The sequence below is a fragment of the Dasypus novemcinctus genome, chromosome 30 (assembly GCF_030445035.2).
Source record: "Dasypus novemcinctus isolate mDasNov1 chromosome 30, mDasNov1.1.hap2, whole genome shotgun sequence".
NCBI lineage: Eukaryota > Metazoa > Chordata > Mammalia > Cingulata > Dasypodidae > Dasypus > Dasypus novemcinctus.
The window spans coordinates 41,177,612-41,321,790 of NC_080702.1; the positions used below are offsets into that span (position 1 = coordinate 41,177,612).

The 144,179-nt window shown below is 38.1% G+C and overlaps 2 protein-coding genes and 2 pseudogenes across 2 annotated transcripts; all 4 read right to left on the reverse strand.

Moving 5' to 3' along the window:
• Positions 1–4,668: 4,668 nt before the first annotated feature.
• Positions 4,669–74,388, reverse strand: LOC101417236 (olfactory receptor 7A17-like). Its single transcript, XM_058290412.2, has 6 exons — positions 74,370–74,388; positions 73,072–73,090; positions 56,600–57,542; positions 23,849–23,918; positions 9,716–9,840; positions 4,669–5,091 (listed from the first exon to the last, which is right to left on the reverse strand). Exons 1-6 carry the CDS (start codon positions 74,386–74,388, stop codon positions 4,669–4,671), a joined length of 1,599 nt encoding a protein of 532 aa, XP_058146395.2.
• A 27,434-nt stretch (positions 74,389–101,822) lies between these two features.
• On the reverse strand, positions 101,823–102,779 carry LOC131273024 (olfactory receptor 7A10-like). The gene has a single exon (XM_058290413.1). It carries the CDS (start codon positions 102,777–102,779, stop codon positions 101,823–101,825), a length of 957 nt encoding a protein of 318 aa, XP_058146396.1.
• Positions 102,780–109,157: 6,378 nt separating this feature from the next.
• LOC101447232 (ADP-ribosylation factor-like protein 5A pseudogene) lies at positions 109,158–109,678 on the reverse strand (annotated as a pseudogene).
• A 17,375-nt stretch (positions 109,679–127,053) lies between these two features.
• Positions 127,054–138,967, reverse strand: LOC101416365 (cyclin-J pseudogene; annotated as a pseudogene).
• Between the last annotated feature and the right edge of the window lie 5,212 nt (positions 138,968–144,179).

Below are 144,179 nucleotides of genomic sequence, written 5' to 3' on the forward strand. Positions count from 1 at the left end.
CAAAAGGCACAATGAGGAAAATGGATGAGAAAGACAGGTGATAATACACATAAAAATTGATCCTATTAACTTGATGGAAGCAGAACTTTCAAAGTTTGAAAAACAGTGGGGTGAATATTTTTGTTATGATGACAGACATTCACACATTCCCCTAAATATGTCTATAAAGGCATAGAAGAACTAAATGTCAAAGAGGAAATTTGAGGGGAAACAACCTGCAGATGTTTGTTTGAATGTTTACTTTAAAAATAAGAAGGACATACATCCTAATATACAGAGGTACAGAGTTGCACAACTAATTTGAAATGGGGGATGTAAATGATCAAGGGACAACATATGTAACCTGCCCTATAAAAGTAATTGCTGAGATGCAGGGGGAGAAGGCTGTCACACAGCTTCTCCATCTCCATACTGGAAGTCTGGGACCAGAATACTAGAGCCTCTTAAACCAAAAAATGGGTCCTTCTCTCCAGCCCACAACAGCAGCATTCAAGCCAAGCCACAAACTCGGCTTGGACAGAGCCATAATTGCTCCAGGTCCCCGAGTGGGCAGGAGCCCACATTATTTTTCAATTGTGCTTTTATGAAATAATCTATTCTAGTGAGTGGGCCTTTGGTCCTGAGGAGTGCTTTGTAATGCATTAAAGGGTGTGCACTGTGAGATTTGTGAATAATTTTGCAGTAAAGAGCTGGTCTTAAAAAATATATATTACTGAGTAAAAGTGGTAATACATACATTCCACCCATTATATAAAAATACTATTTTACATGACAATCCAATGTGAGAATAATACCGCATGAAATGCTATTGAAAAGAAATATATACCTCCATTGGATTAGATATTTCCCATGAATAGACACTTGCTTGAAAATACCTCTTGACATAGATGTGCAATGGACACAACCAATCCAAGGTCCACAGAGAAAATGTGGCATGGGTGTGGGAAGGGTGGCCATGGTGGCTGCTGGGTGCGGGTAATGGGAGGAAGAGATGAGATGGGGAGGAGTTTTTGGGACTTGGAGTTGTGTTGGGTGGTGCTTCAAGGACAATTACGGGACATTGTAGATCCCCACCGGGGCCCACTGGATGAAACGTGGGAGAGTGTGGGCTATGATGTGGACCATTGACTATGGGGTGCAGCGATGCCCAGAGATGTACTTAACAGGTGCAATGGATTTGTCATGATGATGGGAGAGAGTGTTGCTGTGGGGGGAGTGGGGGTTGGGGGCGGTGGGGTTGAATGTGACTTCATATTTTTTGAATGTAATATTGTTTAAAAAAAGAATTTTAAAAAACCTAATCTTATATGTAAAAAAAAATCAAATAAACAAACAAACAAAAAAGCATAGCCTCAATTCTCTACACATTCTGCCACTGCTACTAGCCCTTTCCCTTATTCCCACTTACCTGCAAAGCTCCTTGGACAGATATTTCCCTCTTACTGGAACTTCTTTATCCCTGCTCTTCCCTCTTCTAAATGGACTTCCACTCCCATTTCTTAGTCATCTGTAAAGTGCCCTGCATTACTGACTCAAGTAGTCAATCATTTTTAATGTAAAAAAAAAAAAAAATTAACTTACCAGGCATAAGAACTAGTACAATGATCATTTAACTCTAGGTCAGGCTGGAGTAGATCTGGAGTAGGTCCCAGATGAAAGCAAGTCAAAGCTCTCAACGTCCATCCACCCTGGCTCTTTGTTGCATGACCTACTGGGCTTTCTGACTCACCTGGATGGAATCGGTAAGGTCTTACTGCAGAAGTCCACATGCGTGGTTGTTTAAGGAGACTGAGGCTGTATCCCTATAAAGACAGCAGAAGAGAGTCAGGCATTAGTCCCCAAACCAGAATTGGGACTGCAAAAGAAATATCCATATGCCATCCAGCCTGACTGTACATAAGATAACTGAATACAGCAGAGGAGATATTTACAGCTCCTCTATATTTGTTCATTAGGCATCTGTTCTTCTTGTTGATCCAAACTTGAATAATCATTTCCCTGTGGGACACTGAACTGGACAGAGAGAATGTTTTTCTTATTGATTCTCTGTTCTCCAAACACCAGATCAGGGGAATCAGGGGAATCCAGGTTTTATTCTCTTCCAAGAACTCTCCTCTCTTCTACACTTCTAAACTGGTAGAAATTTTCCTCAACCATTGAATTTAAAATGATCAAAATTAACACTGAGGGACTCATGCCCTAGGGCTCTTGACTTTCCAAAGCACTGACATGTGGTGTGTACACAGTTCGTCCTAAGAGTTACTATCAGAAAATTGCTATTCTCTTCAAGAAAGTAAAGATCTGTGTTCATTTGACATAAAATCATGGTTGCTAAAACCCTCTAATTGATAATGCTATTCAAAATCAATTAAGAATATTATGTTTGTAACACAAGTTAAGAACTGTAAAGTAGTCCTTCATCTGTAAAGTAATTGCTGATTATGAGAACTGTATTGAGAGATTTTTAGATACCACATACCTTATATTGAATGTCTCAATTAGTTTCTCCCATATAGTTTAAGTATGCTCAAATAATTTAATTAATAGATAAAGTACAGTTTATTTCAGTAAAGACCGAAAAGAAAACTGATATATATATTTAATTTTTTATTATAGAAAACATAGATACAACTCAAAAATTTACATTTTATAGTTTACTGGTAAAAATGCAATTACAGTATTGCACTGTCAACAAGATAAATTACCTAGAGTTTACATCACCTCAAACACAATATCTGAAAGTTTTTTTGGAGTTATATTATATTTCATTGAAAAGAACTTCCAAAATTTTCCCACTGTTAATGTATGTTCTATCATTTCTCACTAAAATCTTTAGGAAATCCAAAGTTCTGGTATTAAAAGTAGGTTTTCTTTTTCTTGAATTATCTAAAACATGTCAGTTGGAATTAGGCTTCAGATTTTCAGGCCAAAAATATATTCAAATAATTGTATGCGGAATATGTTTTAACACATTTATGAAAAGTTTGTTTGCAGTTTTGACAGAAATACCTTCAACTTTCAGACACCAAAAAATCAAACACAGTTAAAGGTATGATGGGCCTAGGTACTACTGAGTGAAAGAAAGTTCTCATCAATCAATTTTCACACCAAATTCTAAAATGTATTCAAAAAGCTTTTGAATCTTCTAATTGCCAAACAGTATAGTTATATGGTTGAAGATACCACCACATTTCCTAAAATAATAAACTATTTTTATTGCTTGGAAAATATGTTTTACTTTTCATCTCATATTTATTTTAAATGCCCACACATAATTCTGTTACTTCCCTGAAATGACATGTTTCATGCAATAGTTTTCAATTAATGTTGAAAAAAAAACTTGATCATTTTAATCACTTTTAATGGTTTAATGATTGTTGGATTAACAATTTATTCAGTAATATAGATGGCATATGGTCCTATACGAGCAATGATCTGATAGTTGCTGTGTAATTCTACCCATTAGTAATACTTAAACCAAAAATTTGACACATATTATAGGTTATAGTACAAGTTTCCCTGTGATTTGATCAACAAAAAATATTAACACAATGTAATGATTTTTTCCTTTTCCATCAATTCTTCCTAACATTCCACCCTCCTTCCTTCTTTCTTTCCTTCCCTACTCTTTTTGTCTTTTTTTTAAAGCAGCTTAATTATTTGGGAGTTGGTTATTATGATACAGTGAGCCTAAGGGGAAAAGTATAAAATGACAGTTATCACCAGTACACTCATCTCATATGGTTACAGCTATGAATATTACTAATTCTTGTGTTACTATTCACTTACCTATAGAATATAAATCAAAGCCATTAATTTGAATTTGATATATATATTCAATACATGCACAATCTTAGGTGAAATATTTTTCATAATATTTAAACTTTAAAAAATTGGAAACGAAATATCTGTGCTGATTTGTATTTTAACGTAGAACAAAACCAGAACATTCAACTAGGGAATGATAGATTTACCCTGCTGATAAGTCTCTTCATGTGAACAGTGTCGCCCCCTCATCATACTACCACAGGCTAAATCAACAATGTCTTGTGAGGGTTCAGTAGGAGAAAAATGTCAGTCACAGACTTAAGACCTTAATTTGAAAGGAACTAAGAAAACGCAAATCAGAAGTTGAGATTTCATCTCTTTTCAAATAAATGGTCTTACTTTTTCCTCTTACTGAAAACTTTATATTAGTTCATTATAAACCTATCTAAACCACTCATTTTTGCAGGTTTTTTGTAAAGTCCACACTTTTGTTTACACAATGTCTGTGAGAAGAGGTCAGTAGCCTTCATCTCATCATGACATCATCCATTCAAGTCCTTAACACAATGCCTCGCTGGTCAGAGCAGAGCATGCCTGGATATAACATTAGTGACGTTTAATAGAATTAAGTTTCAAAACCTGGGAGATTTTTGCTACAGTCATACATGCTTTAACATCTTATTTATTAACAAATGTCAGCAAACCAGCCTTTCCTTTGCCTTCATGTTCTAACATGTTATGCAGTTCTTCTCTAGATACAGAAATCCTTTCTCTATGCTGTACACAAACCTATTACAAACTGTTAGCACAGTACAAATTCCAGGAAAATTGAAGAGATTGTTGGCGACCAATATGCCACGTTAGGAAACATGTATTATTAACGACACTCTCTTCCACTTCCTATTGTAGGGGATGTATGCACAACGTCATTCCTAGAAAACTGATAATGAGGGTAGTTTTCCCTGCACCGTCCAAACCAACGATGTGAGCTTTGTGCTTGCAGTGACTGAACAGTCTCCAAAGCATGGTGAAGAGAATTCCATTCTTGGGTACTGACTCTCCTCCATCCAACAGGTTTGCCTGCTGTCCTGGGTTCAGGCTAAGGGACAGGACCAGCCTCTGCTTTTCTTGCTGCTGCTTCCACACTCTCCACTGGTGAGATTCCCTGGAACCCAGAAGGAGGCCGAAGCCCAGGCCGCCCTGCTTCCTTCGAGGACCTGCCTTGCTGTCGTGGCGCTCCCCTGGCTCAGACATCTCTGCACAGAGGCATGTGGCCGCCTCCTCCCTCAGTACCTCTTGAGCAGCTGCGGTGTCTGCAACCACCTGAGTTGGGAGCAAGTATAAAACTTTCCAGCAATAATTTTCCATTCCCCTTGCCTCAGTTTCTTAGTATACTCTACTATACTATTTTTTTTCTCTATGAATTTGCTTCCTCTAAGCATTTCACATCAACGGAATCATACAACATTTCTCTTTTGTGTCTGCATTATTTGAGCCAGTATGATGTCTTCGAGGTTTACCCATACAGGAAAATGTATCAGATCTTCATTCCCTTTTATTTCCAAGCAATGTTATTGTGGTAAAATACACATAACATAAAAGAACCCATTTTTAAATGAACAATTCAATGATTTTTAGGACGTTCACAATGTTGTTCAACTACATCGTTTATATAGTTCGAAAATATTATTTATCATCCTAAAAGGAAACCCTAGACCTATTAAGCATTCAATCCCCATTCCCTCCTCCACAGACCTGATAACTACCAGTCTGCCTTTTGACTCCATGGATTTGTTCATTTGGAATACTTTATATTAAAAGAATAATATAATATCTGGTCTTTTGTGCCTGGCTTCCTTCACTTAACATAGTGTGCCCAGGGTTCATCTACTTTCTAGCATGTATCAGTATTTCATCCTTAATGACTACTGATGTTGAGATCTTTTCATGTGCCTCTTGGCCATTTGTCTACCTTCTTTGGAGAAATATTTATTCGAGTCCTCCACCCATTTTAAAATGGTATCATTTGTCTTTTTTGAGTTCTAAGAGTTTTGTGTCTAATCTGGATATTAAACCCTTATCATTTATATGGTTTCCAAAAGAATTTTCCTTTTAAATTCATTCCAATGTATTTACATAAATTTCTGAGTATGCGTTTTATATTTATCCTCTGAATTGATAAGATGTATGCCTTTTTGAAAACTCATTTACAAAGATGCATTCTGAAGTTATAAGAATGAAATCAATTCCAAGATTCCCCCTTCTTCATCTGGGTCATTTTGCTTCAGTCATATCTAATTCGCTGAATTTTACTACTCATCCCATTATATATTTCCTTTTTGAAGTCTATATATCATCAATCTTTGTAGCTGCAATGTCTACTAATTATCTTGGTATGGCATACATGTTGAGATAGTATTTGTTGAATGGAAGGATGGATGGACTGCAGGATAAGTACACAGTGGTGTCTGGACCTGAAAAATACGAATTTATTGAAATAGCGAAAGCCTATCACCTGGAAAATTACTTCAAAATCATTGGTGAAAAATGAGAACATAGCCTATTGTTAACATTGTATAAGCTTTTTATACTTATTTCTCATTTAATTTTTTGTAACTTTGATGTGGTTAGTATCATTTCTCCTTTGTTACAGTTGAGGAATTAAGGACATTCAGAAATCAGGTATCTAGCACAAATGTCACCAAGATAATGAAGAGGCAGTGGAAGAATTCAAGCCAAGCCTGTCTAATGTGAGGACACTCCCTTAGGCATCATCTTGCCTTACACTAGTAGAACATAGAACATGATAGTAGTAATAGTTAAACCTCAAAGAGTCAAGGAGTTGTCTTAATTTAAACTTCTACTTCTGGACAGAAGCTCCCCAAAAAGGACAGCTTGGTCTCTGGTGGATGCAACCCAAAAACCATACAAAAGAGTAAGGCTCATATTGGACAAGTCACTTTCTATTGGAAATTAGCAGTTTTCTTATTTTGACATATCTTCACCACCTCTGAGCATTTGTAATATATTTGTCAAAGTAATTATTGAGGAATTAGATTTCCAGGATATTTTAATTTCACTTCCATTGATTGTTAATGAAGCTGAGCATATTTTTAGGTTAAGTTATTTATAGATTTGTTCTGAATCATTGGTTCACAACCTTTGATTCTTTAACTTTTCAGCACATTTTATTCTTTACAACCTTTTAATTTTTCAGTTCGCAAAGATATAGACTTACAGAAATATCATTTAAAAAATAAAGCATTTCCGTGTACCACCCTGTGGTTGACACTTTAATTTACTGTGGAACCTTTGTTACAATTGATCAAAGAATATTAAAATTGAGCTAATTATACTCCATACTTTATATTAGGCATATTTCTTACATTTTTCAAATGTACATTGTTACATTATGAATATAGAATATATTCTGAATATTTTCCTTGTCTTTCCATTTATGGAGTATTTTCTTTATAATGTTTTTACATTCAGGTCTTCATGGGCTTATCTCCATCATTTATGTGATCAAATGTATCCCTTTCTTTTACTTTCATCTCCATTTATGCTCAGAGATTTAAGCTACACTTTCCTCTATAAGTCTTAGCTATTTTAATTCTTTTTTTTATTGACTTTGTAATAATATTACATTAAAAAAATATATATATGTGAGGTCCCATTCAACCCCACCCCCCCACCCCACCTCTCCCCCCCCCAACAACATTCGTTCCCATCATCATGACACATCCATTGGATTTGGTAAGTACATCTTTGGGCACCTCTGCACCTCATAGACAATGGTCCACATCATGGCCCATACTCTCCTCCATTCCATCCAGTGGGCCCTGTGAGGATTTACAATGTCCGGTGATTACCTCTGAGGCACCATCCAGGGCAGCTCCATGTCCCAAAGACGCCTCCACCTCTCATCTCTTCCTGCCTTTCCCCATACCCATCGTCCACCATGTCCACTTTTCCCAATCCAATGCCACCTCTTCTATGTGGACATTGGATTGGTTGTGTCCATTGCACCTCTATGTCAAGAGGAGGCTCAGATTCCACATGGATGCTGGATGCAATCCTCCCATTTTCAGTTGTAATCACTCTAGGCTCCATGGTGTGGTGATTGTCCTTCTTCAACTCCATCTTAGCTGAGTGTGGTAAGTCCAATAAATCAGATTGTAGGTGCTGGAGTCTGTTGAGGCTCAGGACCTGGCTATCACATTGTCAGTCCAGAGATTCAAATCCCCTAAATATATCTTAAACCCCAACATTAACTGCACCTCCAGCACATTAGCATGAAAGTCTTTTAATTCTTACCTCAAATTTCAGTGTACGGCAACTGAAGTTAAGATAGGAATCTAATTTGATTTTCCTTCCAACAAATAATCAATTATAAAAGCACCATTTTTTAAATTTTATTAAAGTATATCATTCATACATGAACATACATAAACAATAAGTGTACATGTAAAGTTGTGGAACTTACAAAACAAACCTGCAAAACATCACACAGAGTTTACGTACATCAACCCACCACCTACACCTCGTATAATTATGAAACATTTATCACAAGATATGAAAGAATATCGTCTCAATTTAAGTACTAATGATAGTGTGTTCCTTATATTTGGTGTGGTTTTCCCCCAACACACCATACCATCCACATGTAGATTGTTATTAATATGGGAGAGCAGAAAAGGGGGGGATCATGAGGTACATCAGAATGTCCTGTATTATTTTTTAAATATATTTTTATTACAGAAGTTGTGACCTTACAAAAAATAATTCACATATTACGTATTCCCAGACAAGACCCCTTGACCAACACACCATACCATGGTGGAACATTTGTTACAGATTATAGGATAAGATCATCAGACTATTAACACCAACCATAGACTTTAGAATACATTTGGCACACTTCATACATACTCTTCCATTAGCAACACAGCATGTCTTTGGCATAGATGCCTGAGTATTGCAATATTGCTGTTAACCACAGGACATAGTTCATTTCAATTGTATTTTCCCCTTGCTCCTCCACATTCCCACTGCACTGCAATAGTGATGTGTCCATGCTCTTACTCACAGGACAAACTTGAATTTGTACTATCAACCACCATCCTCATCTACCTCTGTGTTCACTGTTTTATTCAGTTCCTAGATTATTCTTTAGCTTTCTTTAAATTGAAATTTATATCCCTAGACAACCCTTTCCAAACACATTCCCACTTATAATCCAACCATTACTCACTATAATGTGTAACTGTCAAATTTATCCATTTTCATATTTTACAGTCAAATTAAACAAAACATCTACATACATTAAGAATCAGTACACATTCTCAACCCTTCTGTTATCTCCTAATACCTTGTATTCTAGGTTTTGAATCCATGTGTTTATTCTTCTTATTTAGTTCATATAAATGACATCATATAATATTTGTCCTTTTGTGCCTGCCTTCCTTCACTTAGCATAATGTCTTCAAGATTCATCCGTATTATCATGTGTCCCAATATCATTTATTCTTTCTGCAGCATAATATTCCAAAATGTATAGACCACATTTTTCTTATCCATTCACTGTTTGAATGAAATATGTTGTTTCCATCTTTTGCCAATTGTGAATAATGCGACTCAATAAATAAATAATCATGGAAGAAAAATACACTTCTCAAAAGAAGAGTATATTTAAGGCCTACTTCAGGACCTTGTTTCTAAGACTCCAAATAGAGAGATTCAGCCTTGAAGTGACCTCACCGAGGCTATGTCATTTGCCCTAGAGTTTTGCATGGCAGAGGAACTAAGATATACTCCCACACCTGTACTAAGAAACAATAAAATACTGAGGGGTGACACCCACAAGTAGAAAATGCTTTATACTTGCCCCCAGATGATGAAATTCTCAAAATGGATGAGGCAATCTTAGAGTTAGAGAAAAGAATACCATAAGTGGAATAACAGCCACCGGCACAGTTGCAGCAGGCATCACTAGGTCACTGAGGAAGGTGTAAGAACCAGCACGTTGCACCACCTGATTAAGTTCAAAGAGAAAACGGTGCGTTTCAAACTCTGTACAAAAAGACAACCTCAAAACCATTAAGCATTTTACAAATTAGAATAAAACATGAAATAACATGGATGCCATCAGCTGGAGGTCACAGATCCAGAGATTCATGAAAACCAAGTAATGCATGGGGCGAGAGATGGACATGAGACAGACATAGGTCATCACCATCAAAAGAGAATTATTTGTTGTCCGAAAATAATGTAAAAGAAAAACATCTGGTTGAGGCAATTTTCAAAAGTCATGATTTTTCATTCTGTCTGGATGTTTAGCAGATTGTTTAGGACAGTGGTAGAGATGAAAGTGATGACTTTAAAAGATGGTTTGAAAAACAGGTACAAGGCATTTGGAGGTGGGAATCTGAGAGCACGATCAAGAAGATGAGCAAGTTCCCCATGAAGATGACCAGGTTCATGGACAGGAACATCCCAAAGAACTGGGACTGCAGTTCTCGATCTTCTGAGAGGCCCAGGAGGATAAATTCTGAAATATATATTTGATTGTCTGTTTCCATATAGATGAAGACATTGCTGAAAAATTAACAGATCAATGCAAGTTTATCCATAAGCAAAGATAAGGAGATTCTATTAAATGCTATAGTTTGTATTGTGAACACAATAACTTAATTATTTTACTGATTTGGTTTAGATCTAGTGACCTATATCTGAACATGTCAGGAAAAACAAATGTTCCTGCTTCTACCTGAAGATGTTGCTGACTAGATACCTTATTACATAATGGAACACAATTTGCCAAGTTAATATGTCCTACTACAAATAAGACCTCTTATTACATAATGGAACACAATTTTCCAAGAAAATATTTCCCACTACAAATTATCTCAGACTTTATTTTAATCAACAAAACTTATGACCAGACATTTTATGCTATGTGATAAAAAGAAAAAAAAATTGAGATAGAATTTATAGGTGATGTATCACAGTATTTGATATCACCAAATTGTCCACTTGAAAATGATGGAAACAGGAGATTTTGAGTCATAGAGGCTACTAAATAAAAGTTAAAAAAATGAATAAATAAATAAATAAGTGTATAATAACTTCATGCATTGCATGACATGAATTTGTTAAGATGACATTTCTTTCTTTTATAATCCATACGTTCAACTCAACTGCATACTAAATGTCAGGAAGTCATTTTCTGGACATTGTCAAATTAAATCTAAGGTGTCTATGGAAAAGAAAGTCATAGAAGAAGAACAAAGTTGTAGGAACCATAATATCTGATTCAACACTTAATATGAAAGCACAAAAATTAAACAGTATCTTATTGATGAAATGGACCAGTATGTCAGCATGAATGTGTTTAACTGATGTTTCACAGATGACACATGAAACTCAATGCAAAAAGTATGGTCTTCACAACAAATGGTGCTGGTACAATAGGATGTGCTCATGCCAAAAAAAAAAGCAATTAGGCACAGATTGTATATATTAAACAAAAATTAAATCAAAATAAATCATACCACCTAAAAGTAAAAGGCACTGAAAATCTTCTAGAAAAATCACAAAGAAAATCTGGAGACTCTTGGTATGGTAATGAATTTTTAGATATAGCCCTCAAAACATGATCCATGAGAGAACAAAATGTTTAATTTAGTCTTTATTCAAATGTAAAACTTCTACTCTGTGAAAGACATTTATAAGGGATTGAAAAGAAAATCAAGAGATTCAGAAAAATTATTTACAAAACACATCTAGTAAATGATTTGTATCCAAATATAAAAATTACTCTTAAAATCCCAAACTAAGAAAGCAAATGCTTAATTTCAAAATGGGCAAAGATCTGAACAGAATCCCAAACTACACTTTGCAAATAAGCATACAAAAAGAAGCTCAACATCTTTTGTGATTAGGGAATTGCAAATTAAAACATGAATGATATATCATCACATGTTTATTAGATTAGATACAAACTTAAAAACTGTCACTACAAATTGTGAGAATATGGAGAAATCTGACTCTCATTTATTGGCTAGTGGGAACTCAAAATGATAAACACAGAGGATAGTTTAGCAGTTGTTTATTTTTAACTAAACATATTCTTAACATAAAACTATTGTGCCCTCAGGTGTACATGTGCATGATATGAAAACTTATGTCCATGCAAAAATCCACACATGTTGACTTATAGCAACAGTATTTGTTGGATTCTGTTAAATTTGTTTCATGTTAAAGAAGTTACAATTCTTATTTTTCAGAGCGTTTTTATCATGAAAAGTTGGTGGAATTTTTCACTCAAATTATCTGCATCATGTTATTGTATTAGCATTTACTAAATATTCTTACATTGATGGATATGGCTCTTTGATGATGGCTGGTTTATGTACCTTGTCTTATCAAAATATATTTCTGCTGTTATTAAGCGTTAGTTGTATATTCAGTGGATGCTATACAAACTCATTCTCTATGGTTCTGTAATAGACAGAATAAATTCATCTGGAAGCAAAAAAAAATTATCTGCATCAATTGAGATTTTCATGGGATTTTCTCATGCATTGTGGTAAGGTGTTGTATTATTAATACTCTGTTCTTATGTGCAACACACTTGCCTCCTGAGATAATTACCCTTGTTCAAGGTGGGTACTTCTTTTAATATTTTGTTGGATTTGAGATGCTAGTGTTTGTTGAGGGTTTTTGCATCTATATTTTTTAAGGGAAATTGCTCTTTGATTTTCTTTCCTTGATATATCTTTATGTTAGCTTTAATATCACAACAACTCTAGCCTCATAGAATGAGTTTGGGTGAGATACTCTGGCTTCACTTTGGCAGAAATTTTAAAAATTGCTTTAATTAACTCTTCTTTGAATATTTCATAGGCTTCATTATGGAAGCTATATGACCTTAGATTTCTATTTTTGGGGGGTTTTGTAACAAATTAAATTTCTTTGCTTATTACAGGTTTATTGGTTCATTGAGATCTATTTCTTTTTAGTCATCTTAGGTAAATTTCATGTTTCTAAAGGTTGATATATTCTCTAGATTGTCTAGATTGTTAGCAGACAATTGCTCATAATATTCTTTTATAATCCCTTTAATATCAGGGATTAAGCATCTCCAACATCCTTTTATTTTTGTAATTTGAATCCACTGATTTTAATTTTTCAATCAAAATAAACTTTTACAATTTTATTGATCTTTTCCAAAAACCAATTGCATTGGTACTCTCAATTTTTTCTATAATTTATTTCATTTCTCTTCACTGAGATCGTCATTCTACTAATTTTAGGTTCAGTTTGTCCTTCTTTTCCTATTTCCCAAAACACCACCGTTAGACTATTGATTTGTAATTTTTAAAATATAAGGGTTTCGCACCTAAAAATTTCCCTGAATCTATCCCTAATCTGGCTTAATTTAGTCACAAATTAAATAATAAAATGATGCTTGATGGGATCATGCGATTCAAATGCCAGCTGCAGATTTCTGAGATTGTCATCAACTGAAGAAATTGAAATTTTCTATTAGTGAATAGGTTTCATCTGCAAAAGAAGTCCAAACTCAACCTAAGTGAAATCTCTGGTAAGAGATTCCTGTATAAAATCAGGATCCTTGGAAACACAGTTGCCCTGTAAAGATTAACAATGTATAAACACATGAATCAAATATGGGTATCAAGAGACACACTTGACATAATCTTGGTGCTACACATAGGAAAGCCCACTGAATGAGAAGCCAGTGTGCAGCCTGAAACCATAGCACTTATGTGGCCTTAAACAATCCAAGTGCACAACTTAACATTAAATTGTTTTCACATGTTAATTGTAAGATAAAATCAAGTGTAAGTCTTCTCTTTTCCATTGATGCCTGCATATATTCACGCAAATATGTCTACCACAAACGAAACAGAACACAATTTAAAAATCAATGTAAAAAATAAGAAAACCAGTTACCATCACTAAGAGTCAGAGGAAAAGCATACAGTGGATCACAGCTGTTAAAAAAATATGAAACAACACTTTTTAATGAGTTTTAGAAAATTAAAAAGAATCTTGTAAATATATAAAATGGCATAAGCATATTTCAATAATGAATGAAATAGAAGCCTTAGGATGAAAAGTGCTATAATTAAAATTTAATTATCCATTCAGTGGAACTGGAAACTAAAGGCCCACCAACTCTGAAAGAGAAATTAGAATATAAATCACATTTACATTTGTGGGCTTTCCCTACATCTGATGCTTTCTCTGTGTGCCTGCAGTTTCTGCCTATAAACCATTCCCTCATGTGATATGTCCTACCTATAGCAAAACAGTACTTCTTTGGTAAATTTTAGTGATTATTTTGTTCCACTTGCTGTTTCTTCCTTGATTAGAGAAATTTAAAAAAAATGTGTATTCATTCTGGAAACCCCAGAAAATGGAACATATATGTAACCACAGTTGGGATGATGTATCTCTGGGCTATATGAGGGCTACCAATTCTTCTGAGAAGGGTGAAGTGGAAGTGAGGGGAAATGGAAATGTGTGTATATAGGAAAGACACTAGAAGATAAAATCCAGGACCTTCTTATCCAATACTTGTAATCCAGCATTGACCTCCCACATGGGAGGTCCTGGGTTTGATCCTGGTGCCTCCTGAAACAACAAACAGAAAACAAAAACAAAAAAAAAGAACCAATGCACCTGCTAGTTATATTATAAAGGAAACAAAGAAGGTTGTACGGGCATTTAAAAAAAATAAATTCATGCTCTCTCCTTAATTACACTGAAAGTATAAATAAGTTTGACATCTACAGTCAGGTCTACAAGATATAATGTGAAATTGTAGGGTGGGCTGGCTCTTCATAATCCACCCTATGCCTTTCTAGAAGGCTTATATTGCCGTCCGCCAGAGGATGTGGACTAACTGTTGTAGAGCCTTTTTAACCAATGGTTATGGCAAGGGTTTCCTATATATGGTTGAAGAATGTGGGCACATTTATTGGGCCAATAAGTTCAGTGGAGTCTTCTAGAATATAGAATGTTATTGATGACAACAGAAGTATCAACATCTTAGCTGGCTTGTTTTTTCTGTACTTCCCTTACTTGAAAGACATAAATCTAGTTTCTTCAATAAGATGAGTGGGCCTGCTTGCTGTTTTGTTTTCTTTTTTTCTCAAAATTAACAGAGTATTTTTATGGGAAGTGATTTTTACTTAAAGAATATAAGCCATGCAGGTAAGGTATTCATTATAAAAGCACAATCCTGCAGGATAGAAATCTAGGAATTGATGGGATTCCCAAATTGTTGGAACTGAGGACATCAATGTCATCATTTCCAGTTGATAAAGGTACCTCACTAGTGTATGTATAACTTGAAAAAAATGATTCACAATATATTGTTTGCAGTAACCTCTAAAGACTGCCTAGGAAAGATTTTGAGGAAATTGACTGGTTTTTGTGATAAATGATTTTGCTAGGAATAATAATTCAAGGAATGCAGAAGAATGCGGGGCTTTTACTTGCAAGGGAGAAATTTCTAGAACAACATGACAATGTTGAAGATTTTTAATTTTCCGATTATGGTGCAATCAAAACAAAGAAATTTTATAACACTTCATGGATAAATGTCATACCCTGAAATTACAGTTCTGATGTGTATTCCTCAAACACTGTCTTAACACATGGGTTACTAAAATACAAAATAAGAATGAATTCATAGCATCCACAAAGAATGTGAAGGAAAAAAAAAATGAAACAATTTTTTCCCACAAATGGCCATTAGCTCAGAGCAATCCTAAATCCTAAAATGGCATTCTGATTTCTCAGTTGTATGGGTGTTTCTTGGATCAGGTAATGAATGAAGCATTCACCTTAGTCTTCCGCATACAGAACAAAGTAGGTCTACATAAAAAGCTGAAATTGTGTCCTACCATCTGGGTTTAATAGTTGAAAAAGTCCTAGTTGGCAATGTGGAAAACACACATTTTTCATAATCTGTAAATGAGGACTATTATTTAGGAAGTGCCAAGGGATTTCCATAAATGACCTTATCTAGGAAAATAATCTTAAAGCGGAACCTTATGTCACTGGAAGAATAATAGAAATTTTAAGTCCATCACTGTTTAAAGAATCAAGAATTGTGATGTCAATAACAACCTCACTTAACATATGATTTGGAATGTGCAGGATAAAGGAGCTCATTGGAGCATCTGCTAAAATTTTATCTTTACAAAATTACCTGTATGAAATATTTTACTGCTCAAAAACACAGGCAGCAGTTTCTGCCTTCTATACTGATTCCAGGCTCTACAATAAGTGAAATGATATGATGTAAAATAATACAGAAGAAACAGGTGCACTTGATATATGAAAGTTAAAGAAATACCATTCTGAAATTTTGTCAAATAGCAGATTGTCTTTTTATACACATGAAAAGTATGTTGATTTAGATCTCCCAGTTTTTGCCCTCTGTTAATCATGAACATTTTTCTAAACTTGAGACAAAGAATCCTTTTATACAGAGAATGTTTCTTAGCTTTTTTAAGACCTTCTTTAAGTTCTTTTTTCTGAGAATGTAGGTTAAGGGGTACAGTATGGGAGTGACCACCACATACATCACTGAAGCTATCGCATTTGCCCTTGAATTTTGGGTAACAGCAGAAATAAGGTACACTCCAAGACCTGTACCATAAAACAAAGTCTCTACTGAGGGGTGAGACCCACAAGTAGAAAATGCTTTATACTTGCTCTAAAATGTTGAAATTCTCACAATGGAGGATAAATCTTAGAGAAAAGGATTTCAATAAAGGGAATAACACCCAGGAATCCAGATATTAAATACATTGCCAGTTTACTGGTGAATAATTCAAAGCAAGCAATCTGGACTACCTGATTAAGTTCACCAAATAATTCAGGCATTTCCAACTCTGTACAAAAAGTCAATCACAAAACCATTAAGTCATGTGGAAGGGAGACCAAAACACTTAATAACCAGGAGGCCAGCAGCAGAAGGCCACAGACCCGGAGATTCATGATGAACATGTAGTAAAGGGAGTGAAAGATGACCGGATGTGTCCATAGGCCATCAGAGGAAGAGGTATTATCTAATCATCAAAAAAGCATGTGGAAGTGGACTTGGCCCAGTGGACAGAGTGTCCGTCTACAATATGGGAGTTCCGTGGTTCAAACCCCGGGCCTCCTTGACCCGTGTGGAGCTGGCCCACACACAGTGCAGATGCATGCAAGGAGTGCCATGCCATGCACGGGTGCCCCCCACGTAGCGCAGCCCCACGCACAAGCAGTGTACCCTGTTAGGAGAGCTGCCCAGCATGAAAGAAAGTGCAGCCTGCCCAGGAGTGGCACCACACACACGGAGAGTTGACGCATCAAGATGACACAACACAAAGAAACAGATTCCCATGCCGCTGACAACAGAAGAGGACAAAAAGAAGAACATGCAGCAAATGGACACAGAGAACAGACAACTGGGTCGGGGCCGGGGGGGGGGGGGTGGAGGGAGATAAATAAATAAAATCTTTAATAAAAAACCATGATAAAATTATCTGACTGAGGCAGTTTTCATAAGTTCATGTTTTTCCCTGTGTCTGGATGTTCATTAGAATCTTTGGGACTGTGGTGTGTGTGAAACAGATATCTGGAAAAGACAGAATAGAGAGGAAAACATACAGGGTGATGTGGAGGTGGGAATCTGAGATGATGGCCAAGATAATGAGCAGATTCCCAATGAAGGTGAGCAGGCACATGGACAGGAACAGCCCTAAGAGAAGTGGCTACAATTCTGTATTTTCTGAGAGACCCAGGGGGACAAATAATAAAACATGTTTGAATTTCTCTGTCCAGGTAGCTGATGAAAGTGCTAGGAATGAGATCAAAATAATGAGAATTTAGCCACAAGCAGTATCCAACATATTATCCTAAATTCTGTTGTTAGCAAACACATTAAATTTCTTTTTTTTTTAAAGATTTATTTATTTATTTAATGACACCCCCCCCCCCCGTTGTCTGTTCTCTGTGTCTATTTGCTGCGTCTTGTTTCTTTGTCCGCTTCTGTTGTCGTCAGCGGCATGGGAAGTGTGGGCGGTGCCATTCCTGGGCAGGCTGCACTTTCTTTGGCGCCGGGCAGCTCTCCTTAAGGGTGCACTCCTTGGGCATGGGGTTCCCCTACGCGGGGGACACCCCTGCATGGTGTGGCACTCCTTGCGTGCATCAGCACTGTGCATGGGCCAGCTCCACACGGGTCAAGGAGGGCCGGGGTTTGAACCGCGGACCTCCCATGTGGTAGACGGACGCCCTAACCACTGGGCCAACTCCGTTTCCCTACACATTAAATTTCTTAAATAGATGATATGGCTCTTTATCTGAAAATGTCACAGAAAACAAATGTTTCTGCTTCTCCTTGATACTTTCACCTACTTGCCATCCTTGTCCATAATTGTTAATACATTGTCATGCCAATATTTCCTACTCAAATTCTCATAGAATTTATTTTATTCAACAAATACTTCAGCCTCTACTTTTGTAACTTGTGGTGAAAAAGTAGGGGTAATGGATATTGGTGATGATAGCACAATATCCTGAATGTACTTAATATTAGCAAAATGCACACTTGAAAATAAATATAATGAGCAATATTGTGTTGTATAATGGTTACTACAATTAATTGTTTAAAATAATTAATTAATTAATTAGTGTTATTCTTTTTTAACGATACCAAAGTCTCAGTATTGTTAAGATGCCTTATCTTCCCAACATAATCTATATATTCAACTCAAACCATTTCTAAATGACAGCAGTTATTTTGAGGATATAGACAAACTAATTCTCATTTTTATATGGAAAGGCAAAATATGCTGAAGAAGATAAAGTCATAGGATCCATAGCACCTTCTATTACCTAGATAGCCTAAAAAATACTGAAGAAGAAGAAATTTGTAGGACTGTACAAAATGATTTCAAGACTACTATAAAAGCACAATACTAAGACAGAGTTGTTTGTTGAAATAGAGGCATAAACTAAGGTTAGAGAACCAAGAAATAGACCCACACAAATTTGGTCAAGTAATCAAATACAAAGAAGTAAAGTCATTTGAGACAGTGTGGTCTTTTCAAGAAATGGTTCTGGAGCAAAGGGATTCACACATGCCAAACAAAATGGAATTTATTTTATCCAACAAATATTTTGACCAGTCACTTTGTACCCTGTGGGAAAAAGTTGAAGCAATGGATGTTGGTAATGGTAGCATAACATTTGAATGCAATTAATATTACCAAATGTTATGCAAATATATTTTTTAAAGATTTATTTATTTATTTAATTCCACCCCCCCCTCTGGTTGTTTGTTCTCTGTGTCTTCCTGCTGCATCTTGTTTCTTTGTCTGCTCCTGTTGTCCTCAACTGCAGGGAAGTGTGGGCGGTGCCATTCCTGGGAAGGCTGCAATTTCTTTGGCGCTGGGCGGCTCTCCTTACCGAGTGCACTCCTTGCGCATGGGGCTCCCCTACGGAGGGGACACCCCTGCTTGGCAAGGCACTCCTTGTGCGCATCAGCACTGCGCATGGGCCAGCTCCACACAAGTCAGGAAGGCCTGGGGTGTGAACTGCGGACCTCCCATGTGGTAGACGGACACCCTAACCACTGGGCCACGTCCGTTTCCCTGTTATGCAAATATGAACTCAATATGAATCATACACTTACAAATAAAATGCAAAGCATAAAACTTCTAGAGTAAAACATTCAAAAAAATCTAGGAAACAGTGGTTTAGGGATGAGTATTTAGATACAGTACCCAAGGCATGATTCAAGAAGAAAATGTATAATTTGGGTTTCATGAAAATATGTGATGGATGTAATATGAAAGACTTGATAAGAGAATGAAAAGAAAATCAACAGGCTTTAGGAAAATATTTGAAAACCCATATTCAATAAATTATTTGTATTAAAAAATATAAAGGCTTAACAGCCAACAATAAAAAAAATCCAATCCAATTTAAAAATGGGCAAAAGATCTGCACAGAATCCTAATCAACAAGACAGACCATTGGCATATAATTATAATCAGAAGATGCTCAATATCATTTGCCATTATGTAACTGCAAAATTAAAACTGCAAAGATATATACCCACACACTTATTAGAATAAATAAAAACCTAAACACTAACAATAACAGTCATAGGTGCTGGTGATGATATGGAGAAATACAGCTTTCATTCATTGTTAGAATAAAAATGGTACATATAGAAGGCAGTTTAGCATTTTCTTTTAAAACCAAAATAGTCTTACCATATAGTCCAGCAACTATACTCTTAGGAAATATGTGGCTTATATGAAAATTCCACACAAAACCCATTGGTGAATATTTTTGGCAGATATTTAACCTCCAAAATCTGTAAACAACCAAGAAGTTCCTCAATAGACGAATAAACGGCGTGCTAATCCGCACAAGGCAATAGAGCTAAGTGATTAAAGGAAATGTTCCATCTAGCCACAAAATGATGAATCTCAAAACCTGCTGGTAATTGAAGGAAATTAATCTAAAAACACTACATATGTATGATATCAACTACATGACCTTCTGGATAAGGCAAAATAACAGACAGGTTTTAGGGAGAGGGGCAGTGGGTTGAACAGGTGAAGCACAGGGGAATTTTTAGATCAGTGAAACTATATTACGTAATATTGTAATTGCATAACATGGCATTATGCAATCATAAAACCCATTGAACCTGATAATTTAGAGTGAAATTTGATGTATGCATAGAAAAAATTCATTTACAAGGTTAAGGGAATCCCAGAATGGAATGCAAACTACTCAAGAACCATCTAACTGTATTAACAATGTACGACATTCCTACTCTGAAAGGGATGGGGGATAGGAGCTGAAAGAAATAATATTGAATGTAAATGGAGTCTGTAAAATGAGTCATTAACTGTTCATTAACTCTGTATTCTAGTTGATAATGTATCTCTCCAGGGTATGGGTTAACAATACTATTGCTTTTGTATCTGTATGAGGCAATGAAGTAGATGGATGGCAGTTGGGAGAATGTTTCCAACTGTGGAGTGGGAGGTTACAGATAAAGAAGGCAAGGAGTCTAGACTGTTCTATGTGATAATGTTTAGAGGTAGACACATCAAGATGAATTTGTGTGTAAGTTAAAGTAGATACAGAGGAATACGTGAAGAAACATTTATTAATATGTGTATATATATGTTAGTGGACATACTTACATTTCCTTAGTCTTTCAACAGAGAAGGCCTCAATGCCCCAGAAGCAAGGAGATGATCTGTTGCCCAGACCTTGGATTTTATCACCATTCTTCAATACAAGTCTCCTTGGAGAAATGATTGATTCTAGGACTGAGGAAAAGAATATACAAGAAGACCATGTATCATCTCGTAATGTCAAAAAAGAAGTAGGTGCTAAAGAAATCCCTCAATGATGGGTCATATCAGAAAGACACAGGGAACAGCAGAAAGTGCTCCAATGGAAACAATTGGAACAAATTGAATGAAATAAAATAGTACTACATCTCAAAACAAATGATCAAATAATGTGATGAACCCATCCTTATATACATAGATTATTGACTAAATAAGTGAGAACTAATATTCCATACAGAAGTATTCCAATATTTTATGACATTTTTTTTTTCAAGAAGATAGGGCATAAATCCCACTTCTTTTGTCTGGGCTTCACCTAGTGACTTCTTTCCAAAGGTGATATATGGAATGACAGAGAAATGAGGGATTTTATAATGGTCAACATCAACAGTGACAAGTCATGTTGATAAAATGCACCCTGGATATGAAATGATGAAAATGACAATTTATCTCTACTGTCTTCCTCCAAACACATATAATCGCAGTCTAGCATGAGAAAACATCAGAGAAATCCCAACTGAAGTACATTTTACAAAATGTCTGACCAGGACTCCTGAAAACTCCTCAGCTCATTAAACCAAGTAGGGTCTGAGAAACTGTCTCCAACACAAAGGGACTAAGAGTTTATGATAAATAAGTGTAATCTGGTCTTCTGGAAGGGAGATCTCAAGAGCAGGGTGAAATAAGTGCATGGTTATGAAAACTCCTTCTACTATCCTTGAAATTTTTCTGTAAATCTAAAACAGTTTAAAGCACATTGTATGTCCTCCCATGGCCCACTGGGTGGACTGTGGGAGAGTGTTGGCTATGGGGTGGACCACTGACCATGAGGTGCAGTGGTACTCAAAGATGTATTCACCAAAACAGTGAATGTCTCATGATGATGGAGGAGATTGTTGTTATGGGGGGAGGAGTGGAGTGAGGGGGGTATTTTTTAATGTAACATTAAAAAAATAAATAAAGACAAAAATATTAAGTTTGTCAAGAAGAAATGTTCTTAGTGAAATGGAAAAGCTTAGGAAACAACAAACTCTGAGCTTCATTCCAGATGTTATTGCATGTCTTGGACAAGATTATCACACTGCTCTAAGTCTCATATTCTTCATCCATTAAATCAGAATAGTGAAACCAGTATCATAGAATACTGAAAAGAATTAAATAAAATAATGATTATAAAATGTCAGACATTTTGCGTAGAATAAATAGTGAATATTTTAAATATTATGACACCTCAACACACAGATTCATTCCCCAGGGCAAGACTCTTCATGAATGTCACCTTCTATACACACTGCACAATCTCTCCAATGAATTCAATGATACATATCTTATAGACAAATGCAAGGCTCTCTGATAGCTGGTGCTATCAACTTGTCCAGGTTTATGTTCCATTTGTCACATCCTCATTGTTCATCGGTTATTATTAACTGTTTCTGAAACCTCACCACTCCCTATGCTTATTTGATTCCACCATTCTATCCCTGTCCTCTCTTCTTGGAGGGCTTTTATCCTTCATCCTCCTGGAATTACTGCAATTCCTCCTTCATGCTCAATAAAATGACCAGCTCCCTTATGGAGAGTTTTATTCCCTCCCCAGGACGACTCCAAACTTTTGGATCATCTTTAGGAGGATTTCAGAGCAACCCCACAATATGGCAAATATTCGTTTCTATGTTTTCTGTTGCATTAAGACATAATTTCTTTACTATAAGAACTAAAGCGTTAATCATTTCTTTATTACCAGAATAATATTTAGTCCTTACTATAAAGTGTATGATGAATAAATCATTGGAGAAAGTCTAGTTAATAGTGTATGAGATAAAATCATCACATAATAACCACTAATTATTGGTATACCTTAATCTTACATTTGGTATATTTTTCCATACTCTCCAATTATTTTTTTTAATTTTATTCATTTTGTAAAAATATTACATTCAAAAAGTATGAGGTTCCATTCAGCCCCACCACATAGTCTCCAATTATTAACACAATCTTTAGCAAGTATTCTACAACAAAGTAAGATTTTGTCAGAACGTATTGTGAGGGCAATCTTCTCCATGAATATGTTTTAAGTTTGTACCTTCTCCTATATATAAGAGAAGGTACAAACTTAAAAATATATATATATAAATGTTTATTCACTTTCATCATATATATATATATAAAGATGAAAGTGAAAAAACAGATACCACTAACAGTTGTAGAGGAAGAAGAAGCAGTGAAATAAGTGAAAATCTTGTTAAGAGAGGGAAGACCAATGAGTGACAGCTAAGGCCAGAAGAGACAGATTAGAGAAGGAAAATATTTTAGGGTATACACTATCTGCTTGTACTCAGGCCTTTTAAATAGGCAGGACTGAGTGATGTTGCTTTCATTATGTATATGTTTCAAGAGTTACCACAAATAAGATTTCCCTTAAGCCAAAATGCATTTCCTCAAGTACCTGTGAAGATTCTGTGTCTCATCAAGAAATTATCAAAGAAGGGTCTGAGTTCACTTATGCAGATTCTTCCTTGAATGAGGGTTGAAGTTGGAAGTGCTGTTCCCAAAATAGCAGGGAAACAGAACTACTCACAAAATGTCTAGAAAATAAAATTGCGTATCCTCATCACCAGAGATAAGTAAAAAGACTTAAGGTAGTTTAGAGAAAGCTTCTAGGGTTTCTGTACCTGTATGGGTTTCATTCCCATGAGCATCATTAATGAAGTAGTCTTTCATCTTCATGAGATATTTAGTTTTCTGTAGAAAAGAAAGAAATCACAATACAATCTTGTGGCAGCTTTGATCTTTGGGAGACATCATTGGAGCTCCACATTCATCTCCTATCCCAGTGCACTCCTTCCTCCCAGGAGGAGGTCACCTCACTTTAGGTGTGAGCTCTGTATTGCAAGGTTCCCCTGAATGATTTCTTTGTTGCTGGCTGAGGAGAGAGATTCTGGATACACTAATATATCTTCTGTATCTGATCTGTCTCTTCTGGCATTGGATCTCATTCATGAAACTCCTCTCTAAGCAGGAATTCCTCTTTTTTCATTGCTTTTGTTTTCTCCCCCATATTTAGCAATTTCTGTTCAACTCACTCAAGAAATATTTATTCAGAATACTGTCAGGTAAACACTCAACTATGTTCCCGGGGTGAAGAAAGGTGAAGATTTGTTCTTGCTCTCCAATATCTCCCAGTCTAAACAAGCCAATAAAAGAAATAAATAGATCACCATATAATCAGTCCTGGTGAAATATAATCCTATCTGAATGAAGATTGTCCTTTCTGCTTAAAAAGTCTCCTGGAAAGTTGAAAGGAATAATGATGAAGCTATGGATTTCTGGGTAGTACTGGCATCTTAATAATAGGAATTTTTCCTATCCATGGACAAAGGATATTTTACCATTTCCTTATATCTTCTCTAATTTCTTGCAAAAGTATTTCCTAGTTTTCATTGTGCAAGTCCATCACCTATTTAGTTAAAATGATTCCTAGGTGTTTTGTTCTTTTAGATGCTATGGTATATGAATTTTTTAAATACACAGTTAACATTCTTTGAAGGTTTATAAAACACAACAAATTTTTGCATATTAATTTCATACCTTAGAATGGACGTGGCTCAAAAGATTGAGCACCTGCCTTCCATATGGGAGATCCTAGGTTCAGTTCCCAGTGCCTCCTGAAAACAATCAAGCGAAAGACATTTAAAAAACAACACAGGAAAGCTGATATGGCTCAGCAGTTGAGCACTGGCTCCCCATGTCTGAAGTCCTGGGTTCAATCCCTGGCCCTCCATACCTCAAAAAATAATATCTCATGTAATGCTTTTTGCTGTATTAATTTATGAGCTGTAGAATTTTCTTGGGGATGCTTTGTCATGTTCTCTATAAAGGAAAATGACTTCGCTGAAAACTGTTTTACTTATTCCTTTCTAATTTGGATGCATTTTATTTAGTTTTCTGGACTAATTTCCTAACTTCCAGTTCACTTCTGAATAGCAATAGAGAAAGTGGTCTTCCTTTCATTATTTTAGCATTGAAGAAAAGATTACTTGTGTTTTTACATCATTGCTGTTTATCATGTTGAGGAAGTTACTCTCTATTCTTATTTTTCTGAGTGTTTTTATCATGAAAGTTGTAATTTGTCATTCATATTTACTGCATGAATTGAAATTTACAAGTGATTTTTTCTCTTAGTTGTGTTAATGTTGTGCATTACATTGATTTTCTTGTGATGAACATAAGTGCATATTGAGATAAATCTCACTAGGTCAGGAATACTTCTTTTAATATTCTTTTAATATTCACTCATATTTGATAAGACAGTTTGTGTTCAGTGATTTTAGATCTATATTATGTAAGGAACTGGTCCTTAGTTTTCTTTCCTTATGTCTTTATGTAGCTTTCATATCAAAATAGTTTTAGTATCATAGAAGGAGTTTGGAAGAGATAACCTGACTATAAGTTGGAAGATTTGGAGTACTGTAATTATTTCTTCTTTGAATATTTCAGATTTCATTACAGAAATTCTCTTATCCTACACTTGTATTTTTTGGGAGGTTTTTGATGAGTAAATAAGTCCCTTTCCTTGTTACCCTTTTGTTGAGATCTATCTCTTTTCAATTAATTTAGGTAAATTTGGTGTTTCTAAGATTTGGCCCACTTTCTTCCAGTTTATCTAGATATTGGCAGACTAGTGTCCACAGTATTCATTCATAATCACTTTAAGATCAGCAATATCTAGCAATGTCCCTAATTTCATTTTGGATTGTAGTGATTTCATTCCTCTCTTTTTTTCTTTCTCAATCTAAATAAATCATTGACTATTTTATTGAACTTTTCCTAAGAGTAAAATAATTTCAAATGTAAATCCTCTCTTTTCCACCAAAACTCCAAGAATTCATACAAATATGGACTCAACAAATTAACATAACACAATCTTAAAAATAGATAAACACTTAGAAAAACAAGTTACCATGACTAAGAGCCAGAAGAAAAACAGATAGTAGAAATAAGCCTTTAACTGTTTCAGAGCTTGAAATTATGCAGACACAGAATATGAAAAAACTCTTTTTAATGAGATTTAGAAAATTAAAGAGTATTGCAAATATATAAAATGGCATAAACCTATTTCGATAATGAAATAAATAGAACCTCTAAAGCTGAAATATGCAATGATGAAAATTTATAATTTCTATGTAGTTGAACTGGGAGAAATTTAGTGGCAATGGAAACCAAAGTCCCTTGCAGCTTGAAACAGAAATTTGAAAATAAATAAAATTTATATCTGTGGACATTCCTACATCTGACACTTTTTCTGTATCCCTGCAGTTACTGACAGTAAAACGTTCCCTCACATGATAGTTTCTTCCCACAGCAAAATAGAACTTCGGTGGTTCATTCCAGTGATTTTTTTCCCACTGTGATTTCCTCCTTGGATAAAGAAAAAATACACAATATCATCCTTCTGGAAATTCCAGTAGATGAAACACATATGAAAAACCCTTAGGATGATGTATCTCAGAGTTATTAATATGTAGGTGCTTCCAATACTTCTGAGAAGGGTGGTCTTTAAGTGTGGAGAAATGGGAAGAGAGGCATTGGGGAATGACACTAGGAGTTGAAGTCCAAGACGTCATTATGAAATACTGTTACTCTAGAATTTGTTTCTATTGGAAACTCAGCTTTTGGCACTGGAGGAAGAAATCATTGCTTCTATGTTTGAAATATACTCACTTAGAGACTCGCTACATTATTATGGTGCATTATATGAGGCAAAGCCACTGTTATTGTTTTCCACTGTGTCTTAGTTTAAAAGATATTCCCTGAAACTGAGGGTTTTTATTCTCACTTCCCCCACTCTGGACAGTTGATCTTCATTTGACAGTGTTCATCTTCTCTAAATTTCTCATGGTACAGTTCCAGTAAATAATTATTCTTTTCACACAACATAATAAAATTGAACAGAACAGATCTCACTCACAATGTGTCTTCTCCTCCTTCTATTTCAAATACATTTCATGCTTCCCTGGCATCAATCTAGTCTCCCATTTCTCCAGGGAATATATTAGTGTTTAACTCTTTAACCTGGCTTTTAGCTCTAATTCAATTTATGGAAGTATTTTTTTCAGTTGAATGCCATATTTTAAGGCTTCTCTTCAAGGTTTCACATTAAAAGAAAACATAAAATGCACTTTAATTTCATCAATAGCATACAACATGATGGGTTTTTCATTCTTGTACCCATTTATAGATTCTTAAGGAATAAATTTAATTTTCCATGAGAGCAAATTTATATACTAGTTTAGAGTGAATGATTATTGTTTCCACATATTTTCAGGTTTTGGAGAAGATTAAAAATGTGACAAAACAAGGAATACAATTTTTTGAGAGAAAAATAAAAGATGGAGAAATGGGAAAGTAAGTAAAGATTTAGGTAAGTACATAACTTTAAGGAAAATATATCAGAGTTGAAATGCTCTGTGTGATTACTGATTAATGGCATGTGTTCAAAGAAATCTTATTTTTTAAATTTTGTATGTAAACACAGTAAGTCTACATAAAAACCTGAAATTATCTCCTAATATCTCGGTATAATAGTTGAAAAAGTTATTGTAGGAAATGGGGAAAATATATACCTTGCTTTTATGGTCTGTAAATATGAACAACTATTATAGCAATTGCTTAGCAAAATTTCCAGAAAATGTTCTTTACTATAAGAATAAGTTTTAAGGTGTAACTGTAGATCATGGGGAGAATCACAGAATTTACGGAGATCACCATTGTTTGAAGGATCAAAGATAGTGTTGTTGATTACAATCTCACTTAACTTATGATTTGGAATGTGCAGAAAGTGGTATATCAGAGATATGATTTGGATTATTGTAAACCAATCAGATGATGTCTCCAATTCAGGATGTGACTTGTTTCTGGAGCCAATGAATAAAAAACCTGATAAGTGGTACGCAGCCTTTCATTAGAGGATTATTTTTCACCAAAACCATAAAATACTAGAAGTTCTTTCATCTAGCACTGACTATAGTACACCTTCATCCCTCCAGCATCTGCTACGATTTTATATATATAAATTACATGTATGAAATATTTCATTATTGAAAGTCCAGGCAGCAGTTTCTGCCTTCAATACTGATTTCAGGAAATACAATAAGAAAGATCACATGATGTAAAATAATAAAAAAGAAACAAGTGACATTTACTTACAAAAAAATAAAGAAAAAGAGCTCTGATATTAGGCAAATAAAAGTTATCTTGCTATACACTTATAAAGAATTTTTATTTAGATCTCTCCCTTTGTGGCCTCTATTAGTCATGAGCAATTTTCTAAACTTGAGACAAGAATCCTTTTTTAGAGAGAATGCTTCTCAGCTATTTAAAACACGGCTTCATGTCCTTATTTCTAAGACTGTAGATAAAGGGTCATAGGAATGGCCACCATGTACATCCCTGAGGCTATTGCATTTGTCCTTGAGTTTTAGGAAGCAGTAGAGCTGAGCTACACTTCAACACCTACACTATAAAACAAGGTCACTACTGAGAGGTGAGACCAACAAGTAGAAAATAATTTGTACTTGCCTTCAGCTGTCTAAATTCTAAAAATGGAGGATATACTCTTTGAGTAGGAGAAAAGGATCCCAGTGAGTGGAGTAAAACCCACAAGTCCAGAAGCAAAATATAGCACTTCATCATTTTAGGAAGGTATCAGAACAGGCAAGTTGGACTCCCGGATTAAGTTCACAGAAAAAGTGGGGAACTTCCAAACCTGTAAAAAGACAATTGCAAAACCATTAAGCCCTGTAAAAGGCAATACAAAACACTCAATAACCAGCATGCCAGTAGCAGGAGGCTACAGAGCTAGGGCTTCATGATGACTGTGTAGTGCAGAGGGTGACAGATGGCCACAAAGCTGTCGTAAGCCATTGCAGTCAAAATGGCATCATCTAATTGTCCAAAAAGTATGAAATGAAAACATCTGGATGAGGCAGTCTTCAAGAGTTATGATTTTTCTTTCTGCCTGGATGTTCAGCAGTATCTTTGGGACAGTGGTGGAGGTGAAACAGATATCTGTAAAAGACAAGTTAGAGAGGAAGAAGTACATGGGTGTGTGGAGGTGGGAGTCTGAGATGATGGCCAGGATGATGAGCAGGTTCCCTGTGAAGGTGACCAGGTACATCAACAGGAACAGTCCAAAGAGGAGGGGCTGCACTCCTGTATCTTCTGACAGCCACAGGAGGACAAATTCTGAGACACATGTTTGGTTTTCTCTTTCCATGTAGATGATGAAGTTCCTAGAAGAGATATGAGAATAATGTAAATTTTGCCACATACAGTAACTATAAAAATATAATATATGGTATGATTTCTTTTGTAAGCAAACTAAGATTATATTTTTATAGATTTTATAAAGATTTAATTTCCTTATTTAACAATGTCAGAGAAATCAAATGCTCCTGCTTTTCCTTGATAATTTTGCTGACTAACTATACTTGTCCACAATGGAAATCACTATGCCCAGGCAATATTTTCCACTACAAATTCTCTCAGACTTTATTTTAATCAACTTGACTAATGACCAGTGTTTTTCTACCTTGAGAAAAAATAGTGAAGAATATCAAAGTAGTAGGAACCGTATTACCTAATTTCAATACTTAATATGAAAACAATATTTAAACAGTACCCACTTGAAGAAATAGACAACAAAAATAATGCACCCATGCAAATGTGTTCAATGAATGTTTCACAGAGGACGAAGACAAATTCATGTAGACAGTATGGTCTTCTCAACAAACGGTACTGAAACAATAGGATGCACTCGTGCCAAACAAAAAAGAACTTAAGCACAGATTGCAAATATTTCATAAAAATTAAATCAAAGTGAATCATACCTCTTAAAAAGTAAAATGAATGGTAAAAGTTCTAGAATAAACTTATAGAAAGTTTAGGGGCCCATGGTGTGGTAATAAGTTTTTAGATAAAGCATCCAAAGCATGATCTATGAGAAAAGTTTATTTATAAGCTGCTGTTATTCAAATGTAAAATTCCTCCTCTGTGCAATACATTGATAATGGATTGAAAAGAAAATCTACAGATTTCGGAAAAATATTGACAAATCACATCTGTTAAATGACTTACACCCAAATATACAAAGAAGCCTTAACACCCCCAAAATAAGAAAGCAAATGCTGAAATAAAAAATAGTCAAAAGCTCTGAACAGAATCCTAAGCTAAGTATATATACACTCCCCAAGTAAGCATACAAAAAGAAGCTCTCATTTGCCTCTGGACTATAGAGAATATAACTGGGAAGGAAGGTAGTGCTCCAACACCTGATGGCTGTGTTTTTATCAAAGTCTGATGAAGGAAAACACATAGCATGAATTATTTCAATCTGTTTTTTTATTATTGTTTAAATTTTTAGACATAGGGACATTTATTCTGGAAATAAAGGGCAAAACCAATGTTTGCAAGGTAAGTCTTTCAGATGAAGCGTATTAAAAAAAAAAAAAAAAAGGGAAAACGGACTTTGGCCCAGTGGTAAATCTAAATGATAGCATTATTGTATAGGATTTGATTATGCTTTGAAAAGGTATGGTTTGTACTTCTGAATAGAATTCTGAATGAAATATTTTTGATGTGGAAATTTTATTTAACCCAAATATATGGATGGATATATATTAAACACACAAACTGAAAAGCAAATACTTGAATGATAGTAAATAACTTAGTCAGTGTTATGAAAATAATGGCTCACTGATTTTCATTTTATCATAAAAGAAATAATTGATTGATTTCTATGCTAGAAAGATACTGCTGTTACTATTCACTCTGTTTTCCTTGCTTCTGTAGAGTAAATTTGTGACAAGGATTAAATATTTTTAATATTCATTTTGATTCAGAGACAGGGTTTTGTTATATATGGAATCTGTTAAAGTCCAGTCAAAATTGAATGCAAATGTGAAAATTCTGAAGTTTCTTTTAATATTGATTTGTCCTTAAGATTTTGGCTTTAAAATTTCTTTTATTTTTAAAAAGCATAGATTAATTTTATTTTTTAAATTAATTTTTAATTCATTTTTAAAAATATTACATTCAAAAAATATGAGGTCCCCATGTACCCCCCACCCTCCTCACCCCACTATTCCCCCCACAGCAACATTGTGCTCCATCATCATAACATATTCATTGCATTTGGTGAATCACTGCACCACATGGTGATTGGTCCACATCATAGAACACTCTCTCATGTTACCTCCAGTGGGCCATGTGAGGATCTACAATGTCTGGTAATTGTCCCTACAGAACCACCTAGGAAAACTCCAAGTCCTCAAAATGCCTCCACATCTCATCTCATCTCTTCCTCCCATTCCCCACACCCAGCAGCCACCATGGCCACTTTCTCCACACCAATGCCATATTTTCTTCAATTACTAAACACAATAGTTCATGAATAGAATATCAGTAAGTCCACTCTAATCCATACTGTATTCCTCCATTCTGTGGACCTTGGATTGTTTGTGTCCATTCCACTTCTATGTCAAGATGGGTCTTTGATTCCACATGGATGCTGGATGCAATCCTCCTGCTTTCAGTTGTAGGCACTCTTGGATCCTTGGTGTGGTGGTTGATATTCTTCAACTCTATGTTACCTGAGTGGAGTAAGTCCAATAAACCAGAGTGTAGGAGATTAAATCTGTTGGAGCTCAGGGTATGTCCATCATATGGTCAGTCCAGAGATTCAGATCCCCTAGATATAACTTAAACCCCAGCCCCAACTACAATTCTGGCAAAGTAACAGGAAAGGCTTGTGAAAAGAGATCACACCTGAGTCCAGCTCCATCAGACAGAAACACAACTCCAAAGAAGGGCCAACTGACAAGGCAGTGAACTCCATCTGCCATGACCATAAAACCAGTGAGTCTTTTTAATCCCTCAAAAGAACCAATACCTGGGGTTGTATCTACTTTATCTGTCTCTGAGACTCTGCTCAGGCATGCATAAGTCAACCCCTGAAAACTTCCAGGGTCTTTTTTAGAGACTCATAGCCATATAAACTCATTTGTCCTTTCTGTTTCCCCCTTGATTTAGGTCAAAAAGCATTTTTAACTCCTGTTATTATATGTACACAGGGATATTCTGCTGGTTCGAGTTGAACCTTTTATTCAAGGTCATTTTCTAGTTACGTAATCAGCTGGTACTTGGTAGTGATCCCTCAGCACCAGGGAGGCTCATCCCTGGGAGTCATGTCACACACTGTGGGGAAGGCAATGCATTTACATGCTGAGATTGGCTTTGAGATTGGCCACATTTGAGTGACACGGAGGCTCTCAGGAGGTAACTCTTAGGCACACTGCTGCTCTATGCCTTGTTCTTATTTCAGGTGCACAGGCTCACAAACATAATCATTAGTATCAGGGGCTCATTATTGGACCTTCATTCCTTTTTGGTCTTTGCCGTTGCACGTGGGGGATTGTTGTTGTTCCTTTAGGGACTGTGATAGAACTCCCCTGGCTAGGAACTCAGCACTCCCTCAGTTGTTGTTTTTAATTGTTTCCACTATGTAAATATCCAAACTTTTTTATGTACCCTGGATATACATGCTGTAGAACTCCCTGTCAACCATATGTTCCCTCTCAATAACATCCCACACCAGTATTCCTCCGCTGCCATTGTTGAACCACTCTGTGATCCAAAACTTTCTGAAAAGTGAAGCCCAATATGTTGCCAGGTTCCCTTACCAGTAAAATGGAATATAGCGAAGAGTTTAAAGGTTAGATATAGAATACATATTAATTTGGAAAAATTCTACATCCTATCTTTTTCTTTTCTTTTTTCTAATTATTAAGTTTATCATCACAAGAGTTTCAAATCACAGCAATTCATATACACAATACACAGTACTCCCACATATCCAACATAAAACCTTTTCCCTTCCACAGCAATAAACTTTTAACATATTCATAACATATTTACTGAAACTGATGTACAGATATTGAGACAATAGCTTTCAAACAAGTTAACATTTGTGTTTACATGGTGGCTTATACTTTAGGCTATACAATTTTCTAAATTTTTAGTTATACTATGTTTTACATTATGATTTACATTTTAGCCTATCAGTCCCTATATATTTTTGGTGTAATTTTACATGTTTTATATCCATCCTTGCATACTCTTGTGAAACACTTCTATTGCCCTCACAGTTACACTGGTTCCATCAATTCAATACCTATTTCCCCCTCCCCTTAGGGCCCACAGTGACAGTCAATCTTCATTTTTTGAAGAGCCATGTTCAGAGATACTTGCGACAGTTTTGAGGACTTGATATGTTCAAGTGCCCTAATACCATGGGAGCCACCTTTTCTCTTGAGAGATACAGTTCCCTCTATTTGATGGCATCAGTCCTCCCCAGGATGTGGGTATACCTTAATTCTCATTATGTGCGTCTCTACCCAATGATATAACCCACTCTGGCAAAATGAGCATTCACATATTCCCTAGGAGTCTGTCCTACATCAGATTATCCTCTTTAAGTATCTTAAACAGCTAACTTTCCTTATTATATTTTTTAAAAGGTTTTCTCAGCATTTTACTCTCAATGAACACCTGCCAATCTCCTATGTTCGTATGTTGCCCCATCCCCCCAATTTCTTGGACAATATTACCCGTCCTCCTATCCGTAGCCTCCCTCAAGCCCAGAAAGCCTCACCCAAAGGTAACCCTATGCCCTCATGTTATCCTTTCCTTGTATACATACTTACTACCAGCTTATCATAGATTTCACCCATGTAGATGTCAGCGTACATCCTTCCTCTACCCCCCGAAATCCTGTAAGCTCTCATCCAGTCTCTAGCTCTCTGAGGCAGCTTGGTTTACTTATTTCATATCATTTAGGTCATATAGTACTTGTCTTTAATGCCTGGGTTGCTTCACTCAACATATTGTTCTCAAGATTCATCCATGTTATCACGTGTGTTTGAAGTGTATTTGTTCTTATAGCCGAGTAGTATTCCATTGTATATATATATAACATTTTATTGATTCACTCATCTGTTGATGGGCATTTGGGTCGATTCCAACTTTTGGCAATAGCGAACAATGCTGCTATGAAGATGGTGTGCATATATTGATTTGTGTCCTTGTTTTCAGTTCTGCTGGGTATATAACCAGCAGTGGAATTGCTGGGTCATATGGCAAATCTATTGTTACTTTTTTGAGAAACCGCCAAACTGTCCTCCAGAATGGTTGGATCCTTCTGCATTCCCACCAGCAGTGGATGAGTGTTCCCATTCCTCCACATCCTCTCCAGGATTTGTAGTCTTCTGGTTTTTTCATAGCTGCCAATCTTACGGGAGTAAGGTGGTATCCCATTTTAGTTTTGATTTGCATTTCCGTGATAGCTAGAGATTTGGAGCATTTTTTCATGTGATTTTTAGCCATTTGTATTTCTTCCTTGGAGAAGTGTCTGTTTAAATCTATTTCCCATTTTTTAAATGGGTTGGTTATCTTTTTATTTCCAAGAAATAGGAGTTCTTTATATATGGTAGTTATAAGTCTCCTATCTTATATATGGTTACCAAATATTTTTTCCCATTGTGTAGGCTCCCTTTATACTTTCTTGACAAACTACTTTGAGGTGCAGAAGACTTTAATTTTGAGGAGGAAGTCCCTTTTTTCTATTTGTTCTTTTGCTGCTTGTACTTTTGGTGTGAATTTCATGGAGCCATTTCGTATTACAAGGTCTTGTATATGCTTCCCTACACTGCTTTCCAAAGTCTCTATGGTCTTGGCTCTTATATTTAGGTCTTTGATTCATCTTGAGTTGATCTTTGTATAAGGTATGAGATGGTAATCCTCTTTCATTCATTTACATATGGATATACAGTTCTCCAGGCACCATTTGTTGAATAGGCCTTTCTCTCCCAGTTGAGAGGGTTTGGTGGCTTTATCAAATATTATATGGCTATATATATAAGGATGCATATCAGAATTTTCAAATCTGTTCCATTGGTCTGTATGTCTCTCCTTATATGAATGCCATGCTGTTTTTACTAATGCAGCTTTGTAGTACGTTTTGAAATCAGGTAGTGTGATTCCTCCAATATCACTTTTCTTTTTCAATATATCTTTGGCTATTTGGGGCCTCTTTACTTTCCCAATAAAATTCATAGTTAGTTTTTCTACTTCCTTATAGAATGCTTTGTTGATTTTTATTGGGATTGCATTAAATGTGTACATCAGTTTTTGTAGAATAGAAATCTTATTAATATTTAGTCTTCCTATCCATGAACAGGAAATATTCTTCCATTTATTTAGGTCTTCTTTGATTTCATTTAACAGTCTTGTGTAGTTCTCTGTGTATTAGTTTTTTACCTCTTTAGTTAAATTTATTAATATGTATTTGATTTTTTATTGACTATTGTAAATGGTATTTGTTTCTTCATTTCCTCCTGAGCTTGCTTATTATTGGTGTACAGAAATGTTACTGATTTTTGCACATTGATCTTATACCCTGCAACTTTACTAAACTCATTTATGAGTTCTAGAAGCTTTGTTGCACTGAAAGCGGGAGGATTGCATCCAGTATCCATGTGGAACCTGAGCCTCCTCTTGACATAGAGGTGCAATGGACACAACCAATCCAATGTCCACAGAGAAAAGGTGGCATTGAAGTGGGAAAAGTGGACATGGTGGCTAATGGGTATGGGGAATGGCAGGAAGAGACGAGATGTGGAGGCGTCTTTGGGACTTGGAGATGCCCTGGATGGTGCTTCAGGGGCAATCACTGGACATTGTAAATCCTCACAGGGCCCACTGGATGGAATGGGGGAGAGTATGGCCCATGATGTGGACCATTGACCATGAGGTGCAGAGGTTCCCAGAGATGTACTTACCAAATGCAATGGATGTGTCATGATGATGGGAATGAGTGTTGCTGGGCGGGGAGTGGTGGGGTGGGGGTGGTGGGGTTGAATGGGTCCTCATATATTTTTTTAATGTAATATTTTTACAGAATCAATAATAAAAATAAATAAATTTAGGAAAAAAAAATAGAAGCTTTGTTGTAGACCTCTCAGGGTTTTCTATGTATATAATCATGTTATTTGCAAATAATGAAATTTTGATTTCTTCCTTTCCAATCTGAATGCCTTTTATATCTAGTTATTGTCTCAGTGCTCGAGCAAGTACTTCTAAGGCAATGTTAAATAGAAGGGGAGAGAGTGGATATCCTTGTCTTGTTCCTGATCTTAGAGGGAAGGATTTTAGGATTTCACCATTGTAAATGATGTTGGCTCTGGATTTTTCATAGATACTCTTTATCATGTTCAAAACATTTCCTTGTATTCCAAAGTTTTGGAGTTTATTGTATCAAGAAAGTGTGCCATATTTGTCAAATGCTTTTTCTGCATCTATAGATATAGTCATGTGATTTTTTTCCTTCAATTTGTTTATATGGTGTATTACATTGATTGATTTTATTATGTTGAACCATCCTTGCATACTTGGCAGGAATTCCACTTGGTCTTGGTGTATAATTCGTTTAATGTGTTGTTGAATATGGTTAGCAAGTATTTTGTTGAGGATTTTTGTGTCTAGGTTCATTAGAGAAATTGGTCTGTAATTTTCCTTTTGTTGTGTCTTTGGCGTTAGTACTAGGGTAATGTTGGCATCATAGAATGAGTTCGGTAATGTTACTTTTGTTTCAATTTTTTGGAAGAGTTTTAGCAGGATTGGTGTTAGTTCTTTCCGGAATATTTTGTAGAATTCACCTGTGAAGTCATCTGGCCCTGGGCTCTTCTTAGTTGGGAGGTGTTTAATGACTGATTCCATCACTTTACTTGTTAATTGCTTTGTTGAGATCATCAATTTCTTCTTTCATCAATATAGGCTGCTTATGTGTTTCTAGGATTTTGTCCATTTCCTCTTAATTGTCACTTTTGTTGGAATATATTTTTTCAAAGTATCCTCTTATGGTAGTCTTTATTTCTGTGGAGTCAGTGGTGATACCTCCTTTTTTCTTATTTTGTGTATTTGTGTCTTCTCTCTTTTTTTCTTTGTTAGTCTTGTTAAGGGTTTGTCAATTTTATTGATCTTCTCAAAGAACCAGCTCTTGGTCCTGTTTAGTTTTTCAAGTGCTTTCTTATTTTCTATTTGATTTAGTTCTGCTCTTATCATTGTTATTTCTTTCTTTCTTCTTCCTGTGGGATTACTTTGTTGTTTTTTTATGAATTCCTCCAAATGTGCAGTTTATTCTTCAATTTTTGCTCTTTCTTCTTTTTTGATGTATGAATTTATGGTTATAAATTTCCTCTCAGTATTGCTTTTGCTGCATCCCACAAGTTTTGTTATGTTGTATTATCATTATCTTTAGTTTCAAGGCAGTTATTGATTTCTTTTGAGATTTCCTCTTTGACGCACTCTTTTTCTAAGAGTATGCAGTTCAATTTCCATATCTTGGTGTGATATCTAGCCATCTGGCCCCTGCAGATTTCGAGCTTCACTCCACTGTGGTCAGAGATATTATTTTGTATGATTTGGATCTTTCTGAATTCATTGAGAATTTCTTTGTGGCCTACCATATGGTCTATCTTGGAGAATGTTCCATGTGAACTTGAGAAAAATGTATATCCCGCTGTATTCAGGTGTAATGATCTGTATATGTCTGTTAGATCCAGCTCCTCTAATATACTGTTCAAAGGTTTTGTTTCTTTAGTGATTCTCTTGAGATGTTCTGTCCAAAGTTGATAGTGGTGTTTTAAAGTCTCCCACTATAATTGTAGAGGCATCTCTTCTTTCACTTAGTTTTTCCAGTGTTTGCCTCACGTATGTGGCGGTTCCCTTGTTAGGAGCATAAATATTTATGAGTGTTCATTCTTCTTGAGAGATTGTCCCTTTCACTAATATGTAGTATCCTTCTTTGTCTCTCACAGTTGTTCCACATTTAAAGTCCATCTTGTCTAATATTAATATAGCTACTCATGTCTTTTTTTTGGTTATTGTTTGCTTGTAAGACTGTTTTCCAACCATTCACTTTCAGCCTCCATGAATCCCTGGATCTAAAATGTATTTCTTGTAGACAGCATATAGATGGGTCATATTTCCTTATCCAATTTCCCAGTCTGAATCTTTTGATAGGTGATTTTAATCCATAGACATTCAGTGTTATTACTTTCAAGGAATTATTTATGTTAGCCACATTTTGATTAGACTTGTGTTTGTCATATTTTGTTTGTTTCCTTCTTTTTTTCGTCTTTTTGTTGCTCTTACACTCTCCTCCAACTCTACCTCTCCTGTTTTTTCCTTTCTTTCTGCAGAACTCCTTTTAGTATTTCTTGAATGGGAGGTTTCTTGTTGGCATACTCTTTCAATTTCTGTTGATCTGTGAATATTTTTAACTCTCCATCATTTCTGAATGCTAGTTTAGCTGGTTAGAGTATTCTTGTTTGGAATTTTTTTCTTTTAGTACCTTGATTATATCATACCACTGCCTTCTTGCCTCCATGGTTTCAGATGAGAAATCAGCCCTTAATCTTATGGAGCCTCCCTTGTATGTGATGTGTTTTTCTCTTGCTGTTTTTAGAATTTTCTCTTTGTCTTGAGCATTGGATTATAGGACAAGCATATGTCTTGGTGTGGGCCTGTTGGGGTTTATGATGTTTGGGTGCATTGTGCTTCCTGGATATGCACATCTATCTCTCTCAGTAGAGTTGGGAAGTTTTCAGCCATTATTTCCTACAAAATGCTTTATGTCCCCTTTCCCTTCTTTTCTCCTTCTGGGATGCCTAAATTACGTATGGTTGTCCATTTTGCACTGTCATTCAGGTTCTTAAGTCCTAGCTGGATTTTTTTCTGTCTTTTTATCAATCAAATCTACTATGTGTTTGATTTTCAGTGTACTCTCTTCCATGTTGCTAATTCTCTCATCTGCCTCTTCTAATCTGCTGCTATGTGCTGAGAGTGTATTTTTTATTTCTTTAATTGTGGAGTTCATTCCCATTATCTGTTATCTTTTTGTGTATGTGTGCAATTTCCTCTCTAAGTGTTTTATTCATATGATTAAACTCTTCCTTTACTTCATTAAGTTTGTCTCTAAAATATGTTCTGAGATCTTTAATTACTTGTCTGATGTTCTGCTCCCCTTCCTGGTTTTTAGTTTGTTTTTTTGGATTGAGCCGTATTTTCCTGGTTTGGTTTGTAGCTTTTTGTTGCTGTCTGGTTATCATTTTATCTTGACAGGTTTAATCAGTTCCTTAGCTTCTTTATCTTGTCTTGGTGATTAATTAGTTGTTGTTCTTGTGTAAGTGTTATGTCTTCTCTTTTCACTTTGTTCTTCTTATTCTGATTTCTTGTTGCCGCCTGAGTTCATTTTGAAGGAAAATATTAGGGCCAGGGATAGGCAATTGTGTAAGAAAAGAAAATGTGTAAAATAGTATTGGTAATAAATGTTAACAGAGCAACAATGTGCGATGTGGGTGAATGGATACTAGATTCATGTAAGTTGTGTAGTGTTATTTCAGTAAGTAGAGTACCTATAATGAGATATTCAACTGAATATGGGGAGGAGTATAGTATGAATTAAAAAGCCAGTGTTTTCATGATAGAGAGAAAGAGGAAAGAAAGACAATAATATCAAGAGTGGATAAAATACAGAAAATAGAACAAAGGTATTAGAAATTAAAAGTTAGACAATTTGGGGACCAAAGAAAGGGAGGTAGAATGTAAGAGAGACAGTTTATGATGGAGGATAGCAAGATGTAGGGAAAGGGGATAGTGTATTTGGCCAAAATCAATTCACACAGAAATGAGGACATGGAGGTTGAGGAAGCACAGCAAATGTGAGGTGCTCCCTGTAGCACCTATTTTATAAATAAGATAAAGTAAAATAAGAAGAAAAAGAAAAAAAGAAAAAAAAAGAGAAGAGAATAAAAGGGGATAGGCAAAAAAAGGGAGGGAAACAAGCAAGAAAAAGAAAAGAAGAAAGAAAAAAAAACCTAAATAAATGAAATAGGACGTTGGGGCATACAATGGGAGAAAAGACCAGGAGATAATGCAATATTAGCAACCCAGAGAATAAATTTAAAAAAAAATTAAAAGAGAAAAGGGAAAAAGGAAAAAAATAAACAACACAAACACCAAGGCCTAGAACAACCAAGTACCTCAGATGGCCCTCATGGTGTGGTGGATTCAGGGATGGGAAGTCTGTGATATTGCAGACTCAAGAGGTGTGAGTATCCGGGGTGTGGGCCACCAGGGTTTAGGGGACACAGGCCTGGGAGCCATGAATCCAGTTAACAGGGAACCTAGGAGCACCACAGTGCAACACAGCCTTCAGGGATCCCTGCAGCTGGGCCACAGCTCTATGGGCAGCGGTCAGACCCGCAAACTCTGACCTCTGTGTCAGTAACCCAAAATTCCCCTTCTCACAAGAGTGTCTTCTGTCACTGTCTCACCAAGTCTATTTCAGGACACTTCCCACCCTGCAAGCCCCCAGAACAGCCTGCTGGGGGCGCCTCTGTACTACAGGTAGTTCAAGGACTACTTAGGGAGATGGGTTCTAGCCAGAAGCTCTGATCTCCATGTCAGAAACCCAAAATTCCATGTCTCACAAGAATGCCTCGGTCTCAGTCTCACCAAATAGACTTCCAGACACCTCCCACCCTGTAAGACCCCGAAACAGCCTGCCAGTGTCTCCCCAGCACTACAAGCAGTACAGGGATGCCATAGATGGACCTTCTGCCCTAGGGGGAGGGGCTATAGCCAGAAGCTCTAATCTCCATGACAGAAACCCAAAATTCCACATCTCGCAAGAATGTCTCCATCTCTGTCTCACCAAATCAACTTCCAGACACCTCCCACCCTGCAAGCCCCCAAATAGCCCACTCATGTCTTAGGAATTCCCCAGCACAGCAGAGCCTCCAGGAGTTGCCACCACCATGCCACCCACCCCAGGGGAAAGCATCCCGTGTGCAGCCTAATCTCCATGAAAGAGGCCCCAAATTCTACCTTTTATACAAATCTTCTCTGTCACTGTCCCACTAAATCGATGTCCAGACACCTCCTGCCCTGCAAACACCCATGACAGCCTGGTCCAGAAAAATTCCAACCCTGCTCAGCCACTTCTTTACAGGAGAGATTATAAGGTGCACTCACTCAGACACCATCTTGCCCTGCCTCCTAAAAATTCTTAACAGTGGTAGTTGGCATTTGTTTGTTGTGTGAAGTACTGAAAAATTGTTACAATAATGTATTTATTTTTTAGACTATTAATGTAAGTAGGTTAGTCCTTACCACAAGACATTTTTTAAGAGTCCATTTTTTAATGAGTAGCTTTTACAGATACATCATATAAAATTTACAGGTATATTTTTAAAAAGGTGAGTGGTTTGGGAGAGGGAAATGCACATGTGCCCTTCCCTTCTGATTTAATTTTTCTGTAATCTAAAACCTCTTTAAAAATAAGTTCATTATATTAACAACTTTAAAAACTAATAATAATACTCACCTTTTTGACTGCTTTTTCAAGAAGTTAGTTTTACCTTGTTTTGAATATTATTTGCATGGGGTTATACAGTAACCATTATTTTGTGCCTGGCTTCTTTTGTCTACATTATGCCTGTGAGGAGATTTATTCATTTTCTTCCAAAGTTATTTCTTATATGTGTGATGCATTGATAAATATCACATTTGATGCTTTTATTTTTTAGATTATTACTGAAAGTAGGTTATTTCTTAACACAAGTGAATCATTTTTTAAAGCGTGCATTTTTTAATGAAATTCTTTTATGGATAGATCATAATAAATTTTACAGCTACATTTTTAAAAAGGTGGGTGATGTGAGAGAGGAAGGGGCTACCTGCGAATCCTAATACTTTTTACTTTTCTGTAATCTAAATCTCCTTTAAATATAATATTCATTATATTTTAAAAATTCAGAAAAAATATAATAGTCACCTTTCGTCTGCTGCTTTAAGAAGATAGTTTTGCCTTTTTTGAATATTATTTGCATGGGAATATACAATAACCATTCATTAGTGCCTGTCTTCTTTGTTCCACAATATGCCTGTGAGGAGACTCATTCATTTTGTTCCAAATATTAGTAGTTCAAACTTTTTCATGCCTGTGTTGTATTTCATTGTATATTATATCATAATTTATCCATCTCTTCTACTGTTGGTAGACACTTGGTTTGTTTTCAGTTTTGGGCATTAGGAACAACAATGCTTTTAACATTCTCAAATGTATCTCTTTGCACACAGACAAACAGACTCACACACATAAACACACACACATATATACACATGCATACAAATTTTCTTGGGTACATACCCAGAGCAGAAATTTTGAATAAGAGATCATTACTGTGTTAAACTTTAGTAGATTCTACCAAAAAGCTTTCCACAGGAGTTGCATGAATTTATCCTCTCATCAGCAATTTATGAGTGTGCCATTCCTCCTGCTCCTCACTAGTACTTGATGTTGTCAATCCTTTCAATTCTAGCCATTCAGGTACAAATGATACTGGTGCAAACTTAACAGGAATAACATTTAAGTTTATTAAATTCTAAACAGAATGGATACCTTTCTAAGTGGAAGCACGCTAAAAAGTGTTTTCTTCTGTGTTTGAAAAGATATTTGAGAGAGGCAGGGCAAGATGGCATCTGAGTGAGTGCACCTCATAATCTCTCCTGCAAAGAAGTGGCTGAGTAGGGTTGGAGTCCTGCTGGAGTGGGCTGTTTTGGGTGTTTACAGGGCAGGAGGTGTCTGGACATTGATTTGGTGGGACGGTGACAGAGGAGATTCTTGCAAGAGGTAGAAATTTGTTTCTCTTGCTCAAGGGTTGGAGGTTGTGGGCTGGACCATTCCCCCTGGGGATGGGGGCCCAGCTACGGCAATTCCTGATGGCTTTGTTGTGCTTGGGTGTTCCCAAGTCCTGAGCAGACTTTTTTGGGGGCTTTCAGGGCAGGAGATGTCTGGATGTCAATTTGGTGAGACTGACAGAAGAGATTCTTGTGAGAGGTAGAATTTTGGGTTTCTGACATGGAAGTCAGAGGTTGTGGGTGGGACCCTTCACCCTAGGGTTGGTGGCCCAGTCACAGGGATGCCTGAAGGCTTTGTTTTGCTGTGATGTTCCCAGGCCTCATGTTCACCAGATGCGTGGTTCCCAAGCCTGTGTCCCCTAAACCCTGGTGGCCCAAGCACCAGAGACTCACACACCTGGAGTGTGCAATATCCTGGACTTCCCATCCCTGAATCCACTGCACCCTGAGGTCTGTCTGAGGTCATGGATTACCGTAGCCCTCCATGTTTTTTTTGTTTGTTTGTTTATTTTTCTCCTTGAGCTTGGAACAGTGTATCAGTTGACATGGGGAGAGTCTGGGATGAAAGGAAAGGTGAATCTACTGAGAAAGCCCAATTTACCTAAACATTCTGGGATAGGAAAAATGGTCTGGAAGAAGGTAGAGTCAGAAATTCAATTAGACCACCCTTAGCAACACCTAAGGGGGAGGGACTGTAGGACATTCTGTCCAAGCTTCCAATAGCATATTTGGGGTATATGATGAGGTTTGGTGCTCTCACACTGCAAATAAAGAGTCACAGTCCTCTGGGTTGAGTTGGTTCAACAAGGACCTACTTGACTCTCCTACCAGACCTCTCAGGAAGCTTTCCTGCTGCCCTGAGAGAGAAAGAATTGAAGAAGGGAGAAAAGGGGAAGGTCAGATCCCTAAGCATATTATTTAACTGCAAAGAGGATTCCTAGCTTGAAACATTGCTTCATTTTTTGTTTTGTATTGTTTTGTTTTGTCGCGGTTGCTAATATTGCATTGTCTCCTTGTCTTTTCTCCTGTATTATTCCCCAAGGTCCTTTTTCAATTATTTAGTTATTTTTCTCTTTTTCTTTTTCTTGCTTGTTCCCCCCCCCCATTTTTCTTTGCCCCCATTTTTCTCTTCTTTTTTTTTTCTTTTCTCTCTTTTCCTTCCTTTTTATTTTATTATCTTTAGATGATAGGTGCTGCAGGGAGCACTTCCCATTGGCTGTGTTTCCTCACCCTCCATTTCTGCTTTTCTTTATGTACTGATTTTGGCCACCTACACTATCCCCTTTCCCCTACATCTTTCTATCTTCCATCATCTACTGTTTCTCTTCCATTCCACCTCCCTTTCTCTAGCCCATGAATTTTCTGACTTTTTCTTTCTAATACCTTTGTCTTGTGTTCTGTCTTTGATTCACTCTTGATATACATTTTTTAATGTTTATTTATTTCACTTCCCTTCTCACCATGCCCCAGTTGTCTGTTCTCTGTGTCTATTTGCTGCATTTTCTTTCTCCACTTCTGTTGTGATCAGGGGCATGGGAAACTGTATTTCTTTTTGGTTGCATCATCTTGTTGTGTCAGCTCTCCGTGTGTGTGGAGCCATTCCTGGGCAGGCTGTACTTTCTTTTGCACTGGGTGGCTTTCCTTATGGACTGCACTCCTCAGACATGGGGTTCCCCAGCATGGGGACACCATGCGTGGCATGGCACTTCTTGTGTGCATCAGCCCTGCACATGGGCCAGCTCCACATGGGTCAAGGAGGCCCGGCTTTTGAACCAGGGACCTCCAATGTGGTAGGTGGATGCCCTAACCACATGGCCAAGTCTGTTTCCCACACTCTTGATATTATTTTCCTTCTTTCTCTATCCCTTTCTCATGAAAACACTGACCTTTTAATTCATACTATATTCCTTCCCAAATTCAGTTGACTGTTTCATTATAGGTACTCTACTTACTGCTATAACTCTACACAACTTACATGAGTCTAATATCCATTCTCCTAAATCTCACATTGTTGTTCTGTTAACATTTATTACCAATACTACTTTATACATTTTCTTTTCTTACTCATTTTGCTTTTCCTGGCCCTAATATATTCCTTCAAAGTGAATTTAGCCAACAAAAAGAAAATAGAGTAAGAAAAACAAAGTGACGAAGAGAAGACATAACACTTACACAAGAACAGCAAATAATTAATACCCAAGACTAGACAAAGAAGCTAAGGAACTGATTAAACCCTTCAACATAAAAGGATGATCAGACAGCAACAAAAAACTACAAACCAAACCAATAATCAGGAAAACATGGATGAATCCAAAAAAACAAACTAAAAACTAGGAAGAGAGCAGAACATTGGACAAGTAATATAGAATCTCAAAACATATATTTGAGACCACCTTAATGAAGTAAAGGAAGAGATTAAAAATATGAAGAAAACACATGGAGGGGATATTGCAGACATACGCAAAAAGTTAACAGATATGATGGTGATGAACACCACAGTTCAAGAAATCAAAAATAAACTCTCGGCAAATAGGAGCAGATTGGAAGAGGCAAAAGAGAGAATTAGCGATGTGGAAGACAGTACATCTGAAATCAAACAGATAGTAGAACTCATAGATGAAAAGACAGAAAAAATCCAGCTGGCACTTAGGGAAATGAATGACAATGCAAAGTGCAAAAACATACATATTATAGGCATGCAACAAAGAGAAGAGAAAGGAAAGGGGACAGACAGGGGGTTAGAGTAAATATTGGCTGAAAACTTCCCAAATCTATTGAAGGAGATGGATGTACATGTCCATGAAGCACAACACACCTCAAACAGCATAAATCCCAACAGGGCTACAGCAAGAAATATACTTGTCAAATTAGCCAATGTTCAAAACAAAGAGAAAATTCTAAAAGCAGCAAAAGAAAAGAGAACCATCACATACAAAGGATGATCCATAAGATTAAGTGCTGATTTCTCATGGAGGCAAGAAGGCAAGGTATGATATAGTCAAGGTACAAAAAGAAAAACATTTCCAACCAAGAAAACTCTACCCAGCTAAGCTAGCATTCAAAAATGATGGAGAGTTTAAAATATTCACAGATAAACAGAAATTAAAAGAGTATGACAAGAAGAACGCTGCCCTTCATGAAATACTAAAGGGAGTACTGTAGGAAGAAAGAAAAAAACAGGAGAGACAAAGTTGGAGGAGAGTATAAGAGCAACAAAAAAGACAAAAAGAGAAGGAAATAAAGAAACAAAATATGACAAACACAAGTCCAAACAAAATATGGCTAACATAAATAATTCCTTGAGAATAATAACACTGAATGTCAATGGATTAAACTCACCTGTCAAAAGATTCAGCATGGAAGATTGGATAAGGAAATATGACACATATATATTCTGTCTACAAGAAACACATCTTAGACCCAGGGATTCAAGGAGGTTGAAAGTGATTGGCTGGAAAACAATCTTACAAGCCAACAATAACCAAGAAAAGGCAAGAGTAGCTATATTAATATCAGACAAAATAGACTTTAAATGCAAAACTATAGTGAGACATAAAGATGGATACTATATGTTTGTGAAAGGGATAATCTTTATAGAAGAATGAACAATAATAAATATTTATGCCCCTAAAATGGGCGCCTTCAAATACGTGATGAAAACACTGGAAAAACTAAGTGAAAGAATAGATGCTTCTACAATTATAGTGGGAGATTTTAATACACCACTATCAACTTTAGACAGAACATCTCAAAAGAGAATCACTAAAGAAACAAAATTTTTGAACAGTATATTAGAGGAGCTGTATATAATAGACATATACAAATCATTATAACTGAACAGCAGGTATACATTTTTCTCAAGTGCACATTGATCATTCTCCAAGATATACCATATGCTAGGCCACAAAGAAAGGCACAATGAATTCACAAAGATCGAAAACACAAAAAATATTTTTTCTGACCACAGTGGAGTGAAGCTGGAAATCTGCAAGTGCCAGAGGCCCAGATTTCACATCAAGATATGAAATTAAACAGCACACTCTTAGAAAAACAGTGGGTCAAAGAGGAAATCTCAAAAGAAATAAATAACTACCTTGAAACAAATGATAATAACAAAACATACCAAAACTTATGGGATGCAGCAAAAGCAGTACTGAGAGGGAAATGTATAGCCATAAATTCATACTTCAAAAAAGAAGAAAGAGCAAAAATTGAAGAACTAACTGCACATTTAGAGGAATTAGTTAAAAAAACAACAAAGTAATCCCACAGGAAGAAGAAAGAAAGAAATAACAAAGATAAGAGCAAAACTAAATGAAATAGAAACTAAGAAAGTACTTAAAAAGATAAACAAGACCAAGACCTGTTTTTTTGAGAAGAGCAATACAATTGACAAACCCTTAGTGAGACTAACAAAGAAAAAAAGACAGACGATACAAGTACAAAATAAGAAATGAGAAAGGAGATATCACCACTGACCCCACAGAAATAAAGACTATCATAAGAAGATATTTTGAAAAATTATATTCTAACAAAAAAGACAATTCAGAGGAAATTCCTAGAAACACATAAGCAGCCCATATTGATGAAAGAAGAAATTGATGATCTCAACAAAACAATCACAAGTAAAGAGATAGAATCAGTCATTAAAAACAACCCAACTAAGAAGAGCCCAGGGCCAGATGGCTTCACAGGTGAATCCTACAAAACATTCTGGAAAGAACTAACACAAATCCTGCTGAAAATCTTCCAAAAAATCGAAACAGAAGGAATATTGCCTAACTCTTTCTATGATGCCAACATTGCCCTAGTACCAAAGCCAAATAAAGACACCACAAGAAAGGAAAATTACAGACAAATTTCCCTAATGACGCTGATGCAAAAATACTTAACAAAATACTTGCTAATCGCATTCAACAACACATTAAAAGATTTATACAGCACGAAAAGTGAGATTCATTTGCGGTATGCAAGGAAGGTTCAACATAAGAAAATCAATCAATGTAATACACCATATAAACAGATTGAAGGAAAAAAAACACATAATTATAACTATAGATGCAAAAAAGCATTTGACAAAATACAGCACCCTTTTTTGATAAAAACACTCCAAATGATCAGAATACAAAGACATTTCTTGAACATGATAAAGTGTATATATGAAAAACCCACAGCCAACATCATTTACAATGGCGATATCCTAAAATCCTTCCCTCTAAAGTCAGGAACAAGACAAGGATGCCCACTATCTCCCCTTCTATTTACATTGTCTTAGAAGTACTTGCCTGAGCACTGAGGGAAGAACCAGATATAAAAGGCATTCAAATTGGAAAGGAAGAAGTCAAAATTTCATTATCTGCAGATGACATTATCCTATACATAGAAAACCCTGAGAGGTCTACAACAAAGCTTCTAGAACTCATAAATGAGTTTAGTAAAGTTGCAGGTTATAAGATCAATGCGCAAAAATCAGTAGCATTTCTGTAACACCAATAATGAGCAAGATCAGGAGGAAATCAAGAGAGAATTTCTATTCACAATAGTAAATAAAATAATCAAATATTAAGGAATAAACTTAACCAAAGATGTAAAAACTTATACACCAAGAACTATATAAGACTGTTCGAGGAAATAAAAAGAAGACCTAAATAAATGGAAGAATATTCCCTGTTCATGCATAGGAAGATTAAATAGTATTAAGATGTCTATCCTACAAAAACTGATCTACACATTCAATGCAATCCCAATAAAAATCAACACAGCATTCTTCAAGGAACTAGAAAAACTAACCATGAAATATATTTGGAAAGGAAAGAGGCCCCAAATAGGGGCCAACTAACACCTTATACAAATATCAACTCAAGATGGATCAAAGACTTAAATATAAGAGTCAAGATCATAAAGGTTTTGTAAAGTAGTGTAAGGATGTATTTACATGATCTTGTAATAGGAAATGGCTTCATGAACATCATACCCAAAGCACAAACAGCAAAAGAACAAATAGATAAATGGGACTTCCTCAAATTTAAAGCATTCTGCACCTCAATGGATTTTGTCAAGAAAGTGAAAAAAGAGCCTACACAATGGGATAAAATATGTGGTAACCATATATCTGATAGGAGACTTATAACCTGTATGTATAAAGAACTCCTATACCTAGAAAATAAAAAGAGAAACAACCCATTTTAAAAAAAGGGAAAAGATTAAAACAGACACTTGTCCAAAGAAAAAATACAAAAGCCTATAAAGCATATGAAAAAATGCTCCGAATCTCTAGCTACTAGGGAAATGCAAATCAAAACTTCAATAAGATACTATTTTGCTCCCATAAAATTAGCAGCTATGAAAAAAACAGAAGACTACAAATCTTGAAGTGCATGTGGAGGAATGGGAACACTCATCCATGGCTAGTGGGAATGCAGAATGATCCAGCCATTCTGGAGGACAGTTTGGCATTTTATCAAAAAACTAGCTATAGATTTGCCATATGACCTAGCAATTCCATTACTGGGTATATAAGCAGTAGAACTGAAAACAAGGACACAAACCGATATATGCACACCAATGTTCATAGCAGCATTGTTCACTATTGCCAAAAGTTGGAATCAACCCAAATGCCCATCAACAGATGAATGGATAAATAAAGTGTGGTATATACATAAAATTGAATTCTACTCAGCTTTAAGAATGAATACACTACAAACACATGTGATAACATGGAGGAATCTTGAGAACCTTTTGTTGAGTGAAGCAACCCAGGCATTGTAGGACAAATACTACATGACCTCAATGATATGAAATAAGTAAACTAAGCTGCCTCAGAGAGTTAGCAACTGGATGATAGGCTTACAGTAAATTGTTGGGGGAGGGTGGGTAGAGGAAGGATGTAAGCTGAGACATACATGGGTGAAATATATGATAAGCTGGAGGTAAGTAGTTTTATAATGAAGGGATAAAATGGCGGAATAGGGTTACCTCTGGTTGGGGATTTGAGATTTTGAGGGGTCCTAAGGGTGGGAGGATGGGTAATATTGCCCAAGAAATTGGGGGAAGAGTGGGGCAACATACGAACATAGGAGATTGTAAGATATGTTGTTGAGAGTATAATTCTGAGAAAACATTTTCAAAAATATAATAAGGAAGGTTACCTGTTTAAGATGCTTAAAGGGGGATAATCCAATGCAGGACAGATTCCTAGGGAGTGTGTGAGTGCTCATTTTGCCATAGTGGGTTATATCATTGGATAAAGACCCATATAATGAGAGTGAAGATATACCCACATCCTGGGAGGACTGATGTTCTCAAATAGAGGGAATTGTATCTCTCAAGAGAAATGGTGGCTCCCAATGCATTAGGGCAGTTGAGCATGTCAAACCCTCAACACTGTTGCAGGTATCTCTGAACTTGGCCCTTCAAGCAATGAAGATTGACTCTCACTGTAGGCCCTAAGAGGAGCAGTAGAGAGGTATTGAATAGATGGATAAAATGTAACTGTGTGGGCAATAGAAGTGTTCCACAAGATTATGAAAGGATGGATGTAAGTCATGTTAAATTACACCAAAAATATATAGGGTCCGATAGGCTAAAATGTAAGTCATAATGTAAAAGATAACTAAAAATTTAGAAAATTGTATAGTCTAAAATATAAACCACAATGTAAATCCATATATTACCTTGTTTGATAGCTATTGTTTCAATATCTGTACATCAGTTTATGTAAATATAGTATGAATATGTAAAAAGTTTATGGGTGTGGAATGGAAAAGCAGTTTATGTTGGATATGAGGGAGTACTGTATATTGTATATATGAATTACCGTGATCTAAAACTCTTCTGAAGATAAGCTTAATAATTAGGAAAATAAAAAGAAAGGACATAGACACTGAAGAAAAGATAGAAGAAGTTGCCTTGCCAATCTGCATACAGGGCAACACTTATTGCAGTGATGGAAGGCAAAACATTAAAAACAAAGCTTTTGCATTTCAAAATTTTTGATACCCCAATTTATTTTTACCTTAATTTTTCTAAATTAATGTGTATTCTATATCTAACCTTATATCTATATCATCACTATATTTCATTTTACTATTAATGGAACCTGGCAATATATTGGGCTTCATTTTTGAAGAAATTTTGGATCACAGAGAAGTTCAAAAATGGCAGGGGAGGAATACTGGTGTGGGATATTATTGACAGGGGACACATGGTTGGCAGGGAGTCTTACAGGGCATATATCCAGGGTACGTAAAAATGTTTGGGTATTTTCATAGTGGTTACAATCAAAAACAACTAAGGGAGTGCTGAGTCCTAGCCAGTGGAGCTCTATCACAGTTCCTAAAGGAACAGCAACAATCCCCCAAATGCAACGGCAAAGACCAAAAAAGAAAGAAGGTCCAAAAATGAGCCCTCGATACTAATGACTATGCTTGTAAGCCTGTGCACCTGAAATAAGAACAAGGCCTAGAGCTGCAGGGTGCCTAAGAGTTACCTCCTGAGATCCTCCATGCTGCTCAAATGTGGCCAGTCTCGAAGCCAAACTCAGCATGTAAATGTGTTGCCTTACCCCCAGCAGGGGACATGAACTTTGGGGATGAGCCTCCATGGCACCAAGGGATTACTTCCAAGTCCCAGCTGATGATGTAACTAGAAAAAGACCTTGAATAAATGGGTCAACTCAGACCAGCAGAATATCTCAGTCTACATATAATACCAGGAGATAAAAATGCTTTTTGACCTGAAGAAAAGGGGGAAATGGAAAGGACAAATGAGTTTATATGGCTATGAGTCTCCCAGAAGAGCCAGGAGGTTATCAGAGGTGTGGCCCTTATGCACACCTGAGCAGAGTCCCAGAGACAGATAAAGTAGAAACAACCCCAGGTATTGGTTCTACAGAGACCCACAGGTTCTATGGTCATGGCAGATGGAGTTCAGTGCTATCTCAGGTGGCCCTACTTTTGAGTTTGTGTTTCTGTGTGATGGAGCTGGACTTAGATGTGATCTTTGTCCACAAGTCTCTCCTTTTACTTTTACTGGAAATGTAGTTTGTGCTGGTGTTTAGTATATACCCAGGGGACCTGTGATAGCCAGGCCCTGAGCCTCATCAGACTTGCAAATCCTTCACTCTGGTGTATTGGACTTCCCTGACTCATTTACCATGGAGGTGATGAAGGTCAACCACTGCACCAGGGAGCCTGCAACTGAAAGCAGGAGAATTGCATCCAGCATCCATGTGGAATCTAAGCCCCCTCTTGATGTAGATGTGGAGTGGACACAACCATTCCAAGGCCCATAGGATGGAGGGATAGAGTATGGATTAGAATGGACTTACTGATATTCTATTCATGAATTATTGTGAATAGTAATCAAAGAACATGTGGCATTGATGCAGAGAAAGTGGCCATGGTGGCTGCTGGGGGTAGGGAGTGGGAGGAAGAGATGAGATGTGGGGGCATTTGTGGGACTTGGAGTTGCCCTGGGTGCTGCTGCAGGGACATTTATGGGATATTGTATGTCCTCCCATGGCCCATTGGGTGGACTGTGGGAGAGTGTGAGCTATGATGTGGACCATTGACCATGAGGTGCAGTGGTGCTCAGAGATGTATTCACCAAAGGCAATTAATGTCTCATGATGATGCAGGAGATTGTTGTTATGGGGGAAGGAGTGGGGTGATGGGGGTGGGGGGGTATATGTGAACCTCATATTTTTTTAATGTAATATTAAAAAAAATAGAGACAAAAAAATAAGTATGTCAAGCCCTCAACATTTTTGCAGTTATCTCTGAATATGGTCCCTCAAGTAATGAAGATTGATTCTTATGGTGGGTGTTGAGGGGAGTAGGAAAGAGGTGTTGAATACATGGAATCAGGGTAACTGTGGGGCAATGGAAATGTTCCACAGGATCCAGACATGATGAATATAGGTCATGTTAAATTACACCAAAAATGTATAAAAGTCTGTGGGCTAAAATGTAAAACATAAGATAACTAAAAATTTAGAAAATTTTATAGTCTGAAATATAAACTATCATGTAAACCCAAATGGAACCATGTTTGAAAGCTATCATTTCAATATCTGTTTATTAGCTGCAGTAAATACAATATGAACATATAAAAAGTTCACTGTTGGGGAAGGGAAAAAGGGTTTGATGTTGGACATGTGGGAGTATCATATATTGTATATGTGAATTACTGTGACCTTAAACTTATGTCAAAAGAAACTAATAATCATGGGGAGAAAAAAAGAAAGGAGGTAGACACTGATGAAGAAATGAAAGAAATTTCATTGCCACTGTAGATACAGGGCAACACCTGTAGCAGTGATGAAAGGCAAAATATCAAAAACAAAGCTTTTCCATTTTTTCATTTATTTGATACCCACTTTATTTTTCCATTACTTAATTTTTCTAAATTTCTATGTATTCTTTACCTAACTTTTAAACCCATCACTATATTCCATTTTTCTATTAATGGAAGCTGGCAATATATTTGGGTTTCCTTTTTGTGGAATTTTGGGCTACAGAGAGTTTCAACTATGGTGGGGGAGAAGCACTTGTGTGGAGTGTCATTAGTGGGGGACACACGGTTGGGAGGGATTTTTCTATGGCATGTATACAGGGTACATAGAAAGGTTTGGATATTTTCATAGTGGTTTCAGTTGGAAATGACAGATGAGAGAGTGCTGAATTCCTGACCAGGGGAGCTCTATCACATCCCTGTGGAACAATGGCAAAAGTGCAATGGCAAAGATGAATAAAGAAGGATGGTCCAATGATGACCCCTTGATACTAATGGCTCTGATTATGAGCCTGTGTGCGTGAAATATGAACTAGGCCTATAGCTGTGGGTTGCCTAAGAGTTACCTCCTGAGAGCCTTCATGTTGCTCAAATGCCATCACTCTCTAAGCCAAACTCAGCATGTAGATGCATTACGTTCCCCCCAGTGTGGGACATGACTCCCGGGGATGAGCCTCCCTGGCACTGAGGGATTACTACCAAGCACCAGCTAATGATGTAACAACAAAAAGTCCATGAGCAAAGAGATCAACTCAGACTAGCAGAATATCTCAGCCTACATGTAATATCAGGTTTTAAAAACTGCATTTTGACCTTCGATAAAAGGGGGAAATGGAAAGGACAAATGAGTTTACATGGCTATGAGTCTCCAAAAAAGAGCCAGAAGGTCATCACGGGGTGATGTTTATGCATGCCTCATCAGGTTACCAGAGACAGTCAAGGTAGATGGAAACCCATGGACTGGTTCTCCTGAGAAATGCAGTGACCCACAGGTTCTATGGTCAAGGCAGATGGCTCTGTAGCTCAGGGCCATATTAGTTGGCTCTGCTTTGGAGTTTGTGTTCCTGAATGTGATGGAGTTGGACTTAGATATAACCTTTCTACACATGCCTCTTCTGTTACTATTACCAAACCTGTGGTTGGTGTTTGGGTTGGTGTATACTCAGGAGACTTGAATCTCTGAACTCTCCATGTGACAGCCAGGCCCTGGGCCTCAGCAGACTTGCAGCTCTTTCCCTCTGGTTTCTTGAGTTTACCCTGGCGAGCTGAGAGGGAGGGGAAGAGGGTCACCCACCACACCAGGGAGCCAAGAGTGCCTACAGCTGCAAGCAGTAGAATTGAATCCATCATACATGTGGAATCTGAACCCCCTCTTGATGTAGAAGGGGACTGGACATAGCCACCCCATGTCCACCCCATGTCCATAATGAAGGAATATAGTACGGATTAGAGCAGAATTACTGGTGTTCTGCTAGGGAAATATTGTGATTAGTAAGGGCAGAAATTGTAATAGTGACGTGGAGAGAGTGGCCACGGTGGCTGCTGACGGTTGGGAGAGGGAAGAAGAGATATGGTGTGGGGGCATTTTCAGGATTTGGAGTTGTCCTAGGTTGTGCTGCAGGGACGGATACTGGACATTGTGTGTCCTGTCGTGGCCCACCGGCTTGACTGGGGGAGAGTGTGGACTACAATATGGACCACTGTCCATGTGCTGCAGTGGTTCTCCAGAATGTATTCGCTGGGTGCAGTGGATGTGCCACAACGATGGAAGAGTTTGTTGATGTGGGAGGGTTTGCATGGGTGGGGTGGGTGGTATATGGGGACCTCATATTTTTTGAATGTAGTATTTAAAGAAAATAAAGAAAATCAATTAAAAAATAAAACTCCATACCATAGACTCTAGTATCTTAGTTATTTAATTCTGGGATATCTTGTTATGCTGCAATAGCTAATAGACACATAATTAACACTAACAGAAAGGAGGATAACAGAAAATTCTGATTCTTATATTTTTCTTGCATTTCTTCAGGCATTTGAATACAGAATTGATTATCACATTTTTTCCCCAAATTTACATCAGATAACTGTACTTAAAACTGACTACAAAAGGTTACCTTTCAGATAACTAGGAGCTTATGGACAGATAAGCATATTTGTACAGAATTGATGGCCCTGAGACAGAAGCCGCCTAAACCAGAAATATTTTGGAGCAGGAATACACACTCTTGTGTCAATCATCTATTGTTCATATAGGTAAGTACGTAGTTTGTTCCCTCATCTGATGTTTCCTGTTTTCATATATGTTAAAAAGGGCACAAAGTTTGCTTAGAAGAACATACGGATAACAAGTGTAGTTATCACTGGAAATTTTCAAGCAGAAACGGGAATATGATTCAGTAAAATAATATAGAATGTAGACTACAGTCCTATGTACCAGTGGATATATAGCCTTACATATGAACATCAAGCTTCCATTTGTCAATGATTACAAACAAATCATCAAAAAGAAAAAAATGTTTATATTAAAACAATGCATGATTTTTAAACTTTCCATGGGAATGTTCTAAATGATATGTGATGCTATGTCCATATAATACCATAAATTTATACAGATATTTTTAATCTATAATTCACCTGAAAGACATGGATTGGACACACCATTTTAGCTTTAGTATCTTCTTCTAAAAAACATCCATGTTAATCTCTGTTGGCAAACAGCTGAATAAGAAGACTGGATTCTAATGAGAGGAATAAAACCAGATTACCATCTATAAGAAGGTTAATATGTGAAAGCTGAAATTATTGCAAAGAGCATATAGAAAGGAATAATCGACACAAAACCTAAAAGCTGTACTGTCAGACATTCCCCTAGATTATAATTTTATAAATGGACTTAGACAACAGGTGTTATTTATTTTTTTCCATAGCAGCACAGAAACTCACCATGCTCTTTCATTTAAAAAGAGGAATATGTTTCTTTAATGATAAATGAGGATTTCAGAAAAGAAAATCCTTAAGGAAATCATGATTCTTGAAATATGATGGAATTTCCAAATTGGTTCCCATCCATGTTTGAGAATAAATTTGGAAATTGGGAAGGTGAATAAAGGAAATAAGTGTAACTTATGAAAAGGAGAGAGATACCTTAATTTTAAAAAAAGTGATTTAAAATCAATCACTTTGAAACTCTATGTATTAAATAGAAAAGACAACTTCTACTCACATGTTTGGTGTACAGAGTTCACAGTTTCTGGATGTGTCGTTGAGTTCTGTATTCATAGTCACATCCTCAGCTGCAAGGATAATGATACCTTTGATTTCCTTCCAAATAATTTTTTCAGAGCCCCCTTTAGGTCTTTATTTCTCAGGCTGTAGATGAAGGGGTTCAGCATGGGTGTGACCACAGTGTACATCACTGAGGCTGGAGCACCTGAATGTGTGTTCTGTGAGTCAGCAGAACTAAGGTACACCGCTATGCTTGTACAATAAAATAAGGAGACCACCAAGAGGTGAGATGCACAAGTGGAAAATGCTTTATACTTCCCCTGAGCTGATGAGATTGCATGTATTGAAGAAACAATTTTAAAGTAAGAGAAAAGGATCCCAGCAAGGGGACCTCCACCCAGAAGCCCAGTTGAAAAGTACATCACTATTTCATTGATGAAGGAGTCAGAACAGGCAAGTTGGACCAACTGATTAAGTTCACAGAAAAAGTGTGGGATTTCCAAGGGTGCACAAAAGGGCAGCTGCAACACCATTAAGCTTTCTAGCAAGGAATGCAGGGAAATCATAATCCAGGACCCAAGTACAAGCAGGACACAGAGCCAGGGGTTCATGATGACTATGTAGTGCAGGGGGTGACAGATGGCCACAAAGCGGTCATAGGCCATCACAGCCAGGAGGACAGCATCTAACCCTGCAAACTGCATGAAACAAGACATCTGAGTGATGCATCCTGCATAGGTTATGGCTCTGCTCTGTTCCTGTATGTTTACCAGCATCTTTGGCACAGTGGTGGAGGATAAACAGATGTCTATTAAAGATAAGTTGCAGAGGAAGAAGTACATGGGCTTTTGGAGGTGGGAGTCAGTGATGGTGGCTAGAATGATGAGCAGGTTCCCAGTGCACGTAGCCAAGTACATGTCCAGAAACAGCCCAAAGATTAAGGGCTGTAATTCTGGCTCCTCTGAAAATCCCAGGAGAAGAAATTTTGAAATTTGGGTGTCATTTCCTGGCTTCAGATTGTTTTTATGACTACCAAAAAGAAGAAAGAAATCAATAAATTTCACACCAACAGGTATTACTATCACAGATGAAATGCTATAATTTCTATTTTTAAGTCAAGATATTAATTTCTATATATTTTTATGCCTCTGATCCATTAAGGAACTTACAGTACCAATTCTAAGGAGGATTTCCTGACCCTTTCTTGACTTCTTCAAGCACTCACAAATTCTACATTTTAATGAAATATCTATTCATTCACTGGAGGTGTGTGTGTTGAATGATGTATATATATACCAGGCGATGTGTAGACAATAGTAAAACAGCACTGCAACAAATAAACACTATATTCTGAAGATTCAGAAAGAATGTAAATGAATAAAAAATGATCATATAGATGTCAGATGTAACACTCTTAGGAGAGGAGCTAGAAAAAAGGAGACAGTGTAAAGGAAGTACTATTTTTTATCTTTTGTTCAAGCAGGTCCTGTAGAAAAGTAGTCATTTTAGCATACACCTCTCAGTGAGAACTTGGGAGTCACAAGGAAATCTGGGGAAGCGTGATCACTTGAGAGAATGTCAAGGGAACACACCCTAAAGAAGGGGCTGGATTCTGATGCTCAAGATCAACAAGGAAGCCTGTTTGGTTAGGGAATAGAACAAAAGGGAGACTGATAAGGTGGCGAGAGAAGAGTTAAGAATGAAGTGAGGAGGAAACGGTGAATACAAATGCATTTTTATGGCTAAGTCATTTCAGAGTCCAGAGTTCATTCTAGAAATTTATGTGTATGCAAGTCCAGGATAATCTCATTGAGTGACACAGTAAAGAAAGCCTCAAATTGCAGGGCTCCTGAAGGCTCTAGAGACATCCAAAAACTATTAGCAGGGAAGACAGCTTAGGAATTATGCATTCTGGCAGTGGACCCTACTTTGGAATTTATGCTCCAAGTCTAGCAGAGTTAGCTTCATTTATAGGTTCTCGACATGTGTGTCTTCTGCCCATTTTATTTACATCTAAAAGTGTCACTGTAATTGATAAACATATTCCTGGAGACTTAAATATGTTCAGTTCATCCTTGTGCCAGGGGAGCCCTGAATTTCAGCAGGGTTGCAACACCTACTCTTCAGTTCATTGGACTCATCCAGGACAACTAACAAGGAGATGATACAGGATAACATCCATTCCAAGGAACAGAGTGTCTGCAATGGCAAGGAAGATATTCCAATCCATCTGCCCCATGGATTCCAAGCCTCCTCTCATCTAGAAGCAGAGTAGGCATCAACATCACCAAATCCTCATGATTGGGAAATGAACAATGGACTAACGTGACTTAGTATTATTCTACTATAGACTTATTATTATTCTAACAATGGAAGAGCTCTTAACATTGATATAAAGACAATGACCACCAGAAGTTCTGAAGGATAGGAAAGGAAAAATATGTGTAATATGAGAGCATTTTCAGGACATTAGATTTGTCCTGCATGACATTGCAGTGGTAGATAAAGGCCATTGAATATTTTGTAAACACCTTTAAAAATTGTGCAGGACAGCGTATAAAGTATAATATGACCTATAGTCCATGGTTAGTAGCAATGCTTCAAAATGTGTTCATCACTTGAAACATGTACACACTAATGAAATATGTTGTTACTATGGGAAAGTGTGTGAGGGTGAGGGTTTGGAGCATATGGGGATCTATTATATTTTTTATGTAATGTTTATGGAATCTAAATCTTCTTTAAAAATAAAAATAAATCATTCTTTAAAAAAATGTGGTGGGCTTATGTCTGCTGTTAAAACTTCATGACAAAGAGAACCCTTGACCATATGTTGTACTGCTCATTTTTTGACTTGTTTTCTAATGATTCCCCCACTATAAATGAAAATATCCTTTATACCTAAGTCTCTGTATTATAAGGCACATACTTTGCAACATGAGCCCAGGTACGCCTGCTCTGAAGACAGACCACATCAGCACTCATGCAGATAGCACACCATGGCTTCTTCATGTGCATTAATGGTCTTTCAACAATACACAGCATGGTCATGAGTGGAAACAGGGCAGAACACGCAGACTTTCATTTCTAAAATTGTCATCTTTCTATGTTCATGTAAACCATGGGCTTACCTTTGGTGTGACTACTTGAGAGGTTTTTTAAAAATAAAGATACTGTTCAGAAACAGAGAAATGGGAGGAAAAAGAAAAAATATATAATGAGATCAGGACATCCCTGAGTAAATGTGAGGAAGAAAGTGCCTCCTTGTTCCCGACAGCTGACCAATCTCTTTGAAAGCTACCTTGATCCACCGAAACAATAATAGAAGAGCAAAAATGCCATTTATCTTAAAGACAATGGAATGATTTCTTTATACCACCAAGACAAGTTACAGAAATTGAACAGCCCAAGGGTAAAATGAGCAGAGGAATTAAAACAACAACGCAAAGCCGAACAAACTAAAAAGGAGCGACAAAATGTATTAAAAATTTTGGGGGATTTTTATATGAAGGAATAGTAGAATTATTAACTTTTTAATCCTTTTTATACATCTCTATATGTTTACCATTTAACAATTTTAAGTTTAATTAGCTTGTTTTTAACGTCACTTAAAACTTAGCTTAACAGTTCTAGTAAATTACATCTAAATTTGAAAAAAAAAATATTGTTAGAGGGAGAAATTAAGACATTCTGAGAGAAACAAAAGCTGAGGGATTTTGTCACTACTAAACCAGTCCTATTAGGAAGTTCTGCAAGTAAAAAAGAAATTATACACAGTCAATTGTTTAAAGCCCCATGAAGATATAAATTTATATGTGTAAATACTATTTAAACACACAAATATAAATACATATATATATATCAGAGTGCATCAAACATAGCACAGGCACATAAAAATATTTCAGGAATCTGCTCATTCATGTATGTTACGGGGATATTTGTGTGCGCAAAGCCTCATTGTGGATCAAAAAGTTGTAAAAATGTGTCTTACTCTCAGAAATGGACAAATATTTTTGGGAGCCATTGGACTAAAGACAAAATTGATTTTTAAAAGGCAGGTCCCTGCTAATGGGGAAAACACAGTATGAAGGGGGAATAAAAGGAAAGACAGAGGTTGAGAGTGAGAACCCGTAGTCAGTGAGGGAGTGATGAGTCAAGGGCCGTGTATAGAGCATCTATTCTCACTGCACCTGCCTTTTCATGGTCGCCACATCACCCCCTGATCTGCCTTTTATGCTTGCACTTGTCCTGTATTTATAGGACTACATTGATATTTTTATGGTCTGATGGTGTGTGCAGCAGTTCTCTTTCTTGCTTTCCTTAGGTAGAACTATTTTCTTTTTTGTCTTTGGGCCTTTGGTCTGATGTCTTTTTGGAAAATCCACTGGACACACTCAAATCCTGGTTCTGGTCCTTGTGCAATATACAAAAACCATCCCAAAGCACAAAATATATACTCCTTAAGATCTCACGACCTCCATTCTTTTACCCCAATTAATTGTCTTCAAATGTTGTGTCCCTAAAAAAATCATGTGACACATGCACTCATTTTATTGTACTCTAAATTCTTCAGGAAAAGGTCAGATTCAAATGAACAGAAACTTCACCTGTATTTTCACAGAGATGGAAATTTCAGCACATGAACAAAGAAAGCACATTTTAAGAAAATTGAAAGTTAAAAAATTAAAGTAATTAAATTAAATTAAATTAAAACAGTTAAATATGCTGGATTCAAAGCAACTGTATTAAACAATAGAATGGAAAATGTAAAACTAACACCAGAAAGAAAACACATAATATAACAGTAATCTATTGACATTAACATGGTTCACTAATTCAAAATTAAATTGGCAAAGACCTGAGAATGAAAGAATATTAAAATATAGACATCTCAAATACAAGGACTAATAATTATCAAAAGTTATATATTAAACTGTATAAATAGTGATTCATATATTCTCAAGGAAAAATTAGAGGTGACATTTACTTGAATGAAAAATAAGAATGCTTTTCAACCGATGACATAGTCGCTACTACCACAAAAGGAAAAACGGAACAATGAGATAACAACATGGTATTGTATGAAAAAAGATGATTTATTAAAACACAAAAGATTCAGAAAATTTTTCTATGTTCGGAAAAAAAATGGGGGAATTACAATATGTAGCACTGATTGACTAGATCAAGGAAAATTATCTTTGACCCATTTCCCATAAATACATCTATATAAACAGAAAATAATTAAATGAAAAAGCAATGTTGGTGGGAAAATTTAATTTTTCTTTGAACCAATCAATTAGAAAAAATTAAAACACTGTTTAAACAACTGGAATGGAGAGAAAAACAGAGCAAGCAAATGGCTACCAGAGACAAAATTCATATTCAGTCTCAGATGTAAGGAAATTATTTTAATATTCTATGCTATAGTATTCCCCCATCCCTTATTAAATAAAAAAAAATGCTTCTTTCATGAGAATAGCCAACATGAGAGAGCTGGCGAGTATGCAAAAAAGTATATGAACCATGTTCCATGGTGATATTTATATCTATTATCTTGATATTTCTCATCAATGCAAAACATACTGAAATATACACTATTTTTAAAGTAGAAAATACTTTATTTTTGATGTGACTTCCTCAATTGATAATACCACTTATTCCTCTTAATAGCAAAATCCTTGGAAATATATTCTGCTTTTCCTAGAAGTGCTTTCATCTTCCCTTTGCTGCCTTTAATTGGTCTTCTCTCCCCATCACCAATTTTCAAAAATGACCTATGCGTTTCTCAGTTCAGTGCTGTTTATTGTTTACATAATAGGTAAAATATTAATTTATTAGTCAAGTAAGAAAACTAGCATTGGTATCTTGTGCTTCTGGACTAGGTTTGGCATGCCCTCAGATAACCTCAGGTAAAAGTTCTTGGCTTCTGTTCCCTCTGAACCTTTCCTGCATTATCCACTGGACTCTGCTACTCACCTGTGTGCCATTCCTGAGAATGAAGACACTGCACGAAAGTGTGAATCCCTCCCAAGAGGTTGATTATGCACACTTTAGCTCTATCCCCAGTCAAGACAGCAGGAAGGAGTCAGGCTTTAGTCTGCAAACTAGAAACCTGGGAAACAATATCACATTCAGCCAAAAGCTGTAGAATGAGTGACAGTAGAGGAGACTTTTACAGCTTTCCTTTTGCTGCTCATTAGCACAAGTCCCTCTCTCCCTCATTAGCATATTTCCTTCTTACTTCATCTCCTGAACTATCATTTCCCATTGGGACACTGGTCAGTAGAGAATTAAAAGTGTTCCTTCTGACTCTGTTTCCAAGAGACCAGGTTGCAATTAGGTGAAATAAACTTTTTTTACTCCCTGTTTATGCATTCTTCTGCCTTGTATACTCATGCATCTTTCCCATCCTTCAATTCAAAGTTTTACCATGTCTCCAACTATGATGCTATCCTCATTACAGACTTGGGTCTCCAAGTATTTACTTGAGATGAAGATAAAACCCCTAATTTTCTCTCCAAAACATTGCTCTTCCCTCTTCAACAAGGTGAAAAACTTGGCTCCTTGTTTAAGAAATCATAGACAGTTCACCCCTTGGATCTTTAATGAGTTTGCCCAATCATGGTTATGACACTAGTTAATAGCTGTAATTTATCTCTTCATTTATAAGATATTTGTCAATTATTAGGATGCTGCAAAAGGAATTGTGGTACTGGACCATGAATTTTAAATCATGATAAATAGACTCAAACACATCTTATCAAAATAGGAATCATTACAATCAACACAGTTTTGCCAATGAAAACCTTTGTTTATTCCTGTAACATAAAAATCCATACTTCAGGATTCAATGAGCTCTTGGAAAGTATTTTCTTCATCCTGCAGCTGGTGGAAGTGTTTCTCTGCCAAAAGTCTAGATGTTTGAAGAAGTGGTAGTTAGTTGGTGAGAGGACAGGTGAATATGGCACATGAGGCAAACCTCATAACCCAATTTGTTCAACTTTTCAAGCGTTGGTTGTGCATTCTGATACCAGGTATTGTTGTGGAGAAGAATTGGGCTCTTTCTGGTAACCAATGCCAGCTGCAGGTGTTGCAGACTTTGGTGCATCTCATCAATTTGCTGAGCATACTTCTCAGATGTAATGGTTTTTCCAGGATTCAGAAAGCTATGGTGGATCAGCTAGCAGCAGACCATCAAACAGGGACCATGAACTTTATTTGGTGAGTTTGGCTTTGGTAAATTCTTTGCAGTTTTTCAGTCCAAATCTGAGTGGTCACTGCCAGTTGTCATATAAAATCCACTTTTCATCACACATCACAATCTCAAAAAGAAATGGTTTGTTGTTCTTGCATAGAATAAGAGAAGATAACACTTGAAAACAAGGGTTTAAAAAAAAAATTGGTCAGCCCATGAGACACCCTCTTATTGATGTTTTTCACCATTCCAATTTGCTTCAAATGCTGAATGACTGTAGAATGGTGGATGTTGATTTCTTCAGCAACTTCTTGTGTAGATTAAAAGGGTCAACTTTGATGATTGCTCTCAATTTTCATTGTCAAAATCAGATGGTCAGCCACTATGCTCCACATCTTCAAGGCTCTTGTCTCCTTTGCAAAACTTCTTGAACCATCACTGCATTGTATTGTAAATTTGTTAGCATTTCTTGGCCAAATGGGTCATTCAGGTTGCAAGTTGTCTCTGCTGTTTACCACCCATTTTGAACTCAAATAAGAAAACCATTTGACTTTGCTTTTTGTCTAACATAATTTCCATCATCTAAAATAAATATAAAATGAACAGCAAGTAATAGGTGATTAGAAATATATATATATAAAGAGAGAAATGCACATCAAAATGATGTAAAATCTAACCACAGTTATTTAAAATGTATTCCAATATCAAACAATAAGTTTCAACAATGCAAAACCACAATTACTTTTGCAACAACCTAATAAAATAGCAAATTTCTATTATGCACTATTACCAGAGCTAAGCACATTTATAGGGATTGTCTCACAGAATTTTGCAGAAGTCAGTTCTCTGAGATCAGTTCTGTATTCTTATTAACCTAATTCTACATTTACAGAAATGAGTGGTGTACCTAAACTTATAAATCCAGTAAAGACTGAGATACTGACAGGAACTCTTTCAAGACGTTTCAACTTCTCAAATCTTGGCCATTGTTTCTCAACCATGGGTGATTTTTCCCCTGCCAGGGGATATTTGGCAATGCTTGGAGACAATTATGAGATATCAAGAGGCAAATGAGTGGTAATATTGTCATCTGTTGGCAGACACCGGGCATGTTTGTAAAAATTCTACAATACCCAGGATAGCACCCATTACAGGGATTCTTCCAGTGCAAAGTATCAACATGCAAATGCCGAGAACCGCTCTAGACCAGAACATCTCCAAACTCAATATGTACATAAATCTCCAAAGGATCAAATGCAGACTCTGATTAGTCAGGCCTCAGATGGTCCAAGAGTTTCTGCATCTCAAACAATCCATGTTGGTGTTGATGGATGATATACTTCAATAAATTTTAAAACATTGTGATTTTTCTTGTATGAATTGATGTATTTTTACTTTTGTCTTTATGTTTAAGGGAACATTAGAACATATAAATGTGACATTAAAATAATGGGGATTCCCATATACCCCCACCACCTACCCCCCCCCGACATTTTCCCTAATTAACATATTTCATTAGTGTGGAATATTTGTTCCAATTACTGAACATGTATTGAAACATTGCTACTAAGTATGGTCTATAGTTTACATTATATATAAATTATACATACTTTGCTCTGCACATTTTTGTAGGATTTGACAAAATGTACATTAGCTTGTATCTGTCAATGCAGTATCACACAGTATGATTCCAATATATCTAAAATGCTACACGTTACACTTGTTGTTCTCTCTCCCACCCCGTCATAAACTCTGGTGACCATTTTCTTTATATCAATGTTCCAAATTCTTCTGACACGAAAATCATAATAAGTCTACCTTTGTCCATAATTACATTATCCCCTTGTAGATGTTTGCATGGTGTAGCAGTTTGGCATTGTTTATGCATTCCAAAACTTTATCATGGATTAGGTTTGTAAACTGGTCTGTTCTCTGGGCATGTTCCCCTTTGATTGTATTATGTTCAGAGGTATCACTTTTGCTTGATTAAATTATGATCAAGGCTTTGACTAAACCACATCTATAGGACATTGAGACCTCACCCCTTTGTGGGCAGGGATTCTCAGAGAAAACTACACAACAGAGGAGAGAGTTTGAAATTTTTATTTTGGAGCCCTGGGAAGTAAATTCACAGGAGAAGAACACAGAGGGATAGAGATGTCTCCATATACATGGTAGAGGCCCCAGGAAGAAAGAGAGCATTATAGTCTACAGCTGGCCTTGTGAAGAGAACAGAGGCGCTGAGTCCAGAGAGGAAAGAGCCCCAGGAGTCCGACAAGACTTCCATGAGCTGAAATCTTGCAGATGTCAGCAGCCATATTGCTCCATCATGTAATAACAGATTTTGATGAAGGAAGTCATTTATTATTTTTTTTGGCATTGAATCTGCAAACTTCTGCTTTAAGTAAATACAATTTATAAAAACCAGACAATGATTTCTGGTATTTTGTATCAACACCCTTTTGGTTGACTAACAGAGATGGTGGTGCCCACACTGATTCTGATTGAAAGGGGCCTTAGATCCCCATTGGGCAGATGGAAGGAACAGTATTGCTTGCAATTATAGATACTCTCTGCTTCTGTGGATAGTCATTGCCTATTATCCTTTTTTAAATTTTTTTAATTTTAATTTTTTTGTTCTTTTTTTTTTCAAATTCTACTCAATTTATTTGTTTTTTAAAAAATATTCCATTCAAAAAATATGAGGTCCCCATTCACCCCCACCACCCCCACCCCACCACTCCTCCCACCACTCCCCCCACAGTAACACTCTCCCCCATCATCATGACATCCATTGCATCTGGTGAGTACATCTCTGGGCATCGCTGCACCCCATGGCCTGTGGTCCCCACCATAGCCCACACTCTCCCATGTTCCTTCCAGTGGGCCATATTATCATCCTTTTGTTAGCTGTCTGGATGCATCTGATGAACTGGGAGAGGTATTGGTTGCAACCTTCTGAGTTTCAGCTCTCACCCAGTATGTGAATAGCGAGAAAGTCTCTGAGACCTGTATTTAATAGCATAGTGCAAACTATAAGTTCAAATAAAAGGGGTAGGAAAACCATGTGTAAGAAAATTACAAATGAATTTAACTATGATACATTGGGGGATAAGGGTTATCATGTACTATAATGAAAAACTTACCTATGGGATGCTGATTTCATGGGGTTTTCTACCCTTTCTAATGTGTCTAGATGTATCTGGGTCCCCAGGAGCACCTGCATTTTAGGCAGTGTTAACAGTGGCAATCAGTGAGATCCTACTGAGATGTGCATAATCATATCCTCTGGAATTACCTGCTGATTTTTTTTAACATCTCTTAGTCCTAAAAAGTCTTTTGCATTTTATATTTCTCCTCTTTGTTCTAGATTTTCCTACAAATGCATTGATAGTTGGATCTTGGTAATAATAATCACTCAGGGCCAGGAAAATTGATCTGCATGAGGAAAATTTCATACATTATGACTCTGATCTTTAAATGATCACTAAAATCTTTGTAACAGTGGTGGAGGTGAAATGGATGTCACAAAGTGATAAGTTGGAGAAGAAGAAGTACATGGTTGTGTGAAGATAGGAGTCAGTGATGGTGGTCAGTATCATGAAAGGTTCCCAAAAATGGTGGTCTCCTTTATGAACAGAAAGAGGTGAAAGAGAAAGGACAGAAAGGACAGCAATTCTGGTTCCTCTGAAAATACTCACTGAAGAATTCTGAAATTCTTGACTCATTATTTCCTTGTCCCAAATTTTTTTATGTGACTATCCAAAAAAAAAAAAAAAAAAAAGAACATGACCACTTTTCAAAAAACAACAAAAATGATGTAAGTAATTTAGCTATATTAAATATTATGAAGTACAGAATTTTTAAAGTTGGTTATATTTATCAAATCTAATCTAAACAGATCGTGCCATCTCTAAATAGTTAATGCTTTGTGATTTCAAATAATTCCTAAACTGTCACGCATTGTAGGGTTTTAGTGGAAATTCATTTACTTCTTTGTGGAATGAATAGTCATTCCTAATTCTCTGAGGACACTGAATAGGCAATGGTAATGTGCTGAAATCAAAATTTACCTGCAATTTGATGGTGGAGAAATAAATTAAGCAAATAAAATCACACCCATATAATATATCTCATCATGACACCTGTTAAGAAGGAATGAAAACAGGAAAATTGAGTGCTTTAAAGGAGGCACAGGCATAATCAATATGCAGGCAAGGCCGGTAGATGGGGAAACATTTAATAGGAACCTCAAGGCATAGAATGCAGGGTTCCACATGGTATCAGATGTTTATGACCAGAAAATCAATGGTCCGGTCAAAAGCTCTATTCAATGGACTTCATTGGATGCCAATAAGTAAGGCAGAGTAGCAGAGCATGAATAAAAGGGAGTGGGATGAGAGATGGTGTGAGAGAAGTTTAAGAAAAAGATGTTTCCCAATGATTAAACTTCAAGACATAGGGAGCTCCTTATGTACATGCTATGATTTTTGCACTTTATTAAGTTGGTTGCAAGGATGTATTAGTCAGGGTTTTCCAGTGAAATTAAACTAGCAGGATGGATATATATATATATATATCAGGAGATATATAGATAGACAGACAGATAGAATATATGTGTATATATATATGTTTAAATATCAACTGATTTTTCAAAAGACGTGGCTTATGAGAGCATGTAGATTGGTGAGTGCAAATTCCATAGGGAATACAAAAAGGAATTACACACTCAGTGAAATTAACATTGAATTCTCCCACAGAAGCAGCATAATGGAAACTCCAATGAAAGTGATGGTCATATTCCCAGGAGAGGATGAATACCAGAAATCGAAATACAAATTCTTCATTCTGACTAATGAAATACTCAGTGTTCCCTTTAAGACTCCAACTGTCTGGTTGGGAGATGATTATCATCAGTGAAGACAATCTCCATTGCTGATTATAGAAGCAATCTCCCAAATAAAATCAACTGAATATTGATTTATATCCACCAATGAAACACCTTCATTGTAACAATTAGGCCAAAGATTTCTTGACCAAAGAACTGGATACAATATAAAGCTAAGTTGAAAAATAAAATAACATCACAATCCAAAAGTAGTAAATTGGTCATCCCTACACATTCCCTTAAATGATATTTATTTATTTAAGATTTATTTTTATTTATTTCTCTCCCCTTCCCCCCACCCCACCCCAGATGTCTGCTCTCTGTGTCCGTTTGCTGCATGTTCTTCTCTTGCCTGCTTTTGCTGTTGTCAGCAGTACGGGAATCTGTGTCTCTTTCTGTTGCATCATCTTGCTGCATCAGCTCTGTGTGTGTGTGGCGCCATTTCTGGGCAGGCTGAACTTTCTTTTGTGCTGGGTGGCTCTCCTTATGGGGCAAACTCCTTGCACATGGGGCTCCCCTATGCTGGGGACACCCCTCCGTGACAGGGCACTCCTTGCACACATCAGCACTGCACGTGGGCCAGCTCCACATCGGTTAAGTAGGCCCAGGGCTTGAACCGCAGACCTCCCATGTGGTAGACATGCCCTATCCATTGGGCCAAGTCTGCTTCCCTTAAACGATATTTAATTTCTAAACTAAGTCAATAACATAGGCATACTTTCACCTGACATAATTCAAACTCCCTGCATACTACTGGAAATGCACTGATGCCCCCCAAAAAGAATGCAAGTCTATAGGCAATATTAATTATTATCCATCATATCTAATAATTTAAGTAGTATAACATAAAATTGAAACAATTTATTTTATATGACATAAGAATAAGGGAGGAGAAAAAGCAAAGCTATTCCCTTTATATATTTAAGGAAAGAATCTTAACAAAGTGGAAGAAATAACTATTCCACTCCTTATTTCTGAAAATGGTTATGTATCCATAGCTGATAATTTAAACTACCCCTCTTCTACCCATCCCATATTCACTATACCATCAGTAAGTTCCTTATCTAGTCATGAATATTTGTCTGTTGTAGTGACCCAATTCTGGACTTCAGAAGATCTGGGTTATTAGTAGTCTGCCTAGATTGGGTTTTTGGAGTTTACCATTGACTTTAATCATGGTGCATGGTAGTATTAAGACATATCCCAGGGGATCTTTGCATTCCAGGCAAACACTTCTTTATTTATAATGCATAGTAGTAGTTGTAGGTCCATTTGAGAGTCAAGATCATTCACTGAAGCCAATACAGATTTTTTTTTTCTTTTGAACCTAAAGCATGAAGAGCTCCATTTGACCCATTGATAATCTTCATTTCTAGGACATTGCTGTGTTTCCTCATGGAAGCACTTCCCTCCTAGGAATAAGACTGATACACCAGGCAAAGCATAAGGCTGAACATACAGAAAGCAAATTTTTTTAATGAATAACTAGGAGTAATAATGAGTGGTCCCATTCTCATTTCCATACCTTGATTCCTGGACCCATGGATACTGCCTATGTGATAAATAGCAAAATAGACTGGATGTTGATTTAGAACGTATACAGCCTCCTTAACAACATTGGCACAGCACTGTAAGATATTGCCACATAGCTACTAGAATAATTGGGTTTCCCAAAGTCCATTCCATTGATTTATCAATCCAGATGCATCAGCAAATGAATTTCATGAGCATGAGCCCATTTCCATATTCCCTTCATTGATAAGTGGGTTTCTTGATTTAAAGCTAAGATGGGTGGGGTGGTGTATCAGTCTGACAAAGGACTGCCAATGAGAAGTACCATAAATCCATTGACTTTTATAAAGGCTACTTATTTTTGGGTAAAAGCTTACATACACAAGGGGTATTTGTCAGTCAAAGTGGTACTGATGCAAGCTATCATAAATAGGTTGGGTTTTATAAAGGGTATTTATTTTTGGTTGAAGTTTATAGTTATCAGGCCAAAAAGCATAAGATACTTCCTTCATCAAAGTCTTTATTTTTTTAAAAAGGTTTATTTTATTTATTTCTCTCACCTTCCCCCCATTTCCTGCTCTCTGTGTCCATTCACTGTGTGTTCTTCTGCATCTGCTTGAATTATCACCAAAGCTTTTTGCTATGTGTTGGAGCAAGATGGCTGCCAGGGTTCAGGCTTCCTGGGTTCCTCCCTTCCCAGGGTTCATTTCTCTCTGGACTCAGCTGTTCTGTTTTCTCCACAAGTTCAGCTATAGACTATGAGGCTATCTAGGCTTTGCCCCTCTCCACAAGGCCAGCTGAAGAGTATCAGGCAACATTTTCTGTCTCTCTTCCTGGGACTTCTGCCATGTGTAAGGAACCATCTCTATTCTTCTGTGTTCTTCTTCTGCATTTTCACTTCCCAGGCTCCAAATCAAAACCCCAGCCTTTAAAACTCTAACTCTTTCCTTTGCTATGCCTTTTATCTGTGACACCGCACCCAACAAAGTTGTGGGGATTCAACACCCTACTGATGTGACCCAAACAAAGCCCTAATCATAATTTAATCATGTCCAGGTACAGAACTAATCCAAATATCTATTTTTGGAATTCACAAACCATATCAAACTGCTTCACAGGGCCATGGAAAATTCAATGCAAAGTAACATAAGATATTCCTTTTCACCAAAGTTAGCTGGTATATTTTCTAATAAGTTGGTGGATGATCTCTGTGGGTCTTGGCCTACTCATACAGGTTTTTTCTTCCTCTTGAGGCTCTATGCACCCAGTTTCTTCACAATCTTATCTGCAGGCTGGAATAGGACTTTTCTCTCACTTCTTTTTTTTTTTTTTTAATAACAGATTGTGCTGTTTCATTTTAATTAAAATAGTGAATTTTTTACCTCAAATTACATTGACTACAAAAACTATTTAAATCCATTTCTTCTGAAAATATTGACTAATAATCTAATATAAAATAAATTCTTAGGGTGTCTTAAAATATGAGTTATTTATTTAAATCACAGCTACAAAGGGGATATGTGTCCATCATTAAAACTATTTAATGATTTTTATTTTTATCTTTATAACTGTAATTTTTTATCATATTTGCTACAAGGTACATATACAAAATCAGTGCAATAATGTTTCTAGCATATGCTCATTTGGATTATTTTATTTAATTCATTATTTTGGTACTTTCTGGAATTTTTAAAAGATATTTAGATTACACAAATGTCACATAAAATGATAGGAAATTGACAAATGCCCCACTGGACACACTTCCAACAATTTCCACTGGTAATATGGCAATGCCCAGGATGCATCTATCAATTGCAATGAATGTGCTACACTAATGGAGAGTGTTGTTTATGTGGGAGGGTATGGAAGGTATGTGGTGTGGGGCACATAGAAATCCCTATATTTTCTGTGTAACATTTATGTACTCTTTTAAAAAATGAAAAAAAAATCTATATATGGTCCAAAATATAAATCATTAGGTAAACCACTGATGAGGGTTGGTAGCTATGTTTCAATATGTGTACAAGTTATTATAAACATACCATCCACATACAAAGTATTGTTAATAGGGGAAGGGGGAGAAGGGGGAGGATTTTGCTTATATAGGAGTCCCCTATACCCCTATATTTGGTATGCAATTTTCTGTGATCCAAAACTTGTTTGAGGGCAGGATGAAAAAAGTAAGCCACTCAGGCAATAAACAGAAGAAATTTCACTGTACATATAGGACTATAGATCTTACAGTAATGAAGGCAAAATTTCAAAAACATAATATTTTTCATTAATTTTTATTATTACAAATTTTTATTTTTATTCCCATTTTTACATTTTTTGTATTTTAGTTCTTATTTTTAAAATGCTCATTATTATTTCATTTTCCTATCAATGTATTTGGGTATTTTATTGGCTTCATTTTTGAAGGAGTTTTGGACCACTGAAGTGTTACAACTGTGGCAGGGGAGGATCATTTGTGTGGTGTGTCAGTGACAGGATCTCAGGGCTTCTTATACCAGTCTTGGCTCTTTTCCCAAAGTCAGGTATAAGTTATCAGGAAAATGGTCCATGTCTGACTGGGCTTTAGCTGCTCGAGCCTTTTATCTGTCACATGGCTGGATCAACATGACTGAATTATTTCTCCCATGTCTGTGACTTCACCTGAGTCCCTTAATATCAGAGCTAGCAAGGGGGCACTTACTCCATCTGAGTCACAACCTCTGAATTAGGTTATCAAAACCCTAATCCTAACTGGTGATATAAGCAAAGACCTGTCAGCTAAATTGAATGCCATTACAAGGTATCATACCGACAGGAATTTATTAGCTTGTAAACATAATCTTTCTATTTTGGGGATTCATAAAAATAATCTCAAACTGTGACAGATTCTATGGCACTGGATAAGGCATTCTGTAAGTCTACATGTGGTAGTTTCACAGAAGCATTGCCTACGAAGAAAGCATCCATACCCAAAGTACAGCTCTATTCCTGTAAGGAAAAAAAAAGAAAAGAAAAGACAGCACAGCACCTTCTATTATGAAAGTGGTCTAAAGTAAACAACCTGCCACCAGGTAACAGGTTGATCATCTTATGGAATGGAGCCATAACGAGTGTGGTTTCTGCTGCTGGAAGATTTGACACTCAGCAGTGGCCATAGCCAGGTAGACTTTGTTGAAGGAAAGACCTTTTTCCTGTCCATGCATAAACTCCATCCCTACTATGATGGTCATGTTGTTAGTGAGTCCACTAAACAATGACAAGAGTAACTGGTGAAAGAGGTCACTGGTAACTACAGATTCAGTCAACTTATCCACTTGAATATTAAAATTCTCCCCTGCTTAAGTCATCCTCTGGTGAGCAATCACTTGGACACAAATATCTTCCTCTTTTTGCCCATTCAGGAGGGTATATGCACATACCTCTTCTGAAGACATCCTTGTCAACAATTTTCCATTCGTGTTTGTTCCAAATCCCTGATCATTCAGCAAAATTATGGATCACAGCTTATGAATCAATACACAAATGCACTTCTGGCTGTTTTTCCTTCTGAACAAAATGCATAACCAGGGACACTACTCTAAATTCTGCCCAGTGGAAGGATTTCCCTTCACCACTGCCTTTAAAGGATATCTCAGAATGAAGATGTAGTGCAACAGTTGTCCACTTACAGATGATGACTGTGTAACATGTAGAGAAATTTCATGACAAGACCCAAATTGTCTTTCCTCCATCAACTCATCATGGGGATCTCCCAATAAGGCCATTGCTGCTGCCTGGAAAGTAAAGGCATTGGGGGGAAGTGGATTTGACCCAATGGATAGGGCATCTGCCTATCACATGGGAGGTCCAAGGTTCAAACTCAGTGCCTCCTGACCCATGTGGTGAGCTGGCCCATGTGCAGTGTTGATGTGTGCAAGGAGTGCCATGCCACGCAGGGTTGTTCCCCACATAGGAAAGTCCCATGTGCAAGAAGTGCAGCTTGTAAAGAGAGCCACCTGGAGCAAAAAAAGTGCAGCTTTCCCAGGAATGGTGCCGAACACATGCAGAGCTGACACAGCAAGATGACACAACAAAAAAAAATGAGACGCAGATTGTGGGTGCTGCTGACAAGAATACAAGTGAACACAGAGGAACACACAGTGAATAGACACAGAAAGCAGACAACGGAGGGGGGGATGGGAAAGGGGAGAGAAATAAACAAACAAATAAATAAGGCAATGGGGCAGGATTGGGAGTGATGGGCCTTTGGCTTCTTCCTACAGCTTACCTGTTCGAGCATGAGTCATATCGGTTAAGCAAGCATTTGGCCTGTGCAAGACCCCAAAACAGGACAACCACTGTTTTTCAAAAGGAGAGATCATATCTACAGCAGATGGCAGGGCTTTGCTCCAAATTCCTAAGGGTCTGTACTGTGAATCTCCCTTAGGGTTATGCCAAAAGCTCAAAAGATCCAGTCTTATTTGCCACTGAAATTTCCAGCACCATTGCATTGCTGGGTCATAAGACCCAAGTGGCAAAGAAGCATATACAGCAGCCTTAACTGTTGAAGAGACTCCTCTTGTCCAAGTTACCTGCCCAAACTAGCAGGTTTTAAGGTCATTTGGTAAATGAGCTGGAATAACAGTCCCAAATGAGGAATATGCTGCCTCCATAATCCAAAGAGGACAAATCCCATCTTTGAGGGTGTATCTAGAAATGACATCCACCTCTAGATGCCTACATTTCACTGAGGTGGAAAATCCTTGAGTTTTCGTTGATTTTACCTGCCACTCTCTGACATGCAAATGCTTTACCAATAAGTCGAGTAGTTGCTACTTCCTGCTCACCAGGTCACATAATGTCCTCAATAGAATGGACAAAAGTTGGGAAACTGAGTTGGCCCAGTGGTTAGGGCATCCGTCTACCACATGGGAGGGCCGCGGTTCAAACCCCCGGCCTCCTTGACCCGTGTGGAGCTGGCCCATGCGCAGTGCTGATACGCGCAAGGAGTGCCCTGCCACGCAGGGGTGTCCCCGCCTAGGGGAGCCCCATGCGCAAGGAGTGTGCCCCATAAGGAGAGCTGCCCAGCACGAAAGAAAGTGCAGCCTGCCCAGGAATGGCACCGCCCACACTTCCTGTGCCGCTGAAGACAACAGATGTGGACAAAGAAACAAGACGCAGCAAATAAACACAGAGAACAGACAACCGGGGGAGGGGTGAATTACATAAATAAATAAATCTTAAAAAAAAAAAAAATGGACAAAAGTGTTGTCTCCTGGAAGGAAATGGTGATCAAGTAACCTACAGTTGATTACACCTGAAGTGACAGGGAAAGTGTATTTCTTTCTAACATTGCCAACTGAAAGCAAAGCTTTTCTGGTTGATCTTTTCTAAAAGGAAAAAACAACAACAAAATATTTTTTTAGATTAATACCTGCAGACCATGGATATTAGCTTCCCAAATTCTACAGCCATACAATGGGTTCACTTTTATAGCAAGAATATAGTGTCAAACACTTTTTAAGCTAGGAGAAATCCAACATCATGTAGTAAGCAAAGGGATACTTTGTCCTTGAAGACTGTCCTAGGGCTAGTTAATAGCCATCTTTGGATTCTTGGCTTGTCTCTTCAATGTCAGGACACATAATGAGGTCATCTCTTTTCTCTTCTGGGTTCTTTTTCTTTCCAGCATTTTGCTATGGCCTTCTCCAAGTGGTCTTCTCTATAAGGCCTCCAGTAATAGGATTACTGATTCAGTTGCCTACTTCTTAACTAAAAATAACATCTTCAAAATTTCTATATGCAATGGATGCATACTCACAGGAATGCATTAAGATTAAGAAAATATTTTTCTGGGATATTTAATTCAAACTACCACTCTACTTACAAGTGGATGTGTTAATTTGCTCAAGCAATGACACCACTTTGGGAACAGAAGCTGCAATAGGAGTCAGCATCTGATTACATTAATGATAATCCCCTATCACCATGTAAGATCCATCTGTTTTCTGCACAGGCCAAATAGAAGAGTTGAATGGGGATGTGGTGGGAATCCCCACCTCTGCATCATTCAATTTCTTGATGGTGACACTAATATCTGCAAACCCTCCAGGAATCCACTATTATTTTTGTTTCGATGTTTTGTTAGTTAGAGGCAATTCCATTGGCTTCCACTTGGCCCAAATTCCACAGGTCAGGGAACCAGTGAGGGGCTTTTGTCCATTGTTAGTACGTTTATTTAAATTATTCCTTCTGGAACTGAGGAAATAGCCACAGAAAGGGATGGTAACCCACTGGAATTAATACAGAGACAGACCTGAGCTAAAACTCCATTGATAACTGACTTCCATAAAGCCCTACATTTCCTGAGGGGGGCAGAGTGACATTTTAAGTCTAATGAAATTCATGTCAATCTGAGCTAGTATCTGTTAATCCCTGATATGTCTGATCATTTCCTTTTCCCTAGTGCACAATCACCCAAGTTAAAGTTCCTTGGTCTATTTAGGGATTGTTGGAAGGAAGATTAACAATATAAATATTTGGTAGCATAGGAGGGTCTTTGCCCACATGTCCTGATCTTGGTTTCATTCAAGATTTTCTGGGCCAGTAAGCTGTTCAAAATCTGGGAAGTGATTGAAAGGCCATTAATTTGATTTTATGATTGTTAATCTTTTTTACTTACCTGAAGACTTCTGCTTATAGATAAAGATATCAAGTAAGAATCCAGTAGACTACCCAACCATTCCACTTCTGGTTACTGCAAAAGCAATTAGTCAACACCACATGTGATAGATGAAAAATGTACTTATTAAAAAGTTCTTTTCTCAAGCAGATCTGAAAAATTCAAATACCTTCTCCCAATCAGGTTGAAATGGTTTTCTATTAAATTAATATTAGTAACTTAGCTTTTGTTCTTAGTGCCTCCAAGGACAATAACCAACTCTTCCCAATTCTACTTCCAGATTATCAGGAATAAGATAACATCTCAAAACAAAACCACAGAATGGCTCCATAATTGCCTCATAGCCCAGTAAATCTGTAACTTTCATCAGCCTCTGAACTGGGACAGCAAGCAAGAGGTTGGCATACTTGAAATAACAGAGAACCAAGAAAGATATCCACATCTTCCCCATGTGAACATTTTAAAAAATCCAGTGTCATCAATGAGGTGAGAGGAATGCATCATTCAGTCATCACTTAATGGTGAAACCCTCCTCCCTTTTCTTTGCCTACAAAAACCCTAGCTCCCGTTCTCACTATGAACTGCTTTTGGGAAATTTCTCTTTTCCTTGCTGGTGCCCTTTTAATAAATCACCTTCTCATTGAGAGATGTTTTTTATCCTTTGCAGTACCAGATTGGATGGACCCTTCTATTGGAGACAGTCATAGTCATGGTAACACAGTTCTCTGTGAGTCAGACTATTCTGATAACTGCTAGTACTCTGCTCTCCACTCTGATAGTCACATCCAATTTGTCTTTGGAGGTTAAGTGCTGTCAGTTACTTCTGCCTAACTGGAATGCAATCATCCCCATTGTATTCAAGGAACCAAGATCAGTGATGGCAATTCCCTCACTAATAACTTGTGTACAGAGAAATGTGAGCACAAGGTCCTTCAAGGATATGAAGGAGATTCATAATTTATTACTTAAAATAATTGTAAAAGGTGTGTCCTCTGAACAATCCTTGGGTGTGTGAAAAGTTTCTACATGATGAATCCCCTCCAAAATTCAAATCTTTCTAAGCCCAGGGTTGCACAGGATGTGGGTCACAGAACTGGAAATACTTTCAGCTTCCTTATAGCAGCTCATTAGCACTTCTCCTTTTTACTTCTACCCAGGAGTCATTATTTCCTGGAGGGGCAGTGGTCTGGACAGAAAGACATTTTTTTACAACTGATTCTGTGTTCTCAATACACCAACTCTGAGTCAGAGGAATCCCATTTTATGATTTCTCCTCCATATATTCCCCTGACTTCTGCAGATATAAACTCCTAGCAACTTACCTATCCTTTCATTTGAAATATTTTCCAAAGTTCAAGAATGAGGTGCCCACCTGGACAATGTTGTTTAGATCTCCAAAGCGCTGACATGACTTGAGGCTAGAGCCCTTGTCATTTCTTCTAGATATTTGCTATTCTTTTCAATAAAGAGGAAACTGTATTCATTAGATATGATACTATGGATCCAATACTACTTTGCTTGATAAGGCTTTGCCAAAACAATTAAGAATGCCATGCTGATAACTAAAATCACCAACTGTCAATTGGTCCTTCATTTATAAAATGTTTGGTCATTAAAGAAATATATTTAGAGCTTCTTGTACAACAGATACTGAGATTAGCTACGTGAAATATATTTTCATTTTTTGCCGAACATATCCTTGAATAGTACTCAATTTATTTTGTTAATAGACCTATTAATGTTTCTACTGATATAAGATTAAGCAACAAATAAAAAGCTATATATATATTTAAAGTTCACACTCTCATAAAAAATTACAATTCCAAATTTGCATTGTAACTGTTGGAGAAAAACAGTGTTCACTGGGATAGAGAGACTGATTGAACACGGGTAGAAAATGTGCTAAATATAACAGACAAGACCATAAAGACCTTGGAAAGCAATATAGGGAAGCATCTACAGGAAATTTTAATAGGAGATGGCTTCATGAACTTCACACCAAAATAACAAGCAGCAAAAGAATAAGTAGATGAATGGGACTTACTCAGAATTAAAGCATTTTGCATCTCAAAGGAGTTTGTCAAGAAAGTGAAAAGACAGCCTACCCAATGGGAGAAAATATTTGGTAATCATATATTTGATAGGAGACTAAAATCCTGCAAATATAAACAACCCCTATATCTCAAAATTAAAGAAAAACAACCCATTTTAAAAATGCGGATAAGATTTAAACAGACACTTCTCCAAAGAAGAAATACAAATGCCTATAAAGTACATGAAAAAATGCTCAAAATCACTAGCTGTTAAGGAAATGCCTACAACTACAAGCGGGACAATTGAATCCATCATCCATGTGGAATCTAAGCCCCTTCTTGATATACAGGTGGAGTGGACATAAACATCCCAGGGTCCACACGATGGAGAAATAGATTGGACTTAGGGTTATTCTACTATGGAACTGGTGTGATTAGTAATGGAAGAAAATGTAGCATTGATGTGGAGAAAGTGGCCATCGTACCTGCTGAGGGTAGGGAGAGGGAAGAAGAAATATGTTGTAGGGGCATTTTCAGGACTTTGAGTCATTCTGGATAGTACTGCAGGGACAGTTGCTGGACATTGTATGTTCTGCCATGGCCCTCTGGGAATTGTGTCTCTCAAGAGAATTGGTGTATCCCAATGGGTGAGGGCTGTTGCGTATGTCAAACCCTTATCATTGTTGCAAATATCTTCAAAATATGGTCCTTCAATTAATGAAGATTGATTGTCGCTGTGGGCCCTGAGGGGAGAGAGGTATTGAATAGATGGAATCAGTGTATCTGTGGGGCAATGGAAGTGTTCCACAAGATAATGCAATGATGGACATAGAACATATTAAATTACACCAAAAATGTTTAAAAGTCTATAGGCTAAAAGGTAAACCATAATGTAAAACTTAACAATAACTAAAAATTTAGAAAATTGTATAGTCTAAATTATAAACCATAATGAAAACCAAAATTGAACCATGTTTCAAAGCTATGTTTCAATATTTTTACATGAGCTGCAGGAAATATAATATGAACATGTAAAAATATTCCTGGAGAAGAGACAAAGTGTTTGATGTTGGATATGTGTGATTACCCTATACTATATATTTGAATTACTGTGATCTAAAAATTTTGTGAAGACAACCTTAACAATTAGAAAAAAGAAAAGATGTAGACACTGAGGAAGAAATGATAAGAAATTGCCTTGCCACTGTACATACAGTGCAAGACCTATTGCAGTGATGAAAGGCAAAATGAAAAATCAAAGCTTTTTCATTTTTTCATTTTTTTGATGTCCCAATTTATTTTTACTTTACTTAATTTTTCTAAGTTATATTGTATTTGGTATATAGCCTTTAAAACCATGCCTATATTTCATTTTAATATTAATGAAACTTGGCAATATATTAAGCTTCATTTTTGAAGAAGTTTAGGACCACAGAGAGGTTCAACTGTGGCAGGGGAGGAACACTGGTGTGGGGTATTAATTTAAGGGGGACACTTGGTTGGGAGGGAGTTCTCCAGGACATGTACACAGGGTACATAATAATGTCTGGATATTTTCATAGTAGTTAAAATTAAAAATGACAAGTGTGGGATTGCTGGGTTTCTAGTCATGGGAGTTCTATCACATTTCCCAATGGAAGAGCAACAATCCCCCAAGAGCAATAGCAAAGACCAATAAAAACGGATGTTCCAACAATGAGCACTTGATACTGATGACTATGCTTATTAGCCTGTGCACCTGAAAAATGAACGAGGTCTAGAATTGCAGGGTGCCTAAGTGTTACCTCCTGAGAGCCTCCAAGTTCCTCAAATGTGGCCACTCCCTTAACCAAACTCAGCATGTAGATGCATTACCTTCCTCCAAGCATGGTACATGACTCCTGGGGATTAGCCCCCCTGGCGCTGAGGGATTACTACCAAGCACCAGCTCATGACGTAATTAGAAAAAACTTTGAATAAAACAGTCAACTCAGACAAGCAGAATATCTCAGCCTACATGTAATATCAGGTGTAAAAGCTTCTTTTTGACCTTGAATAAAAGGGAAAAATGGAACGGACAAATGAGTTTATATGACTATGAGTCTCCAAAAAGATTTCAGAGGTCTTCTAAGGGGACACACTTATGCAAAACTCAGCAAGGTCCCAGAGACAACCAAAGTAGATACAACCCCAGGGACTGGTTCTCCTGAGGGCTACTGAGACCCACAGGTCTGTGATCATGGCAGATGGCTCTGGAGTTCAGTGCCATATCCATTGGCCCTTCTTTGGATTTTGTGTTCCTGAGTATGATGGAGTTGGGCTCAGATATGACCTTTCTACACATGTCTCTTATTTCAATTTTACTGAGCCTGTGGCTGGCACTGGGGTTATTGTATACTCAGGAGACCTGAATCTCTGGACTGTCCCTGTGACAGCCAGGCCCTGAGCCTCAGCAGACATGCAACTCCTACCCTCTGGCTTTTTGGACTTATCCCAGCCAGCTAACATGGAGGTGAAGGTCAACCACCACTCCAGGAGCCAACAGTGCCTATAAATGCAAGCAGGAGAATTGCATTCATCATCCATGAGGAATCTAAACCCCCTCTCAATATAGAGGTGGAGTGGACATAACCATCACAGGATTTAGTTATAGACTATGGTTTAGAGTGAACTTACTGATATTCTATTATGGAACTATTTTGATTAGTATTGCAAGAAATTGTAGCATTGATGTGCAGAAAGTAGCCACGGTAGCTGCTGAGGGTTGGGAGAGGGAAGAAAGGATTCGATATGGTGGCATTTTCAGGGCTTTGATTTGTCCTGGATGGTACTGCAGGGACAGATGCTGGACATTGCTTGTCCTTCTGTGTCACACTGGGTGAACTGCGGGAAAGTGTAAACTACAATGTAAACTATTACCCATGTGGTGCAGGAGTGCTCCAAAATGTATTCACCATGTGCCATGATGAAGAAAGATGTTGTTGATGTGGTAGGAGTGGGGCGAGGGTTTGGGGGCATATATGGGGACCTCTTATATTTTTTGAATGTAACATTTTAAAAAATAGAGAAGAAACAATTAAAAAAATGCCTCAAAATCTCTTTGCTCTTTCATGTGTGTTGCATGTGTGTGTGTGTTCAAAAGCTCATTGTGTATCACAAAGTCATTAAAGTCTGTCTGAAATTCAGAAATGGGCAAAGATTTTTGGAATTCCCTGAAATAAAGGCAAGAAAAGTTTGGAAAGAAAGCCAGTTCTTTCTTAAGTGGAAAATGCACAGTAAATAGAGGGTCAAACCAAAAATGGAAGTTGCAGAGAAAACAGGAAGTCAACATGGTACAGAAGCTCCTGCAACCTCAACACCACACACAGCAGTTCTCACTGCACCTGCCTTGTCATGGTCTCCACATCATGCTCTCATCTACCTGTTAGACCTGGGCTTGCCCCATGTTTATAGGACATTATTGATATTCATATGGCTCCATATTGGTAAAGAATGTACTTTCTCACGTGTCCAGGATAATGTTCTTTACTTTGTTATTCTTGGTTTTTGTGTTTTGATCTTTTTGGACAACCAGTATGCATACTTGAGTCCTGGTGGTGAACCTCATACAATGTAAAAAGTCTTTTCAAAACAACACTCTATATAGTCCTTAAAATGCCATGGCATCCATGCTTTTACCCTGGTTAACTTTATTCATGTGCTATGACATTGAGGACCTCAGGTCAAACATGTACACACTTCAAAGTACTCTGACATGTCCAGTATAATGCAAGGGTCCAAATCAGCAGGTAGTATACCTGTGTGTTTTCACAATTGTGCATGATTTTCTGCACATTCACATAGAAAATAAACTTTAAAGAAAAGAAAAGTTATGAAATAAAATGAATGGCAATGAAAAGCAAAATTGTTAAATATATTTTATTCAAAGGAACTGTATTAACAAAATAGAATAGAAAATATAAATCTAACATTTGATTTAAAACATATGACAGAAACATACTGACCGTAACATGGTTCACAAACTGAAAATCAAATTGGCAAAGATCTGAATATAAAAGAATATGAAAATGAGGTCATCTAAAATGCAAGAAAGAATCAGTATCTAAAGTTATATTTTAAACTGTACTAATACATGATTCATATATGCAAATGAAAAATTATAACGTGATCTTAACTTGAATGAGAAAAAAGAACGCTTTTCACTTGATGACAGAGGTGCCGCTCCTTTTAAAATACATTTAGCCTACAAAGGAAAAATGAACAATGAGAAAAGAACATGTCAATACATACGCATGGTAATTTATTAACATAAAAGATGCAGTAAAACTCACTGTTTTGTAAAGTAATTGGGGAATCTCAATTTGTAGCACTGATAGATTTGACCAAGGAAAATTATTTAACTTTGACCCTTTTCCCATTAATGCATCTATACATACAGAAAATAATTAAATGACAAAGAGCAAAGTTCGGGGGAAATGCAATTTTTCTTTGAACTAATGCAATAAAAAGACAAGAATAAAATCACTGTACAAAGAACATGAACAGAGAGAGAAACAAAGGAAGGAAATGACTAACAAAGTCACAGATATCTATTCAGCCTCACATGTAATTAAATTATTTGAAAGGGATATGCTATAGTCTTCTCATACTCACCTATTAAATAAAAAATATTTCATGTGAATAGACATGAAAGAGCATTTAACTGTGCCAAAAAGTGTATGAACTAGATTGCAGGGTAATAAGCCCATGTATTATCTGGATTTCTCTTATCAATACAGAAACATGCTCAAATATACCTCTTTTAAAGAAGAAAAAATATCCTATGCAATGATGGATATAGGCCATGCTAAATATCATGAAAAATGTATAAAAGTATATAGTCTACAATGTAAACATAAGGTAAACCTTAATGTAACCAAAAATTTAGAAAATTTATACAAGTGCAAAGTCTAAAATAGATAACTTATAATGGAGAGTGTTTCAAGCAAGTATATTTATCTTCTTTATTACTTTAATGGGAATTGTTCTTTTGTGTGAGACAAAGGTCCCCAGAAAGGTAATTTGTGGAGGCAAATCTTATACATTGATCAATTACTTATTTGGGTAAGAGTTTCATCTCCTTTATTTTAAATTAAATATGGTTAGATTGTCTCCTAAAGAAATTAGCTACATGTAGGTTTTCTAAATTGTCAAGTGAAGCAGAATAGAATCTAACAAAACGAACATATGTTAGTTAAGGTACTATGTGATCATTTTGCCAAGGTGTAGGTAATTAAACAAATGCCGTAGTTTATTAATTTATGCACTTTCAACTAAAGCCAAACACATTTCCACATGGTCTAATTTTGATTATTTACTCTTGCTTTTTTCTCTGCCCTCGCGGGTATATCATACACACGGAGCTAGAAAACCAAACAAGATTTTCATAATTATTATTGCTTGGATTTTTGGCAAGTACTGAGATTCAACTCATTCTCTTTGCTTTTGTTATTCTTGTCAATGTGCCAGGTCAACTTCACTGGGAACCTACTCATCATCCTGAACATCATCTCAGACTCCCACATCCACAAGCCCACGTATTTCTTTCTCTACAACCTGTACTATGCTGGCTTTGATTTCATCGCCACCACTATCCCAAAAGTGCTGGTAAATATCTATATTCAGAAAAAAGTTGTCACCTATTCAGGCTACCTCACCTAGATATTATTTTCCATTGTTTTTGGGTCCCTGGAGAGTTTACTTTTAGTTTTAATGGCCTATGACCATTAAACTTCATGGCCATCTGTCACTCCCTGCACTGCAAGGCCAACATGAATCCCCAGCTCAGTGTCCTGTTGGGTCCTGGCATCTCACTGTCTTTTCTTTTTTTCTTTCAATCATTATTTTTTATTGTACTTTTTGAAGATACAGAGACCACAAAAAAAGTTACATTAAAAAGTATGAGTTTCCCATACACCCCACACCCCACCCCTCCAGTCTTCCAAAATCAACAACCTCTTTCGTCATTGTGGCACATTCATTGCATTTGATGAATATATCTTGGAGCAATTCTGCCCCACATGGATTAGAGTTTATATTGTAGACTACTCTCTCCCCCAGTAAATCCAGTGTCCCTGCAATATCATTTAGGACAACTCCGAGTCCCAAAAATGTCCCCAAATCACATCTCTTCTTCCCTCTCCCTGCCCTCAGCAACTACCATGACCACTTTCTCCCCATCAATGTTACAGTTTCTTTCTATAATACTTCTATAGTATTATACTTTCATATACAATACTTCTATAGTAGAATACCAGTTAGTCCACTCTAATACAGATTTTATTTCTCCATGTCAGTGGACCCTACTTTGGAATTTGTGCTCCTGAGCGTAATGGAGGTGAACTCAGATGTGATGTTTTTACAAATGCCTCTTCTGTCACTTTTACTGTACCTGTGGTTAGTACTGGGGTTGGTCTATGCTCCAGAGATATGAATCTATGGATTGGCCATGTGCATCTGGGCCCTCACCTCAGCAGAGTAGCAACTCCTATTTTCCAATTCTTTAGACTTACCCACATCAGCTAACAGGGAGGTGAATATGGTCAACCAAGACATCAGTGAACTGAGAGAGCATACAACCGCTAACAAGAGAATCTCATCCATCAACCATGTGGGACCTAAGCTTCCTCTCCCCATAGCAGTGAAGTGTTTCACTGTATTGATGGCACTGCTGCTTGAGACCTTGCCAACAGGGAGGTGAATATGGTCAACCAAGACATCAGTGAACTGAGAGAGCATACAACCGCTAACAAGAGAATCTCATCCATCAACCCTGTGGGATCTAAGCTTCCTCTCCCCATAGCAGTGAAGTGTCTCACTGTATTGATGGCACTGCTGCTTGAGACCTTGCCCCCATCCTGAGGATCTCCTTTATGCACAAACATAAAATTCCATAGTTTTTTTTTTTTTTTGCAGTCCCCAAATTCTTAAGTTCACAGGTTCTGACAGGAAATACTGGTGGCCTCAGTGATATATGCCTTGGTCACCCCCTTGCTGAGCCCCTTCATCTACAGCCTGAGGAACAGGGGCACTGGGGAGGATCCTCTGCTAGGCAGCCCCTCTCAGTGATGGGGGACCAACCTCACAAACATGGTACACAATACTAAGGGCAAAAGAAACATTTTAATTTCTTTTGAATTTCCTATTGAAAGAAACTGTTTCTTTAGATCTTTCTTTGGGCTTTTTCTGCCCTCATTCTTATTTATAAAGTTATATCCTGGAGAATATTTTTAAAAAATTACCAATAAGTTTAAATTTGCATAAATATTACTTGTTATACTTTCAGTTATTTTTAGGGGTATTGTGGACATTTTATGAAACTGGATTTTATCTCATACCTGTAATGTATATCCTTACATTATGTCCTTATTAATTTATGCTTATTTTGGTACTATCCTAAAGATTGACTTACAGAGATGTTTTCTGGTTTACCTGACTGAAAAATTTTAAAGATTACCCACCTTTACATCTGGTTCACTTTCTTTTAAATCACAACTTTACTGAATTTTTCTATTAATTCAAAATATGGATTTTCTGAATTTGAGAGTTTTAGTGTTCCCATCTTTGTAAAAACAATGTCTAGTATCATTCTTGGTATGGAGTCTATGCTCAGTTTATATTAGGTGAAAAGAGTGATAAATAGATCATTGGTGCTCACATTTGAGGTCCAGCCTGACCGTTAAAATACAGATTTATAGAATTAATAAAAGCTTTTGAATTGTATGCTTTATTGAGTTTTATCAATAAATTGAAGCTATTTTTAAAAAGCCTTTGGTCTGGCATTATAATTCAGTCATTGAAAAATAATGACCATGGCACTCCTTATTTGCCAACAATCTTTAAGCATTTCAAACACTTTTTATCATTGGATTTTTGCAATAAGTTTTTTGTGTAATTAGCTCCTTATTTTCATATATACACGTGAAGAAATTAAACTTCCAGTAATTAGGTGTGGCATTTTGAAGTTGTATGTCTCTCTAGAAAAACACGCCTTTCAAGTTAATCCACTCATGTGGGTGTGAATCTATTGTAAGTAGCACCTTCTGATGAGGCTACTTCAGTTAAGGTTTGTCCCAAGTCATTCAGGATGGATTTTAATCCTATTAATGGAGGATTTTATAAGAGAATTAAATTCAGATAGAGAGAAAGCCCTGGAAGCCAGAAGCTGAAATAAATGAAATCTGGAGGAGAAGGAAGAGACCAGCAGATGCCAGCCTCTGCCTTTCCATGTGGCAGAACAGCCGAGGATCACTGGCAGGCGGTCTTCAGGAAGAAAGCACCACCTTGATGTAGATTTAATTGGACATATTCTCAGCCTGAAACATGAACAAATGAATTCCCATTGTTTCCGTCAACTCATTTCATGTTATTGCTTTAAGCAGCCTAAGATACTAAAATATTAGGCATCTAGCTCAAGGTGAAAGTTTTGGTGAAGAGACAGAAACAAGACCCAATCTACGCTGTCTGCATTGCGGTCATGCTTTAAGGTATCAGGTGATACTAACTCCCATCAAAATTATTGTAATAAAAGATAAACTCAAAGGAGAAAGGAGTTCTTCTGATTTAAACTCCCCCTTTGGGAAGACTGCTTCTAACTAAGGATTGTTCTTGCTCTTTGAACTTCATTATTACAAATAAATGAAATACTCCTTTAGTACTCTCAGTGTTAACCCTTTCATTGCATCCCATTGGAAGATCATAAATTTTGCAATTTTATTGCCTCATCCTCAAATGTGGTTATAATTTATATTGGGGAAATTGAATTTCATAATATTTTAATATTAGGTTCTTTGATTTTTATACAGTTCAGCCTTTTCTGGGGTATATGTTTTAATTGTATTTATTCTTTATGAAATGTTGGATTATACCAAACTAAAATTTTCTTCTCAAATTTATTGTATTAATATGATGTTTTATGCCTACACTGTTATACTTTGCACTGTACAGTATATTCTAAATATTTTCACTAATTTTTCCTTTGCTTTTATTTTCTTCATAATGTTATGACATGCAGGTTCTTAATGAACATGTGTCCATCAATCATGTTCCTAGTTCTTTCTTTCATGTTCCTCCCATCTCAGTTTATGCTCAAAAAATTAAACTATATTGCATCTAGAATCATATGCTATTTTAGATTTTCCTTCCAAGTTCAGGTATCATAGTAAATAAACTTAATGAAAGAATATAAATTGATTTTGCTTTTAATGAATAAATAATTGCCTTAAAACCATTGATTTAAACAACTTTCATTTCCTCATTTTTAATTGTTTAAATTGGTTTCATTTATTGCTTTTACAGAAGCTTTAGTTTTCATAAATGCTGCAACAAAAATATAGGGGTTTCCCATATAATTTACCCCCACTCCTTCCCACACTTTTCCACGTTAACAGGATCTTTCATTAATGTGGTACATCTATTAAAATTGATGAACATATATTGAAGCATTGTGACTAATTACGGCCTATAGTTTACACTATGATTCACACTTTGCACCACACCTTTATAGATTTCTCAAAATTTATAATATCCTCTATCCAATATTATAACATCATGTAGAGCAATTCCAATATCCCAAAAATGATCCATGTTACATTTATTCTTCCCTATTCCACCCCTCAGTACCTCTGGTGTCCACTGCCTTTACATTAATGTTATAAGTTCTTCCATTACTAGAACAATATGTCTACTTTAGTCCATAGTTGCATTCCCACCTTCTGTTTGTTCATTCCTCAATCTAGAGGGATTTGAGATGGTGATGCTTACTCTGATTCTGGTTGTGTCAGGACTTAGATACCATGGGGAAGATAGGCAAAACTGCCTTCCTTGCAGTCATAGATGCTCTTTTTTGGTGAGGGCCTTTGTCTATCAACAAACTTTTGTTAGTTGTCCTGGGTGAGTCTGATGAATTGGAGGGTTTGTGTTGGCTGCAACTCTGCTGAGATTCATAGCTCAATAGATGTATGAACAGCTGGAAGATTTATGTCTCTGGGACACATTAATGGATATAGTGCTAATGATAAGTTCAAATAAAAATGAGATTCACAACCATGTGTAGGAAAATTATAAATGAGACCAGTTATACATTGTAGAGATAGGTTATCATACTTTCCAATGTAAGGCCCACTGACTGTGCTTAATTCCTGGGGCTTTCTGTCCTGCCTAGAGTTTCCAGATGTCTCTAGAGCCCCTAAGATCTCAACAATGCCACTTTTTATTTATAATAACATATTATTTTAAAGAGTTTGTTCATAATTACTCTGATGCAATATAGTTCTATTTTCCCTAAAGCTACTTTCACAATTTTGTGATAAGCAAAACTTAATAATACATTTAACAAAGAGAAAGTCAAATCTTCCTTATTTAGCCTTCTTTTAAAAATTATTGTGTTCTGTTTTTCTTTGGTAAAACCTGGATAAGTGGCATTTCCAATTTACATCTGAGAAATTTCATTAATAGAAGAAATCTGATTTTAGTTACAGAGGCAAAATATAGCTAAACCTGCATTTTAGGCTTTACAAGGTGTATGAGTTATCTGTTGCTGTTATAGAAAATTACCACTAATTAATGTTTCAAACAACATAAGCATTATCTTTCAGTTCTTGAGGACAAATTTCCAAAGTAGTTCAAAATGGTCTACTACCAATGTGCAATGTATTGGAAGAGATGTAATATCTTGTGGAGGCTCTAAGGAAATACCTGTTTTTCCTGCATTTTCCAGATTCTAAAGTATGCCTTAGCTCAGAATTCCATTCTATTTTCTAAGCCATTAAAGGACAGTCAGGTCTTTTTCACATCACATCACTCAGACACAGGCTTTCTGACTTCTTTCAGATCATTTAAGACCCACTGTGATATGTCAGGTCCATTCTGAATATCCAAGAACATCTCCTTACCTCAAAGTCAGTTGATTGGCAAATTTAATTCCACCTACTGTCTTTTTGCTCATGTGCCATGTAGTTTAATTTATTTCAAGTTTACAGGAATTAGGAGGTGTACATCTTTAGGAAGCCATTATTCTGTCTATAATATTATGTTCCCCAATTTTGGCTAAAGAGTTTTAAGGTGAAGTCTTAGGTGGAGCATCTACAGATACATGCAATTTCATTCTTAAAAATAGTTTCAGGTGGGAGAGGCTGCGGAGTCATAGAAGTGGGGCTTCCCACTGGGGTTGGATCCTTCACAGCCATTTTCTGTCCCTTCATACCTCATTGGAGACAGGAACCAAGCAGGGCTGCATTGAAAGCTCAAGTTGAACAAAGTTCAGAAAGCTTTTTAGAGTGGTCCCTAAGCACCACTTTTAACATATTCCAATGCTATTTTGTAACAAAATATGGTGACAGTTCTACAATAGATGTTTCTCAACTAGGAATTTCTCCAGACTATATTGGAGGAAGCCTTCATTTTATCCACCTTCAGGATGCTAATGAAGACAGGATAAAAGATCATGAAGACACAAATGTCTCCAAAGACAGTTTTATAGAACAAGGTATATGTCTTCCAATTGCAAATATGGCCACAAGAATGAAGACTGTCATACCTCAAACAACAAAGTTTGCAAAAGATTCCAAAGAATATTCTTCAGAATATATGTTTGCATTAACTTCATAGCTTCTGAAGCAAGTGAAATCAGAGAAATGGAATGCAGTCGGGGGGAGGTTATTCTCTTTCCTATGTCTACCTTACAGTTTTTAAAAAATATATATTTTTATTTTTAAAGATATTTAGATTCTATAAATGTTATATTAATATATAGGGATATTCATATGCCCTGCTCCCCATACCTCCCACATATTCCCACATGAACTACATTCCTCAGTATGGTGCATTCATTGTAATTGATAAACGAATTTTGGGGCATTGCCACTGTGAGTGGATTATAGTTTAGATTACAGTTTACACTCTATCCCACAAAATGCTGTGGATTATGGGGAGACATATAATGGCCTATATCTATCATTGCAAAGTCATTCCAAAAATGGCTTTTTACCGCATTTGTTTTTTCCCTCTCCTTGCTCTCAAAGCCTGCAGTGGCCACAGCCTCCATGAAAAAGTTGTGATTTCTTCCATTGCTAGAATCAAAATAAGTCTAAGAAGAATATCAGCAAGTACACTCTCATCTGCAGTTCATTCCACAGTCCTGAGGATTCTGAGATGGCAATGTCCACCCCACCTCCAACTGAGAGGGGGCTCCAATCCCATAGAGCTGGGGAATGGGATTCTCTTGCTTGCAGTTTTAGACTCTATAATTTCTCCTTTGTATGGTAGTTGTTCATCCTTACCTCATTGCCAGCTATCTTGGATGTGTCTAGCGAACTGGAAGGTAGATGTTGCATCTCCATTGAGGTTCAGGACACAGCTGGCAAATGGAAAATGCAAAGATCCAAGTCTCCTGGATATACGCTCACCAAATCCAGCAACAACCATAGGTTCCAATAGAAAGGACAGATGTGCCATGTTTAGGGAAGCCATAACTGAATCCAACTCTGTCACTTTCAGAATCACAAACACCAAAGCAAGGTCCACTGGCAAGCACAAAACTCTTGAGCTATCTGCCCTGACCATAAGACCCAGGTGTCTCCAGAACCCTCAGGAGCCCCACTATTTGCAGTAGTATCTACATTTTCTGTTTATGAGATCCTGCTGAGATGTGCACAAGCGTTACCTCTGGGATGACCTCCCAACTCATTTTGAAGTTACTTAGCCATATGAATTCACCTGTCTTCACCCGCTCCCCTTTTTATTCAAGTTCTTTTTCCAGTTGCACTGCAAGTGGTGCTTGATAGGAATCCCTCAGTGACAGGGAGGCTAATCCCTGGGAGTCACGTCCTCACTGGAGGAAGGCAATGTATTTACATGCTGAGTTTGACTTAGAGAGGGCCACATGTGAGCAACAAAGAGGCTCTAAGGAGCTAAATATTTGGCACTCTAAAACATTAGGCTAAGTTTGAATTTCAAGAGCAAAGTCTCATGAGTATAGTCACCATTATCAAGGGTCCATTGATGGACCATCATCCTTCACCAGTCACTGCCCCTGTACTTGGAGGATTATTGTTGTTTCATTTGATAATATGACAGAGCTCTCCAGAATGGGAACTCAATATCCTTTTTATAAGTGTGTGAACATCCACACATGGAGACAATGCCCCATGAATATTTGAACGTATTTATATATCTTATATGTATGTATGCCAGGTGAACTTCCTTCCATTTATCCCCAGTCACTGACACCCCACACCAATTATCCTCCCCTGCCCCAATTAAAACCCTAATATGATCAAAAACTTCTTAAAAAATGAAAGAGCCAAATATTATTAAAAGGAAAATTAAGTAATAATGATAGGTTTAAATATGAGAAAAAACATACATAATTTTAATCTAAAAAATAAAATAAAATAATTGGGATATTCAAAAATAATGAAAAATACATCGAAAATTATTATTTTTTAAATTTTATTTTATTTATTCATTTTTTAAAAAAATATTACATTCACCCTCATATTTTTTTAATGTAACTTAAAAAAAATAAATTAAAAAAATAATAAAGGAGAAAAACAAAACAAAACAAAAAAATATTACATTCAAAAAATATGAGGTCCTCATTCACCCCCTCTGCCGCCACCCCACCACTCCCCCACAGTAACACTCTCCCCCATCATCATGACACATCCACTACCTCTGGTGAGTACATCTCTGGGCATCGCTGCACCCCATGGCCAGTGGTCCACACCATAGCCCACATTCTCCCATATTCCATCCAGTGGGCCATGGGAGGACATACAATGTCTGGCAATTGTCCCTGCAGCACCACTCAGGACATCTCCAAGACCCGAAAATGCCTCCACATCTCATCTCTTCCTCCCATTCCCCACACCCAGCAGCCACCATGGCAACTTTTTCCACACCAATGCCATATTTTCTCGATTATTAACCACAATAGTTCATGAATAGAGTATCACTAAGTCCACTCTAATCCTTACTGTATTCCTCCTTCCTGTGGTGAAAATTATTTTGACATTTTGCCTGTCATCACTGTAACATCTTTTGTCCTGTATATACAGTGACATTTTCTTCCATTTATTCCCCAGTGTCTTACTTTTTTTCATTTTGTATTCATAGAAATTTTAGATCACGGTAAAGTCACACACAGAACACAGGGGACTCCCATACACACACATTCTCCCTCTTGTCCTCTTTCCCATATTAATACCTCTTCATATGTGGAGGCTACATTAGTTACAGCTGATGTAAAAATAGTGAGACATAGCTACTAACCATGATAATTGGTTCACATTATGGTTTACATTTTACACCTCACACATTTATAAATTTTGATGATATTTAAAATGGCTTATTTCCATCATTGCAAGATCATGTAGCACACATCACAGTGACAACTAAATACTGCCTGTTTCTCCTATTTTATTCCTCCTTCCCCTCCCCTTGGGGTCCACAGAGACTACCAGGCTTCACTCCTTGGATGGCAAGAATCATAGTTATTTGCAACAACTCTGATGTCTTGACACACTAGTTTGTCCTCCCCTATTAGGAACTGCCTATGCTCTTGAGACACTCTCACACCTTTGTTTGAGAGCATATTGGTCCTCCCCAGGATGGAAGTCCAACTCCCTACCACTCATTATGTGGGTCTGCACCCTCTGAAATAACACATATTGACAAAATGTTCACTCGCACACTCCCTAGAAGCCTGCCTCAAGGGCACCCTGTCCCAAATGTCACCCAGTGAACACCGTAAACTAGTAAACTTTCCTTGTCATATTGCCATGCTTTCCAAACTTTGTTATTTCAATGACATACCCACTAATCCCCAGTGTTCACCTGGTCCCTCCCCAAACCCACCCAATAATATCACTACAATCCTGTCATAATCCCTCATAGCCTAGCTACACAATTCTAACTTTTCAGAGATTTCAACCATATTGGCAATGGCCCACAACCTTTTTTCTCCCTTCCTGTTTCCTATAAACTTACCTTACATACACTAGCTCTCGGAGGCTGCTCGAATTGATTAATTCATATGAGCCAGGTCATGTAATATTTGTCCTTCAATGTCCGGCTTATTTTACTCAACATAAGGAAGGCTCTTCAGATTCACCAATGTTTTCTCATGTGTTAGTTCTGTTTTCCTTACGGCTGCGTAGTATTCCATTGTATGTATATACCACTTTTTGTTTATTCATTCATCTGTTGATGGGCATTGTGTGTTGATTCTAACTTTTGGTAATAGAGAATAATATGCTATAAACATTTGTGTGCATTTATCTGTTTGTGTCCTTTCTTTCAATTCTTCTGGCAGTAGAATTGCTGGATCATATGACAGTTTCATAGGTACTTTTTTTTTTAATGTTTCTTTTTTTTATTGATTTTGTAATAATATTACATTAAAAATATATATGTGAGGTCCCATTCAACCCCACCCCCCCCCACCCCACCTCTCCCTCCCCCCAGCAACACTCGTTCCCATCATCATGACACATCCATTGGATTTGGTAAGTACATCTTTGGGCACCTCTGCACCTCATAGTCAATGTTCCACATCATGGCCCATACTCTCCCCCATTCCATCCAGTGGGCCCTGTGAGGATTTACAATGTCCGGTGATTGCCTCTGAAGCACCATCCAGGGCAGCTCCATGTCCCAAAGACGCCTCCACCTCTCATCTCTTCCTGCCTTTCCCCATACCCATCAGCCACCATGTCCACTTTTCCCAATCCAATGCCACCTCTTCTATGTGGACATTGGATTGGTTGTGTCCATTGCACCTCTATGTCAAGAGGAGGCTCAGTTTCCACATGGATGTTGGATGCAATCCTCCCACTTTCAGTTGTAATCACTCTAGGCTCCATGATGTGGTGGTTGTCCTTCTTCAACTCCATCTTAGCTGAGTGTGGTAAATCCAATACATCATATTGTAGGTGCTGGAGTCTGTTGAGGCTCAGGACCTGGCTATCACATTGTCAGTCCAGAGATTCAAATCCCCTAAATATATCTTAAACCCCAACATTAACTGCACCTCCATCACCTTAGCATGAAAGTCTTATGAAGGAAGATCCCATCTGAGTCCAGATTCATCACACATAAACACCAGTTCCAAAAAGGGGCCATCTGACCTGGTAGTTAACCCCATCGGCCATGACCATAATTCCCATGGGTCTCTTTTCATAGGTACTTTTTTGAGGAACCACAAAACTGTCCTCCACAAGGCTGGATATTTTACATTCCCTCCAGCAACGGATGAGGGTCCCCATTCCTCCACTTCCTTTTCAATACTTGTAGTCCTATTTTTTAAATAGCCACCAGTCTAATGGGTATAAGATTGTATCTCATGTAGTTTTGATTTGCAATTCCTTTTAGCTAGTAATGTTGAGCATCTTTTTATGTGCATTTTAGTCATTTGTATTTCTTCCTTGGAGAAGTTTCTTTTAACCTTGTGCACTTTTTAAATGGGTTGTCTTTTTATTTTCAAGGTGAGGATTTCTTCATACATGCTCCATGTTATGCTCTTATCAGATATATGGTTACCAAAGAATTTCTCCCTTTGGGTAGACTGCCTTTCTTGACAACATCCTTTGCAAAAGTTTTTAATTTTGATGGAAACCCATTTATATTTTTCATTAATTGTTCATGCTTTGGGTGTGAAGTTCGTGAAACCATTTCCTATTAAAAGGGCCTGTAGAATCTTCCCTAAATGATCTTCTAAAATCATATGGTTTTGGATTTTATATTTAGATCTTTGATCCATCTTGCATTGATTTTTGTGTAAGGTGTTATCTGGGGATACTCTCTTATTCTTTTGGATACGGATATTTGGTTCTCTAAGCACCAATTGTTGATGAGGCCATTCTATCCCAGCTGAGTGAATTTAGTGGCATTGTTGAATATTAGATGACTGTATATGTGAAGATCTTTATCAGAACTCTCAATTTGGTTCCATTGGTCGGTATGTTTATCCATGATCCAATATCATCCAATACAGTGATCCAATACAGTGTTGACCACTGTAGGTTTATAATATGTTTTAAAGTCAGGTATTGTGATTCCTCTCATCTTTTCTTATTTTTAATGTATCTTTCGCTATTTTTGAGTCTTGCCCTTCTAAATAAAATATATAGTTATCTTTTCCAATTCAGTGAAAAAAAAAAGCTGGGTTGATTTTTATTCAGATTGCATTAAATGGATATATCAGTTTGGATATGAGAGACTTTTTAATAATATTTAGTCTTCCTATCCATGGGCATGGAATATTCTTCCATTTGTTTAAGTCTTCTTTGATTTCCTTTATCAGTGTTGTGTAGTTTTCTGTTTATAAGTCATAACTTTAATTAAATTTATTCCTAGATATTTGATTGTTACTATTATTAATGGTACGTTTTTCTTTATTTCCTACTCAGAAGGGTCATTATTGGTGTACAGAAGTGCTACTGATTTTTGCACAGTGATCTTATAACCTGTAACTTTACTGAGCACATTTATAAATTCTTGAAGCTTTGTTATACATTTCTCAGGACTTTCTATGTGTAGAATCACATCATCTACAAATAGTGAAATTTTTACTTCTTCCTTTCCATTTTTGATGACTTTTATATCTTTTTCTTTCTTAAGATCTTGAGCAAGCACTTCTAACATAATGTTAAATAGAAACAGTGATAATGCACATCCTTATCTTAAAAGGTCTTAGAGGGAAAGCTTTTAGGATTTCACTATTAAATATGACCCTTTTAAATATAAACCCTTTATCATGTTCAGAAAGTTTCCTTCTATTCTTATCTTTTGCAATGTTTTTATCAGGAAAGGACGGTGTATTTTGTTGAATGCTTTTCCTGCATCTATAGAGTTTATCATGTGTTTTTTTCTTTCAATCTGTTTATGTGGTGTGTTACATTGTTTTTCTTATGTTGATCCATCCTTGCATACCAGGGATGAAACTGACTTGGTCATGGTGTGTAATTAATTTGCTGTTTTGTTAAATATTATTAGCACGTTTTTTGTTGAGAATTTTAGTATCTAGTTTCATTAGAATGATTGGTAATTTTCCTTTCTTTTGGAGTCTTTGGCTTTGGTATTAGGGTGATGTTGGCATCTTAGAATGCACAAACTGAGAAGAAAGGAGAAATAAATAAAGCTGAGCATATAATGATGGAATTAAAAATTAAGCCCATGAAGACCTGAACGTAAAAATATTAAAAAGAAAATCATTCACAAATGACAAACTAAGGAAAATATTCAAACTATATTTGATATTCTAAAATGTAAAAATATAGATGCAAAAAAGTAAAAAAAAAGCCTAAATAAACTATGAACTATAGTTAATAGAACAATTGGAATATTCCTTATTCACTTGTAACAATGTTACCATAGTAATTAAAATGTCAACAATAGATTGATACAAGGGAATACTGTATTTTTTACTTGATATTTCTTTAAACCTACAACTCACTGAATTAAAAAAATAAAAAGATGTGAATAAGAATAAAACATATTAAAAATTTTAAGCAATCATAGAAAGTGAACAAATGATTCAAAATGCAAAAAATGCAAATAATAATGAATGTGAATATATCCTTAGCTTCATTATCAATCAACTCAAGTGAAATTAAAATATTCAGGAAATCTGTTTTCTCAATAATCACTTTCACTAAAAAACTACAATTTCCCAGAGGTAGAGAGGATATGAATTTGAAAACTGGAAATTGGCTGTGGAAAGTAACTTGTCCATTTAGGGTCGTATTCTTTTGTTTTTGCGGGGAATGGCTGCATGCAACAGAGACTAAACATTCTTTGTTTGGGGAGCATCTGTTCAGAAGTAGAGTTTAATTCAAAACAAATCCTGAAATCTTTGTGGTTTAATTATTTTTACTCTCATGTTTAACTGGGGTGAATACTATGTGATGCCTAAGGGAGTGTACTCACTTTAGACAGGCGGGGTTTGAACCTTACCTCTGCCTCTTAACTGCCTCTGTGACTTTTAAACTAGTAACATAATTTCTGTAATCCCTTCCTTCCTCATCTGTTATAAATGAAAAATGATACTAATCACATCAAAGTTACAAAATATTAAGTGGGATCATATATATAAAAGGCTTAAAAAGTGCTAACAATAGGATGTGTGCTCATTTTTAGTTAATTATTTTGAAGTTCTTTCTAGATGAAAGGCCTTCACTAATTTAATAAATTTGTTTTCTTCAGATACAGACTCCACTGTATATTTACCAGTCAACTGAACTATTTTCAATCCGTTTAACAAATCTCATCATGGTCTACATACCAAGATCTTGAATAGACATTGCAATTAAAAAGATGGATGATATAATATTTTAAAATAAGAAAATGCATATTAACATGAGTAAATCAGTAAATTAGATGTGACTCAGGGAAAATGAAAGATGAAGAGAGGGAAACCCTTTGAATTGACTTCATTCTTACAAACTCAGACTACCTGTTTGTAAATGAGTTCCCAAGGCAACATATTCACAATTGGCAGATATCCCATCAATTCAGAGGATAAATATAAAATGCATACTAGGAAATTTATTTGCAAGTTCTTGACTGTAGTTAAAAGGTAAAATTTTAGGTTGTTTATATATTTAGAATGAAAGATTAAAAGCCAGCCATAAGACTATCCAATGCAATCATGAACCCTGATGTAAACCATGGACATAAGGTAAAAATGTTATAATAATTCATCAATCGTTACAAACGTATCACATTAATGCAAGGTGTTAATAGAACTTGAATATGGGAACTCTTTCTTTCTACATAATTTCTTTTAAATCCACAAATTCTATAATTAAAAAAAAGTGTGAAATGACAACATACAAAATGGAAGTAAATATTTGGAAACCATGTAAATTATGAGTTTTATATCCAGATTAGACACAGAACTCTTACAGCTCAGTAACAAAAGACAAACAATACAATTTCAAAATGGATAGTGGGCTCAAATAAATATTTCTCCAAAGAAGATAGACAAATGTCCAATAAGCACAAGTAAAGATGTTCAACATCATTAGCAATTATGGATGAAGAACTCATACTTTTTAGAAAGTTGATGAATCTTGGACCCATTATGCTAAGTGAAGGAAGCCAGGCACAAATGGTTCAAATATTAAAAGAATCTATTTATAAGACATATTCATAGTTGATATTTCCATAGAGTCAAAGTGCAGATGGGTATTTGTTAGGGACTGGTGAGAGGAAGGGATGGGGAGTTAATGCTTTATGGATCTGGGTTCCTTTTAGGAAGATGAATATAGTTGGAAACTAGATAGAGGTGGAGGTTGCACCATAATGTGAATGTACTAAATGCCACTGATTTCTGCAGTTTATAATGGTTAATTGATGTTATGTGAATTTTACCTCAATAAAATTGCTTGAAATATAATAGGAATGACGATCCATTTCCCCCCCAAGTAATTGCATGCTTCTATATGGATAATCCTTGAAGACATCAGGAAAAGTGAAATAATGAATGCACAAAAGTGAAATACTGCATGGTCCTACTCATGTGAAATACATAGAGGGAACACCCTAATAGAGGGGGAAAATTACATTTTACCAAGACTCTGAGGCAAGGGAGTGTAAAATTATTGCTTAAAATTTTCAGGTTTACATCACTACCTGCAAATTTTTGTTTAAAAGTTTCAGGTTTGCATCACTGGTAGCTACTACTTCACCTCCCAAGATGAACTGGGAAGGAGGTGGCCTACATATTTCCTCAGAGAGGATATCAAAGCCAGGCAAATGCTGCACCTAAGGCAGTGGAAATTTGGCCATCAGCAAGGGCAAGAGCAGAGGTAGGGGCTCTGACACATGCTTCTCCTCCCCCTTAACCTGAACCAGAGGAGACCAGAAAACCCAGGTGTCTGAAAGGGGATCTGCTCCCTGAGAAGGGGAATTCTGTTCATCAGGATTTGGAGATTGTTCAATCACCAGAAGCACAATGTTGTCAATGTTGGGCTGGGTAGTTCAGGAAAAACTACCATTCTATACCAATTTTCTATGAATGAAGTTGTGCATACATCCCCTACAATAGGAAGTATTAGAGAAAGTGATTAATAACACGTGTTTCCTAGTTGAATCACCTGATAGTGATTGTAAATAATCCCTCAGAACCAGAGAGGCTCAATTTCAGGGAGTCATGTCCCACATAGGGGGGAGACAATGCATTTACAAGCTGAGTTTGGCTTAGAGAGTGGCTAGATTTGAGCAACATGCAGTTGCTCATGTGGTAACTCTTAGGCTAGGAAAAGACCTTGAATAAAGGGGGGTGGTGGTGGTGGTAAAGACAAATGTGTTTATATGGCTAAGAGTCTTTAAAAAAAGTCAGGAGGTCATCAGATGGGTTGCACTTACACACAACACAGCAGGATCCCAGAGACAACCAAAGATGATGGAACCCCAGTTACTAGTGCTCCTGAGGGCTCTGAGCCACACAGGTTCTTCAGGCATGGCAGGTGGCTCTGGAGTTGAGTGCCTTATCAGTGGATCAAACTTTGCAATTTCTGTTCCTGAGTGAGAAAGAATTGAACTCAGATGTGACCTTTCTACACATACCTCTTCTGTGATTTTTACTGAACCTGTGGTTGGCGTATACTCAGGAGACCTTAATCTCTGGACTGGCCATAAGCCAGCTGGGCTCTGAACCTCATCAGTGTAAGTCATTGGACTTACCCAGGTCAGCTAACAAGAAGGTGAAGATGATTAACCACCACACCAGGGAACCAAGAGTGCCTGCAACTCCAAGCAGGAGAATCACATGAATCAACCATGTGTGACCTAAGCCCCTCTTGATATAGAGGTAGAGTGGACATCACCATCCCTGGTTTCACAGGAATATGGAGTAAATTATGGATTAGAGTGGACTTACTGATATTCTACTATAGAAATATTGTGACTAGTAATGGAAGAAATGGTAGCATTGATGTGGAGAAAGTGGTCATGGTGGTTGCTGAGGACAGGGAGAAGGTAGAGGAGATGTGATGTGGGGACATTTATGGGACTTGGAGTTGTGCTAAATGATATTTCAGGGACAGATGCTGGACATTATATATCCTGCCATAACCGACTGAAAGTATTAGGGGAGAGGGTAAATATCAGTATAACTATAATCCACACAGTGTAGCAGTGTTCCAAAATGTATTGACCAAATGCAATGAATGTGCCACAATAATGAATGATGTTGATGTGGGAGGAGTGGGGGAGTGGGGTGTGGGGTATATGTGAAACTCATATTTTTTAATGTAATATTTTGGTGATCTACATATCTTCAAAAAATTTTAAAATTAAAAGGTAAAAATAAATAAATTTAAAAATAATAAATAAAGTTTAATGGGAAAAAAAAATAATGCATGATTCCTAATGTGGGCTATTTGGTGGCCAAGAATCTCTAAGGGAAATTTACCATACTAACACTGTGTTTGTAATAGTTGTTGTGGAAAGCACAGACAGAGAATGGATTTCTGTGACTAGAGAAAAACTGTATAAAATGTTAGTGCATAAGGGCCTAAAAAAGGCTGATATGATTAATTTTGCTGATAAACAAGATATTAAAGCATGTATGACTATAGCAGAAATGTCCCAGTTTTTGAAACTTCTGTTAAACATCATTACTGGCATGTCCAGGCATGCTGAGCTCTTAGAAGTGAGGAATATATTCTTTACAGAGGGAGCAAAGAGTCATATTCATAGGCGGCCCTGGAAGTTTTCAAACAAATCATAAAGTTGATACAATAAAATAATATAATAAATGCAACACATTCCTGCACACGGTTTAAAAAAAAATCTCCTTTAACATGGACCTGAAGCTAGCAATGTCAAGGAGATATCTTTTATCATCAAAAACTGAAAGTTGATCTCATAACACTCTGTCTGATTGAAATTTTACTTCATCATATTTGAGGTCACCTGGTCTCTTGGCAGGTCTGCATTTATGACCTGACTAAAGAAAGAAGATTTCCAGTTCTGAGGATTTGAAATTTGCTAAAACAGCTTTTCAGCCACCACGGAGCAAATGACAATTTCCAGAATTTCCTCCAAAGCATTTTTTCAGAGCCCCCTTTATGTCTTTAGTCCTCAGACTGTAGATGAAAGGGTTCAGCATGGGAGTGACCACAGTGTACATCACTGAGGCTGATGCCCCTGAATGTGTGTTGTGTGAAGCAGGAGAACTTAGGTACACTCCTATGCTGGTACAATAAAATAGAGAGACCACTGAGAGGTGAGATGCACAGGTGGAAAATGCTTTATACTTCCCCTGAGCTGATGAGATTCCATGTATGGAGGAAATGATCTTAGAGTAAGAGAAGAGGATCCAAGCAAGGGGACCCCCAGCCAGAACTCCAGCTAGTAAATACATTACTAAGTAATTGAAAAAAGTGTCAGAACAGGCGAGTAGGACCATTTGACGAAGTTCACAGAAAAAGTGTGGGATTTCTACATGTGTACAAAAATATAGCTGTAACACCATTAACCCCTGTAAACAAGAATGCATAACACTCATGACCCAGGACCCCAGAACCATCAGGACACAGATCTGGGGGTTCATGATGACTGTGTAGTGAAGGGGATGGCAGATGGCCATGAAGCGATCATAGGCCATCACAGCCAGCAGGAAGTCATCCAACCCTACAAAGAGTATGAAAAAGTACATCTGGGAGATGCAGCTTGTATAGCTTATGACTCTGCTCTGTGCCTGAATGTTCACCAGCATCTTTGGGACAGTGGTGGAGGATAAACAGATGTCACAAAGGGACAGGTTGGAGAGGAAGAAATACATGGGTGTGTGGAGGTGAGAATCAGTGATGATGACCAGGATGATGAGCAGGTTCCCAAAGATGGTGACCACGTACATGGACAGGAACAGCCAAAAGAGGAGGGGCTGCACTTCTGGATCCTCTGAAAATCCCAGGAGAAGAAATTCGGAAATTTGCGTTTGATTTCCTGGTCCCATGTGGTTGATGAGACTAAAAAGAAATAAAAAGGAACTTGGGTAGTTTTTACAAATCAAGTAGCACTATCCAAATAGAAATGATACATTGTGTATTTCAGTGAAAAATATAATATCTCTATTATTTATATGGATCTTAGCCCTTTAGTTTATTTATATTGTCATTTCTGATTAGGAATTCAATTCCCCAAACTCAGGTCTTTACTAAGCATTCATGAATACTACATATTTAATGAGAAATTCATTCATTTGTGAAATATATATTGAGTTGTGACTAACAAGCAAGTAGAGTTGTGGCAATGAATCTACAATGCTGTAACTGAAAATCCCAATCTTCTGCTTTTAAAGAGAGAATACATGTAATTAAAATGTAATCATCTTACAAATGAGATGATTATACATGTTTTAAGGAAAAGAAAGCAGGTAAAAAAATAGAAATGATGGTGATATTTTTCACTTGGTGTTCACAAAAGTCCCATGTATAATGTAAAATTTAAGGAGACATTTACAGAAAGAGAAAGCTGGAGTCATGAAGACATAACAGTTAATTTGTGCCCGGTGGAGGGAACTTCCTGGGAAAAGACCCTAAATGTGACTTGTTTCAGATATTCAGAATGAACAAGGAGGTCAGTGTGGAAGGGAAATGGTTAAGGGTATAGTGAAGAGAGATGATTTCAGAGGAGGTTTAAGAACTAGGCAGTCTTGTTGTTGCTGAAACTTCAAATTCAGTGAGTCCTTTATCTATATGGCAAATCTCTTATACTTCATTAATTTGATTGCAAAGCTATCCCACCTAATGGAACAGAATTAATCCTTTGGGTTATTTTAGAATAGCCTCTGGACTCTGTATTATAGCAAACCCCCATGGGAGTATATGAGCTCAGATAGCCCTACTCTGAGGACTGCTCACACACCATCAAATACTCATATCAAACACACACACATGATGCACACCTTAGCATCATTGTGCTGATTTAACATCATGTTTTTCTCACAGTCAACCACACTGATCACCCAGGAGTAAATACAATCCAAGCTGACATCAGTATTTCTATTCCCCAAATTTTTAGAAATTGTGCACTGAAATTCCAGCTGACTAGCCCCCTATGCACATTAAACATGGTGCTACCTTTTTTATGATCACTTTCTTCACTTTATATAGAGAAACAGAAAACCTTACTAAGTAATAAGAGAGGAAGGAATTAAATGTACTTCAAGTAAATAAAAAAGATATAAAGTCAAGCAGAGCATGAGAAACCGATGAAGTAAAATTTCCTTTGTTCTACTGGCTTTCCTAGTGCAGTTATAGACCCCTGAAGCACAGAAAAAATGAAAAAAAGAACAAAAAGAAATTCACTCAAAAGAAAAAGGCAGTGACATCTTTTTACAATGACAAGACACTTCATAGAACGATCACTTCATGAGTAAAATGATCTATGGGAATAAATAAATATTCCACAATTGGAAACATATATCTATTACAAAAATGTTGGGAATTTTTACATGAAAATTTGAAGTCTTTTTAAAATTACATTAAGTGCTAACTTTTGGAATCATATATAACTTATTTTGAATCTTAGATGCACTTTATAATAGTTGATAATAATTGAACTTTAAACTTTCAGCTATATTGTGGGCATTATGGCATCTATCCTCTGAAAATTCTTAACAGACTTAATCAATGTGTATGAAAATCTCAGCATATCTCCACCCTGTTAGTAAAGATTTGCTTATCACTGGTGATGACAGAGGTGCATTCTTCTTCTGACTCTCAAATGTCACATTCTTTTTGCATCTCTCAGAATCTATTCAACACCCTTACTTCAGTTCTATTAGTTCTTTCCCAGCAAGAGCAGACTTGAAAACTGCTCTAGATTATGTAAGGAATAAAGGCTACCATTGGTGGTCCAATGGAAAGTAAAACAGCTTCCAAAAGATGGCAGAAAGTGATGCAAATTCAGAAGTAGGTCTAACCCAAAAAGCCCAAAAGGCATAATGAGGAAAATGGATGTGAAAGACAGGTGGTAATACACATACGGAGTGGGGGGTGGGGGCGGTGGGGTTGACTGGGACCTCGTATTTTTTGAATGTAATTCGTAAAAATAAATAATCTTAATTAAAAAAAATACACATAAAAATTGATCTATGAAATTGATGGAAGCAGAAATTTCTAAGTTTGAAAAACAATGGGGTGAACATCATTTGTTATGATGATAGACATTCACACATTCCTCTAAATATGTTTATAAAGACAGAAGAACTAAAGGTAAAGAGCAAAGTTAAGGGGAAAAGCTTGTAGTTCTTTGGTTGAATATTTACTTTAAAAATAAGGACATATACCCTAATATCCAAAGGTATAGAGTGCAGAAATAATTTGCAATGGGGGAGGGGTAAGTGACCAATGGACAACTTATATAACTTGCCCTCTAAGAGTAATTGCTGAACTGCAGGGGGGGGGGGGGGAGGCTGCCACACAGCTTCTCTGTCCCCATACTGGATATCTGTGACCAGAAAACAAGAGCTTCTTAAAAAAATGCAGCCCACAACAGGAGCATTAAGTCCAAGTCAAAAACTCATTTTGGACAGAGCCATAATTGCCCCCAGGTCCCCGAGTGGGCAGAAGCCCCCACTATTTTTACATTTTCCTTTGATGAAATAAAATGTTCAGTGACTTGGACCTTGGTCCCGAGGAGTGTTTTGAAATGCCTTGAAGTAAGTTCTCCTGTGAGATTTTTTAATAAATTTGCAACAAAGACCTGATCTTTCTAAAAAATTATTACTGAGTGAAGTTACAGTATATAGATTCCAGCTATTATATAAAAATAATGTTTATGTGACCATCCAATGTGAGAGTGTATGCCTCATGAAATGCTATTCAAAGGAAATATCTACCTGCATTGGATTAGATATTTCTCATCAGTAGATATTATTTTAAATATACCTCAACTTAAATGTCAAAAAAAAAAAAAAAAAGCAATGCCTCAATTCACTGCACATTCTGCCACTGCAAGTAGCCCATTTCCCTATTCCCACTTAACTGTAAAACTCCTTGGACAGATATTTCAGTTTCCAGGAGCTGCTTTTCCCCTGCCTTCCCATTTTCACATGGGCTTCCTTTCCCATCTCTTAGCTATTTATAATGTGTCCTGCATTACTGACTCACATGGACAAACATTTTTAACAAAACACTTTCATTAATGTAGCAGGCATAGGAACTAGTGCAATGATCACTTAGCTTTGAATCTGGATGGAGGAGATCCCAGATGAGCTCAAATCAAAGCTCTCAAATTCCATCCACCTGACTCTTCCCTGCATGACCTCCTGGGCTCTCTGACTCACCTGGATGGAATCGGTAAGAAGGTCTTTCTGCAGAAGTCCAAATTCCTGCCTGGGTGATTGGTGAAGGAGACTGAGGCTATATCCCCTCACAAGACAACAGGAGAAATTTGGGCATCAGTCCCCAAACCAGAATTAGGATCCCAAAAGAAACATCCACATGTTGTCCAGCCTGAGGGTACACAAGATAATTGAATGCAGCAGAGGATATATTTACAGTGCCTCTGTATCTGCTTATTAGGCATTGTCCCTTTTGTTGATCCAACCTTGAATAATCATTTCCCTGTGGGACATGGATCTAGATTTTTTCTTATTGATTATCTATTTTCCAGGGGATTCATGTTTTATTAATCCTCTTTCAAGAACTCTCCTCTTCCACACTTCTAACCTGGTAACAATTTGCCACAATCACTGACTTAATTTACTCCAGAAGTTAACACTGAGGGACCCATGTGTCCTCAGTCTCTAGATTTTCCAAAGCACTGACATGGGGTGTGGATACAGTACATCCTAGAAGTTACTATCAGAAAATTGCTATTCTCTTCAAGAAAGTAGAGATCTGTGTTTATTTGACATAAAATCATGACTGCTAAAACACATTAATTAATAATGCTATTCCAAATCAAATAGGAATACTATGTTTATAGCACAGGTTAAGACCTGTAATGTAGTTCCTCATCTATAAAATGATTGCAGATTGCAATAAGTAAATTGAGAGATTTTTTGATACTAAATACTTTATAGGGAATGTCTCAATTAATTTCCCCCATTATACTTTAAGGATGCTCAAATAATTTAATTAATAGATCAATTATACGTTATTTTAAAAAAGACTGAAATGAAAACGATATTTATATATTTTAAATTTTTATTATGGAACTATAGATACAACTCAAACATTTTCATTTTATAGTTTACTGGCAAAAATTCATTCACAATATTGCGCTATCATACCCTGACATAAATTACCTAAAGTTTATATCACCTCAAAAAGAATATTTGAAAGTTATTTTGGAGTTTATATTATGTTTTATTGAAATGAATTTAATTTTTTCAATGTTAATGTATATTCAATCATTTCTCATTAAAATCTTCAGGAAATCCAAATATGTCTAATTAAAAGCAGATTTTGTTTTCCTTGACTTGTCTAAAACATGCCAATTTGAATTAGCCTTCAGATTTTCAGGCCAAAAAGATAAGCTAGTAAGAATATAAAGACAGTGAACTTGGCCCAGTGCATAGGGCCTCTGTCTACCACATGGGATGTCTGCGGTTCAAATGCTGGGCCTCCTTGACCTGTGCAGAGCTGGCCCATGCGTGGTGCTGATGCACACAAGGAGTGTCCTGCCAAGCCTGGGTGCCCTGGCATAGGGGAGCCCCACACACAAGGAATGTGCCCTGTAAGGAGAGCCACCCAGCAAGAAAGAAATTGCAGCCTGCCCAGGAATGGTGCCGCACACATGGAGAGCTGGCACAACAAGATAACGCAACAAAAAGAAACACAGATTCCCATGCCACTGACAACAACAGAAGCGAACAAAGAAGACACAACAAATAGACACAGAGAACAGACAACCGGAGGAGGGGGGAAAGGGGAGAGAAATAAATAAATAAATAAATCTTTAAAAAAAAATAAAGCCAAGATGAGCGATAAAAACTTATCTAAAAATAAAAAGAATATACAGGATATATTTTTAACACATTTATGATAAGTTAATTTACAGGTATGAGAAAGACCTTCAAATTTAAGATAAAAAAAACAAGCACCCTGAGTAAAAAAAGCACGATGGGCCTAGATAGAATTTAGAAAAAGAGCTATTTCATCAATCACTTTTCACACCAAATATTTAAAAGTATTCAAAAAGCTTTTGTGTCTTCTAATTGCTAAACAGTGTATTTATATACTAGAAGATACAAATCAATTAAGAAAAATTTAAAAATCTCAACCTACCACATTTCCTAAAATTAATGTTGCTGTTAGAAATTATGTTTTACTTTTCATCTCAAATTTATTTTAAATGTACATACATAACGGTTTTACTTCTTTGAATTGACATGTTTCATGCTATAATTTTCAATCAATGTTGAAAAATTACTTGATCATTTTAATCACATTTAATGACCTAATGATTGTTGGATTCACAATTTATTCAGTAATATAGGGGGCATGTTGTCCTATACAAGGAACGATCTGATATTTGCTGTGTAATTCTACCCATCACTAATACTTAAACCAAGAATCTGATACACATTCTAATTGGTTATAGTTCGAGTTTCCCTGTGACTTGATCAACTAAATATATTAAAACAATATAAAGATTTTTTCCAATTCCATTTTTCCTTCCAGCCTTCCTTCCTACTTTTCATTCTTCCACTTTTTCTGTTTGATTTTTTTTAAGAGAAGTTAAATGATTTGATGGTTAGTTAATAAAATACAGTGAGCCTAAGGGAAAAAGTACAAAATGACACTTAACACAAAATTGTAACTCATATGGCTACAACTATGGCTATTACCAATTATTGTGTTACTAATCACTTTTCTTTAGAACATAAATTAAAGCCATTAATTGGAATTTGATGTATATATATAATGCATACACAACTTTACAGAAAATACTTTTCCTAATCTTTAAACTTTATAATATTGGAAACTAAATATCTCTGTGGATTTGTATTTTGATGTAGAACAAAAACAGAACATTCAACTAGAGAAGATTGCCCAATAGTAAATCTCTCCAAGTTAACAATGTCTTCTCCTCATCATACTTACCACAGGATACACAATGTCTTGAGAGAATTCAGAATGAGAAAAATGTCAGTCATAGTTTTAAGACCTTACTGTGAAAATAACTAAGGAGAAAGTATGTTGGAATGTGAAACTTCATCTTTGTTTTAAAATAAGAGGTCTTACTTTTATCTCTTATAGAAAAATTCTTATCAGTTCACTATAAATATATTTAAGCCACTCATTTCTGCAGGTATCAGGTAAAGTCCATCACTTAGTTTAAACACATCTATGAGAAGAGTTCAGTAGAGATAATCTAATCACAACATCATCCATTCAAGTCCTTGGCACAATGTCTCCCTGGTAAGAGCCCAGCGTGCCTGAATATGCCACTGGTGAACTTTAATAGAAGTTAGTTTCAAAAGCTGGGGGATTTTTGCTACAGTCATACATTCTTTAACATCTTGTTTATTAGCAAAAGTCAGCAAAACCAGCCTTTCTTATGTCCTCATATGCTAACATGTCATGTGTTTCTTTTCTAGATACAGAAATCCTTTCTCTACACTGTACGCAACAACTATTACAAACTAAGAGTTAGTATAGTATGAGTTCCAGGAAAAATGAAGAAATTCTTGGCCACCAATATCCCACATTAGGATACATGTATTATTATCCCCTCTCTCTTCTACATCTGACAGGGATGTAGGAATGTATGCACAATGTTATTCCTAGAAATTTAGTAAAGGATGGTAATTTTCCCTGCACTATCCAGCTCAATAATGAGAACTTTGTGCTTCCGGTGACTGAACAGTCTCCAAATCCTGGGGAAGAGAATTTCCATTCTTGGGCCCTGACCCTCATCCAGCCAGCAGGGTTGCCTGGCTCTCCTGAGTTCAGGCTAAGGGGACAGGCCTGGGCCTCTGTCTTTCCTGTGGCTGCTTCCATGCTTTCCATTGTTCAAATTCCCTGGATCCCAGAAGGAGGCCAAAGCCCAGGCTGCCCTGCCTTTTTCAAGGCCCCTTCTTGCTGCCTTGGTGCTTCTCTGGCTCAGACATCTCTTCAGAGACCCATGAGGGCCACCTCCTCCCCAAGTTTATCCCAGGCAGCTTCAGTGGCAGCTACCACTTGAGCTGGGAGCAAATCTAAAACTTTCAAGCAATAGTTTTCCATGCCCCTTGCCTCAGTCACCTGGTAAACTGTAACGTACTATTTTTTCTCTATGAATTTTTTACTCCACATCTTTCACATGAACAGGATCATACAGTATTTCTCTTTTGTATCTGTATTATTTGAGCCACCATGATGTCTTTGAGGTTTTTCCATTCAGGAGAATGTATCAGATCTTTTTTTTTTTTCTTTTTTTTTCTTGAATTTGTAATAATATTACATTAAAAATATATATATGAGGTCCCATTCAACCCCACCCGCCCACCCCACCTTTCCCCCCCCCCCCCAGCAACACTCGTTCCCATCATCATGACACATCCATTGGATTTGGTAAGTACATCTTTGGGCACCTCTGCACCTCATGGTCAATGGTCCACATCATGGCCCATACTCTCCCCCATTCCATCCAGTGGGCCCTGTGAGGATTTACAATGTCTGGTGATTGCCTTGTATCAGATCTTTATTCCTTTTTATTTCCAAGCAATTTTATTGAGATGAATTTCACATAACAAAATAGTACTCATTTTAAAGTGAAAAATTCAGTGGTATTTAATACATTCACAATGTTGTGCAACCACTACATTTATAGAGTTCCAAAACATTATCATCATCTTAAAAGGAAACCCTAGACCCATTAATCATGCACTCCCCATTCCCTCATCTTCCCAGACCATGGTAATTATGAATCTTCCATTTGACTCAATGGATTTGTTGATTCTGAATATTTCATATAAAAGCAAACATATAATATTTGAGACTTTGTTTCTGGCTTCCTTCACCTAGCATAACATTTCCAAGGTTCATCAAAATGCTAGCATGTATCAGTACTTCATCCCTAATGACTAATGATGTTGAGCATCTTTTCATGTGCTTATTGACACTTTGTCTATCTTCTTTGGAGAAATATTGTCTTTTTTTGAGATTTAAGAATTTTGTGTCTAACCTGGATATTGATTATGGTTTCCAAATAAAATTTTCCCTTGTAAGTAAATTCAAATATATGTAAATAAATTTCTGAGTATCCATTTTGTATTTATCCTCTGAATTGGTGGGATACACACATTTTTGGAAATGTTACCCTAGGAACTCATTTACAAAGATGCATTCTGATGTTATGAGAATGAAATGACTCTAAATTTTCTCCCTCTTCATCTGGGTCATTTACTTTGAGTCATATCCAATTCCTTGAATTTTTCTATTCATCCCAATATGTATTTCCCCATTTGAGAAATATATATCATTCATCTTTGTAACTGCAATATCTACTAATGATTTTGGTATGGCATTCATGTTGAGATAATATTTGTTGAATGGAAGGACAAATGGACTGGAGAATAAGTAAGTATAGTGGTTTCTGGGCCTGAAAAATACAAATTTATTGAACTAGTGAGAACCTATCACCTGGAAATGTACTTCAAAATCATTGATGAAAAATGACCACACTACCTTTTTTTAACACTGTTTAAGTCTTTTATACACATTATCTTCTTTAATTTTTTGTAACATTGATGTGATCAGTATAATTTTCCTTTGTTACAGTTGATGAATTAAGGACATACAGAAAATAGGTAACTAGCACAAAAAATAGTGATAGTGAAAGGCAGAGGAAGGATTCAAACCAAGTCTGTCTAAAGTGAGGCCACTCCCTTGGGCATCATATCGCATTACACTAGTAGAGCATGAAAGTAGTGAGTTAAGCCTCAAAGAGTCCAGGAGTTGTTTTGAATTAAACTCCTACTTCTGAACAGATGCTCACCAAACAAGGACTTTGGTCTCTGGTGGATGCACTCTGAAAACAAACCAAATGAAAGCATAAGATCCTTATCTGACAAGTCACTTTCTATTAGAAATTAGCAGTTTACACATTTTTCCATATCTTCACCACTTCTGGGATTTGTAATTTATTTATCAAAGTAATTATTGGAAAATTAGATTTCCTGGGTATTTTAATTTCACTTCCATGGATTGTTAATGAAGCTGAGCATATTTTTATGTTTATAAGTTAGTTATAATTTTACTGTCTGAATCATTGTTTCACATCCTTTGATTTTTTAACTTTTTAGTGTATTTTATTCTTTACAGCTTTTTAAACATTTATTTCCCAAGGTTGTAGGTATGCAGAAATATCATTTAAAAAATAGAGCATTCCCATGTACCACCCTATTTTTGACACTTTAGTTTACTGTGGAACCTTGGTTATAAATGATTAAGGAATATTAAAACTGATCTAATTATAATCCATTGTTTACTTCAGGCATATTTCTTACTTTTACACATACACATTGTTACATTTTGAATATAAAACATGTTCTGAATATATTCATTTACTTTTCATTTATGAAGAAGTTTCTTTATAAATTTTTTATATTCAAGTTTTCTGGGGGTCAAGTCCATCATTTATGTGCTCAGTTTTATTTCTTTTTTTTTTTTTTACCTCAGTTTATGCTCCAAGTGTTAATCTAAACTTTCCTCTAGAAGTTTTATGCTATATTTAATCTTGCTTCAAATTTCAATTTATGGCAACTGATGTTAGGACATGAATTTAATGTTATTTTCTTCCAACAAATGATCAATTATAAAAGCACTATTTATTTTTTAAATTTTATTAAAATATATCATTCTTACATGAACATACATAAACAAGAATTGTATATTTAATGTTGTGAAATTACAAAAAAATACATGAAAAACATCAAACAGTGATCCATTAGTCAACCCACCATCAACACCTTGCATAGTTGTGAAATATTTGTTAAAATTTATGGAAGAATATTGTCAAAATTTAAATACTAGTGATCGTCCATCCCATACATTTGCTGTGATTTTCCCCCAACACACCATTGCATCTACAGGTAAAATGTTATTAATATTGGAGAGTAGAAATGATGAGGGCATGTTATATCAGAATGTTCTATATTATTGTTTTAATAAAATTTTTATTACAGAAGTTGTGAACTTACAAATAAATCATACACAGAAGAAGAAGTCCCAGACAATACCCCTTCACCAACACACCTTACCATGGTTGAACATTTGTTACAGATTATGAGATAATATCATCAGACTATTACCACCAAACACACTCCATAGCATATATTTAGCACACTTTTTAGATACTCTCCCATTATCAGCACAATGTGTCTGTGGCATAGTTGCATGAACATTAAATTATTTCTGTTAACCACAGTACATATTTCATACCAATTTTATTTTTCCCATACATTTCCACATTCCTACTTCCCTGCAATAGTGATATACATCTGCTCTTGTTCACGGAAGGACATCCTTGCATCTGTAATATCAAGCACAATTCTCATCCACTGTTTTTTTTTTTCAGTCTCTAGAATATTCTCTAGCTTTCTTTCAATTGAAATTTATATCCCTAAACTACCCTTTCCAGCCTCATTCCCATTTATAATCCAACTGCTACTCACTATAGTGTGGCAACGACAACTCCACCCAAGTACATACTTTTACAGTCAACTTAATTAAAACTTCTACATGCATTAAGAATCTCTACACCTTCTCAGACATCAAGTTATCTCCTAATTTATACTCTAGGTTTTGAATCCTTGTGTTTATTTTGCTTATTTAGTTCATATAAATAATACCATGCAATATTTTAAATTTTGTGCCTGGCTTTCTCCCCCTAACGTAATGTCTTCAAGATTGATTTGTATTAACAAATGTGTCCCAATTCCTTTTTTTTTTTTCTGCAGCGTAACGCATTGAATGTATATACCACATTTTGTTTCTCCACTAACTGGTTGAATGACGTGCTATTCCCATCTTTTGTTCTTTGTGAATAATGGCTCTAAATAGATAAATAAATAACAAAAAATGAATCAATGAATATGGAAATGTGCAAGAAAAAGGACACTCCTCAAAGGAAGAGTATATTTAAGGCCTGCTTTATGATCTTATTGCTAAGACTCTAAGACTCACCAGTATTCAACGTTGGAGGACCAACATATACTTCACTGAGGCTTTCCATGTGCCCTTGAGTTTTACATGGCAGAAGAACTAAGATACACTCCCGTACCTGTACTATAAAGCAAGGCAATACTGAAAGGTGAGGCCCATGGTAGAAAATGCTTTATACTTGCCCCTAGATGATTACATTCTCAAAATGGAGGATGCAATCTTAGAGTAAGAGAAATGGATATTACGAGTGGAATAAGAGTCACCAGGACAGTTTCAGCAGACATCACTAGGTGGCTGAGGAAGTTGTAAGAACAAGCATGTTGCACCAACCCCTCAAAACCATTGAGCATTTTAGAAGATGGGGTAAACCATGAACTGACCTGCATGCCATTAGCAGGAAGTCACATATCCAGGCAGTCATGTTGACAAAGTAGTGCAGTGGGTGATAGATGGGCATGAGGTAGTCATAGGATATCACGCCCAAAGGGAATTAAGTAATTGTCCAAAAAGAATAAAAATACAATTCTGGCTGAGGCAGTTTTTAAAAGTTTTGATTTTTTTCTCTGTCTGGATTTTTGGCAGATTCTTTGGGACAGTGGTGGAGGTGAAATAGGTATCTTTAAAAGACAGATTGGAGAGGAAATATATGGCATGTGGAGGAGGGAGTGCGGCGGCTTGCTCGGTCGGTAGAGGTGGGGTCTGGCTGCGGACGAGGGGTCGGTCCAGCTCTGGACGAGGGGTCGGTCCCGCTTGGGACGAGGGGTCGGTCCCACCTGGGACGAGGGGTCGGTCCGGCAGCAGACGAGGGATCGGTCTCACAAGGGGTTGCGCGGTTCGGCTGACGGGGTCGCCCGGCGAAGCCGGCGACGAAGGGGTCGCCCGGCGAAGCCGGCGACGAAGGGGTCGCCCGGAGAAGCAGGCGACGAACTGGGGACAAGGGAGGCCAGGCCCTTGTCGGGGGCTCTCAGGACTGGAGGGCGCACGGCAGAAGAACTACCGCGGAGACAAGGTAAACACGCAAGTCCACTTTACTGAGGGAGAGGCAACAGTTTTATAGGGGCTGGGGAAGGCTGATTGGTCGAAGCCACGCCCTGTTCTGATTGGTTGCCAGCGAAAGGTCAGTGGGCGGTACTGGACGGGGGAGGGGTGGTGGTTAGGGATTGGCTGTCGCTGTTGCTGGGGGAAGGGGCAGGGTTTAGGGATTGGTGGCTGCTGTTGCTGGGGTGGAGGGCAGACTTGAGTTTCCCGCCCACGCCTGGCTGTTGCTGCTGTCGGGGGAAGGGAAAAGGGTGGGCTGGATTTTTCTGCCCACACCTGGCTGTTGCTGCTGTCGGGGGAGGGGAAAAGGGCGGGCTGGATTTTTCTGCCCACACCTGGCTGTTGCTGCTGTCGGGGGAGGGGAAAAGGGCAGACTGGAATTTTCTGCCCTGCGCCTGCGCAGGGAGAAGGAAGAAGAAGGGTGCCACCCCACAAGGCATCGGGTGGCGCCATCTGGGAGGAGGGGCGGCCGCAGAAGCATGGCTGCCGAGAAGGGGAGACCCGAGGGCACTCTGCGCCCATGCCGAGCTTCCTTCAGGGCTGGCGGTGAGTCCGACCAACCACCCTATTATGGGGGCAGCGGAATTAGGCCTACCGCGGCCGCTCCCCTGCCAGGCCAGCAAACCACACTTCAGCCCGAGGGGTGACCACAGGGAGTTTGAGAGAATTTCCAGGAAGATGAGCAGGTTCTCCATGAAGGTGACCGGGTTCATGGACAGGAACATCCCAAAGAATTGGGACTCCAGTTCTGCATCATCTGAGAGGCTCAGGAGGATAAATTCTAAAACACATATTTGATTTTCTGTTTCCATATAGATGATGAAATTGCTGGAAAATTAACAGATCCATGCAAGTTTAGCTCTAAGCAGTGATAAGGAAATTTTATTAAATTTTATCATTTGTATTGTAAACAAGCTAAAATAATTACTTTTCTGATTTTATATAGATCTAGTGTCCTTTATCTGAACATGCCAGGGAAAACAAATGCTCCTGCTTCCCCTTAAAGAATTTGCTGACTAGACTTCTTATTCCATAATCAAAAACACTTTACCAAGGTAACATTTTCCATTACAATTTCTCTCAGACTTCATTTTAATCAACAAGCATTATGCCCAGTCATTTTGTATACTGTGATAAAAAAGGTGAGACATAATTTATAGGTGACACTATCACAATATTTTACTGTATAAAATGACACCAAATGGTTCACTTGAAAATGATGGAAATGGGAGGTTTTTGAGTCATCTAAGCTACTAATTAAAACTTAATAATAAACAAATAAAAAATAAAAGTATTGCAGTTTCATGCATTGCATGACATGAAATTGTTAAGAAGCCATTTCTTTCTTGTATGATCCATACATTTTGTAATTATTTTATTTTTATTTAAATGTCTTTTTTAAGTCATATAGATCACAAAAAATGTAACACTAAAAAATATGAGGTTCCTAAATACTCCACACCCCACCCCACAACACTCCTGCCACATCAATAACCTCTTTCATTGTGGGAGGAGGGGCACCCGGCTTGCCTCAGTGGCAAACAGTGTGGCAAGAGGTGACACCGCCTCTGCCCACTGGGCCTAGACAAGGTGACCACGCCTGACTAGGCCTTTGCTGCTAACGGCTAGCCGGCACTGCCCTCCCCCTTCCTATCTCCCGCCTAGCCCAGCTCTCACTTCCCCTCCCCCCTCCCTTAAACCTAATCTCTTCGTACGCTGTTTGCCCAGCAACAGCTTACAACCACCTACCAGCTTAGTAACAGTGTCAGCCTATCAAGAGTTAGCACATACTCTACTGGCCAATCACTAGCCCAATGCTAGAACATTGCCTTATATGGAAACAGCATTTGCCCTAGCCAATCAGAACCCGCCACACCACTCCCCGATCCTATAAATCTGCATCCCCTTCTGCAATAGACCAGACTTGTGCCATCAGCCTGTCTCCACGACTCCTTCCTGGGTCGTGCGCCCTCCACACCTTCGGAGCCCCCGAGGGAAGCCTCAGCAGCCGTACGAGGCTTTCTTCCCCACGCCAGGGACCCCTCTCATCCCACAACGGGACCCCACTCGCCCCTTAACAGGGACCCTGCTCGTCCCACAACGGGACCCCACTCGTCCCACAACAGGGACCCCGCTCGTCCCATAACAGGGACCCCATTTTGTCCCTCATTTCATCATTGTGGCACATTCAATGCATTTGGTGAATACATTTTGGAGCACTGCTACACCACATGGATTATAGTTTATATTGTAGTTTACACTCATCACGAGTCCATTCAGTGGGTTATGGCAGGATATATAATGTCCTGCTTCCATCCCTGCAATATCATTCAAGACAACACCTAGTCCTGAAAATGCCACAGTATCACACCTCTTCTTCCCTCTCCCGGCCCACAGCAACTCCCATGGCCACTGTCTCCACACCAATGATAAAATATTTTGCATTGCTAGAGACACAATAGTTCTATAATAGAATTCCTGTAAGTCCATTCTAATCCATCTTTTATTCCTGCATCCTGTGGACAATGGGATATTGAAGTCCACTCACCTCTAAATGGAGATAGGACTTAGATCAAACATGGCTAATGTATGTGATTCTCCTGCTTGCAGATGCAGACACTCTATTTCCCTGGTGTGGTGGTTGATCAAATTCACCTCCATTAGATGACATTGGTATGTCCAAGGAACCAGAGAGTGGTGTTACAACTCTGCTAAGGCTCAGGGCACAGCTGGCAGATGGCCAGTCTAGAGAGTCAAGTCTCCTAATATACACCAACCCCGGCAGCAAGCATAGGATCATTAAAAGTGACAGAATGGGCATTTGTAGAAAGACCACATCAGAGCCCAACTCCATCACACTCAGGAACACAAATTCCAAAGTAGGGCCCACTGGCAAGACACTGAACTCCAGAGCCATCTGCCATGACCGTAAGATCTGTGTTTCTCTGTAGCCCTCAGGAGCACCAGTACATGGGGTTGTATCTACTTTGGCTGCCTTTGGGATCCTGCTGAGACATGCATAAGTGTGACCCCTCTGATGACCTCCCAACACATTTAGAAGTGTCTTAGCCATAAACTTATTTATCTTTACCATTTCCCCCTTTGTTCAAGTTCTTTTTCCGGTTACATCACAAGTTGTTGATTGTTAGTTATCCCTCAGTGCTAGGGAGGCTCATCCCCAGGAGTCATGTCCCATGCTGGGGGGAAGATAATTGTGTTAATCAGGGTTCTCAAGGGAAACAGAATTGACAAGAGGTATCTATCAATAGTATGTGATTATATAAGAGTCTCTTACGCAGTTATGGGGAAGCACAAGTCTAGGTTCCACAAGCAGGCAATGTTAGTTCAATGAAGGTTCTTGACAAGTTCTGGGAGATGTTGGCTATCCAAAGATCAACTTGGAATTTCTCAATGCTGTATTCACTACCCCTTTTAAGGCATTCAGCTGATATGGTTAAGCTTCACTCTTGCTGATGGCAATATCCCTGACTGATGTAATTATAACCAGCGTATCTATGATTTACAACTGCAGTAAAATCAATGGTGTCTAAAGTCCATAAATGCCCTTGAATTACAGTTAGTCCAGTGCTTGCTTAACCACACAACTAGGTAAAATTACCTGGCAGAGTTGACACAGTAGCCTAACCATTACAGTAATGCATTTACATGCTGATTTTGGCTTAGAAATTTGCCACATTTGAACAACATAGAGGTTTCCCAAACGTAAGTCTTAGGCACGCTGCCACTCTAGGCCTATTTGATTTTTCAAGCATACAGGCTCATAAGTATAGTCATCAGTATCAAGGGCTGATCATCAGACCATCCTTCTCCACTGGCCTTTGCCCTTGTACTTGGGGGATTGTTGCCATTCCATTAGGGAATGAGACACTGCTTCCCATGATAGGAACTCAGCACTCCCTCAGTTTTCATGTGTAACTCTACCTACTATGATGATACCAAATGAATAGTTGAACATTTTTTATAACCTATATACATTCCGTGGAAAACTCCCTTCCAACCATATGTTCCCCATCAATAACATCCCCCAGCAGTGCTCCACCCCTGACATAGATGAACCCCTCTGTGATACAAAACTTCTTCAAAAATGAAGCCTAATATATTGCCAAATTCAATTAGTAGGAAAATTAAATATTAATGATAGGTGTAAAGATTAGAAAGAGAATATATACTAATTTAGAAAAACTAAAATAGAGAAAAGAATAACCCAGGGAATTAAACATGAAAAAAAATCGTAAAACTTTGATTTTGATGTTTTCCCTTCCAGCACTGTAAGTGTCAGTGTTGCCCTGTATGTACAGTGGCAAGGCAATCTCTTCCATTCTTCAACAGGGTCTACATATTTTTTTAATATAATTTTTAATTTTTTCTTAAAAAAGCTTTATATCACAGTAAAGTCATATATACAATATATAGGACTCTCATATTCCCAACATCAAACCCTTTTCCACCTTCTCCAGTACTGATCATTTTATATGTTCATGCGATATTTGCTGCAAATGCAAGTCTGCAAAGTCCTGCCCAATAGTATTCTTACACACCCTTCTTATCCCTTCCCTGCACAACTACTTAACTACTTTATAACAAATTTTGCCAATGTGGACATAAGCTCACAAATTTCCTCTCAACCCAATTTCCTGTAAATCTACCATCCAGTCTCTACTTCTCTGAGACAGCTTGAATTGCTTAATACGTATCAGAGAGGTCATGTAGTATTTTTCCTTCAATGTCTGGCTTGAGTCACTCAACATGAAGTCCTCAAGATTCATCCATGTTATCCCACATTTGCACTGTATTCCTTCATCAGCTGAACAGTTTTCAATTATATGTATATACCACATCGTGTTTATCCATTCAGCTGTTAATGGGTATTTGTATTGATTCCAACTTTTGGCAATAGTGAATATTGCTGCTGTGAACATTGATGTGCATGTATCTGTATGTGTCCTTGTTTTCAGTTCTTCTGAGTTTATACCCAGCAGTAGGATTGCTGGGTAATATGGTAAATCTATAGCTAGTTTTTTTAGACAACCTGCCAAACTGTCCTGCCGAATGACTGGATCCCACTGCATTCCCACCAGTAGGGGATGAGTGCTCCCATTCCTCCACATCCTCTCTAACAGTTGTGGTCTTCTGTTTTGGAACAGTCACCAGTCTAATGGGTATAAGATGATATCTCATTGTAGTTTTAAAAATTAAGTAATCATTTAGGACAACTCAAAATCCCAAAAATGCCCCCAAATCACATCTCTTCTACCATCTCCCTGCGCTCAGCAACTACCGTGGCCACTTTCTTCACCTCGATGCTAAAATTTCTTCTATTACTATTCACAATAGTTTTATAGTGGAATATTAGTAAGTCCACTCTAATCCATATCTTATTCCTCCATTCTGTGGACCCTGGGGTGATGATGTCCACTCCACCTCTGGATCAAGAGGGGTTTTAGATTCGACATAGATGATGGATGCAATTCCTCTGTTTGCAGTTGTAAGCACTCGCATTTCCCTCATAGCTAGTAATTTTGAGCATCTTTTCAAGTGATTTTTAGCCATTTCTATTTCTTCTTTGGAGAAACGTCTGTTCAAATCTCTTGCTCATTTTTAAAATGGGTTGTTTGTCCTTTATTTTGGGGATATAGGATTTCTTTATATATGCAGGATATTAGTCTCATCACATATATGGTTACCAAATATTTTCTTCCATTGGGTAGGCTGTGTTTTCTCTTACTGGACAAAATCCTCTGAGGTGCAAAAGGCTTAAATTTGGAGGAATTCCCATTTTTCTATTTTTCTTGTGCTTCTCATGCTTTTGGTGTGAAGTTCATGAAGCCATTCCTATTACAAGGTCCTGCAGATGCTTCCCCACATTGCTTTCCAAGGTCTTTACAGTCTTGGCTCTTATATTTAGCTCTTTCATCCATCTTGAGTAGATATTTGTATAAGATGTGAGTTGGTAATCCTTTCACATTCTTTTATATATGTTCTCCAGACACCATTTGTTGAAGAGACCATTCTCTCCCAGTTGAGAGGGTTTGGTGGCCTTATCAAATATTATATGACTGTATAAATGAGGATCTACATCAAAACTGTCAGTTTGATTCATTGGTCACTGTGTCTATCCTTGTGCCAATACCATTCCATTTCAACTACAGTAGCTTTGTAATATGTCTTGAAGTCAGGTAGTGTGATTCCTCCAATTTCACTTTTCTTTTTCAGTATGCCTTTGGCTATTTGGGGACTCTTTCCTCCCCCCAAAAATTTCATAGTTAGCTTTCTAGTTCATTAAAGAATGTCGTGCTATTTTTATTGGGATTGCATTGAATCTGTAGTTCAGTTTGGGTACCATAGACATCTTAATAATATTTAATTTTCCTATCCATGTACAGAGAATATTCCTCAATTTATTTATTTCTTTGCTTTTCTTGAACAGTGTTGTGCAGTTTTCTCCATATAAGTCTTTTACATCTTTAGTTAAAATTATTCCTACATATTTGATTTTTTAAAATTTACTGTTGTAAATAGTATTTGATTCCTGATTTCCTACTCAGATTGCTCATTATTGGTGTGTAGAAATACTACTGATTTTTTTTACATTCGTCTTGAAACCTGCAACTTTACTGAACACATTTGTAAGTTCTAGAAGCTTTGTGGTAGACTTCTCATGTTTTTCTATGTATAGGATCATATAATCTGCAAATAGTGAAATTTTGACTACTTCCTTTCCAATCTGAATTCCTTTTATATCTGGTTTTTGTCTTACTGTTCGAGCAAGTACTTCTAAGACTATGTTAAATAGAAGGGGTGCTATTGAACATCCTTGTCTTGTTCTTGAGCTTAGAGGGAAAGATTTAGGATTTCTCCATTGTAAAGTATTTCAGCTGTGTGTTTTTCTTAATACTCTTCATCATGTTCAGAAAGTTTCCTTCTATTCCAATCTTTTGTAGTGTTTTTATGAAGAAATCTTGCTGTGTTTTGTCAAATGTTTTTGTGCATCTGTAGAAATTATCATGTGATTTTTCCCTTCAATCTGTTCATATGGTGTATTACATCAATTGATTTTCTTATGTTGAACCTTCCTTGCATACCTGGAATGAATCCCACTTGGTCATGGTGTATAATTTATTTAATGTGTTGTTGAATATGAGTAGCAAGGATTTTGTTGAGGATTTTCTTGCCAAGGTTCTTTAGAGAGATTGGTCTGTCATTTTCCTTTCTTGTGGTGTCTTTGCTTTTCTTTGGCATTAGGCTAATGTTGCCATCAGAGAATGAGTTAGGCAATGTTCCTTCTATTTCAATTTTTTGGAAGAGTTTCAACAAGTTTGGTTTGAGCTCTTTCTGGATTATTTGGTAGAATTCGCCTGTGAAGCCATCTGGCCCAGGGCTCTTCTTAGTTGGGAGGTTTTATGGCCTGATTCTATCTCTTTACTTGTGATTGGTTTGTTAGATCATCAATTTCTACTTTCATCAATGTAGACTGCTTCTGTTTCTAGGAATTTATCCATTTCCTCTATATTTTCCTTCTTATTGGAAGATAGTTTTTCAAATTATCCTCTTATGATTGTCTTTATTTCTGTGGGTTCAGTGGTGATATCTCCTTTCTCATTTCTTATTTTGTGTTTTTGCATCTTGTCTCTTTTTTTCTTTGTTTGTCTATCTAAGGTTTTGTCAATTGTATTGATCTTCTCAAAGAACTTTTTCTTGGTTTTGTTTATTTTTTCAAGTGTTTTCATGTTTTCTATTTCATTTAGATCTGTTCTGATCTTTGATATTTCATTCTTTCTTCTTCCACTGGGGTTACTTTTTTGAAGTTTTTTACTAATTCCTCCAAGTGTTCAGTTAGTTCTTCAATTATGGCTCTTTCTTCTTTTTTGACGTATGAATTTATGGCTGTAAATTTCCCTCTCAGGACTGCTTTTGCTTCATCCATAAATTCGGATATGTTGGTTATCATTTCCATTACCTTAATTGTAGTTATTAATTTCTTTTGAGATTTCCTTACCCACTGTTTTTCTAAGAGTGTTTTTTTTTTTTTTAACTTCCAAATCTTGGTGTAAGATCTAGGTCTCTGATCCTTGCAGGCTTCCAGCTTCATTCCACTGTGGTCAGAATAATTATTTTGCATGATTTCAATGTTTCTGAATTCAATGAGACTTTTTCTGTGACATAACATGTGATTTATCATGGAGAATGATCCATGTGCACTTGAGTAGAATGTATATCCTCCTGTATTTGGGTGTAATTTTCTGTATTTGTCTATTAGGACCAGCTCCTCTACTACATAGTTCAAAGTCTTTGTTTCTTTATTGACTCTCTTTTGAGATGTTCTGTCCAAAGTTAATAGTCATGTGTTAAAATCTCCCACTATAAGTGTAGAGCCATCTATTCCTTCACTTGGTTTTTCCAGTGTTTGCCTTACATATTTGGAGTCATCCTTGTTAGAAGCATAAATGTTTATGATTGTTCTTTTTTCTTGAAAGATTATCCCTTTCACTAAAATGTAGTGTCCATCTTTGTCTTTCACAATTTTTTGCACATAAATATTATTTTGTCTGATATTAATATAGCTATTCCTGCCCTTTTTTGGTTATTTCTTGCTTGTAAGACTGTTTTCCAGCCATCCACTTTCAACCTCCTTGAATCCCTGGGTCTAAGATATGTTTCTTGTAGACAGCATATAGATGAGTCATATTTCTTAAACCAATCTTCCAGCCTGAGTCTCTTGACCAGTGAGTTTAATCCATTGACATTCAGGGTTATTATTTAAAGGTTAGATATAGAATACATAGAAATTTAGAAAAATTAGATAAAGGAAAAATAAATTGGGTATCAAAAAAATGAAAAAGCTTTGTTTTTGCCATTTTCCCTTTCATCACTGCTATAAGTGTTGCTTGAAAAAGAAGAATTTGATAAGATGCCTCACATTTCCTCATCTTAAAACTTATTTCAAATCCATAGTAATCAAAACAGCATGTTACTGGCAGAAGGAGAGACTTATATACCAAGAGAACAGAAATAGAACTCAGAAATCAACCCTCACATTTATGGCCAACTGAATTTTGACAAGGGCACAAAGGCCACTCAATTGGGAATGAAGAGTCTCCTCATCAAATAGTACTGTGAAAATATTGAATCTCTATTTGCAAAAAAGGAGGATGCTTACCTAATTGCCATATACAAAAATCAAAACAGAATGGATCAAAGACTTAAAATAAGAGTTAGAACTATCAAATTCTTAAAAGAAATCATAGGGATAACTCTTAAGGACTTTAGGTAAGGCAATGGCCTTATATTTACACCCAAAACACAAAATAGATAAATGGAACATGGTCAAAATTAAAATTTTCTACCTCAAAAGACTTTTTTTTGCAGTCTGTACTTTAATATTGTTTAATTAGTGGACTTTGTTAAGCCCTTTTTATATTGTGTTAATTGTTCACAATACGCATTGAATGATGATCAAGTAATCTCTAAAAACAAAAATCAACAAAACCACCTTAAATACTAATTAATAAGTGAAACAAAATGCATAAAAACTCCCTCTCACCACCAAAAAGCTAGCAATTGTGAGCTGTATTTATATTGAACCCTAATACTTTAAAAGAGTTCTGATTCTCCAATCATCCCATCCTAACCTGGGTATGCTGCAGTGTAAACCAATATTTTATTCTAGCAGCCGCCCTCCCCCACCCCACCCACAAAAATCAATTCTGGGAAAGTATTATTAATAATCTTTATAAAAGGCATATTCTATAACAAGAATGGCATTTAATCAAATATTGAAAGCATCATACAAGACATTAAATTACCCTAGATCCTGGCTCTTGTTTCAAGTTGAGATCTCAATCCCAGTGACTTACATTCATGGTATTATTGCGGTAGTTAAAATATTGAAAATGGACTCCAGAATGCTAGTAGATTCTCTTTTGAACCTAATTACCAAAGTCCAATTAGCAGCCTTCTCTAAAAAAGAAAGTGACGGCACTTTCAGAACACAATTTTCTGCTAGAAAACTGCCATGGCTAAGTGTTTCTCTTATCTGAGTGTTTAATAAACCCACATCGTACTGTAACTACTTTAAATATGAGCATTATCTTCCTCTTAAGGACAGGATTATTTTGCTAAGAATGCATGCTGACAGAAGCCACCCGCCCACACACTCATCCACTGGAGCCGTCCAGGTCCTTCTGTTACTGCGTGGAGCTCCTGCCCTTACTACCAAAAGCCAGTGGCTTCAATGCTGAGACTCCCGCTGCATACCCACGTCTTTATAGGTCTGTCTTCAATGCATATTATGGCAATCACATACCTGCCATGTAGATTCCCTTCTATTCAAGTGCTACCTTAAACACACACACACAAACAAAAAGAAACACCTTAATAACTTTTAAACCAGAAAGCTTCCCTTCATCAAATCTCCTTTCTGCTGTAGATAAGTGCACAATGTATGCAGTTTATTGCAATAATTTTCTTTAAGTTTTAAAATATATTCCCCAAAACTCATTACCCCAAATTTGTACTTGCTGTAATGACTATTATTGCTGTTTTCACTCATTACCAGTTTAGTGAAATATCCCAGGGCATTTCTGGGGCCAATTCAATGAAAGTGGTTACTAAAATTTAGTAGTCAGTACCTCTGCCTGCTTAGACTGACTAGCTGGATTCAAATGTTGCTCATAATGCCTGTCCTCCACATAATAGAACAAAGTGCTGCTTCAGCATAACCTGAGAACTACCCTGGCTACACTACAAAATAAACCTACAGAACTTCATTCTAGTATCAGCATTTTTCAGTATGCCTTCCCTTGATAAACTTTTTTTTAAGAGTAATATCAAATCTTGGTATAGATTATTGATTGCACTGAGAAATGCAACACTTATATATGTATTATGAATCATAGAAACCACCATTTCATTTATTCAGTGCTACAGAGTCCTCATTTGAAAACTTATCCTAGTAGGAGGAGTGTTTTAGCCTACTGTTATATAGATAGTTTAGTTCATACCAGAACATTCCCAGAGCATGTTGAATTACAGTTAAGTGTTTCTAAGTAGTAAAAATTCCTTGAGTTAAGTGTGTTTTAATTTAAAGATTTAAGGCTCATCACCTAGGGAAAAATCAAATATCATGACCATGATTTTTTTTAACTTTTATTATCTTTTTTTAATACATAGATGACACAAAATATTACATTAAAAGATGTAAGAGTTTCCCATATACCACACTACCTCCCCGCTCCTCCCACATCAACATCCTCTTTCATCAGTATGGCACATTCATAGCATTTGTTGAATACATTTTGTAGCATTGCTACACAGTGTGGATTATAAATTGCATTGCAGTTTATACTCTCTCCCAGTCTGTTCAGTGGATTCATGAGCAATCCAATCTTCATTGTTGTTTTTTTACACCCTTCATTTTAATACATAAATCCAGAGATCTATGCTATTTGTGATAGGAAACTATACAAAATCATCCAAATTTTTTTTTTACTGCTCAGATTGATATAGCAATTCATGAGTTTAAACTTAGTCAAAATTCATCTGCAGATCAAAAATAAACTCAAAATAGTAGAATAAAAAAAGATCTCTTCAAGATGTAAGACTGTAACTTTCCTTCCTAAAAGACTATAGGTAAGAATTAGTCTTTGATACATAAACCAACATTAGGCCAGAACCCACCATAGGTCAAATATCAGTGTGGCAGTATGTCCAAGTTTTCTGTTGTGCTGAATATTTTTGAATAATTTGGACCATCAATCAGGGTTTGAAAATTTTAAGCATACTAGGATTTGTGACAATATAGGATTTGACATACACACTACTAAAGTGTGTGATTACTTCTCCCAGGTTCTTTGTAAATGAATAGGGATGTTCAGTCTTCCTGGATCTGGTTTCTGAAGTGTTGATGTCATTTGACTCCCTTTTCTTTGGAAGAGAAGTTTAAATAAAGCTTGCTTCACAGCTTCAAGACATGAAACAGTTTGGGTCAGGTATTACCATCGCCTTTCAAAACATGGAATAATGTAAGGAAAATGTTTACTTTTCTGATAACACTGATTATAAGAATCCTCAAACAGGGCGTAAAATATTTCGTATTGTGATCGACACCACAGCATGAGTCAGCACATGCCCAAGGCCTTGAAGGAAGCAAGAAGGACACATCTGTAATGTGTAAGATGAGGTGTGTGTGGTAGATACAATCTGCTGACAACTTGGTTGTTCCAATGCAGGATGGTGATACTGAAGAGAGGTCTGATGTGCCTGATGAGGATACTGGGATTGTTGAAAGTGAACTGTCCATGAGGTTGCAGAGGCTGTCTAGAACACACTTACTTGTGTCCTGTCTGTGCCCTCTGTTTGTTTGCTTCCATCACATCATTATCATGAGCAATCAATAGCCGTTCAATGCAGTGCACTAAGAAATCCCAGGAGTAAGCAGCAAGATGATGCAGTATTTTCAGCCATGTTGGGCAAAGATGAAGTATAATTCTTGAAGAAGCCACACATGCAGCTGTAATCAGCATACTTGGTCATGTAGAGTTTAGTTTTTTTCAAACACATCATTGGCCAGCCATCATGAAGATGTTTCATGTACTGATTCAGAGAGAGAATACTCAATGAAAGGGGCAGCTGTTGGAAGGCAGAGGTTCCACTGAAAGATTTCTAAAAATAATAGCTCCATATTCAGCAATTTTTTTTGTTAATACTAGATTCATATGTCAATTAAACCAGGCTATTGAGCTTTTTCAGCTTAGGAAAACTATCTTCTTTTTCTTTGAATTTACTGCTAGAAGTAGACAGGAAACCATAGTTAAATGCACCTGCTGGACAGAGATGTTATAATGATCCATAAACAGGGCCAGCAAATAGCACCATGTCAGGCAGAAGGGCAGAGCATGAAAGGATTACTCACAATGGCAATCAAGTCATCAAAATACCATCTTAGACTTAGTCGAGGGGGCTGGCCTTTGTAGGAGGGCAACTTCAGCTCCTTGTACTAGAGTGCTAGGTGAATATAAACAGCCAGCTGTCCTCACTACCACTGACCTGCAGCCTCAAAAGACTTTATCCAGAAAGCAAAATATTTACTGGGAGAATATAATTGGAAATCACAATTCTGATAAAGATTCTCTTTTATTAGGAACACCTTTAACTTAATAATAAAAAGACAAACAACCCATTTAAAATATGGGCAAAATATTTGAACAGACATCTCTCCAAGATGTCAAATGGCCAGAAATAACATGAACAGATGCTCAACATCATTAGCCATCAAAGAAATGCAATTAAAGTCCAAAAAGATAATCTTTCACACCCATTAGAATGTCTGTGTAAAAAAACTCACACACACACAACAGATATAAGTGTTGGAAAGGATGCAGAGAAATAGGAACACCCATTCATTGCCACTGGCATTGTAAAATTGTGCAGCCTATGCGGAAGTGTTGGTGGTTCCTCAGAAAGCTAAGTACAGAATTACCATATGACCTGCCAATCCCACTATTAGGTATATAGCAAAAATAATTGAAAGCACGGCCTCAAAATGATATTTGCACACAGATATTCACAGCAGCATTATTCACAATTCCAAAAGAAGAAAATATTGCCATACATCCCCAGAGGGCCAGAATTACCCATGGTTGAGAACCAGTAGCTGAAATACTAAGAAGTGGAAGCATCTTTACAGATTTCCCAACAATATCCTAGCCCTTACTATGTTTATAACTTTAGGCGATTACTTAACCCTGGGGAACCTACCCATGTTGCAAATGTAGAATTGATTCACAATAGTACTGCTCTTATAGAATGGACTTGAGGAAGAATTCCATGGACAATCCCTGTAAAAGTGCTAAACTCAGGTAAGACCGCATAAAGAGATCAAAATATATTTCACTTAATTAAAAATATTATTTAAATAAAGGACTATAATGGCACTTCTTGACTTACGTTACAGCAGGACATTCCTAATTAATTGAACAAAATTGTGATTGAGGCAAGAGGTATGTCCTGTTTTTCCTTTCATATGCTAGGAAAACATTTCTCCATTTTGTTTCAAAAGGGGAAAGAACATCCTGGAGAGAATGTCATGGGCTGTGACTTAACCCCAAGTCAAGGCTTCCGTGATTCAAGGGACTAATGGAGATGGCATCATCAGTCACAGACATGGTAAAATCTTTCATTTGAAAGATGGCAAAGGTGCTAGAAGATTAGTCCTACATGTGGAAGTAGAATTCATGAGGAGGAGCAGTGATGAAAGCTGGATTCCCCTGGTACAAACATAAAGGAGTGTATCTTAGTTCTGCTGATTCACAAACCACACTTTTAAGTACAGCAGCTTAAGTACAGCAGTGTACATCAGCTTCAGTGAAGGTGTTCAATCACACCCATGCTGAACCCCTTCATCTACAGTCTGAGGAATAAAGACATAAATGGGGTTCTGAAAAGTTCCATTGGATGGAAAATATACAGTGATCATTATTGCTTGGGTTGAGCAAGTGCCTGTGAATGCAGGACTCAAGGACATGTCCAGAGATTGTAATTCTCATATCAGAATATGGAGTTAAAAACTGTCTCTTCCTATTCATTTCAGAGTTTCAGTATGTTGGATTTCAAGCCCCTACATTTATTAAGCTTTCTATTTCTCTTGACATGCAGGTTCTTCATGAACATGTGTCCTTCAATCAAGTTTCCAACTCTTTCTTTCATATTCCTCCCATCTAAGTGGATGTGCAAAAAGGTTACCTATATTGCACTTAGAATTTTATCCTATTTTAGATCTTCTTTCCAACTTCATTTATCATAGTAACAAAAGTTAATAAAGGAATGTAAATATATTTTGCTTTCAATGAATAAGTAATTACCTTAAAACCATTGATATCAACAGCTTTCATGTCCTCATTTTTTATCTTTTATTTTTTTAATTTATTTTTTCAAGAAGCTTTAGATTTCATATATGTTATATCAAATATATAGGGGATTCCCATATACTTCACCTCCTATCCCTCTCACAAATTTCCCCATTAACAGGATCTCTCATTACTGTGGTACACTTGTCAAAATTGATGAATACATATTGAAGCATTGTGACTAATAGTGGTCTATAGTTTATACTATGGTTTGCACTTTGCATCACACAATTTTATAGGTTTTGTCAAAATGTATAATATCCTTTATCCATAATTGCAACATCACACAGAACAATTCCAATATCCAAATAATGACCCATGTTGCACCTATTTTTCCCAATTCCACCCCTCGGAACCTCTGATGTCAAATGCCTTTAAATTAATGTTATATATTCTTCCATTACTAGAATAATAAGTCTACTTTAGTCCATAGTTGCATTCCCACCTTATGTTTGTTCATTCCTCAATCTAGAGGAATTTGAGATGGTGATGCCCACTCTGCTTCTGGTTGATTGGGGGCTTACGTTCCAGGGGATAGATACATGAACTCTCTTCCTTGCAGTTGTAGATGCTCTTTTTTGGTGATGGACCTTGTCTATAATCATCATTTTGTTAGTTGTCCTGGGTAAGTCTGACGAATTGGATGGTAATTGTTGGCTGCAACTCTGCTCAGATTCAGGGCTCAATAGATACATGAACAGCTGAAAGATTTAAGTCTCTGGGACACATATTTCATGAGTATAGTGTTATTCATAGTTTCAAATAAATAGACCTACAACCATGTGTAGGAAAATTATAAATGAGACCAACTCCTATACACTGCAGGGATAGGTTACCATACATTCCAGTGTAAGGCCTACTCACAGTGCTCAATTCCTGGGATTGTCTGCCCTGCCTAGCATTTCTAGATGTCTCTTAAACCCCCAGCATCCCTCCAATGCAGCTTTTTATTTATAATAACTCATTATTTTAAAGAATTCATTTGTGATTATTCGGAAGCATTAATATACTTATTTTCCCCTAATCTACTTCCACAATGTTGTGATAAACAAATCTTAATAACTCATTTAATAAAGAGAAAGTCAAATCTCCTTTATTTATAATTATTTTAAAAATTATCTTGTTCAGTTATTCTTTAGTAAAACGTGGATGTTACATTTTCAATTTACATCGGGGAAATTTCATTAATAGCAGAAATCTGATTTTTGTTAGTGGGGCAAAATTCTGCAAACCTACAATCTAGGCTTTACAATGTTTGCCAGTTTTCTGTGCTGTTTTAAGCAATGACCATAAATTAAAGCTTGAAACAGCATAAACATTAACTTTCAGTTCTTGTGGTCAAATTTTCTAAGTGGTTCAAATTGGTCTACTATCAATGTGCAGTGTGTTGGAAGAGATGTAATTTGTTGTGGAGGCACTGAAGAAATACCTGTATTGTTCTGCATTTTCTGGATTCTAAAGAATACCTTAGTCCACAGTCCATTTCCATTTCCTAAGCCAGTAAATGACAGTCAAGTCTTTCTCAAATCACATCTCTGTGACACATACTTTCTTCCATTCCCCCTGTTCATTTAAAATATATTGTGATTAATTGCTTAATATTTCTTTTTGTGAAATTTCCTGTACAGCATTTTGTAGGATTACTACAGGTTAATGTGAGTTGAGGAAGACAGTTTTTCTCAAACAATATTACATACATTTTATTCTATTACAGATCTAAATGTTTTATGTAATGGAATTAAAGCAACAAACTGCCATAGAATTTATAGTATTACATATCATAAAACATGCTTTATTGGGCTCATGTTTTATGCAATTTTAAAAAGAAAGCCTTCTTTTTAAGAATCTTATCTTCCACTACTAAAATGTGCATTACTTTTTTCAAATGTTTATCATTGCTATTTATTTTTACTTTTGTTTCTAAACTTTCAGTACTTGTTCATTTTCATTGAATGCTTAATTACATGTCTGTCACATACATGCTAATTTTTACTGTATATTTACTTCTGGAAAAAGCAAATAACTGAAGATTGTTTTTATTTGCTTGAAAAAAAATAAAATAAAATACATTGTGATAATATTGGACCCATCCTGAAAATCCAGGAACATCTCCTTACCTTAAGTTCACTTGATTGGCACATTTAATTCCATCTGCTGTCTTTATTTTCATGTGCCATTTAATTTAATTTATTCCAAGGTTACAGGGTTTAGGATGTATACATTTTGGAAGCCCTTATTCTACTACAATGTCATGTGCCTCAATTTTGTTTAAAGAGATTTAAGGTGAAGTCTTAGGTGGAGCATATGTAGAAACATGTACTTTCCTTATTAAAAATTGTTCAAGGTGAGGAGCTTCTGAGTCCTACAAGTGGGTTTCCCACTGGGCCTGGTTCCTTCACAGTCATTTTCTGTCCATACATACCTGATTCGAGACAGGAACCAAGCAGGCCTGCATTGAAGGTTGAAGTTGAGCAAAGTTCAGAAATCTTTGTAGAGTGGTCCCTAGGCACCACTAACAACACATTCCAAAGCTATTTTGTAATAAAATATGGTGATAGTTCTAAAATAGAAACTTCTCAAATAGGAATTTCTACAGACTATATTGGAGGATGTCTTTAAGTTGTACACCTTCAGGGTGATGATGAGGTCAGCATAAAAGATTGTGAAGAAACAAATATCTCAAAAGAAAGTTTTAGAGAATAAAGTATATATCTTCCAATTGCAATTGGTGCAGGAAGAAAGAAAATTGTCATACCTCAAGCAATAAGTTTGCAAAAGATGCCAAAGAATGTTCTTAAGATAGTGTAGGTTCCTTAGCTTAAAACTTCTGAAGTGCATGAAAAATGACATCAGAGAAATGGAAGGCAATCATTGGGGAGGTTTTCCCTTTGCCATATCTAAGTTAATTTTTTAAAAATATATATTTTTATTTTTAAAGATACCTAGATTACATAAATATTACTTTAAAAATACAGGGATTCCCATATGCCCTGCCCCCATACCTCCAACATATTCCAACATGAACATCTCTCATCAGTGTCATACATTGATTGCAATTGATAAATGAATTTTGGGGCATAGCCACTGAACAAGGATTATAGTTTAGATTGTAGTATACACTTTCTCCCAACAATTCCGTATGTATGGAAAGATATATAATGGCCTAATCTGTTGATGAAATGCCATTCAGGATGATTCCCAACTCCTGAAAATGCTCCTGCTTGCCCATTTCCTTGCTCTCAGAGCCTCCCTTGGTCACTGTATCAATGTTGCAATTTATTCCATCACTAGAATCACTATAAGTCTGTACTAGAATACCAGAAAGTCCACTTTCATCCATAGTTCATTCCACAATCCTTAGGTTTTGGGGAAGACGATGTCCATCCCACCTCTAATGGAGAGGGGCTCCAATCCCATAGAGCTGGTTAATAAGACTCTCTTGCTTGCAGTTGTTGGCTTTCTATTCTCCTTGATATGGTGGTTGTCCATCCTTACCTCCTTGTTAGTATTCTTGGGTGTGTCCAATGAACTGGAGAGCAGGTTTTGCATCTCCACTGAGGTTCAGAACACAGCTGGCACATGGACAGCCCAAAGACCCAAGTCCCCTTGATGTACACCCACCAAACCCAGCAACAACCATAGTTTCAAATAGAAGGGAAAGATGAGCCATGTGTAGGGAAGCCATAACTGAACCTAATTCTGTCACACTCAGACTCAGGAGCACAAACTCCAAAGTAGATTCTACTGGCAAGGCAACAAACTCTGGAGCTACCTTCCCTGGCCATAGGACAAGAGTGACTCCAAAGCACTCAGGAGCCTCATTACTTGGGGTAGTGTCCACTTTGGCACTCTATGAGGTTTGCTGAGGTCTGAATAAGTGTTACTCTGCGATGTCCTCCTGATTCATTTTGAACTTTCTTAGCCATGTAAACTCACCTGTCTTTACTTCCATGCACTTTTATTTGAGGTCTTTTTCCAGTTGCCCTGCAAGTTGGGGTTTGGTAGGAATCCCTCAGTGACAAGAATGCTAATCCCTGGGAGTCACATACCAAACCGGAGGAAGTCAATGCATTTATATGCTGCGTTTGAATTAGAGGCCACATTTAAGCAACAAGGAAGCCCTCAGGAGGTAACTATTGGGCACTCTAAACCAACAGACTAAGTTTCAATTTCAAGAGAAAAGGCTCATTAGTATATGCGGTCACCCCTCGGGCTGAAGTGTGGTTTGCTGGCCTGGCGAGGGGAACGGCCACGGTAGGCCTAATTCCGCTGCCCCCATAATAGGTTGGTTGGTCGGGCCCACCGCCACCCCCGAAGGAAGCTCGGCATGGGCACAGAGTGCCCTCGGGTCTCCCCTTCTCGCCAGCCATGCTTCCGCAGCCGTCCCTCCTCCCAGATAGCGCCACCCGATGCCTTATGGGGCGGCACCCTTCTTCTTCTTTCTTCCTGCGCAGGCGCAGGGCAGAAAATTCCAGTCTGCCCTTTTCCCCTCCCCCGACAGCAGCAACAGCCAGGCGTGGGCGGAAAAATCCAGTCCGCCCTTTTCCCTTCCCCCGACAGCAGCAAAAGCCAGGCGTGGGCGGGAAACTCAAGTCTGCCCTCCACCCCAGCAACAGCAGCCACCAATCACTAAACCCTGCCCCTTCCCCCAGCAACAGCGACAGCCAATCCCTAACCACCACCCCTCCCCTGTCCAGTACCGCCCACTAACCTTTTGCCAGCAACCAATCAGAACAGGGCATGGCTTCGACCAATCAGCCTTCCCCAGCCCCTATAAAACTGTTGCCTCTCCCTCAATAAAGTGGACTTGCGTGTTTACCTTGTCTCCGCGGTAGTTCTTCTGCCGTGCGCCCTCCAGTCCTGACAGCCCCCGACAAGGGCCTGGCCTCCCTTGTCCCCAGTTCGTCGCCTGCTTCTCCGGGTGACCCCTTCGTCGCCTGCTTCTCCGGGCGACCCCTTCGTCGCTGGCTTCGCCGGGCGACCCCGTCAGCCGAACCGCGCAACCCCTTGTGAGACCGATCCCTCGTCTGCTGCCGGACCGACACCTTGTCCCAAGTGGGACCGACCCCTCGTCCCAGGTGGGACCAACCCCTCGCCCAGAGCTGGGCCGACCCCTCGTCTGCAGCCAGACCCCACCTCTACCGACCGAGCAAACCGTCGCAGTTGGTGCCCAACGTGGGGCAAGGCAAATCCACCACAGCCTCACTCCATAACCTGGCGGCCCCCCCCCCTCCTCTCTTCTCACCTTGGGACTTCTCTCGTGCAACATTGCTGCCACCTGAGCCTTGGCTACCTCATATGATCTGCAATGGTCTGGGAGAATCGCTGGATGGCTTTCTCCTTCCATGTCGGGGGCTTATACCGACCCGCTATGATTAAGAGGAGCCTTGGATTTCTCGGGAGCACGTCCTTGCACGTCTGAAGTAACCCTAACATAGCCCTACACTCTCCTCTCTTCTCACCCCTATCTTTTCGCTCTGCATTGCTGCTCCTGAACCTTGGTGACCTCATATGATCCACGGCGGTCTGGGAGAATCGCTGGATGGCTTTCTCCTTCCATGTCGGGGGCTTATACCGACCTGCTATGATTAAGAGGCGCCAATAAAACTCTCAGGAGTGCGTGCCTGAGCACCTCCACCCCTGCCTTCACCTCTGCCTCCTCCCCTCCATGCTTGCTCCCCTTTGCCTTGCTCGACTGCTCATCGTTCTGCCCTCCCCTCTTCAGGGCCTTCTCTTGGCCCGCGACCACTGTCAGAGTCCCATCGGCTCCGACCCCTCGTCTCACCGCGCACCTCGGCTCCCATCGCCGTGCTCTCAAGGTAAGGGCACCTTTTCTTATCGGCTCCAAAAGGCCACTAGCAATGGGTAACATCCTATCTGCTAAGCAAGCCCCACAAGTTCGGGCCCTCGCCGGTCTCCTAGACACTCACCGGTGTAAGATCTCTTTGAAACAGCTCCAAGTATATTGGGACCTTCTTCTCCCCTTTAATCCGTGGCTTACCACGTGTCAGCTTTGGGACCCAGACACCTATACTCGCCTTATAGATAGGGTCACTTCTGCTTTGGAGCAGGAAGGTAAAAGATTCCCTCCTGGCTTATTACCGTCACTTTTTACCATCCGTTCCCGCCTTCAAGGCGCCCCTACCATCGACTCCCCCTGGCCGAGCCACCGCCGCCGCCGTGATTGTCAGGACGGCGACTTTAACAGGGACCCTGATTGGAATTCTGATACCGACTCCGATTCCGACTCTGAGTCGCTTGTTGAGCGCCTTAATAACGCGCTCGAAAATTGTCCCCCTAAACAGTGTAATCTAGCAGTGCCGAGTGCCGGTGAAGATGGCGAACTTCCGCCTTCCTCCTTGCTCGAAAAGGGGAGGCACTCTCAAGATGGCGGACTTCCGCCTTCTGCCTTGCTCGTAAAGGGGAGGTCCCTTTGCCCCTCCCTCCCCCCGACGACTTCCTGCCTGGGTGGGCCGGAAGGTCCCTCCCCGCCATTTTGTAGCACCGCTGGGGACGGCCCGCAGCCATTTTGTAACACCGCATGGGCAATGGCTCCTCTCGCGCCCTCTGCGCCAGCGGCCCCCCCAGCTCCGCCTCCCCCTGGCAGCCCCCTCCATCAGATCTGTGGCAAGCTGCCGCATGCGCGGCCCCCTCTAGCCTATTTTTGGACCCGTATTCCTCCCCCATCGGGGCACCTCCACCTAACTCCCTGCCGCCTCCTATCACCTGCTTTCCCCTTAACGTAACTCCCACCCCTCAGTGCCCCTTTCCATGGTACCCACATGATGCGGAAAGTGTTAAACAGCTCTGCAAGGCCGTTAATGAGGACGGGTTAGGCAGCCCTTATGCTCAGCATTTGTTAGAGGAGATGTCCACCCTTCTGTGCATCCCCCTTGATTGGCTCCAACTGGCCCGTGCCATCCTCACGCCTGGCCAGTTTATAAATTGGCATGCCCATTTTCATGCCGAGGCTGAAAAGCAGGTTGCGGCCAATGTCACAAGGGGTGTTAATCACCCACCAGAAGCCTTCACCGGCACCGGTCAGTTTAGCCAGGCTGCGGCCTACTACCGTGCTCCGGCTGGCTTCTGGCTTCAGATTGGCGAGGTCACCCTATGGGCCTTTCACGCCTGCACTGCCAGTAGTGCTGACAAGTTCACTAAGCTCACACAGACCAAGGATGAGGACTTTTCTACCTATATTTCCAGAGTCTTCCGGGCGTGTGAGCGCAGGGTCCACAATGAACAGGCTCAGCGCGCCCTCGCCCGTGAAATTATCCTTGAAGGGGCCAGCCCCATTTGTCGACAGGCGATCGCTCCTGTGAGAGAAAAGTCGATAGACGATTGGGTAATTGCCTGTAAAGGCCTTGACCAACAGGCTGCTTCTTTCGCCAAGGCTGTCACGACAGCCATGGCACTTAACTCCTCTTGTTTCAGATGTGGCGAGCCAGGACATTTCGCCCGTGAATGCCCGGCAGTATCTGCACCGCCAGGCCCTCCTGTTCCTCCCCCCCCACCGCCCCGACGGGGCCCTTCTACCCCCTGCCCCCGCTGCAGCCAGGGGTACCATTGGGCTCGCGACTGCCGTGTGCAGCCTCCCCTGCAGCGTCAACAGCCATCTTTAAACTGCAGGAAGGGCAGGCCTCAGCCCCACCCCAAAGAGGCTCCCCGTCCCAACCTTCCAAAGCCCTGATGTGGACAGTCCCCATCACGTCCACCAGGCCTACCATGAGGTTTAAGATTCACCACCGCTGGTATTCTGGGACCCTCGACTCGGGTGCAGAGGTCTCTTGTTTCCCTGCTCATTTCGCCGCCCAGTGGTCTGTTCAAGAAGGCCCTTCCGTCCAAGGGGCCACTGGCTCCTCTACTTTCCTTCGCGCCAGTCACCCTATTGCCTGGGAGGACAGTGAGGGACATGTGGGCACATTCCAGCCCCTCTTCCTTAGCACCCTTGATACTATACTTTGGGGGCGAGATGTCCTGGAGGAGTGCGGTGTTCAGTTAACCACTCAGCCCCCCCAATAGTTTGCGCCACTGCTCAATTAACACCTCCCCCACCCACTCCTCTGTGGTGGGATACAGAGGAGCCTATTTGGGTGGAGCAGTGGCCCTTGCCATCCCACAAACTCCAATCTCTTCGTAAGTTGGTTCGAGAGCAGCTTGAAGCTGGACATATAGAACCGTCCACAAGTCCCTAAAATTCGCCCGTTTTTATCATTAAAAAGAAGGCCACTGGCAAATACCGCCTCCTACATGATTTGAGGGAGATTAATAAGCATATCCTCCCCATGGGAACTCCCCAACCAGGACTCCCTCACCCAGCGGCCATTCCTAAACACTTTTTTGTGGCCACTCTAGATATTAAGGACTGCTTTTTTTCCATTCCGCTTCACCAAAAGGATCGCCCACGCTTTACCTTTACCATTCCTGTCCCCAACCACCGAGGGGCAGTCGATAGGTATCAGTGGAAAGTCCTTCCACAAGGCATGCACAATAGCCTGGCCATCTGCCAGCTGTATGTGAGCGCGGCAGTCGCCCCCTTGCGAGATCTGGGCTACCTCATTCACTATATGGATGATGTCCTGGTCGCATGTGAGACCCATGAGAAGCTGCAGTATGTCCTCTCTCAACTTCGGCATAATCTGTCCGCCATTGGCTTAACAATCCAGAATGACAAGGTCAAATTTGAACCCCCCTTAACCTTCCTGGGGTTCCATATCTCCCAGCATGTAACCCCAATGGCTGTGCGACTAAATGTGCCAGACTGAGTCACCCTCACAGAGCTCCAGCAGCTCTGTGGGAATATCAATTGGGTCCGTCCCGCTCTGTCTGTTACCACGGCACAGCTCCAGCCATTATTTGCTCTCTTACAAACCAGTCATAAACCCCCCTCTGTCGTGTCCGCAAAGATAGCCATCACACCCGAAGCTCAAGCCGCCATTGCCGCTGTAGATAAGGCCCTTAATAACTGCTGCCTCCAGCGGTTCGATCCCCAGAGGCCTCTCCAGGCGTTGGTCCTCCCCACCAAGGGAACCCCCACCGGAGTTCTTTGGCAGGACGGGCCCCTCCTCTGGCTCCATCCTTCTAAAAGCAAGATGCAAAAGATCTGCCCCGCAGTAAGACTATGGATCGCTCTCGCAGCCGATTTAGTGCAGCTGTCCGTCCATACGTTTGAAACTCAGCCTGCTGTAATTGTTTGGCTGTTTAATGTGAAAGAAACCACCTCCCTCATTAGGGATAATGAGCAAATGCAGGTGCTGTGTGAGGGATTTGCAGGCGATTTCGATTGCCATTTCCCTAGTCACCGCCTACTCCAAGGCGTGTCCCAACTCCCCTTCCGAAGTCCTTTTTTCCCCTTCCCATCTTCCTCCCCCTTTCCGAGGTCCATCACTATTTTCACGGATGCGTCTAGAACTAAGTACTCCATGCATGGTCGTGTACCTGGACAGAGTCGCAGAGCCGAAAGTCTTTACACATTTTAACCTACACTCCGTCCAGACGGGAGAGCTTTTGGCTATTGTAGAAGCGTTTCGCTCCTTCCCCTATGAACCTGTTAACATCTTTACAGATAGCCTCTATTCTCTGCAAGTCTGCAGGGTCTTGGCATTAGCTACATTCTTCCCGACCTCCTCTCCTATTGATGAGGCACTGGATGCCCTTAAGACCCTTCTTGAAAAACGCATGGCACCCTGGTATATTGCTCATATCCGGAGCCACTCCGGGTTGCCTGGCCCCCTAGTGGCAGGCAACGACACCGCGGATCAGACAGTCTCTGCCCTTGCCCTTGATACGGTCGGAGATGCTATCAATCAGGCTAAGTCCTTACATTCGAGGTTTCACTTTTCTGCCGCCTCACTCCACCACCTTTTGCCTGAGTTGCCAATTGAGACTTGTAAGCACCTAGTGCAGACATGCAAAACCTGTGCCCCCTTCCTGCCTCTGGGGCCTCTGCAACCACAGGGGGTGAATCCCCGTGGCCTTAGGCCTAATTCCAGGTGGCAGATGGATGTCACGCATGTCCCGTCCTTTGGACGCCTTAAGTTCTTGCACGTTATAATTGACACCTTCTCCCACATGTGCTATGCAGTCCCCTTGCCTGGGGAGACTGCTAAGCACTGCATTAAGGCCCTTCGGCAAGGGATTCTCTTCATGGGGGTCCCCTGGGACCTAAAGACGGATAACGGCCCTGCTTATTGCAGTGAATCCTTTGCGAGGTTCCTTCAGCTCTACCAAATCGCCCACCATTTTGGTATCCCATATAACCCACAAGGACAGGCCATTGTGGAGAGCTCCCATCGCCGTCTGAAACAACAAATTGAAAAACAGAGGGAAATCCTCCCTCACGCTCCTCCCGGAGACATCATCACCACTGTCCTAATCCATCTAAATCTCTTGACCTTTGATAAGGATGGTCTCTCGGCAGTCCATAGGCATTGGGGCCCCTCGTATTGCCCCACACAGGCCCCCCTGGTCCTTTGGAAGGACCCTCAAACAGATCAGTGGCGTGGCCCGTGCCCCCTTCTTACCCAGGGCCAAGGTTTCGCTTGTGTCTTCCCGCAGGATGCCGCTCAGCCAATCTGGGTCCCCGGGAGATATGTCAAACCCGCCACCTCAGCGGCGGATGTCCCGCAGGGCACGGCGCCAGATGCGAGTGATCCAGCACCAACTGAGCCAGCTCACCCTCCACCCCGAGAGGCAACCATCCAACCCTGAAGTCCGTTCACTGCTCGCACTCTACCGTCAGTGCAGACGCCGCAACCCTCGCCATGCTGCCGAGCCAATTAACATAGTCTCTCTCCTTCTCCTTATGCTCTCCCTCGCCACCTCTGGCCAAGCTAACCCCTCTCACCAGCCCCGCTAAATGGCCCGCAACCCGCTTTCCCCGGCCCGCAGCTTGCGGAGCTTCCTCCTGTCTCGACCTCACTCCTCTTCTCAGCCATCCAAAGCGTCCTTTCTCGTCCCCCGCCCCCCTCCTTTTTTCGCTTGAACCCCTACTGCGTTGCAGATTGGGCCGCCCCATGTCGGCCCACCCCATTAACATTGGCCTCTCTCGCGCCCGTGAAGACTTTGGCCTTCTTATTGTCCTCGCCTACGTCTCCACCACTCCCGACGCTGCCGCCACCACCGTCGCTGGTGCCCTGACGTGACTTGTCCTCACCGCTGTGATCCTCCAGACCATCACACAGTCTGCCTCTACCGCTCTTCGCCGCCAAGAAGAGATCAACTACCTGTAACGCGCTGTCATCCTGGACTTTTAACAAGCAGATGGACCTTATAGCCACCGAGATCAACAAGAATTGGACATTGGCCACCCTTGCTTGCAACGGCAAGAAACCGCCCCCCAAATTGTACATTTGTATCCCCGTCATACTCACCTCCCTCTTCAGGCCCGCTTCCCTCATTGCTTACTGCCTCTTGGGCCTCGGCTACTTGTTGCTGCTGCCATCCTGGCCCTTATTTGAAAAGAAGGGGGAAATGCGGTCACCCCTCGGGCTGAAGTGTGGTTTGCTGGCCTGGCAGGGGAGCGGCCGCGGTAGGCCTAATTCCGCTGCCCCCATAATAGGGTGGTTGGTCGGGCCCACCGCCACCCCTGAAGGAAGCTCGGCATGGGTGCAGAGTGCCCTCTGGTCTCCCCTTCTCGGCAGCCATGCTTCCGCGGCCGCCCCTCCTCCCAGATGGCGTCACCCGATGTCTTGTGGGGCGGCACCCTTCTTCTTCCTTCTCCCTGCGCAGGCGCAGGGCAGAAAATTACAGTCTGCCCTTTTCCCCTCCCCCGACAGCAGCAACAGCCAGGCGTGGGCGGAGAAATCCAGTCTGCCCTTTTCCCCTCCCCCGACAGCAGCAACAGCCAGGTGTGGGCGGAAAAATCCAGCCCACCCTTTTCCCTTCCCCCGACAGCAGCAACAGCCAGGCGTGGGCAGGAAACTCAAGTCTGCCCTCCACCCCAGCAACAGCAGCCACCAATCCCTAAACCCTGCCCCTTCCCCCAGCAACAGCGACAGCCAATCCCTAACCACCACCCCTCCCCCATCCAGTACCGCCCACTGACCTTTCGCCGGCAACCAATCAGAACAGGGCGTGGCTTCGACCAATCAGCCTTCCCCAGCCCCTATAAAACTGTTGCCTCTCCCTCAGTAAAGTGGACTTGCGTGTTTACCTTGTCTCTGCGGTAGTTCTTCTGCCGTGCGCCCTCCAGTCCTGAGAGCCCCCGACAAGGGCCTGGCCTCCCTTGTCCCCAGTTCGTCGCCTGCTTCTCCGGGCGACCCCTTCATCGCCTGCTTCTCCGGGCGACCCTTTCGTCGCCTGCTTCTCCGGGCGACCCCTTCGTCGCCGCCTTCACCAGGCGACCCCGTCAGCCGAACCGCGCAACCCCTTGTGAGACCGATCCCTCGTCTGCTGCCGGACCGACCCCTCATCCCAAGTGGGACCGACCCCTCGTCCCAAGCGGGACTGACCCCTCGTCCAGAGCTGGACCGACCCCTTGTCCGCAGCCAGACCCCACCTCTACCGACCGAGCAAGCTGCCGCACTTACTATTTAAATAGTAACAGGCCTACTGTAAACTTTATTCTTCTCAAGGCTACAGGTACCTTCCTGAGATATTAACAATAAACACCCACCCTTTTTGCAGAAAGGATGATGTTGGGAATTCTCATAGAACGAGTTACATGATATTCAGTAATACGATCCAGATGTCAGTAGAAATCATCCAGAGAAGAGCTTCAAAAATAAGAGAACATTCAAAACGATGTTGTATTGGAGTAAAAAACTGAACTGAGATATGTTTATAAGCATACCTGAGGTCTATTAGGTGGAAATCTTTTTCACCTGCAAAGTCATGTATAAATAGGATCAGTGGGTATGTGAGCAGTGACAAGAGCCCATTTCCACCAAGAATATCATCTTTATACTGGCACAATTCATGTATGTGATGAATAATTGGGTGGGGTCTTCTTGCCTGATAGACATCAGCCTAAGACTAATAAATTTGTTCAAAGATTAGCTCTTACCACCAGGGAAAAGTTCTCCTTCATTAGCCTATCACTGTGATGGAAACACAGTCTACCACCTTCTGATGCATCCCAAATAGGTTCAAAAACCAGTAGAATGAGCCTCACCTAGGATCTCATCAGAAATTCAGAATTTAGGACTCCATCCCTCATCTGCTGAGTTGAAATTTTTATTTTACAGGTTTGAGGTGTGATTTGTTTGCACAGTAAAACTTAGGAGTCAGTGGTCTAATGGACCAAAGAGTAAAGAAGGCCAGGATTGATCAGAGGCAAAAGAGGACAAGTTAAAAGAAGTTTTGAGAGAGGACAAAATTTCTGAGACATTACAATAATTAATAACCGTATAAATGATCACATTAATTGAATAGATGCCTCTGGGATTAATATCTCATGTGTGAAGAGGAAGTTGATTGTTTAAAACATCTAAAAACCTCCTTAAAGGTAAATAATAGAAGAGGGTTTGAGAATCACTAGCCTAGACCATTGGATAGAAGACTTTTGTGCAGGTTAGTCCCCAAAGAAGAGGAAGGCACAGAGATGAGTCACCCATTACTAAAATCTTATGCCTTTTAAGTCTCCAGCTCTGGGTGGGGTTTCTGCATTCTCTGCATTCCACTCTCACTCAAATCTTGTTCTGTGCTTGGCTCACTCACATATCAGAGCCACAGGTTTGCCTTACTTTTAGGCTACTATGACAAAGAGCACATGCTGTGTTGGTTTCAGCAACAAAAATTATCTGGCTGATGGGTTTATGGCCTGCTATTCCAAATCAAGGTATGGGAGAGGCCATCGTTCTCCCAGCTTCAGTAGTTTTGCTTGTGGCAATTCTCTATGCCATGGCATAGTGTCACATCACCTGACATATCACATAGCATATATCATTGGTTTCCTCCTCCTATGTGGTCCACTGATTTATGGCTTTTATAATGCCTCCACCAATATGAAGAAAGGGTCATGCTGAGTCTGTTGGGACCTGTCCATACAGGATCTTAGAGGATCCTATTCACAAAGGAGTCTGAACCATGCCTGGTAATATATTTTCAAAGAGTTCTAATTAGAATTTGACTCACACCTGCAGAAACAAATACTACCTTTATAAACATCTTTTGTGGGCATATAAAATTTGGCCTCCCACAGTTGGCCCTCTGGACCCCTTAAAAGATATGTTCTTCCTTCATGCAAAATACATTCACCCTATCACCATATCCCTAAAGTCTCACAAGGTAAACTATGTGGGTGCTCTGGTAGGAAAATTCCTCCCACATGTGGACATGTGGAACCTA

What these genes read in the sequence shown, in the direction of transcription:
- LOC101417236 (XM_058290412.2), bottom strand. An exon ending in TGGGAATGAAACCCATACAG is followed by an intron (nt 9,841 to 23,848) that starts GTACAGAAACCC and finishes CTTTTTGTACAG; the next exon opens with AGTTTGAAACGCACCGTTTT. An exon ending in TGGCTGTTATTCCACTTATG is followed by an intron (nt 5,092 to 9,715) that starts GTATTCTTTTCT and finishes CTCCCAACTCAG; the next exon opens with GTGGTTGCAGACACCGCAGC.
- LOC131273024 (XM_058290413.1), bottom strand. Translation starts at nt 102,779, where the DNA reads ATGGGACCAGGAAATCAAACGCAAATTTCCGAATTTCTTCTCCTGGGA.